The 126020-nt window shown below is 42.8% G+C and overlaps 3 protein-coding genes across 7 annotated transcripts; 2 read left to right on the top strand and 1 right to left on the bottom strand.

Annotated features, from left to right (window-relative positions):
- Positions 1–50892: 50892 nt before the first annotated feature.
- BBS2 (Bardet-Biedl syndrome 2) lies at positions 50893–83689 on the top strand. Of its 4 annotated transcripts, XM_064274008.1 has the most exons (19): positions 51107–51189; positions 55101–55141; positions 55865–55919; positions 56067–56298; positions 57319–57440; positions 57702–57764; positions 59181–59258; positions 63478–63582; positions 63659–63745; positions 66711–66846; positions 67030–67169; positions 67336–67495; positions 67583–67754; positions 68400–68529; positions 70537–70668; positions 71565–71702; positions 72350–72462; positions 74967–75115; positions 75815–83689. In XM_064274008.1, the coding sequence occupies exons 2-19, from the start codon at positions 55128–55130 to the stop codon at positions 75919–75921; spliced, it is 2133 nt and encodes a 710-aa protein (XP_064130078.1). In that variant the 5' UTR covers positions 51107–51189; positions 55101–55127; the 3' UTR covers positions 75922–83689. The 4 variants fall into 4 exon arrangements, with proteins under 4 accessions (XP_064130076.1, XP_064130077.1, XP_064130078.1 ...); XM_064274006.1 differs by lacking the exons at positions 55101–55141; positions 55865–55919 and having other exon boundaries at positions 50893–51189; XM_064274007.1 differs by lacking the exons at positions 55101–55141; positions 55865–55919 and having other exon boundaries at positions 50894–51189; positions 67351–67495.
- Positions 81188–104241, bottom strand: OGFOD1 (2-oxoglutarate and iron dependent oxygenase domain containing 1). 2 transcript variants are annotated; one of them, XM_003416306.4, is made up of 13 exons: positions 103786–104241; positions 101701–101846; positions 98273–98319; positions 96788–96888; positions 89468–89584; positions 88769–88860; positions 88403–88531; positions 88095–88208; positions 86353–86432; positions 85819–86132; positions 82460–82582; positions 81854–81912; positions 81188–81349 (listed from the first exon to the last, which is right to left on the bottom strand). In XM_003416306.4, the coding sequence occupies exons 1-13, from the start codon at positions 103937–103939 to the stop codon at positions 81188–81190; spliced, it is 1638 nt and encodes a 545-aa protein (XP_003416354.1). In that variant the 5' UTR covers positions 103940–104241. The 2 variants fall into 2 exon arrangements, with proteins under 2 accessions (XP_003416354.1, XP_010594380.1); XM_010596078.3 differs by having other exon boundaries at positions 85819–86180.
- Positions 104204–119358, top strand: NUDT21 (nudix hydrolase 21). Its single transcript, XM_003416307.4, has 7 exons — positions 104204–104461; positions 108536–108736; positions 109594–109657; positions 113607–113696; positions 117033–117108; positions 117839–117953; positions 119252–119358. Exons 1-7 carry the CDS (start codon positions 104346–104348, stop codon positions 119271–119273), a joined length of 684 nt encoding a protein of 227 aa, XP_003416355.1. The 5' UTR covers positions 104204–104345; the 3' UTR covers positions 119274–119358.
- Positions 119359–126020: the final 6662 nt, after the last annotated feature.

Raw genomic sequence — 126020 nt, forward strand, 5'->3', positions numbered from 1 at the left:
CTGGAGAAGGACATCATGCTTGGTAATGTAAAGGGTCATGCCTTTTTTTCTCCTACATTTTATTTATTTATTTAATTGAACTTTAGATGAAGGTTTACAGAACAAACTACTTTCTCATCAAACAGTTAGTACACACATTGTTCTTTGACAGTGGTTAACAACCCTATGACATGGCAACACTCTCCCTTCTCAACCCTGGGTTTCCTATTACCAGCTTTCCTGTTCCCTCCTGCCTTCCAGTCCCTGCCCCAGTCTTGTTTTGTTCCATGGGCCTGTTTAATCTTTGGCTGAAGGGTGAACCTCAAGAGTGGCCTCATTACTGAGCTGAAAGGGTGATCCGGGGGGCCATACTCTCAGGGTTTCTCCAGTCTCTGTCAGGCCAGCAAGTCTGGTCCTTCTTTTTGAGTTAGAATCTTGTTCTACATTTTTCTCCAGATCTGTCTGGGACCCTCTATTGTGATCCCTGTCAGAGCAGTCAGTGGTGGTAGCGGGGCACCATCTAGTTGTGCTGGACTCAGTCTGGTGGAGCCCATAGTAGATGTGGTCAATTAGTCCTTTGGACTAATCTTTCCCTTGTGTCTTTAGTTTTCTTCATTATTCCTTGCTCCCGAAACGGTGAGACCGGTGGAGTATCCTAGATGGGCACTCACAGGCTTTTAAGACCCCAAATGCTACTTACCAAAGTAGAATGTAGAACATTTTCTTTATAAACTCTGTTATGCCATGGGAGGAATATTTTTATGGTTCTTTGATGTATATTACCAAATTATTTTAAAAGCCTTATGCCCTGCCCTGCTTAAAGAGCATTGATGAGGAGTAATTAAGTGCTTAGCTGCTAGCAGAAAGGTTGGCGATTCAGATTCACCCAGTGGCTCTGCGGGAGAAAGACCTGGCGATCTGCTCCCATAGAGATTACAGCTAAGACAACCCTATGGGGCGGTTTTATTCTGTCACATGTGGTCACTAGGAGTTGGAACCGTCTTGACAGCACCCAGTAACAACAATGCCCTGTGAATCCTGGGCAGTCTGCACGTTCCCAAGACCTTTGACACCCATGGCCTTACTAACCCTCGGAGAGCTTGTCCTGGCTTTACGTCCCAGCAGCTGTGTCTGAGGGCCCAAGGCGCTTTCTAGGCTCACCTTGGCCCTGAGGCCAGCCCTACTGAGGTGGTAATGGAGCCCTCAACCATTTTGCAAGTCCCCAGGGTTCACAGATTATTCCCACTGCCCACCTCTGGGTCTGGAGCACCCCCCTGAAGCTCGTATGGGGAACTTCCCCCCCTGTTCTGGGGCCTGGGCTCCGCCCCTTCCCAACAAGCCCTGCTCTGGCTTCCGTCTGAGTTGAGGTGTGGCCTGATCAGGTACAGAGGGCTGGTTGGAGTTTCTAGAGGTCCCCATCCCTGCTTAGGCAGCGCAGGAACACAGTCTGTGATATGTCATCCTCCTGACACAGCACTCTTCCGCCCCATGCGGCTCTGATTGCGAGAAAGCTCTTCTAGCTTTCTTGACCTGAAAATCTGTTTGCTTGGTGTTTCCCCACTCTGCTCAAGTTCTGCCCGCAGGACCATGTGTAGCCGGTCTGCTCACGTTTCCCTGGCAACCTTCTTTTCTCTAGCTCATCTTCCCCCACAGACTTCAAGCTTCTGTATCTGCTAGTCCTGCCTGAGTTTGGGAAGGTCCTTAACGTCTCTGAGCCTCAGTTTCCCCTCCTGTAGAATGGAGGTAGTAATCTGTATCCTGCAAGGTTGTTGAAAATATTTAAATTATACCCACGAAAAGCCTAGCTCAGACTTTTGGTTCAAGATGGCAGACTGAGCACATGGTTTACCTCTCTTTCCTCCTGAAAATTCACTGAAAGAAACTAAAGAAGGACAAAAGAGGAGGGGACTAATAAAAGAACTGAGAATGGGCGTAGGGGAGGATGGCTTGGACAGTAATCAGCAGACTAGAGATTTTAATGTATTTCTGGAAAATGGAAGGTGAGTCAAATTACATTTATGGGCAAATAGGAGCAGAGGAAGTCGCAGCTCAGATCATGAAGTAGAGAAGTCCACGGGGGAGTTTTAGTGTTTTATTGAGGGGAGGACATCGGGTGAGAGAGCAGAAGACACAGGAGTGGCAGAAGGCAGGTGGTAACTGATAGAAGACCGGGCTGTAGAACTGTCACATGGTTGGATCAGCCTCCTTCGCCTCCACTTGGGCAGCCCTGTCATTTGCCCTCCAGGCTGAAACTGAGAAATACTTTCTGAAGAAATTGAGTAACCTGCCTAGGAGAGGACAGAAGAGGTTAGCCGGAAAGAGTAGGATCTTCTTGTTTTGACGCTGAGGAGTGAGCAACGCCCTGGACACACTAAAACCAAGTCTCCCAGTCAGCAAGCCCCTCTCAAACCCACATAGCCTACAGACAGCTCAAAGAAACAGAAATAATGCATGAAAGAGAAAATAATAAAATAATAAAAAATTTAAAACTTTAACTCATCAGAGAGATTCAGGAAATTACTCCATTCATAAAATAAACACAGGGTATTATGATAAAGGAACATTCAGAGAAGGAGTTCTTGTATATTAAAATATGATTAGCAAAATTTGAAAATGAGTAAAAGGATTGGAAAAAGATTGAGAATACCCAAGAGACTTGAAAGCAGAGACTCAAATAGATGTGTGTACACCAGTGTTTATTGCAGCACTATTCACAATGGCCAAAAGGTGAAAACAACCCGTATGTCCATCCACAGATGAACGAATAAACAAAATACGGTATATCCGTATAATAGAATACTATTCAGTCATAAAGGGAAATGAAGTTCTGATATACGCTATGATGCAGATGAAACTTTAAAATATTATGCTGAGTGAAATAAGTCAGACGCAGAAGGACAAATGTTGTATAGATACTATTTATATGAAATACCTGGCATAGGCAAATGCACAGAGACAAAAGTTCATTATTGATTACCAGAGGACTGTGGGGAGAGGGGAATGGGGAGTTATTGCTGAAGGGGTGTTGAGTTTCCATTCAGGGTAATGAAAGACTTGTGGAAATGCAGCGTGGCGACAGTAGTACAACATGGTGAATGTCATTAATTCAACTGAGTTGTACATTTAAAAATGGTTAAAATGGCAAACTTTTTGTTATACATGTATTACCACAAAAAAATTTTTAAAAGATTGAGAGATTTTTCAGAATGAAGAGCAAAATACAAAGAAGTGAGAAAGATAAGAAAATTGAGCCCTAGAAGATTGATCTAGGAAAACCGGTAACCTTTCACAGAAGCTCTGGAGGAAAAAATAGAATGATGGGGTTAAACTGATGAAAGAAATAATAGAGACTGTCCCAGGACTAAGAAAAAAAAAAAAAAGACAATTTTCAGAATGAAAGGCCCACAAAACATAGAGCAGGGTGAATGAAAAAATACCCAAATTCAGGCACATTCTAGATATTTCAGGGTGCCAAAGATAAATTAAATACCCCAAAAAGTTCCAATGAGAAATAAAAGACAGTTCATCTAGAAATAAATGAAATTTAGAAATTGGTATTAGTGGTTATACAGTAACACTGACCATTAGAAGACAATGGAGCAATGCCTTCAAGAGTGCTAATGAAAAAGGATCCTTGAATGTAAAATTTGATACTGAGCCAAGCTATCAATTAAGCATGAATGAGAAATAAAGGTATTTTCTGACATTTAAGAACTCCAAGTGTATTTCCCTAATTCATCCTTTTATTAAAAATTTGCTTGAGGATATACTCCAGCAAAATGAAAAGGAATCCAAGATAGAGGATGACATGGGATCCAAGAAGCAATAAGTCTAACCTAGAAGAACAATGAAAAGAGATACCAGAATGACAGTTGTTCAGCAGGTCAGGAAAGAAGCAAATGAGCATTAGATAACTCAACAGATAACATGATTAAAAATAGGATGAGCTTAGTTTTAGAGTAAAAAAAGCATATATGCCTGGGTGCCTATCCAAGGGAAAAAACAGCATTTAGAAATGCCAGGAAAAAAACCAAAATCCACACAAGAAAATAACAGTCCGAATATTAAGCAAACTAAAATGTGGCCCAATTTTAAGTAAGTAGCAGAAGAGAGTATCTTCCTGACCTTTTTTCCTTCTAGAGAGCTCGTTTAGTGACATGAGAGTACATAGCCTTCTCTTTGGATCCATTCCCCTTAGATCTGCAGTAAATAGCATTTATACAATCATAATATTGTAAAACCTGTTTGTTTTCTTTCAATTTTCATAACTAATGTGATGACAGAACATGGAAGACTTAATCATAATGATACCTTTTACCGGTTGGATTGCTTTCAACTGCACAGTGGCTTACCCAAATAGGGATTTAATATTCCCATGTAAGAAGAAGGCCAGAAGTGGGCAGCCCAGGGCTGAAGCATTTGCTCAAGGAGGCCACCAGTGCCATCTAGTATTTTCCATCTAGCTCCACTGTCCTATTTCTTCAGTTACCTTGTGCAACTTCTGCAAATAGCATTAACTCATGAACACTTCTGGAAAAACAATTCAGAACATGAAGAACATAAAGGAAATGGATGTGTCATATTAAAGGGAAATGATACTCCGCTACATGAGACATCTACTGCATTCATGCATTTTTGAGAAGAAGGTTTTGATGAGTTGGTTAGCTTATTTCTCTTGTTTTCCTTTTTTTCTACCACTCAAATCCTTCTGTGCACTTTGAAGCAGTGTCATCTCTGGCATGGGGACAATCCATAATCCCTCTTGCCGTTCAGATCCAGTCACTTTTGGTTTTGAGGACATAGGGCAAGAGATGGAGAAGTGTTTCCCTGGGACCTAACGGAGTTGGTAATGACAGCAGATGTTTAGCATTGTCGTACTATGCTAACCAAACACCAGATCCGATCGACAGGTGCCTCCATGTACTCTCTAATAAATTTGTGTTTTGTGTGTTTGTGATATGTGAGCTCTTTAAAGCACAGCCCAGGGCAGATTCTAAGGGCAGTACTGCCTGAAGCCTTCACTCTGCCACATCTGTATAGCGTAGGCAAGAGCATAGCCTTTGAGTCAGGCAGACCTGAGTTCAGGCCCCAGTTCTGCCCCTTGCCAGCCGTATGACTTTGAGCAAGCCATTGAATCTCCCTGAGCTTCAACTTCTTCATCTGTAAAGTGGGGGTTATAATGGTGCAGTCCTGCAGGTTGTTAGTGTAGGCCTGCCCCTAACATTTGCAGGAATGGGTAAAAGCAAAGTTGGAGGACTAGCCTGCAGTTCATTCCCTTCTCTTCCCACCCATGCTCTACTTTGGGTGAACATCAAAGCTCACTTGTACAATCTCTATCCACACATCCTTCCAACTCTTAATACAGCTGTCCTTGGCCATCCTTAGGCCCAGGAGTGCACACACTGGTGGCATGGTTCACCCTCAGGAAAACCTGGGTGCTGGGTACCCAAAATATTATCTAGATGGGGGTGAAGTGTGAAAAGTTTTGAGTTCCAGGTAGGCACAGCCTCTTGGACCCTCAGACTCTTTATCTGTGGGAAGGAGGACCAGAGACAGATCCTCTAAGACAGAGGGCCTGCAGCAGGACCCTGGTTGTCTGTCTCTAAAACGGTCCCAATTGTGCAAGATACATGAGATAATGTTTATATCGCTTAGCACAGTGCTGAGCACCTATTAAGTGTTTAGCTCATATGATATGCTCAATAAATATTAGTTATCGCTGCTGTTGTTGCTGAATTGAGACTCTAAGGGCTGATCCCCCCTTTCAAGGTTGTGATAAGAATAAATGAAATTGTTCAAGTGAAGCTTTTCTAAAGGCATTTAGTTGAGATGGGACAGCATCCCTGTTTGAGATGGATCGGCATCCCTGTGGATGCTCAGGCCTGAGGTTTCCCGGAGAGGGGCCAGCTTGCTTGCTGGACACATGAAAGACTGCTCTGCACCCTGGAAGGTATAATTTGCCAGCATGGTGTCCCTCCCAAGGTGCCCAAGAACTCTGCAATTACAGAGAACAACTCGGTGGTTCTTTCTCAGAGATTAGTAAACAGAAGACACAGATAGGCTGCAGCCCTACTAAAAAACCAAAAACCCATTGTCGTCAAGTCGATTCTGACTCATAGCGACCCTATAGGACAGAGTAGAACTGCCTCATAGGGTTTCCAAGGAGTGGTTGGTGGATTCGAACTGCCAACCTTTTGATTTGCAGCTGAGCTCTTAACCACTGTGCCACCAGGGCTACTGGCCCTACTAAATCACTATTTATGAAGCACCTACTACATGCACAGACACTGTGCTATGATTTCCCCCTATAACCATGTGAGAAAGGCACATTTCACAGTTGAGGAAACTGAGACTCAGAGAGGTTAGGTGACTTGGTCAAGGTCACACAGCCAGTGAGGAGTGGAATTGGAAGTGTTTGACTCCAAAAACCAAGCCTTTCCATCACACTATGATGCCACAACTAAAGGACAACTCAGGGAAGGAGGTGCAGACCTTCCCAGCGAAACCCCAGCTGGTTTCTAAATGGTGATAATGATGACAGTGTGGCTATTGAAAGTGCCCAGCACCAGGACCACACCGTGAATCCTGCTCCTCGTTTGGCTGATGGAGCGCAGCCCCACGGGAGCCCAGCAGCTGCGCTGTGATCTGGGATGGGAGGAGACACCATTCTCATTCATTCTTTTGTCTGACGGTCACCTTGATGTTGGCCCTGGAGGAGAAGGCTGCTCCAAGTCTCTGACAGGCCCTCTGTTCAGGCTTCTCCCTGGTGCATTCCGGTGCTTGGGTTTGGCCTCAGCTCTGTTGAGGGCAATGGTGAGGGTGAGAGGCAGGCTGCAGAGGAGCATCTCTCACTTCCGGACACCACTCCTCGGGGACTTCCGTCTCATCTGCTTAGGAATTTGTTTCTACACCTCCACTTGCTCTCAAGCACAGGACCTTGGGGTCTGTCAGGCCTGGGTTCAAATCTCAATTCTGGAAACTAGCTGTGTAGCCTTGGACAAGTCACTTAACCTCTGTGTGCCCCAGTCACTCATCTGCAAGATGGGGTAATAATAGTACTGACCTCATGGGCTCATATTGAGATAAATGAAAATGACACGTGTAAAATGTTTGGCCCAGTGCCTGGCAGGTAGTAAGTGCTCAATAATAGTGAGTGCTATCATCAGACTACTTTATACCTTCAATAATGGATGCCATGGGCCATGGATTCTTAACGGAGCTCTCCTGGGAATTCAGAGATGGCTTTAGCTGGGCCCACAGATTCCCTAAAAGCATATGTAAGATTCTGTGAGGGTGTTGGTATGCACGTTTTTAGGGAACGGAAGGTTCACTGTCATCAGCAAAGTCTTACAGGTGTTTATGGCCCTCTGCTCTGCAGGTCGCCAGGCACAGCGTTACGCACAGAAGGCCAGAAAAAGGCCCAAAGACCCAGTTGCCGTCAGCAGCTCTACCATGGCTAAGCATCCCTGGGTGGTGCAAACAGTTAAGTGCTTGACTACTAACCCGAAGGTTGGCAGTTCAAACCTACCCAGAGGTGTCTTGGAAGAAAGGCCTGTTGATCCGCTTTCAAAAGGTCACAGCTTTAAAAACCCTATGGAGCAGTTCTATTCTGCACACATGGGGTCACCACGAGTTGGCACTGACTCCATGGCAAACTAACAACAGCCACCACCCGTGGCTGAGAGGTTAGTGCAAAATTTTCTTTGTCTTCCATATTTTCTTTAATCCGTTTTTTCCTTTTTGTCACCTTATTGTTTATTGGTCTATCTCCTTTTAATTTTCCTTCTGCTTTTATCTTCCCTTTTAAGTGAAAAGAAGAAGGACTTGTGAAGGGTTTAATATATAAGGGGAAGCAATTACCAACGTTCCCAGGGTATACAGTATATGCTATGTGTCATTCATGCTCGCTCAGGCCAAACCAAAACCAAACCAAACCCAGTGCCGTCGAGTTCATTCCGACTCATAGTGACCCTATAGGACAGAGAAGAACTGCGCCATAGAGTTTCCAAGGAGCGCCTGGCGGATTGGAACTGCAGACCCTTTGGTTAGCAGCTCTGACCACTACACCACCAGACAGGCATGGAATATCCCTGAAGGTTACACAAGTGAGTGGTTGAAGTGGTCTTCCCTGGGGAGGGAAGACTAGGGATGCATGTCCCTGGGGCATGAAATATCCCTGAAGGTTACACAGGTGGTCGCCTTTGGAAGGCAGGACTGGGGCATGAAGGTGGGAGGGAGATTTATATTCTTCTTGTCTTTAATGTTTTGTGCATTGCGTACACGCACCTATTGAAAATCAATGTTTTCAAAATCAAAGATTCCTGCACGGGACCCACCCAGGGCTAAGGTGGGGATTACATGGGAGTGTGCATATAAAATGCTTAGCATGGTGGCTGGTGTGTAATAAGTGCGGCAGAATGGTGGCTGTTACGATCATCAACCAATCAGAACTGTGCTGGCGTATTTGCGAGTTCTGGTACATATGTCAGCAATCTGGGGAAAATGACAAAGATCTCATTTTCTCTTTAAATTGACTTCTGTGACATGTGAGAACTTCAACGAACAGTACCAGCTTCTCCAAGTCTATGTCTAACCAGTCACCCAGTCCCAAAGACTGGCCCAAATAAACCAAACCAGGGGCAGCTAATGCTCTCAGTTTCTCGGCATTGGATTTTCTGTAGAAGCGCTCAGACCTCTCTGTCTTGTAGTATTTAGTTATGGCGGCTCTGGGAAACTAAGACATCTTACTTGAGGGGTGAGGATGCAGGGGTATTTACCCATCAGTTTTTCAGCCATTGGTTGAGGCCTATTCCCAGGGCTGTTCATGACTGGTTAAGTGCTAAAGTCCACTTTTTTCTTGTTGCTTTCAAGTGGATTCCAACCCATGGTGACCCATGTGGCAGAGTAGAGCTGTGCTCCATGGGGTTTCCAAGGCTGTGACATTTTGGAAGCAGACCAGGGTGCCTCTGGGTGGGTTCAAACCGCCAGCTTTTCAGTTGCATCTGCACAGGACGCATTCTGGGCCAATGGCTATGCCAGGGGGCCTGGTTTAGACTGCGCTGTCCCCAAAGCAGATCCTGTGCAAGTAGTTTCTTTGGGTGAGGATCCCAGGAAGCACTCGTAGAGGAATGGGGAACTGAGGCAAGGAAGGAAAGAGGCCGATATGGGGTTCATTAATGAGCAGGTCACCACTGCAGACTATTGGAGTTCGGTGCTGCTAGGAGCTTCTGGAAGGCAGTGTGGAACGAGTCTCAGAGTTGTCCCACGTTGTGGATTGAACTGTGTCCCCCCTACCCAAAAAACATGTTGAAGTCTTAAACCCTGCACTTGTGAATATGGCCTTGTTTGGGGAAATAGGGTTTTTCTTTGCAGATGCTATCAGTTAAGTCGTACCTGAGTAGGGTGGATCCTAGCCCCAATCGCTTCTGAGTGGTGTCTTATAAAAGGGGAGAATAGACATGGAGAGAGGGTCACACACACAGGGAAGATGCACGTGAGGATACATCTACTGTCAGCGGGGGAACACTGAGGATTGCCGGCAGCCACCGGAAGCTAGGAGACAGGCATGGAAGAGTTCCTCTCTGAGCCCCCAGAAGGAATCGACATGGCTGCGACCCTGATTTGGACCTCCAGCCTTCGTAACTGTGAGAAAATAAACTTCTGTTCTTTAGTGCCACCCACCTGTGGTATTTTGTTATAGCAGCCCTGGGAGACTGAGACATCCTACTTGAGGGGGTGAAGATGCTGGTTGTATTTACCCACTGACTCCCGTCTGCCATTGGTTAAGGGGCTGCTCCCACGGCGGTGAACTCCGCGGTACCCCACCCTGCCCTGTGTGTGAGTCAAGCCTGCTTCTGAGGTAGGAGACACCTCAGGCAGAGCTGCAGGGTCTTGCAGTAAGCAGCCATCTGCAGAAGGGGTGCAGGCAGGCACCTCAAGTATCCTACTTTAAAAAAACAAACAAACACATTGCTGTTGAGTCGGTTCTGACTCATGGTGATCCCATGTGTTACAGCGTAGAACTGCTCCATAGTTTTATTTGCTGTAATCTAAATGGAAGTAGATCGCCAGGCTTTATCCTGTGGTGTCACTAGGTGGGTTCGAACTACCAACCTTATGTTAGTAGTCGAGCATTTGTGCCATCTAGGTTAGTGTAAAACAGTGCTGTGAGCCACCAGACAACTACAAGTGGAAACTTTATTGCTCCAAGCACTTGACATGAATGTCACCAACACCACATTTGGGCAAATATACAAAAAAGCACAACCTATTGTACAATCATTCCAACTTCTCGACTCATGTACTGCACCGATGCTTCCTGGGCCTCTCCCCCCGCACGACGGATGTCTTTCAGGGGCAGCAGCTGCACTTGTCTGAGCCTCCTTTGCAGACGCAGCCCTGGGCACACTTGGCACAGCCTGGGGGGCAGCAGGGACAGCAGCCTGAAGGGGTCAGGAGATAGATCAGCTTTGGGTCAACACCCTCATCTTACTCCTGCCCTTCCCACCACTTTGGGGAAGTGGGAAAAAAGGGTGTGCCCATGTGGCCTCAGTCCATACTGGCAGAAGAAACCTGGGACAGGAAGTTGTGGGATATTACAGTTGGAAGGATTTCAGGGTCATCTACAGTCCATCCGCAGGAGAAAGGATTTGCCCAGTCATCTGGCAGTGGCAGAACCAAGACTAAAACCCAGGGCTGTAACTCCAGGCCAAGGCTCTATCCCTTTCACCCCACTGGTGGATAGAACCTCCCCTCAGTCCTCTTCCCATCCCAAATCCCATGGAGGCCCTCATCTCTGGGGGGCTGCAGCTCTGGGGAGCCCTGTTCCAGCTCTCTGCTCTGCTCCCATTTCAAATCCCTCTTAAATGGGTAATAAAACCAAAAACCAAACCCATTGCCGCCGAGTCAATTGTGACTCATGGCAACTCCATGTGTTACAGAATAGAACTGATCCATAGGGTTTTCTTGGCTGTACTCTTTTCAGAAACTTTTCCTTTGAAGTGCCACTGGTGGATTCAAACCTAAAGTTGGTAGTTAAGCATGAAACCCGTTGCTGTCAAGTTGATTCTGACTCGTAGTGACTCTATAAGACAGAGTAGAACTGCCCTGTAGGGTTTCTGAGGAGCGGTGGATTCGAACTGCAAACCTTTTGGTTAGCAGACAAACTCTTAACCACTACGCCACCAGGGGTTTCCAAATGGATAACAGCCATCCAGAAACCCCTCAGCTCCACCGTGGTTGGAGACTTGAGGCTTGGGGAAAGGACCTATCTAGCTCCTGGCCACGGTGTCCCCATACTCACTTTTTTGACACATCGTACAGTTACAAGTTGTGCATTTGCAGTTGTCCCCACAGATGCAGAATCCTCCTAGGAGACAAGACAGAGCCATATACGTGAGCACAGAGGTGAGGGAGACACATGTCAGGCTGCAGACTTGTCACAGTGGCAGGGTGACTGGGCTGTTCCTGGGGAGGGGCTGGACAAGAGGGTGACGATCCTGCTGAACATCACCCCCGTGTTGAGGGCCCCCCAATGGTTCCCAGTCATATGGCATGGGTGGGATCGGGGAGGCTATATCAGCCCCACCTGAGAGACTTGTTAAAAGGCAGATTCCTGGGCCCGACCCTTGAGATATTCTGATTCATGTCTGGGTAGAGAAAAGGAGGAACCTGCATTTTTAAAAAGGTCCCCAGATGGTTCTGATGCACAGTCAGGTTTGAGAACTACTACAACCAACTCTACCAAGTCCAAGGTTCGCTTGGGGATGGTGAAGCTTTTCTATTCTCTGTTTCCACAAGGCATGAAGCAATATGGAATCCCTGAATGGGTAGGAGCAAGGGCAAGGGGCATCGCAAGCTGAAAGGGAGAGCCACACCTTATTTTCATATCATAACAACTATCTATGTTTTTCATCATCTATCTGTCATTCTGAGTTTCAAAATGGTGGAAGCTTCAACCTCTTCTGCAAGTGTTGGTACAGACCTGTCCTGTTAAGGTCCAGGTAGGCTTTTGAGACATCTTGATATCATTTGCCAAGGTCGTGATAACCCAGGATGGCTTTGAACACAACTTCTCTCCTCTTGGCCCACACGGTTCCAAGGAATTAGGTTTTAGAGACTCAGGAGACAAGCTTCTAACAACTCCTCTGACGTGTGCATGCTGTATGATTTCAGCACTTCGCAGAAACCCTGGGAGGTGGGCAGGCTGCGGGATGCGTAAGCCCAGTTTACAGATGAGGTAACTGAGGCCACTGAGTGGGTGGAAGCACTGGGACCAAAACCAGGCTGCCAGGCCCTGAGCTAGAGCTCTTCTCCTGCCCGGGTGGCTGCCCCTGCCACCGGGCATCTTGGAGGCCTCTGGCTGGAAGCAGGGCTGGATTAAGGCGTGTCAGGGTCCTAAGTACTGATAATCAGTGGTATCCCCTCCTCTGCTTACTCATGCATTGTGAGTGAGTTATATATGTACATGTAAGTATCCTGATAAAATATAAATGTAATGTTCTGATAAATGCCGTTTGTTGTTTTCTTGGAAGATGACTTTAAAAACACATTCACTGTTGCAAAACAGAAACACATTTTTGTTCTCTCAAAATGGATCAGAGACTTGTTACCTATTGATATAATCTGTCCGTGTCCAGTAACCGCTCATGTTGGATCCAGTTACGTATTGGGTGAATGTAGCAAGAGTTTTTTTTTTTTTTAGCAAGAGTTAGACTCGACAGCCCACCCCCATCTCTTGTTTATAAGAAAGAAATAGTATACTCCCAAGAGACCAGACAAGATAAGGAGTTTCAATTACACGGGAGGGGACCATAGGAGACAGATGTCAACGGAGATGTTGAAGTGGTAGGGGCCTCTTAGTTTAAACAACCTTGCACAACAACCCTTCTGGAACTTTATTTCCAGCCAGCACATTCTCACTCACTGGAGCTGGTATCATTTTCACTTAGTGCCCTGCCAGTTCCTGTCTACAGTGGTGCTTACTTTTCCTTGTGTCCTGTCTGCTTGGCATCTGTGGGTCTTTGCTTTGGACACCCAGTGCTTGTTTTGTTGATGCCCTAAGCCTGTGCTTACCTTGCTTATTGGGTAATCTGTCCCTGGCTGGAAGGACCAAAGCTTTCAGGGCCCCTGCTAAACCATGCCCTGAGCCAAGCTACCAATTCCAGCAAATCAGGTGGGCCTCAACCAAGAGCGGCAGCTGCCCTGGAGGTTGCAAGCCCCACTGGCAGCTCAGAGCTGCCTGAGCCCTGAGGGCTCCCTCTAAGAGCCCCAGGGTGGGCATCCTCACTCACCAGACATGCAGGTGCATTCCCCGGGGTCCATGGTCCAGGCAGTCCTAGAAGTTCAGGAGCTGTCTTGGCAGGGGAAAGCAGGCTAAGTGGGTAGGTGTAGACTTCGCAGGCTCCCTATTTATAGCTGCGTAGGTAGGTGTAGACTTCGGCCCACCTCACCCTTCCCTGGGGCCAGACGCCCTGCACACGGCCCAGCCAGCTGCTGCTGGCTGGGGGTTGGGAAGAGCAGGCAGGAGGAGGGTGGACAACAGTTGAGCAGTCTAGTCACAGGGTGGTTCTTCATGAGGGCTGCAGGTGGTGGCTGCCCCAGCCTACCTGCCTACCTGCCAAGGTGTCAGGGAGCCAGGCTCAGGCTCAGAGGACGCTCACAGTGCTCAGATTGGCAGTGACAGCCATTGGGGGTCAGAAAGCAATATCTAATCCATCTCCAAGTCCTGTCCATTCTGTTATCTGCCATTTCTGTCTCTTCCTGCACAGAGACTGCTCCCGCCCTGGTGCAAGCCCTCATTCTGTCTCCCCCAGTTGAGGGCAGGAGGGAGCTATGTCTGATACCAGTCTTCAGGCCTTCTCTGGCCGAACCCCTCCCCATGGGTGAGGAGGTTGGAGAGCCTGCAACCTCTCCTGGGCCACACATCGAGCACCCGGATTCTGGGATTTCCTGTCACCCAAGCCCACATCCAGGGTTTGCTCAGTCCTCCTCCCCATAGTCCCCAGCCAGTGCGTGCCCCTTTGGCTAGGGTTGTCTGTTTGCTGGGGGTGTGAACAGAGCTTGGATGTATGGGTTGGGTGTCTGTAAGTGTGTGTCCTCATAGTATAGGAAGGAACTGTGCTGGGAAGAGAAGTGGGCCAGATTGGCTGTAGGGGCTCTAGGGTGGCTCTCCTGGCGCCTCCGTGTTCCACAGAATGACACATTTGAATCTGGCCTTCCAGATTGTTATGAGGTCTATATGTCAAGGCAGCAGTGTAGGACATATTTAAGTTTGTTGATTTGATTGGCAACTTAATTTTTTGTCCATGTGGTATGTGACCCTCCATTTGGACTCTTGTCCTGGCCCTCCCCCACAAAGTCAGGAGGGAGCTGGGGATAACTTCCTGATTGATCTGTGGTCTTGCCCCCTCCTCTTCATACTCCACACTGCCTTGGAGATACCCCTAAAAACAGCATCGGCCATGTCACTCCCTTGCTGAAAAACCTTTAATGACTCCCCACTATCTGCAGAATGAAGCCCAAACATCTTAACCTTGCGTCCAAACTCACCACGCACTGCTTCCTTCTACCTGTTCCGCCAATACCTAACAACTTCCTGCTCCCTCTACTGGCCTTGAACTTTCTCACCTCCAGGCCTTTGCTCCTATGGGGTGCTCATCCTTTTCCCATTTATCTAGGTATGAGCTCAAAAGGGAAGCCCTGGTGGCATAGTGATTAAGAGCTGTGGTTGCTAACCAAAAGGTTGGCAGTTTGAATCCATCATGCTCTCCCTGGAAACTCTATGGGGCAGTTCTACTCTGTCCTATAGGGTCGCTATGAGTCGGAATCAATTCAGTGGCAAGAGATTTGGTTTTGGTTTGGTTGAGCTCAAATGACATTTCTTTTCCTTTCTTTTTTGAGTCATTATTTTTTAATTGCGGTAAATATGTATGTAAGGGAGGAGCCCTCGTGGTGCAGTGGTTAAGCACTTACCTGCTAACTGAAAGGTTGGTGGTTCAAACCCACCAGCCACTCTGCAGGAGAAAGACGTGACAATCTGCTTCCATAAAGATATACAGCCTTGGAAACCCAATGGGGCAGTTCTACTCTGTCCTATAATAGGTTGCTATGACTCAGAATTGACTCTAAGGCAATGGGTAATGCGTATGTATATAAACAGCCCTGGTGGTGCAATCGTCAAGTGCTCGGCTGCTAATGGAAAGGTTGTCAGTTAGAACCCACCCATTGCCTCTGCGGGAGAAAAAGCTGGCGATCTGTTTCTGTAAAGATTACAGACTAGGAAACACTATGGGGCAGTTCTACTCTGTCACATGAGGTTGCTATGAGTTGGAATTGACTTGACAACACCTAACAACAGCAACAAATACGTAACAAAACATTTGCCATTTCAGTATCTGTCATGTGTACAGTTTAATGCTATTAATTGTGTTCATCATGTTGTGCAATTATCACATTATCAGTTTCCAAATTCTCTATCACCCTTAACGGAACAAAGCTCATTGTCTCCTCAGCCAGGATTTCCCTTTTCCCTCCTCTCTTCTGCCTGCCCTGGTAGCCACCGGTAATCTTAGATCTATATATACTTGCCTAATCTAGATATTTCATGTAAGTGGAGTCCTACAATATCTCAAATGCCATTTCTTTAATAGTAGAAGCAAGAGGAGACGTGGGGGCAATTCAGCCCCCACCCCAATCTTCATCACAACCCCATTCTTTGATATGGGCAGCTGATTGCTTTTCAGTCTTAAGTGAAGTGCCCTGTCACGATGCAACTTGAAGCTTCCCCCAAAAGCTGCTGTTCTCTCCCACAGTCCATATAGAAATTCTGGAGCTGTCTCTGATTATACTTCCTCCAGGAAGCCTTTTTGATCTCTTCTTCCCGCCGTTGGAAGCCATCTCTCTCTCTGTGTTCCCTTGGTGAGGTGTTTGTGTGTTTTCTCATGACATTTCCTACTTTTTACTCTGCTGTGTGATTATTTGTGTTCATGGGAGGCCCCAGTCTGGGAAGTCTCAGTGGCAAGACCTGTGTCTGAAGCATCTCCCTATCCACTCAGTGCTCTGCGAATGTTTAATGCTTGTGGAATGAATGAAGCAGATGAACATCTGAATGAATGAAGATGTGAATGAGAAAGTGAGTAAGGATATGAGTGAAGAAATGAATAAGTGAATGAATGTGGCAGGGGCCAGCTTCCCTTCACCTCTTGCCCTCTGGCAGGCATTAATGCCTTAGAGAGCCAAGTCTAACCAAGTGAGGTCCAGAGAGAGGAGGGGGTTTTCCTTCCTCTTTACCTAAGATGTTTCTCCTCCCTCCTCTCTGCCTGTGTCTGGAATTGTTTCTTCCTTGAATGGCTGACAGTGGGAATATCCATTCCTTTCAGAGCAAACCCCATGCCCTACCCATAGGAGAGTGATGCTGCTTAAGGCCCCGACTGAATAATATCAAAACCCAACCTCCTAGCATGAAGAACAAAAACAAAAGAAAACCCGTTGCTGTCTAGTCAATAACAACTCATAGCAACCCTATGGTACAGGACAGAGTAGAATTGCCCTATAGGGTTTCCAAGGCTATAAATCTTTATGGAAGCAGACTGCCACATTTTTCTCCCGTGGAGCTGCTGTTGGGTTCTAACTGCTGACTTTTCGGTTAGCAGCCCAGAGCTTTAACCATGGTGCCACCAGGGTTTCTTCTAGCATGAAAATAGCTCCCAAATTCTGGGCTGTGTGGATTGAAATACACCACGTATAGCACTGAAGTAAAAGAACTGAACAGATTTCAAAGGGCATCTCGAGAAGACAAAGTAAAGTATTATAATGACATGTGCAAAGAGCTGGAGATGGAAAATCAAAAGGGAAGAACACGCTCGGCGTTTCTCAAGCTGAAAGAACTGAAGAAAAAATTCAAAAGAATTCTGCCAAAAGAATGAACAAATCTGTCTTGGAAGAAGTGCGGCCCGAGTTGCAGCAGAGAAGGATTCCATGGGGAAAATATTAAATGACACAGGAAGCATCAAAAGAAGATGGAAGGAATACACAGAATCATTATACCAAAAAGAATTAGTCAATGTTCAACCATTTCAAGAGGTGGCATATGATCAGGAACCGATGGTACTGAAGGAAGAAGTCCAAGCTGCTCTGAAGGCGTTGGCGAAAAACAAAGCTCCAGGAATTGATGGAATATCAGTTGAGATGTTTCAACAAACAGATGCAGCGCTGGAGGTGCTCACTCGTCTATGCCAAGAAATATGGAAGACAGCTTCCTGGCCAACTGACTGGAAGAGATCCATATTTATGCCTATTCCCAAGGAAGGTGATCCAACTGAATGAGGAAATTATAGAACAATATCATTAATATCACACACAAGCAAAATTTTGCTGAAGATCATTCAAAAACGGCTGCAGCAGTATTTCAACAGGGAACTGCCAGAAATTCAGGCCCGTTTCAGAAGAGGACGTGGAACCAGGGATATAATTGCTGATGTCAGATGGATCCTGGCTGAAAGCAGAGAATACCAGAAGGATGTTTACCTGTGTTTTATTAACTATGCAAAGGCATTCAACTGTGTGGATCATAACAAATTAAGGATAACATTGCAAAGAATGGGAATTCCAGAACACTTAATTGTGCTCCTGAGGAACCTTTACATAGATGAAGAGGCAGTTGTTCGGACAAAACAAGGGGATACTGATTGGTTTAAAGTCAGGAAAGGTGTGCGTCAGGGTTGTATTCTTTCACCATACCTATTTAATCTGTATCCTGAACAAAGCTGGACTATATGAAGAAGAATGGGGCATCAGGATTGGAGGAAGACTCCTTAACAACCTGCATTATGCAGATGACACAACCTTGCTTGCTGAAAGTGAAGAGACTTGAAATACTTACTAATGAACATCAAAAACCACAGCCTTCAGCACGGATTGCACCTCAACATAAAGAAAACAAAAATCCTCACAACTGGACCAATGAGCAACATCATGATAAACGGAGAAAAGATTGAAGTTGTCAAGGATTTCATTTTACTTGGATCCACCATCAACAGCCATGGAAGCAGCAGTCAAGAAGTCAAAAGATGCATTGCATTGGGCAAATCTGCTGCAAAGGACCTCTTCAAAGTGTTGAAGAGCAAAGATGTCATCCTGAAGACTAAGGTGCACCTAACGCAAGGCATGGTATTTTCAATCGCATCATATGCATGTGAAAGCTGGACAATTAATAAGGAAGACCGAAGAAGAGTTGACGCCTTTGAGTTGTGGTGTTGGTGAAGAATATTGAATATACCATGGACTGCCAAAAGAATGAACAAATCCGTCTTGGAAGAAGTGCGGCCAGAATGCTCCTTAGAGGCAAGGATGGCGAGACTGCGTCTTACATACTTTGGACATATTGTCAGGATGGATCAGTCCCTGGAGAAGGACATCATGCTTGGCAGAGTACAGGGTCAGCAAAAAAGAGGAAGACCCTCAACGAGGTGGATTGACACAGTGGCTGCAGGAATGAGCTCAAGCATAACAACGATTGTAAGGACGGCGCAGGACCAGGCAGTGTTTCGTTCTGTTGTGCATAGGGTCGCTATGAGTCGGAACCGACTCGACGGCACCTAACAACAACATAGCACTGGACAGTTAGTCCATGTTGACCTGTGCCCAGGCTGGTCCAGTTCTTTTTTTACAGTCCTTCCACCAGTGTCTGGGAAAGAACCATCCACATGCCCACTTTGTCCTTCTGTCTGTCTTTTAGTCTCAGCTCCTGATAACTGGATGGCAGCAGCAAGACAAGAACTCACACCCTCCCCGCCCCACCCTCCCCACCCCCACCCCAAGAATATGCAGTGCTGGCAGGCACAGCTTAAATTCATACTTGGAAGATAAATTTCTCTACAGTAGTGATCCTCAGCCTTCTTGGGGGCAGGGAGCCTTCAAGGAGCCCTTGAGAATCTCCTAAAAGCTCTGGACCACTCCCCCACCAAAAAAAAAAAAAAAAAAAAGCACAAATACACAACATTTTGCCACAAATTCAGGGGTTTTGTGGATCTCCTAAATCCCATTGGTGGATTCCCTGGGGATCCTGAGTCAAGACTCCCCCACCCCCCTGCAAAGAAGCAACCCTGCCTGAAGCACAGGCAACTCTTCTATTATCACAGTATTTAGTTCCTTTAGTGGCTCGCTGAGTCCCCAATATCTCCTTCTCCAGTTCCAGCCTCTACTTTATGCATAACTAAATTCAAGTGGTTTTCTCAGAACAACCAAACAGGCTGCTCCACAGGAGCCATCTAACTCCACCTCTTACAAGACATAAAATGGCAGGGTTTTCTCTTTTCCCCTCCCCACAAGCGTTCAAGGAAACACATGCTGTTCCTAAGACCAGCAGTTTCTGCCAGAAAGAAGCTTCTAGAGACTCCTGGCCTAGGAGTGGGGGCTCGGCCATATGGTAATGACAGAGAAAGGTCTGGCCCCCCATGACACACCCCATCAGTGCTTTGCTCTCGGGACCACCACCCTTCCCTATAGAGGGGCTCTCTTGACAGGTGCATTTCCGCAGACGCAGCCTGGAGCCCTCGGTTTAATTATACTGGTTTGTAAACCAGCCTCCCTAGACCACAGCTTCTCAACAACAGAGGCTGTGGCTTATTAACCTCCACATCCCTGTGGCCAGGCATACTAAGTGCTGCCACACAGTAGGTGCTCAATACACATTTATGGCTCAATTAACAAATTCACATCCAGGCTGTTCCCCTCTCCCCAGCCCCAGCTCTTGCTGAAGAGGCTCAGAGGGCATTGGCACTCACTAAGAGCAGTCAGGAGCCTGAGATCTGCAGTCCCAGTGCCTGGGCTCTAATCCTCACTTTGCCCCTTCTTTGCTACATGATTTCGGGCAAGTTGCTTGATCTCTCCGAACCTCAGCTTCCTCGTCTGTAAAGTCTGGCTAGTGAAAACGATAACCTTACGGCACTGTCATTATGAGGACTAAATGACAGAATATAAATTAAGTACTTAGTTCAGAATCTGGCACATAGATATTATTATCATTGGTGTTATTATCTTTATTATATGTGCCTAGTATAATTTGGCAGCTTGGTTCAACCACCCACCAATTTGCGTGTTTCAGGCTTATAGACTTTTTCCCAACTGGTCCCAGGGTCCTGAGCACGATGGGTTCATCAGCAGTAAATATTGTGAAGAGTTTTAGTCACTTTGCTTTTAAACTCAGACTCATTCCTTTCGGGTCCCAGGGTTTAGGGAATGTGGGCCCCATGCTTTCTAACTACCCTTGCTGTAGTTTCCACCTATTGAAGGCAAAGTTGACCTTTCACCTACAGAGCCTCTTGTGGGGGTCTTTCTGGCCTTAGAGACCCTGGGTGGTGCAAACAGTTAATGTCCTTGGCTGCTAACTGAAAGGTTGGAGGTTTGCATCCACCCAGATGTGCCTTGGGAAAAGGCCTGGTGATGTACTTCCAAAAAATCAACCATTGAAAACCCTATAGAGCACAGTTCTACTCTGATACACACGGGGTCATCATGAGTTCGAATCAACTCCAAGGCAACTGGATGTAGGAGTAGGCTTGAGGCATGGGCAACATTAGAGTGTGCAGGGCTCCCCATGGGGCACCAGCTTAACTCCTAGATAATCAGCACTGGCAGAACCCTAAGAAGTCATGGGCCAGACTTGTATTGTCCAGATGGGAAACCGGGTCCTATAGAGAGGCGAGGCCAGCCCCAGGTCACCACGCTTAGGCTGGTGGCACGGGGCATTTGAATCTGGCTCTTCGCATTGTTGCCAGCACCCATACTTTAGGTCTGAGGCGTTCCTGACAGAACTGTCCAGCAGTTTGTGGCCTTATACATTATTATATGATTTTTTATTATAAAAAGTTCAAACATACTCAAAAGTACAAAGAATAGTATTATAAACACCAGTGTACATACCACCCAGAATTAACAGATGTCCACATTGTCATATTTGCTTCAGATCTTTTATTTAAAAGAAATAAAACATTAACAAGCCCCTGGCTTTAAACACTGTCTGTATACTAATGACTTCCAATGGACATCTCCAGCCCAGGCCTCTCTTCTCAACTCCAGACTCATAGTTCCGGCTACTACTCACCCAGCATCTCCACGTGGATGTCAAACAGCATCTCACACTCAGTATATTCCCAACTGAGCTCCTGCTCACTGCCTCACCAACAGCCAGATCCTCCTCCCACAGGCTTGTCTGCTTCCCCGCTACACCTGCTTTGAGCTACCATCATCTCCTAACCAGATTCAGCACAAGTTTCCTAACTGGTCTCATGGGTCTCCCATGTCCCGCCCTTCCATCCCATGTCTCGTCACCACACAACACTCAGAGCGATTCTATTAAAATAAAAGTTACATCACGTCACTGCTCTGCTCAGAATGTTTTAGAGGATTCTCATCTCACTGAGCAAACAGCAAAGCTCTCACAATAACCTATAAGGCCACCTCAGCCGCCCCTGTTACCTCTCTGCCTTTGTCTCTTATCCCTCTCCCCAGGCTCGCTCCATTCCAGCCTCCCTGTCTCCTCACTACTTGAACTTGCCAGACATGCTGTAGGCTCCAGGCCTTTACAGGTCTCTCGAGGCTTACTCCCTCACCTCCTTCAGGTGAGATTTTTTCTGGCCATTTTATCTAAAATTTCCACCTTTTCCCCTAATACATCCTGTGTGCCTTCTTGCTTTCCTTTTCCTCTTTGGTACCTATTACCATCAAACATACCATATATTTTGCTTATTTATCTTGTTTACTGTTTGACTCCTTTTCCAAAATGTGAGCTCCACGAAGGAAAGGATTTTTGTCAGTTTTGCTTACTACTGTATCCCTAGTGCTTAGAACAGTGCCTGACACATAGTGGGTGCTGAATTTTTGAGTTACTATATAAAAAAACCCATTGGTGTCAAGTTGATTCTGACTTATAAAATGCCCTATGGGACAGAGTCGATTGCCCCATGGGGTTTCCAGGGCTGTAATCTTTACAGAAGCAGACTGCCACATATTTCTCCCCCACAGCAGCTGGTGGGTTTGAACTACTGACCTTTCAGTTAGCAGCCAAGCACTTAACCACTGTACCACCAGGGCTCCTCCAACTATATCAAAGTTCCCTTTATACCTCTCCCAGGACAATTCCCCTCTCTCCCTAAAGACAGCCAATTAAAAGGTTCATGTGTATCCTCCCCATTCTTGTTTTTATACTATTTTACATGTGTGAGCATATATCACCTGTATATGGTATTGCTTGGTGTGTTTTTAAAAGCTTGGAAGTGGTACCAGGATGTATCTTTCTGCAACTGTTTCATTCCCTGCTATTATATTTTTGAGATCTACCCATGTTGAGGGTCCCTGGTGGCACAGTGGTTAAGAGCTTGGCTACTAACCAAAAGCTTGGCAGTTAGGATCCACCAGCTGCTCCTTGGAAACTCTATGGGGCAGTTCTATTCTGTCCTATAGGGTTGCTGTGAGTCAGAATTGACACCACGGCAACGGGTTTGGTTTTTCGGTTTTATCCATGTTGATATATGTCAATCTAGCCCACCCATCTATAATACACATCATGCCACATTTTACTTGTCCATTCCCCTACAAACGGACATTTAGGCTGTTCCCATAAACATGATGCAAGGAGCATCCTCGCTCATGTCACGTGCGCGAGTGTATAAGGTTCGCTCATCCCTAGAAGGGCAACTAGGTTATAGGGTGCCAATTGCTCTCCAAAGAGTTGATACCAACTTATGCTCCTTCCAGAAATATCTTAAGAGTCCCCATTCTCCTCACCGCCTCCAACACTTCCCATTCTCAGACTTAAAATATTTGCTCATCTGTAAGTGTGAAGCGTGTGAAGTGGTATCTCACTGAGATATGATTGCACATCTCTGCCTCCCAGCTTCATCAATCATTAACATCCAGAGGGTGAGCAATGGTCCAGTCCTCACGCTGAGCTTGTCTCATTAGCCTTTCATACCATAGCAAGAGACAGCATAGTGAAGAGCACGGAGTGTGATCCTTCAGACTGGTTCCAATCCTGGCTCCTCTATCTGCTGGTTGTACGACCTTGGACAAGGTTCCTTACTCTGTGCACCTCAACTATAGAATGGGGATAACAGTGTCTACTCACGGGGAGAATTAAAGTGAAAACGAAGATCAGGCATTCAACACACCAAGTGCTCAAGGAATGGCAGATATTATTAAGATTCATTCTTATAGGGCAGTGGTCAGGCAACTCAATATAGAGCCAGATATGCCTGGGGTTCAGCCCCAACTCTTTGGCAAGGAAATTCAACTCTCCAAAACCTTAGTTTTCTCATCTTTAAAAGGGAGATGGAAATAAATGGAAAGAGCTGACAGGCAACACTTAGGGTTGAAAGCTTGAAGGAGAAGTTGGAAGCTATGGAAAATGTAAAGGGTAAACATCTTTGTCAAAACTCTGCCCATGGCCTGTCCTGGAGAAGCCTGGTGCAGACAGAGGCGGGTTTTGGGTTAGGAGGATGGTTGAGAGGTGCAAGAGCAGCAAACTACGCACGCACACACATACACATGCGCGCGCACACACACACGCACGCACGCACGCATGCACGCACACAGACAGACACGCGCTGGGCTACCTCAGTGCTTCCCTCCTGGTGATTCAAGTTCTGATTGTTGTGCTGAGGCTATTTTGAAGATCTTATCATTGGGTGGAGGTTCTGTAAATTTGATAAACTGAAAGCTTCCTCACATTTCCTTAAAAAAAATTTTTTTTGAAACATGTGTTCCCTTAGGTAATTCTGTGTATCTACCTGTGTGTTTGTGGTGGGGGGCAGGTGGGGACGCTGGGCATGTCTGTATTTGTGTCTGTATTTGTGTGTACATGTGCCAGTACGTATTACGTACATCTCTGCTTGCATGTGTGTGTGGGTGGGTGGGTGTCTATGTTTGTGATTATGTGTGTCTGTATATGTGTCTATGTTTGGGTGTGTGTGCATGCACACACGTGTGTGTGTTTTTGACTGAGAAAGGTATACGAGGCAGGGAGGCCCAGGTTCTGTTCTCTCTTTCAGGGCAGTCTTGTTCTAAGAAAGCCTCTCCCTGCAATCAAAATACATACACTCAAACACCCACAGAATCCTGCTTTTCTGGCCCCAGTTCCACTCCTGGAGCCCCGGTAAAGAACCCCCCAGCCAGCGTGTAACCAGCCTTGGAGGAGGTGGGCTCCAGCGCTGTGGATTGTAACAATCAGGCCAGAGCTAGTTAGGAGCCACCTTGGCCAGTGCCGGAGCCACCTGTATACTCAGCAGGCTTCACAGACTCTCCAGGGCTTGCGGCGACTGGTTTAATTACATGGGACTCTAGCTTCACAGCTATAATTCATACCCACTGGGCAAGTGAAACCCTCTGCTTTGCACACGGCCCTGGAGGAAGGATGAGTAAGGCCCAAGCCGACGATTACTCACACTCATTGCCCCCAGCAGCAAAGCGGCTGGTCTGGGTTGGCCAGAAGCCCAGATTAGGGCTTTGGAGAAGGGGAAGGAAACTCCATATCCTCCCTTCCCTCTTTCCTTTCTTTGTTCTTTCTTTCCTTATATCCTTCCTTCAATCCATCATTCGGCAAACAAATTTCGGATCTACTGTGTGCTCAACTTTGCATTAGCCCTGTAGATGGGGTAAGAATACAAAAGTTAACCAGACATGGGGCTTTGGTCCTTGGGAGCTTGCTTTCCAGTAGGAAAACAATAAGCAATAGGCCCATCCATTGAGACCAGGAAAAAAGCACCCAAATACCTAAGTCCAAGATGGCGCTTTCCCGACCCTGAGAGTGAGTGCCTCTCTAAATTAGGTGCCCTGTCCTAGTCTCGACCCTTACTTTTTTCCCAGGCTAGGCAGCCTCTTGGCTCCTTATGGCAAGTTGGAACTGGCCTAGGGGCTTTCAACTGTGTATGCTCAGAGCACAGGGGCTCATGCAGACACATCGTAGGGGCTGCTGCAGGTGGGATGCTAGGTCCCACCCTCTCCTCCCTTCTGCCATTTAATCAGGGCAGCTCCTCTTAAAAATGTTTCATCCTGTGCAGCAACCCCCTACCCAACTCACACATAATGAATTTATGGGGACAAGGAATTTGCAGCTAGAACAAGATGGAAAGCCACTGACTACAAGCCCTGCCTAGCAAGCTTAGTGGATTGTCCAAGGGAACATAGGGGACTTCTGGCAGACCTAGACCTAGAACCCCAGTCTGGGCCTCCTGGCCCCAATGCTTTCCTCGTTTTCTTTTACAAATTATTTTTTGTTCTGAAATATTTCAAAAACAGTTAAGGATAGAATATGAAATACTAAACCTTGGTTCCCACAACCCAGCCTTATCAAATACTAAACGTGAAGCCCTGTTCATCAGTTTTTGGAAGGAACAAAACAGTAAGTGTGGAAACCCTCATGAACCATGCCCCGATCTCCTACCTCACTGCCAAGCCAGGCAACCAGTTTCATGAATTAAGGGTTTATCATGCCCATGTGTGTTTTTATACTTTTGCTACACATGTATGTATCCATAAAAATCACATAGTCTTGGTTTACAGGTTTATATGCTTTATAGAAAGTGGGATCATTCTCTGTGTTGCTTTCTACAACTTTAATTCTTGCTCAACATTTTGAAATTTGTCTATGATTTTAACTGCTTTATAATATTCTATTACATGACTAAATCACGGTTTATTCTTTTTCCTGTTGATGGGCATTTAGATGTTTCTACTTTTTCATTATTACAAGCACTGCTGCCCTGAATGTCCATGTATCTGTGTTTCCTTGTGTGAAAAATGTGCCAGAATTTCTTCTAGAAGTGGACTTGCAGAATCACAGGGAACATGCTTATTCTTCTTTGCTAGATAGATAGCTGCCATTGAGTTGACTTGATTCATGGCGACCTTAGGTACAATAGAATGAAAGCTTGCCTGGTCCTGTGTCATCCTCACAATCATCAGCATGTGCGAGTCCATTATGGAGGCTACTGTGCCAATCCATCTCACCAAGGGTCCCCCATGTCCTCACTGGCCCTCTGCTCCAACAAACATGATGTCCTCCTTCAGCGATTGATCCCTCCTGATGATGTGTTCAAAGCAAGTGAGTCAGACAATGTTCTCTTGTGATCCAGAAGGTTTTCATTGGCTAATTTTTCAGAAGTAGATCACTAGGCCTTTCTTCCTAGTCCATCTTAGTCTGGAAGCTCTGCTGAAACCTGTCTAACATTGGTGAGCCCGCTGGTATTTGAAATACCAGGGAATAGGTTACAGCATCCTAGCAACGCACAAGCTACCACAATAGGACAAACTGACAGACAGGTGGTGGCCTACAGGATATGTCCAAATTGCTTACTGCAGAGGATACAGTGAACAATGTATTCAAGTTCCCATTCTCCACATCCTCACCAATGCTTGGTATTGTCAATCTGACAGGTATGAAGGGCTTTCCCTGGGTAGTGGATTTGCATTTCCCTGATTTCTAGGGAGCTGAGCATCCTACCCTAAGACACTTGGCCATCCGGGTCTCCTCTGCTGGGCCCAGTATTCCCTCCAACATGCTGCCTTCCATGACTGCTTGGTGAGACATAGCACCAACCAAGCCCACTTTGGGATCAATTTGTATCATTTTCTCTGACACACGGCACATCTGTTATCCCATATTCCTGATTTTTAGCAATGTCCCAGTTCAAGAGGCTCAAAGTGACCTTGGAAGATGATGAAAATGAACATTTCTGGTATATCCCTAGGAAGGCCATTCAAGGTGGGGTGGGGGTGTGGGGACAGCCTAGAGCAGCTTTCTCAGCCTTCAAGTCCCCCCATGAGTGTCCACTAGATCCACAGTGGAATGGTCAAGCTCGTCTTAGACCCCATACTTTATCCCCTTTGTACCAAAGTCCCTCCCTTCCAGTTGCAACCTATTCATAGCAAGGAGTTCTCCACTTGCTCTGTGATGCCTCTTGTGAATACTAGAAGGAGGAGGAAAGCAGAATAACTCCCAGAATTCACATAATTGTAGAACAATGGAGCTATGAGGGCACTAATGTGATCCAAATCCTCCCCAGGCTCCAACCCCATTTACAGATTGGGACCCTGAGGCCCAGAGAGGGGATATGCCTGGCCTATCGCTCCACCCACCGTGCGAGTCAGCTGGGTGAGGGATGAATTGGAAGGAAAGCCTCCCAAGGCCTTTGAAACTTTTTGGGCGACTGTACAGTGTGACCATTTGCAGAACCACTCACCTGGACTGAGCAACCACTGAGGGCCCATGCCTCATCCAGGGATACAAAGACGCAGGTTTTATGGTATAAATGGGGAGCTGGGACACCCAGAGAAGAAACCATTGTGGAGCATTATGGAACTGTGTGCTCAGACAGTGAAATAAGCTAGGGTGCTTCGTGTGTGTGTGGCTAGCTGCCTCTTCTCTCCTTCTCTGTCCCTTTTCCTTCTCTTCCTCATCCTTTTCTCTCATTCCTCCTTCACCTCTTACATCCCACCTTTTCTCTTGCCCAGGGCAAGAACGAAGGAGCCCTGGTGGTGCGATGGTTAAGCCCTTGGCTGCTAACCAAAAAGTTGACAGTTCAAACACACCTAGCAGCTCTGGGGGAGAAAGACCTGGCGATCTGCTTCCGTAAAGATTACAGCCTAGGAAAGCCTATGGGGCAGTTCTGTTCTGTCACATGGGGTCACTATGAGTCAAAAATTGACTCGACGGTACCCAACAACAAGAGCACCAGCCTGGGACTCAGCACTTCTGAGATTTGAGCCCTCCTTGGCACCAACAAGTCACTCTTTGGCACCACAAGTCACTTCCCAGTCCTGGGCCTCAGTTTCCCTGACATGATGAAGAGATTGGACTAGCTAGATGATTGCTCAGGCCCCTCCTAGCTCTGTTTCTGGTGCTAGTACAGAGATAACTGTTTGGAGGGGGCCTGTCTCTAAGATTTCCAGGGGAGTAACCCCCTCAGCTGATGTCCCTCAAAAGCAGTTGGTATCCCAGGCACTGAGATCAAAGCCACTTTTGCACAAAGCCTCACTAATTGTCGCCTGCAGGCAATCTCCACCTGCATGTTTCCTCCAGGGATGACGGAGTGCCCCCAGCAACGCAGGCATGGTAGCCCCTGCAGCGTGTTTTCACAATGGTGGGTGCCAGATCACCAGGGCTTCCTCCAGGCTTGAAATTCCGGGGGGATGGGGGGTCTGTGCACTTCTGATCCATTGGCCCTCAGGTGAACCAAAGCTGAACCAAAGCTCAGACCACAGAGCTCTTACCTACTACCGGGGGTTTCACTAATAATGTGGAATCATGATGCACCCGTTACTTATTGAGTTCTCCAGTAGAAATAAATAGGTTTCTGAAAATAATCAGATCATCCCCAATGAATGTTAGGGAGTGGGGGAAAAAAGAGAGAATAGTTTGAGGGTTATATAAAATAATGGAGTCCTTGGGTTGTATAGCTGGTTAACACATTCAACTGCTAACCAAACTTTGGAGGTTCAAGTCCATCCCGAGGTGCCTCAGAAGGAAGGCCTGGTGATCTCCTTCCCCAAGGTCACAGCCATGGAGACCCTAGGCAGCACAGTTCTACTTTGGCATGGATGGGGTCGCCATGAGTTGGAGGCCACTTGACAGCAAATGGTTTTTAATAAAAGAATAATTATTGGCCCCATCGGTGTGGTAAAGGCGGCTGATGATAGTGCTTGTTGCCCCCTCAGCACCTGTGGGGTTACTGACATAACGTCTTCACACAGATTGGGTTGGGCAAGCCCAAGGCAAGAAGGAGAAAGGGTGGCCACAACCCTGGCTGGATCTGAAAGCCGGGGGTGCACTAGAATTTCTGCACCATGAACAGGTCTGCATGAGCCCCAAGTAGATGTAGATTTATACTGCCATTGCTTTCTCTGTGGCCTTGGGCAAGCCACTTGACCTCAGTTTCCCTGCCAATAAAGTGGGAATAATAACACACCCCTCTAAGGGCACTTCTTAGGAATAATTGGCCAGTTTTTCAGACCGTTTTGAAGAAAATTGCTGTGAGGAGTTCTGTTGGCTCTGGAATTTTCCTTGGTGCTAATATCAAATGGGTGAGGACGGCCAGTGTTCTGCTTCTGGCACTGCCAGCCGAGCCATTTTCTCAGTGCTGTTGGAAGGGTGGAAAAAGGAGAGGAGCTGAGATCAGAGTCTGGGCCTGCCTAGACTGTTAAAGGCACCACCTGCCTTTGATGCTTGCCTGCAACGCTTGTTAATTTTAATAGGAAGTGAGCACAGGTGGGAAGGCTCAGCCTGGCAGAAGAAAACAGGTTGAAGCCAAAGAAGACTAATGCCAACTACATTTGGATCTTGTTTGGCTTTGAAGTCCCTGGCCCCAGTACTGGAATTACAGGACAACTCCTAGATGTCAGCAGGCTGGGCAAAGTGTGGACCTGAGGCCCCTTGGTTCCCAGCTCAGCCAGGAGCAGACAGTCCCTGCCTTAATTTGGGAACCACTCGCAAGTCAACAATCTCCTAAATTGGTGAATTGTTGGGGAGACTTAGAATAGGGGGTTCAAACCTAAGTGCCTTCAGGGGCTAGGTAGTTCATGTACAAGAGTGAAGTAGTCTGATCATAGGCAATAAGGAGTAGTGGGATTTGCGGCACAGAGAAGAGCACAGGCCCTGTCTAAGCTCTGGTTGAATATTGGGATTTGGAAGTGAGGCTCAGATGATGCCAGCTCTTCTAATTGTACAGAAGAAAGAAAATTCAGATTTTATGTTGGGGAGGACATTCCAATTTTTAAACACTGATCAAGGTTTTATTTATTTATTTATTTATTATTTTTTAATACTCTCTCCATGAATAAAACATATCCACAGGCCAAGGCAGCCTACAGGGTCCTGTTTTGTGACCTCTGCCTTGGAATCCTAAAGATTCAGGGGTACAGAGTCTCATCTAGGCCTTCGGTTACTATTTTCTATAGACTTCAGACTGGTTGCTGGTCAAGGGCCTCAGAATCACCCAGGAGTATCTCTTAATAAATGCAGAATTTTAGGGATTCTGATTCACTGGGGAAGAAGTGGAATCTGAGGGGTGTTGTGTTTTTTTAACTCCTCAGGTGATTCTGATGTGCAGCCAGGTTTGGGAAGCCATGACCTCATCAGGCCCTCTCAGTGGTTTTTAACCTTTTGAGGAGCTGAAGAAAGTCATCAACACTTCCCCAGGAGGGGAGTGGAGAATGCTCATCCAGAACAAATTTTACATATAATTTCAGGGGACCTGAGTAACCTCCCTCTGAATGCCATTTATGGTTCACGGGTGCCAGGCTAAGAAACTTGGCTGTACATGATGCTAGAATTTCATTCACGAGAGCCATGAAAATGGTCTCCGGCGTCTCACTCGTGTCCCTCTGGCAACAGGGAGCTCATTACCTTTGGAGATAGTCCATCTTCTTTTGGGGAACTTGAGTCTTCAGTTAAGTCCTTTTTGTGATAAGCAGAAGGCTGCCATTTCCTCCAACAGTTCCCACTCCACCTCAGCTTTCACCCACAAATCCTAAATTTGTTCTCTGGGTAATCTCTCCTGTTTCACTGGGATAGAGAGGGAGGAGCTGCTGCAGGAGAAGCTGGGGCAGCCACTGATGGCCAGCTGTTCCTCTTGGGATTTGCGACTTCGGGAGTAGATTCTTGACCAGTCCCTGGCAACTCCTGTCACTGTTCTTCTCATGCCACCTCATCCCTTTGCCCCTTCTAGAGACCCCTCCATTCATCCAGTATGACATGCCAGTCCTAAATGTTTACTTCCACTTTGACTTCACCATCCTCTCCTGTACCTTTCCCTGTGGCTGGCCCTCCTGGAGTGGCTGACACCCACGCCCGGAAGAGGAACCACTCCCACATGAGTCAGGTCCAGCTTGGAGCTACCAGAAGCATCGACGAATGACGACTTGGATCCACTTAGCCCAGTACTCTTGCTTTGACCAAGTCTGGTGGACATTCAAGGAAGAGGCTGGAAAGAATGTGGCTTATTTTGGAAACAGAGATAAGGCCAGTATAGCTAGAGGTATGACTAAAGGGAAAAGATACTTCAAGCACTCCATATCGTCACAACGATTACAGACTAAAGCAGGTTTCATGAATGAATACAGTGAGCCAGGTCAGAGACAAAAGGGAGTAGTGGGGACTGTGGCAAATTGTAGCACACAAGCCCTGTGTGAAAGAGACAGCCCCTGCTCAGTTCTAGCTGGTCTTATACCTGTGGAAGTGCAATCTGGGGGCCTAGTGTGATCAGATCTTTTAATTTTCTAGAGAACCCCAAAATCTAGATGTTTTTAATGTGAAATCTCCTGATTTTTAAAAATACTGAGATCCTTGTGACATATGCTTTAGGGCCAAGTGTGGCCTGCCTGGGTGTGGCCTCTCTATAACCCCCAATCTGGGTCGATCCAAACTAGAGAATCAAGGAATTGTAGAGCAGGGCATGTGCTAACCCATGTGGGGAAACTCAGGCCCAAAGGGCTCTCAGCTTCCAGCTCTTGCTGCATCTCAAGGTGGCTTCAGCGTAGAAGAGAAAATCCTCAGGAAAGAGGGGCCTCTCCTGTTGGCTTCTATTTGGCCTCAGGGAAGCTTTTAATTGCGGGGCTCAGTTGCCTGCTGTGCAAGGGAGAGGTTGAGGCCAAACTAAGTGGCTGCCTAGGGTTACCACATGTGGGATAATTAGGGTTTGCAAACTGGCTTTGAAGCTTTCCAAAGCAGAAGGTGAAATACCCAGCAAAGCTTAGAAGGGCTTTCAAAGGGCTCATTCCTTCAAGGTTGGTGGTTTGAGTCTACCCAGTGGCATCTTGGAAGTAAGACCAGGTAACCTATTTCTGAAAAATCGGCCATTGAAAACACTATGGAGCACAGTTCTACTCTGACACACATGGGGTTGCCATGAGTTGGAGTTCATGGGGCAACTGGAAAAAACTGTTGCCCCACCCTGATCCCCAACTCCTGAAGCCTTACCCATGCACAGGTGGCTGCCCTCCATTGTGGGGGCCCAGGGAACCCCCAGGTATATCCCCACTTTCCCCACCAGCCTGTCCTTTCCTTCCCTCCCGCCTGTTGCCAGTCCTACAGGGAATCTGTGCAGTGCTTGTTACACGACAGAGCTTGCAAGAGGTCACAGGAGCAAATAACCCATCCAGGGGTTCAGGGATCCCCTCCATCCTGAGTAAGTGATGGTTATGCTAAAACTTGAATGATGAGCAGTAGTTAGCTAGGTGAGGGAAGGGCAGGAGAATATTCCCAGGAGAGGAAAATTCTAGGATCTGAGGCTGGAGGGGTAAGGGAGCTTTGAATATTCACAGACCTGAGTGATGTCTACACTGGTTGTACCCTTAGAGACCGAGGCTGAGTGGTGGAGAGGGCCAAGCAGGTGCCAATTGACTCGTGGGAGGCTTATGAGTCTGTATAAGGATACACAGACACAAACACACATATGTATATATATATACACACACATACGCATAAGTATGTATGGATATGTGTGTGTGTGAGAGAGAGATATAGGAGTCCCTGTGTAGTGTAGATGGTTAAGCACTCTACCAGTAATCAATAGGTTGGCAGTTCTAACCCACTCAGAGGCACCTCAGAAGACAGGCCTGGTGATCTGCTTCTGAATGGTCACAGCTTTGAAAAGCCTGCAGTGTGAAGTTCTACTCTGCACACATGGGGTCACCATGAGTTGGAAGTGACTCAATGCAATATATATATATATATTTTAATAGGGTAATAAGAAGTTGCTGAGTTTCAACCTGAAGGGAAATGTTAGGATCGAACTGCATTTTTCCAGAGTTCATTGGACTTCCGTAGTTTCATTTCCCTTAAAAGAAAAGCCTGGCCAACAAATCCCATCTGGTTCTGCTCTCCTGTGCTCTCCAAATCCCCCTTCTGCACCTTTTCTCCCCAAGACACCAGCACCTCACCTGCCAAGCAGGTACTATGGCAAGCCCATATTTGGGACAAGTACACTGGCTCAGAAAGGTCATCTGCCAAAGTCACCCAGCCAGAAAGGGACAGAGTAAAGATCTGAAGCTGTTATATTGGTTTCCAAACCCTGGGTGCGCACACATGTGGGGATAAACACACATGTGGGGATAGCCCAAGATAATGACTGATACCCTCGATGTGACACAGCTCAGCCACACCCCCATGTGGAAAAATCCTCTATCTGCAGAATTCCATTGTAGAAATTTCTGAAGAAAACACCACCTCTAAAACCAATGTCTACAGAAGCTGAGTCATTCACTGAGCAAAGCAGGAGGAGCTGAAGCTCAGCTCCGCGTGTGTTTGCATACTGATGAGGCAAGGATGCCTGCAGCTCATTAACGAGGGCCTGACCCCCAGGGTTCTTCAGATGCCAGCTTTGGTCCAAGTTTTTCTCTTTCAGAGACCGTTGAACGGGTTCCTGGAACGGATGCAGCACAAAAGAGCTTTTCAGGGCCTCCTGTCGAATGAAGTGTTCCGTTCCCACGGCAGCTTTTAAAGACTCAAGGAGAAAACAGAAACAGGGTGACTAAGAAGTCCGGCTCTGAGGGGTGGGTAGGCAGGCAAGCTGCAAAAGCCAAGCTAGGCTGCCATGGGAAATGGACCTGTGGGCTGCTGACTGGAGAACCTGGAGGTGGCCTGGCCTGAGTCACGTCCCCACCACCTGAGGTCAGTTGTCACCCTCGGTTTACAGTGGAAAATCCCAAAGGGAGACAAGCAAGTCATTGGGCCTGAGGAGGGCACTCTGTGGTCCAGATAAGACAGAGGTCCCCGGGCTGCAGAAAATTCCACTGCCTCAAGCCGCTTGCTTGGCGTGCCCCGTAGCTTTACATTAAAATTCTGTTTCCTTTGCTTGACACTCCCATAGCTTTACATTAAAATCCTGGTCCCTTCTCCTTAACTGCTGCCCAAAACTAGAGGAAATTGGTGGAAGCTGGTTTAGGTGCCATGTTGACATTCAGGATAACCTTTTAGCTCATTAAATACCTCATACGTAGTAATTTCCCTGCCTCTGGGTGGAGTTTAACTGCCATTTTCTGAACATGCGACACATGAAGTTATAAGTAAACCCCACTGTACCTTCATAGTATGATTAAGAATGTTGCTGATGTAATTTGTATGAACTTTCTACTTGTAAACTCCTTAAAAGTAACCTTCCCCCTCACCCTTGCTGAGCAGTCTTGGTGGCAGCAGCCCCGGCTGTTCCTTTCCTTGCACAATGAAATAAAGGTGCCTTTTTACTCTCTCACCTCAGTCTCTCATTTATTGGCTGAGACGAGTTGCACTGAACAGAACTTGGGGTTTCCACCTGGCAACACAGATGGACCAGAAGATACAGACCCTCTTCTTTTCACCACTCAGATCCAGAGAGGGCCCAATCTGGGCTTAATGCTGTGGGTCTCCCCATGGGCTGAATTTGTGAAAGAAAATTCTGTTGTTGTTAGCCACCATGGAGTGGCCCCAACTCGTGATGACACCATGCACGACGGAACAAAATGCTACCTGGTCCTGCGCCATTCCCACAATTGGTTGCAGATCAGACCACTGTGATCCCTAGGGTGTTTCACTGGCCGATTTTCAGAAGTAGATCACCAGGCCTTTCTTCCTGGTCCATCTTAGTCTAGAAGCTTCCCTGAAAGCTGTTCAGTATCATAGCAACACACAAACCTCCACTGACAGATAGGCGGTGCCTGAGTATGAGGTCCGTTGGCCGGGCATTGTACCTATACCTACCATATGGAAGGTGAGAACTCTACCACTGAACCACCACTGCCATATGTATAAGTGCAAGGAGAGATTACGGGAAAAAAAATAATACAGAAGGCTTTTAGAGTAAATGATAAGACACTCATCTACACTTATAATACTAGAAACAGATGAAAACTACAACCAGATATCATTTTAATAAAACCTATCTGAAGGACAGAGATCCAGAAGTGTGAAATACATTGTATGAGGAGGCTGTTAGGGAAACAGGCTTTCTCAGACACGGATGGGGGTGCCACAAACAGGAGGGCAACCACAATACCTTTCAAAATTTAAAAGGCATACATACTATCACAAAGAAACTCCACTTAGGGGAAATTATGCTGTATGTTTACACGCTGTACACAAAGAAGTGGATGTAAGTCATTGCAATCTTGTTTGTAATAGTAAACTCTTGGAAATGGCTTAAATGTCCGTGACAATGGGAGTTGTTCGTTGTATCAATGTAAAGAATTCTATATGTCCTGATGTAAATAAACAGAAAAAAAAAGTTACCATTGAATAGATTCTGACTTACAAAGACTCCGTGTGTGTCAGGGTAGAACTGTGCTCCACAGGGCTTTCAACAGCTAATTTTTTGGAAGTAGACCACCAAGTCGTTCTTCTGAGGTGCCTCTGGGTGGACTTGAACTTCCAACCTTTCAGTTAGCAGCCCAGTGCATTAACCGTTTGCACTACCCAGGGACTCCCTCAAGCCAGCAAGGAAGGTGAAATGACAGGTGAGCTTTGGGGCTCTCTCTGCCTCACAGGGCAGCAGCCCATCTCTGAACCCCAGACATGCAGAAAGACATTGCTGACGATAATTTCATCTCTTTTGTTATATCATTAATACTTTTTCCAGAAAGCTGAAAAGGCTGCCTTCCCTAATTCAGAGACTGTTCCCCAATAGTCCCTATTCCTTTAAAATATTGAACTGAAGGCAGTAATTTCGCTGGTCAGAGATTTTATTGACTTTTCTGGGGTACAGGGTAAAATAGGAGGACTATGAGTCCCTAAGGAGCCCTGGTGGTGCAATGGTTAAGCGCTCAGTTGCTAACCAAAAATTTGGAGGTTTGAACCCACCCAGCGGCTCTTGGGGAGAAAGACCTGGTGATCTGCTTCTGTAAAGATTACAGTCTAGAAAACCCCACGGGGCAGTTCTACTTTGTCACATGAGGTTGCTGTAAGTCGAAAATCGACACGACAGTAGCCAACAAAAACGAGTCCCTGGGTGGTGTAAACAGTTAACACGCTTGACTGCTAACTGAAAGGTTGGAAGTTTGAATTCATCCATGGGCACCTCAGAGGAAAGTCTTGGAGACCGACTTCCAAAAAACTAGCCATTGAAAACACTATGGAGCATAGCTCTACTCTGACACACAAGGGGTCGACGTGAGTAGGAATTGACTTCATTCGTTCATTCCATTCATTCAACAAATATTTATGGAGGACCGGGCAGTCTTCTACTTGAAGTTTGGCATATATCAGTAAACAAAACTGGTGACCATCCTTGCCCTCATGGAATGGATATTCTCTGGGAGGACAGGAAAAAATAAAGAGTAAACATAGTTGATTATACAGCTTGCTCCAAAGTAATAATTGCTATGGAAAAAAGGGCAAGTAGAGCTGAATAAAATGGAACAGAAGTTGCTGGAAAGAGGGAATAGGTGGCCATATTTAATAGGGTGGTCAGGGTGGCTCCTTTGAGAAGGCGCGAAGCCCTGAACAGCCCTGTGAAAAAGTCCCCGTTTCAAGGATGGTGCAATCGAAGCAGAGATGGGCTAAGTGACTTGACTGAGGTCACACTGCCATGAAAGAGCAGGGCTGGGATTCCAACCTACGTCTACTGGCTTGAGTCTGTGCATTTCATCACCTCACCATGCAAGAGCTGCACAGAGCCTGGAGATGAGGAAACTGAGGCCTGGGGAAAGACAAGGGAGTGGTCCAACATCATGGGGCAAGAGGAAGATTAGTGAATTCTCTGCTCACCAGGGAGAGGGGAGCCCTAGCCTGAGCTTCCCAAAAGGGCTTTTGGGTGGTACATGGAAAAACTCTTTTGTTGTTGTTACTTTAGTAGTTTTAATTTACTTGAATACATATTAGAAACAAATGCAACTACCACAGTGTTATGGATTGAACTGCATCCCCCCAAAATATATGTTGTAAATCCTAAGCCCTATACGTGTGGTTATAATCCCATTTGGAGATGGGTTTTCTTTGCTGTATTAAGAGGCCATATCAGTGTAGGCTGTGTTTGAAGCCAATTACCCTTGAGATACAAAAAGAGCAGATTAGGACAGAGAAGCAAGCAGTGTCGGGGGAAGATAGATGCCAAGCCACATGAAGATCACCAAGGAGCCGAGGAATAGGAGCTGAAGACACAAGGACCTTCCCCCAGAGCTGACAGAGAAAGGCTTCCCCTAGAGCAGGCACACTGATTATGGACTGCTAGCCTCCAAAACTGTGAGAAAAAAATAAATTTGTTAAAGTCACCCATTTGCGGTATTTCTGCGACAGCAGCACTAGGTACTTCAGATGCACGTCAAACACATAATTGGGCAAATGTTAGTGTTTAGGATGAACAATTTTTAAGTGAGTCATTTTAATGAAACTACTAATAAAAGCACAGGTGGAATGGGATTATTGCAAAATTTGGAAGAGTAATTCACAAAAGACTGTAGTTTGGGAAGTTCTGCCCTAGAGCGTGGCTTCCTTTCAGAGACAAAGAAGGACGTTTCTGGAGTCGCCTAGAAGCTCAGCCTCCTCACTCAGGGATTCCTACCCTGCTCCTACATTATCATCGCCAAGATCCTTTCCCTGCCATCCCTGCCTCACTGCCTGAGCTGTGGGAACCTTTTTTATGGACAATTTCATCTTCAAAGTGCTTTGGACTTGTTAATTGGCTGCTGCAGCCCTGCCAAGGATGATGGTTCACAGCTGAGCCAACTGGCAATCCCAGACACTACTGATGGGAGAGGGCTGATGCCAATGGCTTTGGGAAGACCTTGTAGGCTCGTGGATGGGCCTTACATGCCCAGGCTCTGGCTCGGAGTTAGAGGGGCCCGGGAGGGAATCCCGTCTCCACCACTTCAGTGGCTCTCAGGGAGCCTCGACTTTTTTTTTTTTTTATAATTTTTATTGTGCTTTAAGTGAAAGTTTGGAAACCCTGGTGGCGCAGCGGCCAAGTGCTATGGCTGCCAACCAAAGGGTCGGCAGTTCGAATCCACCAGGCGGGGAGCCTCAACCATTTTGTCTGTGAAATGGAGATGATAATAGAATTGTTGGGAGGAATCTACATAGCAAGGGGCTGGTGTGGGATAAAAAAAAAAAAAAAAATTTTTTTTTTTTTTAGCTGCTGGAAAAATGCGAATTCTTTTCATGTTCAAGTACCACTTCCTCTATGTGGCATTCCAGGATTCCTCACCATCCCTCCTCCAAGTTCTAGAAGATTCCCTTATAGCACTAATCAGTTCTCTGCCTTGTATTAGGGTAAATTGTGACCCTATCCTAGTCCTAAAGAGCCCAGGTGATGCAGTGGTTAAAGCACTCAGCTGCTAACCAAAAGGTAGGTAGCGCAAACCACTGGCCTCTCCCTGGGAGAAAGATGCGGCAGTCCGCTTCCGTAAAGACTTAAATCCTTGGAAACTCTACAGAGCAATTCCATTCTGTCCTATAGGGTTGCTGAGTTCGAATCAACTCAATGGCAGTGGGTTATCCCAGTCCTGAGCTCCTTAAGAGTGGGGCTTATGTCTGAGGCATCATTACATCCCTCTCTGTAGAAGCCCAGGGCTGACATGAAATTCAGTAAATGTTTGCATGCCCAAGAGGCAACATAGCGTAGTGAACAAGAACAAGGGCCTAGAGCCCTGCTCTGTGGATTCAGTCCAAGTTCTGTCACTCATCAATTAAGTGACCTTAGCCAAGGTACTTAAACTCTTCATGCCTCAGAGTCCTCACCTGTAAAATGGGGATAACTAATAATAGTACCTATGTCACAAATTTGTTGTGAGGACTAAATAAGTTAACATGCATAAAGTGCTTAGAACAGTTGCTGCCGTGTATGGAAGCCCTACGTGTTGTTGTTACGTGCCGTTGAGTCGGGCACCTAATCGTAGCGACCCTATGTACAACAGAATGAAATACTGCCTAGTCCTGAGCCATCCTCACAATCATTGTTATGCTTGAGCCCACTGCTGCAGCCACTGTGTCAATCCATCTCATTGTGGGTCTTCCTCTTTTACACTTACTACTTTACCAAGCATAATGTCCTTCTCCAGGGACTGATCCCTCCTGACAACGTATCCAAAGTACATGAGACGAAGTCTCGCAATTCTTGCTTCTGAGGACCATTCTGGCTGTACTTCTTCTGAGACAGATTGTTTGTCTTTCTGACAGTCTGTGGTTTATTCAACATTCTTCCTCAACACCATAATTCAAAGATATCAATTCTTCCTTGGTCTTCCTTATTCATTGTCCAACTTTTACATGCATATGAGGCAAATGAAAATACCACGGCTTACGTCAGTCAAGCACACCGTAGTCCTCAAAGTGACATCTTTGCTTTTTAAGACTTTAAAGAGGTCTTTAGCAGATCATTTGAATTCTTGACTGCTGCTTCCATGGGCGTTGATTGCGGATCCAAGTAAAACAAAATCTTTGATAACTTCAGTCTTTTCTCTTTTTATCATGATGTTGATTATTGGTCCAGTTGTGAGGAGCTGTGTCTTCCTTTTGTTGAGATGCAATCTACACGGAAGACTGTCGTCTTTGATCTTTATCAGTAAGTGCTTCAAGTGCTCTTTGCTTTCAGCAAGCAAGGCTGTGTCATCTGCATATTGCAGGTTGTTAATGAGTCTTCCTCCATTCCCGATGTCCTGTTCTTCCTCATATAGCCCACCTTCTCCGATTATTTGTGCAACATACAGATTGAATAAGTATGGTGCAAGGATACAACCTGACGAATACCTTTCCTGATTTTAAACCATGCAGTGTCCCCTTGTTCCATTCGAACGACTGACTCTTGGTCATGTACAGGTTTTTCATGAGCACAATTAAGTGTTCTGGGATTCCCATTCTTTGCTATGTTATTTATAATTTGTTACAATCCACACAGTCGAAAGCCTTTGCATAGTCAATAAAACACAGGTAAACATCTTTCTGGGATTCTCTGCTTTCCGCCAAGACCCATCCCACATCAGCAATGATATCCCTCATTTTTTTTTTCTGAATCCAGCTCGAATTCCTAGCAGTTCCCTTCAACGTTCTGCTGCAACCGCTTTTGAATAGTTTTCAGCACAATTTTACTTATATATAGCTGTTGGCTATTATTATACCAGCATCTAGCAAAGTGCTTTTTTCCTGGCGTGGCCTCCATAAATGTTTGTTAAGCTGAACTGAAAAGACGGTATCCCCTCTCCTCATGCAATACACACACCTGGCAGTTGCCTGAACTTCTACCATTCCCAATAAATTTTTTGGAGTTAAGACATTACGCTGTATTAAAATGTAAATTTTGTCATCTTCAAATATCAGCTGAACACTTGCTGTGTAAAAGGCTTTGTGCTGGAATACCACTATGCAGCCTTAAAATAAGTGAGGATGCTCCCAAAGCATATTGTTACCTGCAAAAACCAAAATATAAAATCATGTGTCTACTATCCTATCATTGATAGAGTAAACCAAAGCTAGGGAGAAAGACATATATATATATATATATGTATGTATATATGAGAGAGAGAGAGTACTTCCTTTATGTGGCAAGAGACCCAGGGGACTGGTCTCAGTGGGGCATCCAGGGAGGAAATATTGGTGACCAAGAAGAGGGATGACAGGGAAACTTCTTTTTCATTGTATATGCTTTTATACCTTTTGAATTTGGGATGATATCAAGGTATTACCTATTCAAATGATAAATACAATATTATAAAAGGTATTGTACTAAAGGGGTTGGAACAGATGAATGAAAGGAGAAAGACAACAATAATAAAACAAGCAGCAGCCCCAATGTCCAGAAGTGCATAATGGAAATCAGGAAAGTGGAATTTTAGTCTTGACTCTGCATTTAATTGGCTGCATTGTCACACTCTCTCTCTGAGCCTTGGTTTCCTTAGGTGCCAAATGAAAGGGTTGCAATAGGTGCTCCTAAGTTCCCTTCTTGCTCCATGACCCAAGAACTCTGCACTGATAGGTCATAAAACAAGTGTGGACAACTTCTCACCCCTCGTGAATGCGTTAGTCTCTGTTTGTATTAGCCACCTGCTGGCTTTCCGACGGCACTGGGTTTTACTGGGTTTAGCCAATGCAGGAGATCAGAGGTGAAAGGAGAGAGGTTGAGGTCTTTATTGCCCTGCTGGCTGCTTGCATGGCCACCTCTATGACCACAGTCCCAGCCAGGTACCTCTCTCACTGGGCTCCTGTAACTCCTGTAACACAGTTCCCTTCCCTTGTTCCTTTAGGCCTCAGGGTGGTAATGGCTTCCTCTGCTGCCCCCATATCCAGTGCGGGCTTCCCAAGCCCTACCACACCTCTGTAAAGAGTCCCTTCACTCCAGTGTCTTCACCACCTCAGTTGAGTATGCCTTTCATGTCCTGCAGAGCCCACCAAGCCTCAACATCTTGGCCAGTTTTCAAAAAATGGCCCTGATCTTCATTTTCTGGTGTCTTCTGCTGCTGCCACCTACCCCTGTTCTCTGTATGATGGTGTTGTCACCTCTGGCTTACACCTGGGAAGCCCAAGGCAGGTAGAAGGAAAGGATTCTGTGAGTGCTGGGGTGGGGGGTGGTTCATAATACATCCAAGTCTGCTTTAAAGTTCTTTTCCTCTTGGAGCAGGCCCCTCAAGGAAGAACTAATGCTAAAATGTGCCCAGGTTGGTAAAGGCACTAGGAACTCCATCCCCCAAGGAATGCCTGAAGGCCCACTGGGGGTGTTCAGCATAAAGAAGACTTGGAAGGAACATAATACATCTTCATATACCCAAATGGCTGCCCTGGGAAAAGTGATGAAATCAACCTATCTATGTCTACAGAGAGACTGACACGTGGTTCAACAAAAGTAAGAGACTTTTGTGAATTATGTTGAAATATAATGGCCTTTATTTTTTTTTTATGTGAGTCATGAGCCCTCCCAATCACTGGAAGTATTTAAATAGGCTGCGTGGTGATTCTTGCCTCTGTTAGCAGCCTGGGCTGGTGATCTCTCTGGCCCCTTCCTACTTGGAAATGCCATGATGGTAGAATTGGAGCTTTGAATTTCCTTTAGCCTCCTCTGGCCTCTAAAGAAATGACTTTCAGATCTACAAAGGTGTACACTACTTTCAGCCATGGGTTGATGGAACCCATACCCAGGTAGAAGAACCCAAAAGATTGTCAAGAGCAGGTGTCCTGGGTGTTGGCTTCCCGCCCAAATAGGTGGTTACCAAAGCTGAGTCAAGCCGTAGCCAGCGTCTGATGCTGCCCACATCCAGGTATGGCTCAAGGGAGCTATAAAGAGTACACTCCTTGGAAACTGGAGCAGATTCTAGCCGTCAGCTTTGATCTGGACCCGGGGGCAGGCTGGGCCAGGAGCCGGTTCCTTTGCTCCTCGATACTGGGCTTATCCATCCCCCATGGCCTCCTCTAATTCAAAAACCATCTGAAGAGTCTTTGGCTCTTCTTTGCCCTGGCAAAGCTGACTTGTCATTGTCAGCACACATGCCTTCCCATGAATACCACTTACCACTGTGGGCTTGGCGGGTAGAGATGAAAGCAGGAGGATTTTTTTTCATAAATTGTAACAACAAAAAGATAAAGGAGAGTAGATTTAAAAAATAATTACAACTATATGGTGATTATAATTAGCGGCAAATGTTTTATTATATGTTTTATCACAATAAAAATTATTTCTAAAAAAATCACAACTTATTTAAGTTATATAAATCAGTTGTAGTGAGTCATGGGCAACGCTATGTGTGTCAGAGTAAATCTGCGCTCTATAGGGTTTTCAGTGGCTGGTTTTCCAGAAAAAGATCCTTAGATCTTTCTTCCAAGCACCTCTGGATGGACTCTAGCCCCCAACCTTTTCATTAGCAGCTGAACACATTAACCATCTGTACCACCCAGGGACTCCACTTCTGTTATATGTTGTTTTGTTAGGTGCTGCTGAGTTGATTCCAGCTCATAGTGACCCTATGTGCCACAGAACGAAACACTGCCTGGTCCTGTGCCATGCTCACAATCATTGTTATGCTTGAGCCAATTGTTGCAGCCACTGTGTCAATATATCTCGTCTTCCTCTTCATCGTTAACTCTCTACCAAGCATGACAGCCTTCTCCAGGGACCGATTTCTTCTGACAATATGTCCAAAGTATGCAAGAGGTAGTCTCACCATCCTTGCTTCTAAGGAGCATTCTGGTTGTATTTCTTCCAAGACAGATCTGTTCATTCTTTTGGCAGTCCATGGTATATTAGGTATTCTTCACCAACACCACAACTTAAAGGCATCAATTCTTCTGTCTTCCTTATTCATTGTCCAGCTTTTGCATGCATACGATGTGATTGAAAATACCATGGCTTGAGTCAGGTGCACCTTAGTCTTCAAGGTGACATGTTTGCTTTTCAACACTTTAAAGAGGTCTTTTGCAACAGATTTGCCCAATGCAATGCATCTTTTGATTTCTTAACTGCTGCTTCCATGGGTGTTGATTGTGGGTCCAAGTAAAATGAAACCCTTTACAATTTCAATCTTTGTTTATCATGATGTTGCTTATTGGTCCAGTTGTGAAGATTTTTTGTTTTCTTTATGTTGCGGTATAATCCATACTGAAGGCTGTGGTCTTTGATTTTCATCAGCAAGTGCTTCAAGTCCTCTTTGATTTCAGCAAGCCAGGTGTGTCATCTGCATAACGCATGTTGTTAATTAGTCTTCCTCCAATCCTGATGCCCCGTTCTTCTTCACAGAGTCCAGCTTCTCAAATTATTTGCTCAGCATACAGGGTGAATAGGTATGGTGAAAGGATACAATCCTGACACACCTCTTCTGATTTCAAACCACGCAGTATTCCCTTGTTCTATCTAAACAACTGCCTCTTGATCTATGTATGGGTTCCTCATGAGCACGATTAAGTGTCCTGGAATTCCCATTCTTTGCAATGTTATCCATAACTTGTTATGATCCACACAGTCGGATGCCTTTGCAGAGTCAATAAAACACAGGTAAACATCCTTCTGGTATTCTCTGCTCTTAGCCAGGATCCACCTGACATCAGCAATGATATCCCTTGTTCCATGTCCTCTTCTGAATCTGGCTTGAATTTCTGGCAGTTCCCTGTCAATGTACTGCTGCTGCTGCTTTTTAATAATCTTCAGCAAAATTTTGCCTGCATGTGATATTAATGGTATCATTCAATAACTTACACATTCAGTTGGATCACCTTTCTTGGGAATAGGCATAAATATGGATCTCTTATAGTTGGTTGGCCAGGTAACTGTCTTCTAAATTTCTTGGCATAGACGAGTGAGCACTTCCAGAGCTGCATCCGTTTGTTGAAACATCTCAGTTGATATTCCGTCAATTCCTGGAGCCTTGTTTTTCGCCAATGTCTTCAGTGCAGCTTGGACTTCTTCCTTCAGTACCATCGGTTCCTGATTATATGCTACCTCTTGAAATGGTTGAATGTTGACAAATTCTTTTTAGTATAATGACTCTGTGTATTCCTTCCATCTTCTTTTGACGCTTCCTGCATTGCTTAATATTTTCCCCATTTATATTATATATGCATTTCAAAGATTAGAAGCTTGTGCCTAAAGCCAGAGAATGTTAGAAACAACTTAAACAAAAATTAATTAAAATATGTTCCTGAGTGAATTGTTTTGGAAGGCTGTTTTTTTTTCTTTTTTAATAAATTACTTTTTGTGGTTGAAAATATATACAATTTCTCCGTGTATAATGTAGTGACATTGACTACATTCTTCAAGTTGTGCAATCATTCTCACTCTCCTTTTCCAAATTATTCCTCCCCCATTAACATAAACTCATTGCCCCGTTTCCTATCTAATCTTTTGAGTTGCTGTCTTCAATTTGATCCCATATAGGTAGTTCTTAAAAGAGCACAATGCTCAAGGCAGACATTCTTTACTAATTAAGCTAAGCTAGTGTTTGATTTTAAGAAGACTTCGGGGGAGAAGCCCTGGTGGTACAAGGTTAAGAGCTTAGCTGCTAACTAAAAGATTAGCAGTTGGAATCCACCAGGTGCTCCTTGGGAACCCTATGGAGCAGTTCTACTCTGTCCTATAGGGTCACTATGAGTTGGAATCCACTCAACAGCACCTGATAATAAAAATAACAGGTATACATTGACAGGATCAAGACCAGAAAGTCTGAGATAAATTTCTAGCTCAAACTCAAAAATTAAAAAGAAAAAAGAAGACTTCAGGGGATATTTTTGGTTTAAGGTTTAAAGATTATTTCAGGGCAATAGTTTCCAGGGGTTCATCCAGCCTCAATGCCCCAGAAGTCTGGATTCCATGAGAAGTGAAAATTCTGTCTCCCATTTTTTTTGAAATCTATTATAACATTTGTATCCTGGCTAGACTAAATCTTTTCTTTCTGTATATTTTCTCAGAGAGCCTTTAAATGTAACTCACTGAAAAAGTCTTTGAATAACTAAGGATGTGAGGAACAACACTGCTTTATTATTGTGTGCAAACAAAATTAGGTCCTGGTCCTTGTATGCGTGCAAATGGCAATCATTCCCTTGTGGCCTCCCTTCACTTTGGGAGTCCCTGGTGGTGCAATGGTTAAGTGCTCAGCTGCTAACTGAAAGGCCAGTGGTTCAAACTCAGTCATGAATTGAATTATGTCCCCCCCCAAAATGTGTATCAATCTGGCTGGGCCATGATTCTCAGTATTGTGTGGTTGTCCCCCATTTTGTGATTATAATTTTATGTTAAAGAGGATTGGGGTGGGGTTGTAAGGCCCTTACTAAGGTCACATCCCTGATCCAATGTAAAGGGAGTCTCCCTGGGGTGTGGCTTGCACCACCTTTTATCTTGCAAGAGATAAAAGGAAAGGGAAGCAAGCAGAGACTGGGGGACTTCATACCACCAAGAAAGCAGTGCTGGGAGCAGAGTACATCATTTGGACCTGGGGTGCCTGCGTGGAGAAGCGCCTAGTCTGGGGGAAGATTGATGAGAAGGCCGACAGAGACAGAAAGCTTTCCCCTGGAGCTGATGCCCTGAATTTGGACTTTTAGTCTACTTTACCGTGAAGAAATAAATTTCTCTTTGTTAAAGGCATCCACTTGTGGTATTTCTGTTATAGCAGTACTAGATGACTAAGACGTTCATGGGAGAAAGATGTGGCAGACTGCTTCTATAAAGATTACACCCTTGGAAACTCTATGGGGCAGTTCTACTGTGAGGTGGAATTGACTTGATGGCAACAGGTTTGGCTCACACACATTCCCAGAATCTCAGGCATAGGCCAGGGGGTGTCACAGTGCAAGACAAGAAAAGCACTCGTGCTATTAGTGCAAAATGATAGAATGTGTTTTATGTTTTTCAGTGGGTGGGAATGATAAACCAGGGTGATGTGAAAGAGAGCTGCAGTCTCTCTGAGGAGATCTGACGGACACAGAGGAGCCAGCCCAGGGACAGAGCATTCCAGGTGCAAGTACAGTGGTGCAGTAGGTCCTGCCAACTGAGTTATTCAAGATATGAATGTTGATTTATTTGAATAGACAACCAGTCATTCACCAAATACTTAAAGAGCACCTACTACATGCTCTGGTGGCATAGTGGTTAAGAACTATGGCTCCAGTTCTACTATGGGGCAGTTCTCTGTCCTATAGAGTCGCTATGAGTCAGAATTGACTTGACATCAACAGGTGTGGGTTTTTTGGTACTACATGCCATGGACTGTTGAAGGTGCTTGGATGACATTATGCTGGAATGTTTCTCTGTGGAGGGGCCTCCACTGTATAACAGTGCTGCCATCTTTTGCCCCCACCGCCCCACACTTATTCCTGTCTCTCGGGTAGTGCCTGGGGTGAAGGTCCTCTTGAGAGCTGACCTGAATGCTCCCTGACACCGATGAAATATTTTATTTAGAGAGCACCTGCTCTCTAAAAAAAAAAAAAAAAATTATTTAGAGAGGGCCTGCTCCCAAGATTTGGCCTGTAGGTTTCCAGTGATGGATAATCTTCCTTCATTCTGGGGTTCCGCATTAGGAAGCTCATTTCCAGGCAATCAGAAGTTACATTCTTTATTATCGGCTATTATCAGGGATACAGTGATATTTTAGTCTTCATCGTCCAACTTCTCCCACTTTTTCTCTTGGGGTGAGAGGGGGAGTTGTTAGTTATTGGGCTCCCCCACCAGAAGACTGGAGTGATGAGTCTACAAGCCAAGCCACACCATGGATTGCTGGGAATCACCACAAGCTAGGAAGAGGCAAGGAGGGAACTTCCTGTAGCCCCTTCAGGCACGTGGCCCTGCCGACACCTTGCTTTCAGACTTCCAGCCACCACAACTGAGAGACAACAAATGCCTGTTGTTTTAAACTACCCGGTGTGTGGTACTTTTTTATGGTAGCCTTAGGCCTGAAGGAAGGAGCCCTGGTGGTGCAATGGTTAATTGCTTGGCTGCTAACCGAAAGGCGGGTAATTCGAACCCACTCGGTGGCTCCACTGGAGAAAAGACCTGGCAATTTGCTCCTGTAAAGATGACAACCTGGGAAACCTTATGGGATAGTTCCACTTTGTCATAGAGGGTCACTATGAGTTGCAATGAACTTGAAGGCACACAACAACAGGCCTGAAGGAGTCAGAAAAGAAGTGGTGTTACCAGAGCTGGGTGGAAGCTACAGTGGAGGTTGAGGAACTGCCCAACAGGAGCCGTGGGGGTGGGCAGAAGAAGGCAGCCATTGGCAAAATGGCCCCAGCAGTGAGGGAGGACTCATCCTCTGACCTCTCTCTCCTTCCATCTTCTGAATTCCTGCTTGTGCAACAGGAGGTGATGAAGTTTGCAGAGGTCAGCCTCCTGGGCACAGACCAGGACAGAGGAGGGAGAAGGGATCTGCGGAGGCCAATGAAGAATAACCAGCAATGTAATTTCAAAACCTCAGTGGTGGGGGGGCTTTAGAAACAACTCTTTAATCTGTACGGGACGGTACTAGATCCATAATAATTCCATTTTAATATAAGTGTTTCTCCCTTAGGATAACTTTCAGCATCTCCTCTCCTAAAATTATTTACAGATTTGAAGTGATGCATTTACAAACCAAGGGATGTCAAGGATTGCCAGCAACCACTAGAAGCTGGGGAGCCCTGGTGGCACAGTGGTTAAGAGCTGAGCTGCTAACCAAAATGTCAGCAGTTCAAATCCACCAGCTGCTGCTTAGAAATCCTATGGGGCAATTCTACTCTGTTGTATAGGGTGGCTGTGAGTTGTAACCAACTCGACGGCAGTGGGTTTGGTTTTGGTTTACCAGAAGCTAGAGTCCCTGGGTGGTGCAAATAATTAAGCACTTGCCTAATGGCCAAAAGGTTGGAGGTTTGAACCCACCCAGAGTGCCTTGGAAGACAGGCCTGGTGATCTGTTTCTGAAAGGTCACAGCCTTGAGAACCCTATGGAGCACAGTTTACTCTGCACACATGGGGTTGCCGTGAGTTGGAAGCAACTCAGTGGCAACTAACGACAACCAGAAGCTAGAAGAAACAAGGTTCTCCCTTACAGGCTCCATAAGCATGGGTGGAGGAGGCTGAGAATCTGGATTCCTGAAACCCACAGACAGCCCTCAACCTCCTTCTACTTTGTCTTAAAGGTCTTAGGTCTTTTGTTTATGTTTTTTATACAGGCAGCCCTGGTAGCGCAAATGGTTTGTGCTTGACTACTAACCTAAAAGGGTCCTGGTGGTGCAGTGGTTAAGCATTTGACTGGTAACCAAAACGTCAGCAGTTCGAATCCACTGGCTGCTCCTTGGGAACCCTATGAGGCAGTTCTACTCTGTCTTACAGGGTTGCTGTGAGTTGGAATTGACTCGACGGCAATTACTAACCTAAAGGTTGGCAGTTCAAACGCACCCAGTGGCTCTGCGGAAGACAGCCCTGGTGATCTGCTTCCTTAACAATTACAGCCGAGAAAACCCTAGGGAGCTCAGTTCTACTCTGTAACACATTCGGCTGCCAGGAGTCGAATTTTGGTTTTGTTTTCAAGCCTGCTATAAACAGCAAATACCACAGTGCATAAAGGAAAAGGCCAAAGTCCTTCTCCAGCTGGTCTCCCTGGCCAAGCCCACTCCCCGGAAGTAAGCCCTGTGACTGTTGGGGCCTCCTGTCTTGAGGTATCCTCTCACCCCATCTCCTTACAAACCGTTGATCTGTAGTCCTGAGGCTCCGACCTCCCTTCTTTACACCCGCACGCCCTCTAGTGGTGGGTGCTTGGCATAGTCCATGTGAGGACAGGAAGAGGCATGGCAGGCAGTAGGCGTGGCCTAGAGCCTCCGGCTTCCACAGGTAGGGATCTAAAATTTTCATCTAGACCTAGTCTCACCAAGGAACCCTGGTGGCACAGTGCTCAAGTGCTTGGCTGCTAACGGAAAGGTCGGTGGTTCGAGCCCATCAGCCGTTCTGCAGGAGAGAGATATGGCAGTCTGATAAAGATTACCCTGTGTTCTATAGGGTCGCTGTGAGTCAGAACTGACTTGACAGCAAAGGGTCTGGTTTTGTTTCTAGTCCCACGAGACCTTTCCGACCTCTGGGATGAAAGGGAACCAGGAGCAATGCTACCTGCTAAAAAACAAAAAAGACACCGTATTACAAGTGACTGACAAATCAAAAGCAGCCCTTTCACCTAGAGATAGTAGTAATAACCTTGCAATAATGGACCCCTGGTGGCGCAGTGGTTAAGAGCTCGGCTGATAACCAAGAGGTCCGCAGTTCGAATCCACGAGTCGCTCTTCGGAAACCCTATGGGGCAGTTCTACTCTGTCCTATAGGGCTGCTATGAGTCGGACTCGATGGTAACTTTTTTTTTTAAATAATAATTTACAGGACCATACTGATGATTGTGAAGATGGCACAGGACCAGACAACGTTTCATTCTGCTCTACATGGAGTAGCCATGAGTTGGAGCCAACTATATGGCAACTAACAACAATAGCAGATTTTCAAATGCAAATTCAAGAATATTGAGATGAGTTCGTATCAAGAACTCATTTTTGGAGATCCACCTGCAGCATCTGACACAGTTGTTATTTTCCTCCTTCAGGCAACGCTCTCTTCTCTTGGCTTCCGGTTTTACTCCTTCACTGGCTGTTCCTTCTCAGTTTCCTCCATCAACACCTGCTCATCTCCCACCCCTAAATGTCTGTTTCCAGAAGGCAGCTAGAGTGAGCCCTCAGGGCCTTCGCACAGGACTTCCACTGCTGGAACACACTTCTTCAAGGCTGGCCCCCTCACTTCCTTCAGGTCTTTGCCTGCATGTCCCTTTCTCCGTGAGGCCTCTTCCCTACCACCCTATTTAAAATTGCAACCCCTCTATCTCCTCTCCCCTCCTTAATTTTCTCTACGGTGCTCACCACCAACTACATGTATTCCTTGTTTAATGCTTGTCTCCCCTGACTAGTGCATCAGCTCCAGGACAGCAAAGGTTTATCTTTCGCTTACTGCTATATTTCTGCCTGACACATAGTATGCCCTCAATAAACGTTTGTTCAATGGTCACAACTTGGTAACTTTGCATGTTTGCTTTTTTAAATATACTGTATTGGGAGTCTTGCGAGGGACCCCCAGACTCTTTAAACCTGAGGGTCTAAAGCATTTTTCTAAAAGAGGATCGGTATACTTAATGCAGGTAACCACTGTGGTTTGCACTGATGTAACGTCCAATGCAACGGCAGGGTACGAAGACGTTTAGGGCGTATTTATTGAACGTATGACTCCGAAGTACAGTAGCAGCGTGTGGAGTATGAACGGGTGCAGCAGGTTGGTTGTGGTGCTAGACGGGGGATCTCCGGGGGATGCCCTGGCTCAGACACGGCCACCGTACATACGTCAGTGGAGACGAACCTCAAGCTGGTAAATTCACCGAAAAAGAGCCCCCCTTCAGCCCCGTGCAGGGGCCTGACTGCGCAGCCGCACAAGGAGCAGAGCCGGGCCTCCGTGGCCGCTGAAGGAAGTGGGCGGGCCTGCGCAGCCGCAGAAAGAGCCGGCGGCCCGGGGCTGCCTTCGTCCGCGCCGTTTAGTGCCCAGCTTAAGGCTGCTGGAGCCCCCTGCCAGCCGGACTGGTGTTGTCCCTGCGGCCTTCACCGCGGTGGGTGAGGCCGGCTCCGCTGCTCCAGCCTCGGGCCGCCAGCTCTCCTCCCTGGGCCTCCGCCATCATGCTGCTGCCCGTGTTCACTCTGAAGCTGCGCCACAAAATCAGCCCTCGCATGGTGGCCGTAGGGCGCTACGACGGGACCCACCCGTGCCTGGCGGCCGCCACGCAAGCGGACAAGGTAACCCGCTCCACCGCGCGGAGTCTGCGACCTCGGCTGGCTGGCCCCTGTGACCCCGCCCCCAGCCAGGGTTGCCAGGCGACCAGTAGCCAGCTAGTTGCTGTCCATCCTGCGAGGAGCAGTGAGGTCACACACAAACGGCTTGTCTGAGTAGTTAACTGTTCCTGATTGTCAGGCGCTTAGACTCGGGCAGTGTCGGAATCCCAGTACAGATAGGGAAGCTGAGGCCCTGAGAAGGGAAGGGGCTTGGTTAGGATTAACAGTGGTAGCTGACCCCGGAATCTAGCCCCTGGCCTCTTTCAGCCACTCGGGAATTTTTCCCACTGTCACACACTTCCTGTGAAGCCAAACAGCTTTACAGAAAAATTAACGAATACAAAGATCCTTCAACCAAATGACTGAAATTATACTCTTGACTTTTATCCATGTACATTCAGGTCTTTGCCCATAATTTATTCCCTAAACATAAGGTGCCAGCTGGTGTGCAAGGTGTGGGAGTCACAAAGATGAAAAAGACACAGTCGTTCAACATTCACTAGACTTTTATTGAAAGTTTGCTTTGTGCTACATATTGGGGATTTGAAGATGAAGCTGGAGTCCTTGCTTTTAGAAAATTTACAGTCCAGAAGGGCAGCAAAGAAAACAAATTGTGCACTGTGTTCTGATGGAGGCATGGAATACAGTGTAACCAAGGAGAAAAACTAACAGGTACAAAGCCTTGTTACATGAGGCCAAGGGCAGCAGCTCAACACAGGAGTGGTGGATCCTGGCTCCACCTATGAGTGGATTCCAACTCATAGTGACCCTGTAGGACAGAGTAACCCAAAAACCAAACCCACTGCCGTCGAGTCGATTCCAACTTATAGTCGACCGTGTAGAACAGGGTAGAACTGCTCAATAGAGTTTCCAAGGAGCACCTGGTGGATTTGATCCACAGACCTTTTGGTTAGCAGCCATACCACTTAACCACTATTCCACCAGGTAGAACTGTAATCTTTATGGAAGCAGACTGCCCCATCTTTCCAAGGCTGTAATCTCCATGGAAGCTGACTACCACATTTTGTGACCTTAGGCAAGATACTTAATAATAGTATCTGCCACACGGGGCTGTTAAGAGGATTAAATAAGTTAATGCATGTAAAGTGCTTGGTATCTAGGAACTGCTCAATAATTGTTAGCTGTTAGTATTTCGTTTTTCTTATTCCCACTTTACTGATTAGATATAGAGGTTCAGAACAGTGTCCGAGGCCACTTGACTAGAAAGTGGTGGAAATGAGACTAGAAAGCATGTTCTCAGACCAGGTATGGATTTTTTAAGCTAGCATTTGTATAATGCTTTATAGTTTTCAAGACACTCACCTATGTTGCATATTATCTCCTATGACACTCCTTGGGATACATAAGTAGAAAGTAATGATTCATTTTCATATCTGATATAATGGAGTAAAGCGCTAAGTGCAGTGGTACTTGACAGTGTTAGCTGCTGTTATTGTTAGGAGGCACTGCAGATGACAACATGTGACGACAGTTTTGAAGGAAATGGGGAAACAAGGTCTGCAGGTATCTGGGGTAAGTGCAGATACCTCCAGGCAGAAGGATCAGCAAGTGCAGAGGCCTTGAAGTGGAGATATGCTTGGTGTGTCAGGAGCACAAGGAGGTTGCTGGGGCTGGAAAGGTATGAGAGAGGCCATGAGGTTGCCTAGATGGCACAATGGTTAAGTGCTCAGCCGCTAACCAAAAGGTTGGTGGTTCAAACCCACCCTGCGGCCCCATGAGAGAAAGACCTGGCAGTGTCCTCCCGTAAAGATTAAAAAACAAACGGTTGCCATCGAGTCGGTTCCAACTCATAGCGACCTTATAGGACAGAGTAGAACTGCCCCATAGGGTATCCAAGGAATGGCAGGTGGATTCGAGCTGCCGACCTTTTGTTTAGCAGCCAAGCTCTTAACCACTGTACCACCAGGGCTCCAAGATTACAGCCTAAAAAACCCTTTGGGGGCAGTTCTACTCTGTCACATGGAGCTATGAGTTGAAATCGACTCAATGGCTCCCACTAACATGAGGTAGCCAGGGGCTAGATCATATAGGGTTTTGTGGGCCATGGTCAACACATTGGTTTTCATATTGGGTATGTTGGGAAGCCACTGAGAGTTTTGATAAAGTGGGTGTTGGGATCTGACTTGTCTTTTAGGTAAAGGATAACTCTGGTTGCTATGTGAAAATGTACTGCAGTGGGGTGTGGGGAGGTGGGTATAAGAGTAGAAGCAGGAGACCAGGCAGAGATCTCTGTGGAAGCTCTTACATTAGAATGTGGCCTGAGTGGGAAGCAGGAATGTTTAAATCTATGATAAGTTTCTAAAGATAGAGGGAAAAAAAGTAAGAAGGCCTGGTGCCTTTGTGTTCAGAGCTCTAAACAAACCTGAAAAGTTCTGGCCTGATCTTTTATCTTGAGACTTTAAAAAGATAACAGGGTCAGTGGTAGAGAGGAAGACCCTCAGCAAGGTGGATTGACACAGTGGCTGCAACAATGGGCTCAAGCATAACAATGATTGTGACTATGGCGCAGGACCAGGCAGTGTTTCGTTCTGTGGTATGTAGGGTAGCTATGAGTTGGAACTGATTCGATGGCACCTAACAACAATAACAACGAGAGTATTTTATGATCCAAGTAATACATGAATATAGTCTCCTTCAAAAACAATTTACAGTTAAGGCTAAAGTTCTTGACCACTGAACTCTGAAATAATGACTTTTGTCATTTTGCGTAGGACACAGTTGTGAACACGCCGCTGACAGACTGGGATCGGTCTCTGAGACCCAGCAAGGATATTTAAAAAAGGGCCTTGCAGGACAAACATTAGCGTTCTCTGTAGACATTTTTCTCTCGCTGTGGAGCTGAGTGAGTGGTCAGTTGAATTTATATGAGACTAAACGCTGTGTGAACTTCAGCCAGTCCTTTGGAAGGAGCTTAAAGTCATAGGCATGGGAGTGGTCCCTTTGTGGTGTGATTGGGCTTGCCTCTTTCCTTGCCTGAGGGACAAGTGGGTCTCCCTGGGGCCTCGATTTCTGCCAGCAGAGAATAACAGGAGGGAAACTGGGGAGAAGAGTGACTCCTGGGACTCTTGCCCTTGGCAACAGACCCCAAACTCTTTCCATTCCAGTAGCAATGAGTATGGTGTCCATAAGTTATTTCCCCTCCTGGTCTTTCTCAGCATATTTAATTACTAGAATACTGTTAGAATTCTTTTGTTCAGCCCAGAACTGTTACAGAAGAAAGTATGATTTGTGGCTAGAGCTTAAGGTCTAGAGCCAGAGACCAGGCTTCATGTCTTAGTCCTGTTACTTGCCAGTCAGGAGACATTACGAAAGGGCCAGTTTCCTCATCTGTAAATCCTGGGTTGTAGTGCATTTGACCTCACCATAACCCCGGATGAGTATTTCATTTCTTTGGTATAAAAGCATGTTGTAAAGTGTCACACAAATGAGAACTATTACAGAAATATGAACGCTATTTTCAGTAACTGCATACTGTTTTTTTTTATGTTTCTGGTCAATTCTTTTGAAAATTATTCTTTATTGAATACGCTTCCTTGTTTAAGTAATAATTTAAAGTTAATCCTGTTTGGATTTATACCAAAGGAATAAAATACTCATTTAAAATTACTGAATTTTAGAACTAGAAAGGGCATCTAGTGTTCCCCAACCGTTTTTTTTCCTATCACCCCACTGTGGAGCTTTTTTTAGACAATGATGATGTCCCCAATGAAATTTTAATGCCGTTGATATACTGTATATCTTTTTGTACTGTGGCCCTTTTCTAATATCTAAGATTCCATCCCAGCCCCAGTGTTCCCCTTGGGAGTGATATTGCCCTTCTTGAAATATGTGTTCTAGTCCAGACCTTTTTACAGATGAAGCTCGAGGAAGTCGAATGATCGATGCGGACACTCAGGTGATTATATTTATGATAGCTGAAGCTGCTGAATTAATTATCTTTGGACCAGTTATTCTGAGATAGACTATGAAAACCTTCAAGAAGCTTGATCTCTATGATGCAATTTATGCTTATAGAACATATTTGCTAACTGCCGGGATGTTTTAAGGGTTAAGAAGTAAACTTGTTAGGTGCTTGGATGAAAGATACTAAAAAGGGAAGGGCTTATTACTCTGTTTTCCGTGATCTTGGTGTGTAACAATCACATCGTAGCTGGTAGCAATTTTGTAAGTTCCATCAGAAAAAGACTGGTTCGTCAGAGTGTCTTGATATCCTGCTGGTAGGTAGCATGGAAGGGCACAGAGGTTAAGAGCAGTGGCTGCTAACCAAAAGGTCGGCAGTTCAAATTCACCAGCCACCTCTTAGAAAACCTATGGGACAGTTCCAGTCTGTCCTATAGGGTCGCTATGAGTCAGAATTGACAGGATGGCAATGGGAGATCTTGTTCAGGAGTCCTTGGGTGGTGCAAATGGTTAAGAGCTCAGTTATTAACCAAAGGGTTGGCTGCTTGAACTCCCAGAGGTGCCTTGGAAGACAGGCCTGGCAGTTGGCTTCTGAAAGGTCACAGCCTTGAAAACCTTATAGAGCAGTTCTATTCTGCACGCATGGGGTCGCCATGAGTCAGAATTGACTGGATGGCACCTAACAACAAATCTTTTTCATTACCTTGTTCTTTATAAGGCCAAGAACCACTGGATTTGCACAGCCTGAAAGTGAGCCATGCACAGAACAGTGTGTGAGTGTTTTCAACCTTGTAGGCGACTAAAGTGACTTCTTGTTAATGTTGATATCTGTTACTAACTCGATTCTTTAAAAAAATATATGATGTTAATTTTACCTTTTTGGTATTTTAAGGGAGTGTATTTAACTGTTTTTGTTTTAGATTTTTATTCACAATCCACATACACGGAGCCAGCATTTCAGTGCATCCAGAGTCATCCAGAGTCCCCTGGAGTCCGATGTCTCTCTTCTCAACATTAACCAGGCAGTCAGCTGCCTGACTGCAGGAGTATTGAACCCTCAGCTTGGCTGTGATACTCTTTTAGTGGGAACACAGACTAATTTGTTGGCTTACGATGTCTATAATAATTCAGATCTGTTCTACAGAGAGGCAAGTGTATCCCTGTATAACCATGCCTACTACCCATTCATGTCCATTGTTTTTTATGCTTAAAAGAGATCAGACATGTGTTTTGGTGTGTTTATATTGTGGCTGTTGTAGTTAAACAGCATGGAGATTTTGCCGTTTATATCTGTTTATGTACTTGGAACTTACTTAGTCATGGCTGGTAACCACTTGGTGACATTCCAGCTTGTCTCTCATGAGGTGTATCTGTGATACTGCCATTTGTCGAGACATCCTATTGAGAATTCAGCCAAGAGTCAGGAGGCCAGCAAACAGGTCTCCTGGTGGCCTTACGATAGAGTTTAGTACAGTAGTTTGTAGGAGACGCCCTTACTGCATCCTTCCTAAATGGCTACTGCAACTTTCATACCCAAGTAATTCATATTTATTATAGAAAAGATAGGGAAGCAAAAACAAAACAAAACAAAATTAGCCATACTTATTTATCTGGAAATAACATTGTTAACTCTTTTAAATTTATTTCAAAAAGAAATTAAATTATTCTTAATGTACTTTATTAAGGAAGTCAGAGACATTTATCAGTTCTGGGTAATGGGAATGTGGGTGTTTGTTTTACTATTCTTTGTACTTTTTGGGAACTTTACATTTAAAACAAGTACTAGTAAGAGAATTGGGGACTACGTATCCATCTAACATGGTTAAAAGTGTTTAACATGGTTTGGGTGCTTAAAGGCATAAATCCTTGATTCTTTGGAAAATTTGACCTCTAGAACCTGGAGATCATAGAGAGCCCCAGATTACTGTGGTAGGTTAGTGTGAGAGGCAAAGGGCCTGAGTTAATTCTGGATCTGTGCTTGTCCTGGCATAAACCACAGTGACTGTCCTCAGCGGACAGCCCTCACCAGCCTCGGAGGGGACAGCGTAGCGCCTAATAGATAATGGTGGAGGAATATGAGTGTCCACATGAAAATATAGATTGACGTTAGCTCTGCCATGCCCGCACACCGTTGCATCTGAGATTGTGTGTCTTCTTTTTCTTCTTAGGTAGCAGATGGGGCAAATGCAATTGTGTTGGGAACTTTGGGAGACATTTCCTCTCCTCTTGCAATTGTTGGTGGAAATTGTGCCCTGCAGGGTTTTGATCATGAAGGAAATGATCTCTTTTGGACGGTATGAGGAGCAAAACATTCTCTTTGGTACTCTTAAATATTTTTACTTTGAATGTTCTTTAGTTGTTTTTTTTTTTTTTAATTTCTAACCATTGACTGTTCTGCATAATAAACATACTTCAGTTCTGTACATTAAAAAAAGATACGAGTACTTTGAATAACATCTATTGGTAGTTTGTACAATCCTCTCTTTTGTGTAGGTGGTATAAATGGGTTAAGTGAAAGCCGATGGCATGTTAATAATTTTTGGCTTTATTTTCAGGTTACTGGAGATAATGTTCATTCCTTGGCCTTGTGTGACTTTGACAGTGACGGGAAGAAAGAGGTATGTGGGGGGATGATACCTCTTGTGTGTTCAGCTGAATGATTTTTCTGTGACAGCGATCTTACCGTTGAGAGAAATGTTAGCATCTCATGGTTGATCTGGGTGTTCTGTTGCCTAAGTGATGAGCTAACTGGCCTCACTTGTCTTTTTTTTTTCCTCTCTTGAACAATAAGCCACTTGCGTTTATCTAATACAAAGATCAAGGCCACGAGTTTCCAAGACCCAGGAAGGGAAGAGGGAGCAGAACAGTTAATAGGCCCTCAGTCATAGTCACAGTCTCTTATAATTTGCTTCTAATGTTTTAAAACCATGTTAGTAAGTGGTTTTCAATTTTGGCTAGCTTTCCCAAGAATCTAAAATTTTAAAGACTGACTAGCTCTGAGCCTTTGAAATGATTCTAATGGTTACCCTAGAAATTAACTTCATGAGCGGCCAGTCGGTGTGAGGTGCCGACTTACTGCTCTTGTGTCCGTGGATACTGTTGTTGTTGAGTGCTGTTGGATCAGTTTCAACTCATAGTGACCCCATGTGACAGAGTAGAACTGCCCCATAGAGGTTTCCAGGCTGTACTCTTTATAGGAGCCGATTGCTAGGTCTTTCTCCCACAGAGCTGCTAGGTAGGTTCAAACCTCCAACCCTTCAGTTAGCAGCCAATTGCGTAACCATTGTGCTACCACCAGGGCTCCTCCCATGGATACTGGGCTCTGGCACTTGAAACAGGGCTTCCTTCATAGGTGGGGAAAGGCACTGAACCAGGGAGTGTTTTCAGCTACTTGGTGAAAGAATAAAGGAGCCCTGGTGGCGCAGTGGTTAAGCATCCGACTGCTAACTGAAGGGTCGGTAGTTTGAACCCACGAGCTGCTCCGCAGGAGAAAGATGTGGCAGTCTGTTTCTGTAGAGATTTACGGCCTTGGAAACCCTTAGGACAGTTCTACTCTGTTGTACAAGGTCATTATGACTTGGAATCAACTCGACAGCAGTTTTCGTTTTTTGGTTTGGTGAAGGAAGAGGAATGCAGTCACATGGCAGGATAAAATCGGTGGTAGCCACTTTTCCTTCACCAGCAGCATCTGTTGACCTTCCCATTAGTGGGAGCCTTCCTGAGAACTGGGTTATTGGAGAGTTGGAATTCTTGGTGACAGTGACAGCATGGAGCCCTTGTGGTACAGTGGTTAAGCAGTGGGCTGGTGGTCAAAAGCTCGGTGGTTGGAATCCACCAGCCACTCCTTGGAAACCCCAGGTGGCAGTTCTACTCTGTTCTGTAGGGTCACTTTGAGTTGGAATTGACAGCAGTGGGTTTGGTTTTGGTTTAGTAGCAGCATACAAAGTACTGTATCTTTTTGTTTTGTTTATTTAAATTTTGCTATGTTCATGTAACTAAACTGAATATGTGTGATTTCCCCCTCCCTGCTTCAGCTTCTTGTTGGATCTGAGGATTTTGATATCAGAGTTTTTAAGGAAGATGAGATTGTGGCAGAAATGACAGAAACAGAGGTAAGAAGTGCCACCTCAGAATTCTGCTAACTTTGGGCAGGATGGATCGGCACAGTCAAATGTCACATCAGATGAGAACGCTGGGACATCTTCTTATCACCCAGGTAGTTTTAAGATAAAAACTGTAGTGATGAAACAGAGGTGTACGTTAGAGAGAAAGAAGCATTTAAAAAATGTGTATTAAGATAAATATTTTGGAAAGACTGATTAAACAAAGAAAAACTATTGAATTTAATTGTACACATAAAGGCATTTCCTGTAATGACTTAATTCCCCCTGCCGTCAAAAAACCCAATCCAAAACCAAATTCAGTGCCATTGAGTCCATTCCGACTCAGAGCGACCCTACAGGACAGAGTAGAACTGCCCCATAGGGTTTCCAAGGCTGTAAATCTTTACGGAAGTAGACTGCCACATCTGTCTCCCACAGAGCGGCTAGTGGGTTCGACCCACTAACCTTTTGGTTAACAGCTGAATGCTTTAGCCACTGCACCACCAGGGCTCCTTAATATAAATAATAATACTTATGGCAACTATTTATATCGTGCCTAATATATGCCAGGCTCTGTTCTATATGCTTTACATTAATGCTACCTAATTTGTTTAATTTTTACAGCACCCTATTAGGAAGGTATTATCATTATTCTCATTTTTACAGATTAGGAAACTGGGGCCCCTGGGTGTTAAGTTACTTACCCAAGGCCACACAGCTATTAAGTGACATGGCCAGGATTTAAACCTTTTTGTCTCCTCCTCTTCCTCCACATCATATGTATTAAATGGGACTGAAGTGCATAAATGAGATTTTATACTTTTTTTTCTCTTCATCCAAATTAAGGTACTTTTTTTTATGTACATCTCTGTAGGTAAACTTAGAAATTCAGGTATTAGAGAACTGGCTGGTTTTGTTGTGATTAGAATCACTCATGTAATCGAACCTGAGTTTAAACTTTGTTTTTTAAGCATCATCTAAGGATAGTCTTCATCTTCTGAAATTTTGACATTCTTAGGGTATTTGCTGCTAGTTTTCAGGGATTGGGCAGGACTGAAACAGAGGACAGAATTAGGATGTTCTGAATTAAAGATGGAGGAGGGGAAAGGAGCAATGGCTTGTGAACATTGTAAATGGAAAAAAAAAAACCCAGCAGAAGGGAGCCTTCGAGCACAGCACGGTGGGAGCCTGGAAGACTTAGTCAGGCAGTGCTTGGGAGTCTGTGTGAAAAGCTTGGCTCCAGCACAGATCTTGACCACTCCTCCAGCTGCTTGCTTCTCGCCTGTTCCTTCAAAAGTTGTCTAGGAAAGTCAGACTCCTGTTCCCTCACATTTACAAAAGGACACCAAAAAGCAAAACTTGAACATTGATATATAAAGTGTTATCAATGATTTTAAATAATTTCTTCTATAAGGATCAGCACAGAGCTGGTTCCTATGAGGCGGAGGTCAAAGATGTCCCAAATGTCTAACTTTTCTAAGCTGGTGTAGCACTCCATCATCTCTAACATCAACTACTCCCTTTCGCCTCAGTACTTTCCCTCTTGTCTTTGGGTTCCCCAATTCACTGCAATGTCTCACAGAACTCCGGAGTCATATAAAGGAAATGGCTTATGCGGTTGTGGAGGTTGGCAAGTCGCAAATTCATGGGTCAGGCATAGACTTCTCTTTGGCCCTCAGTCTCTGCCCAAAGACACTTAGCTTTCTTGCTTCGTGGGCTGAGAAGCCCACTGCGCCATCTCCTGTGGGTCTCTGCTTCAGGTCTCTGCTGCTTTGGTGGTCGTGGCCTCTCCTCTGTGCTCTGGAATTGGCTCTTTTAAGGCAAAACTGACCAATCTCCCCAATGGGCTGTAATTATCTTACTTACACAGCACCACTCAGTCAGCTGGGTGGGAGCCACAAGACCATGGCTAAGAACCGCCACACATGAAAGTAATTAATCACACACACTTATATAGTGAGAGTCATAGATCTTCACATAGTCGTGCTGTACTTTTTATATGTTCACAGTTATTATAGTTATAAAATGATAGGTGTTGATAGAGTGAAGACAAAAGGGAGAAATGAGTGTCAGAACGTCAGTCTGAAGATGTGTGACTGTACGGGGCATCTATTTTATGCGTATACGTTTGTGTGTGCGCTTCTGGAGACAGGGTCCTTAGCTTCCAGTAGATTCTTAAAGGGGTTTGTGACCCCCTGCCCCGGAAAAAAGCCTTGAGAATCATTGGCCTGTAGGTGTTGTGTCCTGTATTATCATATCCCTTTCATTCCAATTTACTGTAAATTTTTCCCCATTTCATAGGAATTATTTAGGTTTTGTTGGATTTCTGTTTACTGTCCACACTAGATGTGAAGAAGATATATTCTTAGACACATCTTTTTCCTAAATCCTTGGGAAGGACAGAAGAATATGTAATAGAGTTAGGGGTTTGAGGTGACTGTGGACCTTCTGATGTCTCTGGGTTGCAGAAACAGTTACATGCTCAGCTGCTACTCAAAGGTCGGAAGTTCGCATTCACGCAGAGGCATCTTGGAAGAAAGGCCTGGTGATCTGCTTCTGAAAGGTCATAGCCTCGAAAGCCCTGTGGAGCACAGTTCTACTCCGACAGGCATAGGGTATGAATCAGCACCTGGTGGTGGTGCTGGTGGATTCTGTAAGTGCACAGAAGAGAGAAACTACATGTAGGCCCTGGCTTACGACAGGGTTCTGTTCCTGGGATTCCATCGTAAGTTGGTTCTAATGTAGTGCAAATACTTCATTTTTTAAAAATTTTCCATTACCTTTTGCTATCAGTATCTTTGTAAATCTGATCTTTATTTGTCTTTGGGAGTTGAAAACATTAATATAAACTTACAGATATATTTTAATGCATAATACATAAAAATACACCCTCCCACAAAATACACAGATTATGAAAAAAAAAAAAAGGACAGTTTTAAGTACAGTTCATCATAACTCGAATACGTTGTAAGTCGGGGACTACCTGTAATGAACTATTGAAAGAGACTGAGGGACTTCGGAATCTGGGGATAAACTTATAAAAATGTGGCATTTGTAAAATTGTTCATTTATGAGATCATTTTCCTGTCCTTTTAGTTTGATTTTGCTCCTGGCTCAAATGTCTTCCCAGGTCAGCAAAATCAGAATTCATTTGACAGTTGAGTATTATTAAATATTGCCAAAAGAATGCCTTGAGCTAGATAATTCTAGAATCCTATGGAGCACTTTGTATTCCAAGTTAAGTGAAGTTCGTGGTTTTGTAGAAAAGCTGTAGGTCTAGAGGAAAGGATGAAACCGTTCCTGCTCTGTGCAGTTTACTTCCGAATACCTCTCGTATTAGATTCAGCAGTAGAGAGTAGATCTGCAGGATCACAGAGATCATTAAGCTTTTGTTTTAATGTTGAGATAATCTTGTCCATTAGCTAAAATTTTATCCTTCTAAGGATGTTTAGGAGCCCTAGTGGCACAGTGGTTAAGAGCTCGGCTGCTAACAAAAAGGTCGGCAGTGCAACTCCACCAGCCGCTCCTTGGAAACCCTATGGGGCAGTTCTACCCTGTCCTGTAGTGTTGCTGTGAGTCAGAATTGACTTGACAACAGTGGGTTAAGGATTTTAATTCCTTGAATAGTCCTATAAGTATTTCTGTATAATGTACATATTCTATGTATTGTTACATACACATACAAAGTGGGCTTTCACTTTTCAAGGGATTATAAAAAAAAAAAAAAGTCTTCTAGCAAACAATAAATGGTGTTATAGAAATGTATACATATAAGAGACATTCAGTTGTGAATTGTTACAAGTCTTATTTTAAAAAATTAGACTGTAGGACATTATAAATTAAGGGAAAACTGGAATAACCGTTAAAACGTTTTGGGTTGTATTTATAACATCTGTTGAACATTATTTTAGATCTTGTGTGCTCAGCAAGAATTTCCTCCTTAATCCCTCAATTTTATTTATTTATTTATAATTTGCTGAAACTTGCCACTTAATCTTGATCTGAAACACCAAACTTTGTGAGTTTATTTAAATCTGATTATCCAACTTCGAAGTAGATGACATGGATCAGAGAGAAGAGGAATATATTTCTCACGCATGGATTGGAAATGCATTTAAGTCTAATTTTAACACACGTGTAAGCTAAACCTGCAGTTTTATTAAACTATAGTTTGCATTAGATTGAGCTTTAATGAAAAGATGTTATATTTTACATATTCTTTTTTCAGGTAATCACCTCTCTTTGTCCCATGTATGGCAGTCGATTTGGTTACGCCCTTTCCAATGGCACAGTTGGAGTTTATGACAAAACGACCCGATACTGGAGAATTAAAGTTAGTATGATTCAGCCTCTGATATGGAGAGATTTTATGCTTGTTGAGTATGCTAATTCTTGGAATTATTTTTCAGTCCAAAAATCATGCCATGGGCATTCATGCTTTTGATCTGAATTCTGATGGAGTGCCTGAACTGATAACTGGTTGGTCCAATGGGAAGGTATGTTTAAGTAGTAGAGCAGAGGTAGAATTCAAATTAATAATTGCTGGAGATGTATTTTGGGAGAGGTTGTATGAACCAGAAAGTAACATGAAAACGTACACCTCCTGAGAAGCAGAGTTAAGGTCACAATCTTTCCACATTTTTTCTTCCTGCTGTAGTTGGCAGGCACTACAGACTACAGAACAAGTGGCTGTCTTCTCAGCCTTGTAAGCCCTGTTTCAAGGAAAATCTCCAGGAAGATTCTTTCTATATTTTTTCCTTGAAGGAGGGAAAATCCATTTAATCAGGTTGATTCTAGGCGTAGGCCGGTAAAGAAAGAAGATTTTAATAACCTAAGAATTACTCTTTTCTAATCAGCCTTCAAAACTGACAGAAAACTTAGATTTAATGGGAAGAATGATGATAACATATCGTTTTCCCGGGTATAACTTCAGAATAAAGTCTTTTTGCTTTTATTCTTTTTTAACTTCAACGTAGAATTTTGTATAGTCTTTAGCAAGTCTGGATTGCCTTGTTAGAGCCTGCCTGAGTAGCCAGCAGATCTGCATGGATTCTGTTTGCCCAGGCTCTTGTCTGTTAATATTGGATTGCCTGAAGGAGGTCGCTGATTGCTGCCTTTTCTATTCTTCTTTCATTTTCTTTACTGCTGGCCAGTACCCTGTAGCCTTCCTTTGGTGCTGTATGAAGAACAAATTCTGAAAAAGTTGTTATGTTGTTTACCTCTTCTCCACTTGGCTTTGTCTTTGGTGTGGGCACTAAAAATTATCAGGAAAGACTGGTTGCTTCTTAAGAAATTCGAAAGTCCATAAACTGGACCATTTTCTGGGGAAACATTAATTAGGATTGATTCAAGAATTTTAAGACTACTAGACTGATAACAGTGAAACAAATCGAGACAGTTATCTAAGAGTTACCTCTAAATATGATTCTGTCCCTAGATGTTCTTATGGCCAAATGTTTTGTAAGGACTTTCTGTTTTATAATCTGTTCCAGAGCATTAAAAAAAGATATGAAAATTACACCGTTATTATGTAAGTGTAAAAACTGTTAACAGAAATAGCGGAGAAGGAAAATCTACAGATCTAGTTTGTGAATGTAGGTGCAGAAATACGAAATAAGTATTATTAGCAAATTAACTTTGGCTTTGGTAGGTCATTTGTTGAGTTGGAGAGCCACCCTCTGTCGGAGGGCAAAACCTCCAAGTTGGATAAAGCAAAGGAGCAGAATGTCCACAGGAATATTAATTTGGAGTCCTGCTTCTTAGTTAGCGAATGAGCCCTTTGTGTTTGCTAAATAATGTAGAATTGCAGTGCCGGAGGCTGTTAAGTAGCTAGGCTTTAACTAGAAAGAAGCAAGTTCAGCGTGAGTCAGAGGGTTATACTGATGTGCTGAGAGCCTTGGTGAAATACAGGTCGTTCATCACGCGTCACAGGCATTAGTATCTGTAATTTTCAGACTTGCTCGATAACACGGATACTTGAGGGTGATGTACTTCAGACACAGGCAGTGGCTGGTAGTAGGACATGACTGCGTCCTTACCTTATTTTTTGGTTGCAGACTTTTACCCAGAAGGATGTTTATGAAAAGACAAAAATAGTGAATGGCATTGGTCATGGAAATGACTGTTGTACCAGATTTTACCACGCTAACCTTTTATTGGAAACTCTGTTGGCGTAGCGGTTAAGTGCAATAGCTGCTAACCAAAATGTTGGCAGTTCAAATCCACCAAGTGCTATCGATAATCCCCATGTTCTTGCTGGAAACAGAATCATCATTTTCACTGATTTTCTGTATTAGTGTTTGAGAGCTGCATTTATTGCTGATGAGTTAGTCAGTTCATTGCTCAGTGTCTTGGGAAGAGACTCAAAGAGGAGAGGCAAGCTCCCCGAGGTATCTGGGTAGTATTTATTTGGCCGAGGGACTCTTAGCAGGGTTGTTTTAAAAGGTTGTGTGGTACAAAAAAACAAGATTGGGCTAATTCAAAGTTTTTCAAACTTTATAAATAAGGATGATGTTTTCATACAGAGAGGTCATTCATCGTGTTCCTTAATGTGCCAGGCACCGTTCTCGGTGCTTTACACGTGTTACCTCCTTAAGTCCTCGTTGCAACTCTGTGAGATGTAGGTACTGTTCTCGTGCCTGTGTTCTTGTTGTTGATCCCCAGGGGAGGAGACCAAGTGCAGAACGGTTAAGAAACTTAATCAAGATCTCACAGGCAGCAAGTGGCCAGAGCTGGAATCTGAACCTGTGCACTTTGGCCATGGAGCCTGTCTTAGTTATCGAGTGCTGCTATAACAGAAATACCACGGATGGGTGGCTTTAATACACAGAAATTTATATTCTCACAGTTTAGGAGGCTAGAAGTCCGAATTCAGGGTGCTGGCTCTAGAGGAAGACTTTCTGTGTCGGCTCTGGAGGAAGGTCCTTGTCTCTTTGTGCTTCTGCTCCTGGGGGATTTTCATGTGGCTTGGCCTCTCTCTTCCCCTATCTCTGCTTCCTGGAGTGCTTATTTAATCTCTTTTATATCTCAAAAGAGATTGACTCAAAGCACACCCTGCACTAACCCTGCCTCGTTAACATAACAAAGACAGTCCATTCCCAGATGGGATTATAACCACAGGCATAGAGGTTAGGTTTTACAGCACGTATTTTGGAGAGACACGATTCCATCCATAACAGAGCCCATGTCCTTATGTCCTATACACCCATGTCTTCAAATGGAAGGCCACTATGTAAAACAGCTTTTATTAAAAAAGAGAAGAAGCAGAGCTGGTTGAGGCGCCTATAGTCTCTCTTGGCCCCAGTGGTCATAGGTCCCTCCTCAGAAGCCTCAGGGCTCCATGGAGCACTCTTGAAAACTGCTAAGCTAAATAATCTTTAAAGCTGATGTTAACTTCAAAATTGTGTGTTTTTTAAAAAACTATTCCCTAAGGGATTTTTCAAGTTCTTGTTTGATTTTTAGGTCGATGCTCGAAGTGACCGAACTGGGGAGGTCATCTTTAAAGACAACTTTTCTTCTGCAATTGCTGGCGTGGTGGAGGGCGATTACTGGATGGACGGCCACGTACAGCTGATCTGCTGCTCAGTGGACGGAGAAAGTAAACTGGGTCAAAATGCCGGGGAATTCCTCTATAATGTGTTTGCATTGAGATCTTCTAGTTCTAAAAAATTCACTTAGGTTGGGGAGTCAAGAACTTAGGCTTTTGGTTTTTAAGAACAGGCAATTGATGTCTTTATTTGGGATATTCTGAGGTCTGGAGAGGATTTTTTCCTCTCTTCAGTCCGGGGCTACCTGCCAGGCACTGCCGAGGTGCAGGGGAACCTCATGGACACAAGTGTGGAGCAGGACCTTATCCGGGAGCTCAGCCAGAAAAAACAGAATCTGTTGCTGGAACTCCGTAACTATGAGGAAAACACCAAGGTGGGTCCTAACGTGAAGGGGAAGTGGAGCAGAAGAGTAGAGAATGACCGGGAGGGTTGAAAGAATGAGTGTCCGTGTCTGCCAGGGTGTAGGCTCCTTCTACCACTGGTGCAGCATGGTCAGCATTCTTGCAGGTGTAACAGTTCACAGTTAAGTTGGAAGCCAGGGGGGTGTTTTGCAGGCCGAGTCAAGCAGTCCATTGAGTGAGGCTGATGGGCATCGGGGCATTATCCCAGCCAATACCAAGCTCCACACCACCCTCTCAGTCAATCTGGGGAGTGAGACTCAGGCTCCTCACACAGAATTGTGCATTTCCACTTCTAATGGTAAGAAATTATTTCCAACTGGTGTGTGTGGGCACCAGGGCCATCCTGGAGCAGTTCTTGAATTGCTGTTCTCCCTTTGCCCTGCAGACACCATTATCCGAGCAGTACTGATTTTTGCAGAGGGAATTTTTATAGGTGAAAGCCACGTGGTACACCCCAGCGTTCACAACCTCTCCAACTCCATCTGCATCCCAGTGACACCTCCCAAAGATGTCCCCGTGGATCTGCACTTGAAAGCCTTCGTGGGTTACAGGAGCAGGTGACCCTTTACCATTCACAGCTCATTCCCAAGCAGCAGTTAGAGGAGGACGAGATGAGTAGATTTTCCATTACGCCAGGGAATCTGCAGGGCCAGAGAAGGCATCTAATGGTTCTGCTCACCCAATCAGGGTTCCCATAACCTTTTCTTTCCCTAATTTGAAATCTCTCAAAAAGTAAAGGGTATGTAAGTTTTAGATGGTAATTTTCTGTTTTTAATCAGATGACGTCACATATACATTGATGATTTGTCAACTCCAATTTTGGCCACTAAGGCTATCGGGCTAGAATGCACCTTCATATTAGGGTTATATATAACTTCAGCTAGTGGGAAAAAACAAACAAACTAAACACCAAAAAACAAGACACTAGATTTGTGGAAGATAAAAGCATTTTCACATTTCTATTAGGTTTTTGTAAACCCTTGGTGCATGTGTGTGTATATGTGTAGACCCATGCTGTCTCTAGATCCCAAGCCCTATGACTGAAGACATTTAGCCCTCAAATTTTGGGGGTTTTCTTCAGTGAAACCCTTAAATATCAACTTGGTGGCCCAATGGTGATTTTATATTTATTTTGGGGGCCTTGCACTTTGAAACAACATTGTACACAAAACATTCTCTTGTGTTCCATTGGTTGGCCATAGCACCCAGTTTCATGTATTTGAATTGACAAGACAGCTCCCCCGGTTCTCCATGTATGCGCTGACCAGCCCAGACTCTGCCACCGAGCCACTCAGTTATGTTAACTTTGTCATTGCTGAACGGGTGCAGAGGGTGAGTACCTTGCTTTTTTCTTTCAATACTTTTGCACTTTAGAATCCTCTAGATGCTATTTCCTAGAAGGGGGGAAATTACATGAATGTGTTATGTTGGTAGCAGTAAATATGACATGAAAGAGTTAGGTAGCTTGGATTTGGCTTGTAACCTGTAATAAAAATATTGCTAAAATATTTTCTCTCACTTTGAAAGAATGCGGATATTATTTACCTGAGTAATCCTTAGTCACAGGTGAATTATTATTATTTTTTTAAAATTTTTATTGTGCTTTAAGTGAAAGTCTACAAATCAAGCCAGTCTCTCATATAAAAATTTATATATACTTTGCTATATACTACTAGTTGCTCCCTCCCTAATGAGGCAGCACACTCCTTCTCTCCACCCTGTATTTCCGTGTCCATTCAGTCAGCTTCTGTCCTCCTCTGCCTTCTCATCTCCCCTACAGACAGGAGCTGCCCACATAGTCACATGTATTTACTTGATCCAAGAAGCTCACTCCTCACCAGTATCATTTTCTATCTTATGGTCCAGTCCAATCCCTGTCTGAAGAGTTGGCTTTGGGGATGGTTCCTGTCTTGGGCTAACAGAAGGTCTGGGGACCAAGACTTCTGGGGTCTTTCTAGTCTTAGTCAAGCCATTAAGTCTGGTCTTTTTATGAAAATTTGAGGTCTGCAACCCACTGTTCTCCTGCTCCCTCAGGGATTCTCTGTTGTGTTCCCTGTCGGGGCAGTCGTCGGTTGTAGCTGCGCACCATCTAGTTCATCTGGTCTCAGGCTGATGTAGTCTCTGATTTGTGTGGCCCTTTCTGTCTCTTGGGCTCATAATTACCTTTTGTCTTTGGTGTTCTTCATTCTCCTTTGTTCCAGGTGGGTTGAGACCAGTTGCTGCATCTTAGATGGGCTGCCTGCTAGCATTTAAGACCCCAGACGCCTCTCTCCAAAGTGGGATGCGGAATGTTTTCTTAATAGATTTTAATATGCCAATTGACCTAGATGTCCCCAAACCCCTGCCCCTGCTACGCTGCCCTTTAAAGTGTTTGGTTTATTCAGGAAACTGCTTTTGGTTTAGTCCAGTGTCACAGGTGAATTCTTACCAGTTTAAATTCCTCTCTCTCTGGTGACAGCCTTAGTGTGGCTGTTCTGACCTCGTGTTTCATGAGGAACTTGTATCAAGATGGAAAGAGAGGGAACATGGAGCTTGGAATTTTGGGGGGTTCAAGCACTACCTCAGCTAAGTAAATTATTAGTGATCTTGGGGAATCCCCCTCACCAATTTGAGCCTCAGTTTTCTTATTTGTAAGTGTATAAATAATGTGTATTTATAATGTAACCCACCTCATAGGGAGGCCTTGAGGATTACATAGTTAGTGTCAAAGCACCTTGCAAAGCTTCAAGGTCTAATACCAGTGTCTGGGCATCAGAATTCTCAGTGAGGCTTTTTAATCAGGTAGATTCTCAGGGCCTTGCCTGGTCTGTGGAACCAGAAACTCCATAGATGGGCCCTTTCAAAAGACCTCACAGATGGTTCTTACTGTTGCAAACCACTGGGAAGTATTAACATTCAAACTTATGCTTTACTCAGGATGCGAATGTGTCCTGTGTCTGTGGTGTGTGTGCATGTAGACTTCGTTGAACGTTTTTTAAAGAATAGAATGGTATTTTAAGCAGATAACACAGTCAAGGATACACCCACAAAAGAGCTACCGTGTGAAGAGAATTAGCATCATACTTGAACTATTTATATAGTGCATCTCAGATTATCTCTAAGGGGAAAAGGCTCTAAAATCATGCATGTTGTGGGGCCAGAAATAATTTTGAATACTACTTGAGAACTTGTATGAGGTGGAAAAAGAGAGTGTGGTTAGTGTTTTCTTGGTGGGAGGTGAGGAATAATTCTTTTTTGCTTTTCAACCAAGCAGTAAATCTAGAAAGAAGAGTAACTGTTCTTCTCAAGAATGACTGTACTTTAAAAATGGAAGTTCATTTCATTGTATTCATTTTTAAGGTTGTAATATGGCTCAGCCAGAACTTCCTGTTACCAGAGGACAGTAACATTCAGAATGCTCCATTCCGAGTGTGTTTCACATCGTTGCGGAACGGTGGCCAGCTGTATATAAAAGTGAAACCTAGTGGAGAGGTACTGTTCACGTCATGTTGTTGATGGTTGCCATAGAGACATATCCGGCTCACGGGGCACCAATTTCTCATGTAATCTTTGCCATTCTTTGCAAAGCGAAGCCCAGGATGCCAGTCAGGCATCCAGAAGCAGCGGTCTCAAGGCCATAAAGCACGTATTTCAATTTAGTCTGTTAGTGTTATCATCTCGGACCGTGGGGAATACCGGCAGTCCCGGGATTACAAATGAGTTCTCTAGGTGTCTTTAATTTGAATTTGTGCGTAAGTCAGAATGGTTAGGTATGGTTTGTATCTAACATCAGTTAGTCAAATGTTTGTCTTAGTATATAGTATATAGTTACCTTTCTGTGCATAAAAAACAGTGAAGAAACCCTTCCAGATACACACAAACATCTTTACATGATAATAATAATGTTTTGATGTACGTTGCAAAGTAGTGCCTGTTTGTTATTACGAACCATTGTGTGTACCTCAATTTTTTTATATAATAGGCTTTTGTGGTGGTGGTGGTGGTGGTGAGGGGATTGGTTTGTACAAGTAGGATGTTTATAACCCGGGGACTGCCTGTACTGTAGAGCAGCAGTTTCTCTCCTTCCCTTCTACCTTTCCTTCTCTGATTTGGAAAGAGTTGAGAATACAGAGGTGAACACACGTCTTCACTGTTTGAATGATTTTCTCCTTTAGTTTATAAAGCTTGAGGATTAATCTTTTTTGCCATCTGCTGGAAATAACGGATGTAGTTTGTAATATTCTCGAGGGCTGGACCTTGTCTTATCCATCACCACATACAAATACACGCTCTGTGAATGTGTTGGCTATGGTGAAGTTCAGGTACTATTTCAGATAAATTGTTTACTATCTGAGGATGCTAACCTTGCCTGGCTTTTCTCTTATTAGATCACTGTAAATACCGATGATATCGACTTGGCTGGTGATATCATCCAGTCACTGGCATCATTTTTTGCTATTGAAGACCTTCAGGTGGAAGCCGATTTCCCTGCCTACTTCGAGGAGTTACGAAAGGTGCTGGTTAAGGTGAGGGCACGTAGTGGGTGTATTTGTGAGAATGTGGTAGTCTAATGTTTGAAATGTTTCTTTAAGGATACTAAAAATATACTTAGGTTATATAATACAGTCATGTTTTAAAGAATTTTTGCAAATTTCAAAAATCGTAATTAAACTAGTATTGGAGAGTTCACTTAGTTAAAAGATTTCTTCTATAAAAGTGAGTGGCTAGCTCTTGTTTGGGCTAGAGGAATACTTAAAAAATATATATGTCATATTAACATCTTCCTTTGCTACCCCTTCATCTTGTTGGTTGGTCTAGTACTTTCCAACAACTGAAATCCAACATCAGAAAACAAAAGAAGGAAGATTATGATTGGTCCCAAATTATAACAACATTCCCATTTCAAATCCCTGAAACGTTCCGGTTTGTGTTGGTAGGGCGCCTGATGCTAAGACGCGGGGAGCATCCAAACGGAGTGTCATCCTGTGTAATGGAGGCAGCGTGGACTATTTTGTTGAGGAGGAGACGAAATAATGGGGGTTAGCTAAGATGGTAGGAGTGAACAGAGGGCAGAAAAGGGCCTCGGATTCTGGTGGCTAGTGCTTCCCCAATGTTTCTAGTGTCTAGGAAGTGTCTGAGGCCATCTTAATTCCTGACTGTTCATGGTCTCTAGGTGGATGAATATCATTCAGTGCATCAGAAACTCAGTGCTGACATGGCTGATAACTCTAATCTGATCCGAAGTTTGCTGGTCCGAGCTGAGGATGCTCGTCTGATGAGGGACATGTGAGTATTTACCATGGCTAGGACAGGTGCAAGGTCAAAAACGTGAGCCATGTGGAATAGCCACAACTTGCAGACGCGAGTAGGAGTGTACGTTGGTATGATGACTGGAAAACAGCTTGGCATTATCGGTGATGTGAAAATCTTCATGCCTTATGACCCAGCAATTCCACTCCCAGTTTTAATGCCTAGAGAAACTCGTGCACGTATCGGCCAGGATACTTGGGAAATAATCTTCATAAAAGCATTGTTCATAAGAACTCCAAAGTGGAAACAATCCGAACTTACATCAACAGTGTACTGGGTAAATCGTGACATATTTGTACAATGGAATACTATAGAGTAATGAGAATGAATGGTCCTCAGTGGCTTGTAACAACATGAACCGATCTTGCAAACATAGTGGAGATTGAAAGAAATGAGACTTGAATATGTACAACATGCTTTCATTTATATAGTTTGAAAACATTAACATAGTTTGTGAAGCACACAGAGATGATGACAATATAAAGAAAAGCAGGGAAGAGACTGTCATTTAAAGTGGTGTTTTCTCTTAGGGGCAGAGGGACTGTGTTCAGAAAAGACATACAGGGAAGCTTCTGGGATCCTGGCAGTGTCCTGTTTCTTCACCTGGTTAACCAAGATTTGTTCTATGAATTTTTATGAATGGGTATTTTACAGTGCAAGAATTAAAGGCAAATATGTGCAAGTCTAGCTTTTAGTTTGCTTGGATATAAAATTCATCTTGGCAATAAAGCGTACTGAGGCGAATTCAGTGACATAGCTGACCAGTGATGGCTGAAGCTCATGTTGTGATGTTGGGTCTTCCTTTCCCAGGACACATGGTTTGTCTTTCTGTTTGTTCAAGTCATGTTTTGTGTCTTTCAGGAATGTTTTATGGTTTTCTTCAGGTAGGTTTTAGACATTTCTTGTTAAGTTTAACCCTAGGTATTTTCTTTCTTGTAATTGTAAATGGCTCTTCCTTCCACATAAGATCTTCTAAATGGTCTTCTGTTAGTCTGTATGAACACTACTGATTTTTATATGTTGATTTTATCATCTGCTACTTTACTAAATTATATTGTTTAGTTTTCCAGATATATACTCATATCATCTGTAAGTTGAGATAATTTTACCTCTTACTTTCCAGTTATTTTTACCTCTTGCTACCAGTTATTTTCTCTGAGGTACATCAGATTTTTGCCTTTTTGGTCCAGTTTTATCTCTTGGGCTCCTACTTGTTCATTTAGTTTCTCTCTCTTGGGCTTTTTTAACTGTCAAAAAGATATTGTTGGCTCTCAGCATTTAACTGTGTAGAGCTGAAGGAAAGTGATCACCAACCTCTCAATTCCTTCTTTCCTGCCTGAATTATATTTCTTTTAGAGGCTCTCAGTTGTATATATTTGTTTTTATTTTTTAAGTCAGTAATTGATACTTATATAAACATGCTGCAAATACACCCTTTTAAAATACACAGCTCTATGAATTTTGAGAAACTTATACAATTGTGCTGCCACTGCTCCAATCAAGATACAGAACATTTCTGTCACCCTTGTTTCCCCTTTGCAGTCAGTGCCTGGCCCTCACCCCCAGTCCTTGGCACCCACCAGGCTCTCCCTATAGTTTTACCTTTTTCAAAATGCCATATAAATGGAATCATACAGTATATAGGCTTTTGAGTCTGGCTTCTTTCACTTGCCTTTGAGATTCATCAGTATTGTTGGATGTATCAGTAATTCGTTCCTTTTCATTGCTGAGTAGTAGTCCATTGTATGGATATGCCATAATTTATTTAACATTCAATGTTTGATGGACATTTGGGTTGTATCCAGACTTGGGTGATTGTGAATAAAACAGACATACACATTCACATACAGGTTTTTGGTGAACATACGTTTTCATTTCTCTTGGAGAAATACCTTGTAACGGGTCATATAGGAACTGTCTGTGCCACACCATTTTCCGAAGTGGCTGTACCCTTTTGCGTTCCTGCCAGTGATGTATGAGAGCTGTAGTGGCTCCACACCCTTGCCAGCATTATCAGGTTTTAAATTTTAATCCTTTACAGTAGTATCTCATTGTGTTTTTAATTTTATACTTTTTTGTCTTTAAAACCTTGATAAAATATAAAGCGGAATGAGATAGTTGCCTAAAAATACTTAAGTCTAGGTCTCGTTCCTCAAATGATAAGCTGGAACTGAGAGGATAGCTGATCCCCTTGCTCACTTCCCCCTACCCAGTGGGGGACAGTGGGCACTTTCTGAATCCAGACAAACCACGGACCAATAGCCAACAAAGACCACTTCTTTTCCTTTCATGTGGAAGGAATAAAATATGTTGAGGAAACTGTCTCAGTGTTTTCAAAGCAAATTTTAGCAGTTGCCCTGTTTTAGTGGAGATAGCTAAAAATAGTGTCTTCTTTATAAGTCTAAGATGTTTGCCTGTTTTTCCACTTAAGTCTGCTATATTGAGGTAGAATGATGTTGTATTTCTATCGGTTTACAAAGGAAAACAATGAAGAGTCGCTATATGGAACTATATGACCTTAATAAGGATTTGCTAAATGGCTATAAAATTCGCTGTAACAATCATACAGAGCTGTTGGGAAACCTAAAAGCAGTAAATCAAGCGATACAAAGAGCAGGCCATCTGCGGGGTAAGTCTTTTCATAGCACAACTCCTGGAGACTTTTTGGTGAGAATCATTGAAGGTGGTAGTATTTGGGAGTTCGTGTTGGGGCCTAGAGTAGCATACCTTTACCATTCAGGCTGGCACCAGTCACTGGAGTTCAGTCAGTGAGCCTCCAGTTTGGTTTTAGTCAGTCTCTCAACTTCAAAGGGAAAGAAAACCTCCAGCCCCTTTTCTTAGAACTTGCTGCATCCCCTATAACCTAGTGACATATACCCAGGAGGATATGGATAGCCATAAGGGCTCCTATTAGGAAGAGAGAGGACTGGAAATTTATGAGTTGAGCATCCCACTTAAAAATTTAGAAAAATAGAATGAACCCAAAGGATGGAGAGCTATAGCTGGAGATTACACCTGAGTTCTGCTGTTCCGGGTCAGTGCTCTTTCTGACCTCCTTTTAGAAATCACCTTGCTGATAGGCATGAACTTTGGTCCTTTTATGTCACACTGACTTCTAGTCTCTAGGTCAGAGATGGTCTCTGGGTTTGGTTTGATAAATTCCCCACAGAATTACTTTTTCAGGGAGTGGTTAAGATAAATTAGATTCGTATAATATCACAGAGCTCTTTTCACCCTAGTTTTATATTATTTTAAAACTGGCCTCTGATTTATAATTTTACTTACCATAATCTTTTGGCTCACACTAATTGATGTTTCTCTCATACAGTTGGAAAACCAAAGAACCAGGTGATCACTGCTTGTCGGGATGCAATTCGAAGCAACAACATCAACACGTTGTTCAGAATAATGCGAGTGGGGACAGCGTCTTCATAGGAGAGGAAAGGATAGGGAATGAAGTTCCTGGACAGTATTTTTTCTTAAAAATTTGGGCTGGTTTGCTTTGGACCACATCCTGGTGAGCCGAGGATACTGAGAATGAAACGTCGGTGAGTGGTACAAATGAAAGACAAAGCATTGCATTTGAGCAATGTCTTCACTTTCTGTTTTTAAAATCAGCAGGCCCACTGAAGAGTACTGGGCCTGTATGGAGGAGGGTGAAGACCTGGGAAACTTCAGGGCTTTAAAGTCCAGTTTTTCTTGATGTATGTAAAGTCAGTGTATAGATACATCTTTTTATTCTTGAAGTGGTAATTGAATTTGTCATTGGAAAGTAAGATTATCTACTTTTTCATTAAACTTTAAAGGTGTCTAACTTTGTGTTGACTGATTATAAAATTCACCACCATATCAGAATTAGTTGTATAAACCATTTGTATAATGTAGAGAAAGAAGCATGGATAATCAGTTTGTTTGCATTCTTTTTAATCCCTTAAAGCAAAAAATAGTTTAGGGTGATCTATTTTTTTTTTTTTTTTTATTAGTTGGGGTAATATTAGCTGCTAAAACAAATAGACCTCCGAATTCATGAGTCATTTAGTTTATGTAAGGATTTCTTCATAGTTACAGGGCCCAGGCTCCTTTAATCATATAGTTCCATCTTCTCCTAGGGCAGTCCTTCTCCACCTGGAACCTTGTATTTCTACTCAGCCTAAGGGAAAGGATTTTCACAGCCGTTGCATACAGTTGCATTTCAGGCATTAGGGCTTAATTCTTGCACTTACAACCTTATCTGAGAAGACTGTCATAGGGCTTTGTGGCTATTTACATCTAGCCAGAAGAAAAGGAAAAGAGAGCAAGGAGGAAACATCTTTTAAAAGCTGTGTCTGGAAATAGCACATATCCATTCAAGTTCTATTGGCTAACGTGGCCACAGAGCCCTGGTGGTACAGTGGTTAAGAGCTATGGCTGCTAACCAAAAGGTTGGCTGCTTGAGTCAACCAGCCAGCTTCTCCTTGTAAACCCTATGGGGCAGTTCTACTCTGTCCTTTAGGGTCACTGTGAATCAGAATTGACTCCGCTGCAATGGGTTTTTAACATGGTCACACCCTCACTGCAAGGGAAGCCAGAAATATAATCGGCTGTGTGCGTAACAGGAAGAGAGAGCTCGTGTTTTTGCCAGCAGCTAGCAGTCCCTTCCCCAGGACTTAAAACCACCTGAAGGTAGATTTCAGGACAGGTTTAATGACTAAGACGTTAAGTCACTTTCCACATCTTAATAGCATTTGTAAGCAGTTGGGGGGAGTCGGAAGGGCTGACTTTGCCCCTTCATTTGGCCAGTTAGGGTTACCGTCTTCTTTTTCTGATACATGAGCTTTATGGATTCTCAATTTTTTATGAGAATATGCACTATAATATCTTTGTTATACATTTTCAATCTGTAAGCCCAAAAGGCATCCATATTTACTGTATTATTTTTTGTGATGTCCAAAGTTGTAAAGTATCATGTCTGCTTCCAAGATGAAGAAACTGAGGTGTAGAGATTAACTACTCGGCAGGGTCACAGTTACTGGCAGGGCTTGACTCCTACTGTTAAGTCTTCTGTTTTAACCAGTCTACACTATACTTTTTGAAGTTAAAATCTCCAGTTGCTGCTAGTTTTAAAATGTATGACACCATTCATTTTTAGGGACCCTAAGAATCTCATCAAAGGTCATTCTTGTTGGTCTTTAGCCAAAACTTCTTTCTTAGCCCTAAAAATATTTATGGGAAGACTTGAAAATGTTAACCTGAAGCAAGATACCTTTAAATTGTTCTGATTTGTAAGTTAAAAATAGCTTGCTTCCACATTATTTTGACCGTCTTTGTATTAGTATCTGTTTCATAGATGATGCCTCTGAGGTCAGCAGCAAAGTATCTTGTGCAAGGTCCCCCCTGGGGAAGTGGTGGCACGGAGGTTGGAAACCAAGTAGTCATGGCCCTTTCTGCTACTCTAGGTTGTTCCCAAGTAAGTAGCCTGGATGAGAAGAAACCGTTCACAAAACCTTCAACTACCTTCCCTGCCGCCCCTCCTTCCTCAGTTACTAATTAGAGAAAATAGGTCACCATATTCAGCTAGCAATGAGAAAACCTTCATGCACTGAGAAATGAGTTTACCAGTTAACTTCTCTACTTTGTTGCCATATTTTTCTATGCTGATGGAATCTGAGTGCCTTCTAGAAGCTACAACTAAGCTCTGTCTCTGCTGAATTTTATTGTGTCTAAGTGAACACTCAGCCTTCATTTAAAAGATGATTGTGAGGATTCTGATATCCAGGAGAACAGGTTTTAGTCATTTTGAGACTGTGCCCTTAAAAGTCACTCCGCCTTGAAAAATTCAGGTAGTTGCTATTTTGGAAAAAACGTTTTTTTTTTATTTCCCACCATGTCTGCCTCCTCAGGAGACCTTTCTTTCCTTGGCCATGTCTATTCATTCCTAACCCTTACTATATTCTGACCTGTATTTGTCTATGTAAATCTTAATCCTGTATTAGGTGAGAACAGGGGCTGCATCAGTGTTATCCTCCAGCAGTGCCCAGCATTATCCTCCAGCAGTGCCCAGCCAAAGTCTTGAGCACAGAAAACATAGAGCAGTGTTTGCTGTTCTCCCTGGGGTTGTCCTTCCTCAGTAAGCTTGGTAGTAGCTCCAGAAATCAAAGAGCTAAGAATTTGACAACTATATATGTAATCCAAGAATGATTTTCAACACTGGTATTAATGTGTCAAATTTTATGAGAAGCAATTAAAATCTGCAAATTCTGATTTCTGTGATCACAGAATTAAATTATTTCATGTTGAAACTACAGTAACACACCCTTGGCAGCCTGCCGTTTTGCGTTGTGCCTCTTTCCCATCTGGCCTCTGCCCACACTAGGCTCTAGCTCCTGAGTCATCCTTCTAATTTGTGTGGTGCAGAACTCTGCTTTCCTAAAATGATACGACGTGGACAGTTACCAGGTAATTTGCAGAATTGTCTGCGGACTGCCTTTGCATCAGAGAAGGAATGTTTTTATAGGCCTGTTCAGTTCCATGATGGCTGGAGAGCCCGCCTCTGGCATAACTGCAGTACATCTTCTTTGTCAAGAACCGTTTTAGCAGGTTTGCGTTTCCTGAGTTTTAATAGTGGTAAGTATACGGTGGTGTGGAAGATACTGCGGCCAGAACATTTCTGGCTACAGCAACAGTGGTCTGGGAGAGGTTGCCCAAGCTTTGATTTTTTTTTTTTTTTCTTTAGTTTTCTAGGGACAAACGTATCTTTGGCCGTTCAGTGGAGTTTGAGAGGCAGTCTTTGAGCAGTGAAAAAAACAGAGTCAAAACCTAAGAGCATTTTCCTTTTCCAGGTTTCATTTTCCACATCTCTAAAATTAGCAACTGATATTAGATTATTTATAGGGTTCTTTTTTCTTCCTATGTAAAAGAAATACGCTCACAAAATGACTCTGAAAATCTTAATTTCCATCATGATTAACCTATAAAGGGATGTACTGTGGGGATGTGACCTTAGGTCCTTGGGGAGCAGGTCAAGCAGGTCTCTGAAAAGCTGCGTTTCCATGTCTGATGATGGAGTGTGAAGCACACAGCACAGGGAGTCAGGAAGAGAAGAGAGATTTAAAGTTTGGAGAATAAGAACAAGCTGGAACCCAGAGCTGGAGCCCAGGAAGACATACTGAAATCTGTGTCAGCTCTTGTTGCCCCTGACCTTGATGGTGTGGGTGTCTTATAGAACCTGAGCCCCTTCATCACAAAACTAAACCCCAACACCTGACTTGAGTTGGAGATGCTGAAGGAGGATCCAGGGTGAGATCAAGCTGCAGACCCAGCTCCTGCCTCAAGTCAAGGGGGTGAGCTACAAAATGGCTGCTGCTTCATTTGGACCTCCACATCTTGCACAAGAATTTGTGATTCAAATTTGTGATCCATTAGGGTATGGTAAGACACTATCAGAACTAGTTATGGGTATTTCTTTTTATCTCATCCTTTAAAATTTATTATTTGTTTTATAACATGGACTCTTAGTACACGTGTAAAATTTCTAAGTAAAATACCCATATGTCATGGGGGCGGTACATGCTAAAACGCTTTTTACTGATGGAGTGCATGATCAAAAAAATTTGGAAACTGTCAATCTAAAAGGCTGAAAATGAAACTCATTCTGTTCGTTTAAATGCAAACTTTAGGAAAGAATCAGTACTCAAAGTTTTAGGAGATAAAAGAGAAGGGTGGTAAGGAGTTTAACTGCCCAGTGATTTTCCTATTAATCAGCAAAACCCAACTAAAAGCTCCTGCAATGCCTAGAAATAAATGTGCAAGAGAAAGGAAATGGAAGAGAGTCTTGGAATGGAATGAGATCTGTTCTGCACTGAGCAGCATCTTTCAACTAAAGATGCAGTGACACCTATACCCACACTCACTCACAAGTAGTTACTATATAACCCCCTGGAACAGCTCAGGAAAAAAAGATCTAACAAAGTTAGGATAGTCTCTTGGCATTTCAATGTGGGTTTTTAGCATTTCGTCTCTTAAAACACATCATAAAAAGAAGCAGCAGCAGCTAGTTTTATAGTTGACCCTACAACATTCAGGAAAGTGAAAGCCACACGTGAGCCTGGGATCATTTAGATATACAGCAGCCACAACCCCATGATGGCAAGGCAGCAGGCACCCAGAAACGACTAAACCTGGCATAAGCAGCCTCTTCCAAGAAGTCTCTTGGCCATGTGGGTTTTTTAGGTCAGACCTTTTCCAAGGGGATGATATTCCATCCATATCATCCAAGTCCCCCCTGTGCTGTGGGAGGCCCCATAGAACAAAGCCAGAGGCCGTGGGAGGAGGAAGTGTAATGACTGAAATCATGTCAGAACTCTAAGGCCCAGCAAGAACAGGATGTAAGGTTCTGTAGCTTTATAAACCAGTGTAACTGGGAACAGCAGAATTGTCATTTATACTCAATTGTGAGTATTAAAAAAAAAAAACACTGAAGTTACTGAAGAAGTCAGTATAGAAAATGAAGAAATGAACGTTAACAAAAACAAAAAAACTTTTTTTTTTTTTTAATCAAGAGATAAGTACCTAGCTCCAAGCTCAAGTTCTAGGCTGAGGACAATCCTTATGAGTCCTACTAAATGACAACCAAAACAGTTTTAAGAACACTGCTGCCTAGTGCTTCCAAGACTTCCCAGTACTGGTGAAGGGTTACTTCTTTGTTCAGCTTTGTCCAGCTCTGTCATTCATAATAGACGAATGAAAAATCCCAGAAACCTGTTCTGTGTGGGAAGGTTTTCTTTTGTTCTAAGCTTCGGTGGTTAATATACTTGACAAACTTCAGAGTCTCTCTATCTCTGTAGACCAGTGCCAAAGAATTGTTTTCCGGATTCACTGTTAGCAGCTGAAATAGGCAAATACAATGACACATCAGAACACAGAGCTGATTGGCACTGTTTTCTTCAACAATTCACTACCGCACAGATGGTCTCCCCGTCAAGTACTTAGACTGCGAGTGGGGAATCCTGTGAAAGGTCCTTTACTAGGGGAGAGGTTTGCTCTGGCTGTTAAGACATGTTTCCAACAAGCCCCAATCCAGCACACACCCAGGAAGATTTACCTAATGCATTTATTTCTTGCTCAATTAAAAGACTCCTGGGAGAAATGCATGCTGTGGCTCCTAATTTATTTGGGAATCCTCAGTAGGACCTGAGAAGGCAGAACGAATGCTTACTGATTTACTCTCCTTTTGTGTCTCTATTCCGTGCTGAGTATTTTCCGCTAGAAATTAAGCCAGTGCCAGGCAGACCAACATGGAATTATCTGCCAAAGATCCTGGCAGGAGGATCTGTGAAGAATGAAAGTGTCCTCAAGAACTAAGGGTAGTTGGCTACCAGAAGCTACTTACCTCTTCATCTTCACCTTTGGCAATGTAGGAAGTGAAGCCACCATACCCTGGTTCCCAGCCTTACAAGGGGAAAACAAATGGCAATCAGAACGCTCTCATGGCAAGACTTATATCACCCGCCTGAATCACTGTTCCCATGCTGCTGAAAATGGGGAGGTCTGGGGGTTTGGTAGTGACCAACTCTATGACTTGTGAACCTGAATTTACTATCTGGCTTACCATGGATTTCCTTTCCCTTAGAGGTCTAATTTTCTGAGACAACTAAACTGGAGTTTGGGCTTATTTCAATCAACATTAAATAAAAACTGAAAAGAAAGGAGAATTACATGTAAAATATATTCAAAAGAACAACTATGTAGAAGCTATAGATATGGGGCGTACTTAAAGGAGAGTTATGGTATAGTCCGTCTCCATACACTCTAGTCACAGACATAAATCACACTCTGAGTTGGGAGACTAAAATTCATGACTCCAAGATCCCTTCCATCTTTGAGAGCCTGAGTTCTGAGATCTCTGCCAAGCAAATTACTTGGTTCAGATGGAGACACTCGGGAGAAACTGTCCCTCCAAAGGAAATACTTCATTGCCTTTCTTTCTCCCTCTCACCTTCACAGCCACAGTAGAGAAGTAAGTCCAGGGCAAATTCAGGCTTGCTGTTGTCATGGATTAGAGTGTAGTGACCGGTCTTCCAACGCCTCAGTTCCCCGTGGCATGTGGGAATGCTCGATTCTAAGAAAACATAACAGAAGATGGGACCAGAAAAATTAGCTGACAGTAAAAAATTAACCTTGCTACAACTGCTAGATTGCAGTGGGATGATAACCAGGATGGCACAGCACTCAAGGAAGACCCTTCCCCCACCCTTCAGGTGACCTGCTGATACATTAATTCAGTTTTGTAAATGACTCAGAAATTACTAGGGCTGGCTATTTGGGGGGAAAAAGTTGAATTTCTATTTCACTCTTTACACTGAAATAAATTTCAGATTGAGTAGAGATTTTGTTACAAAAAAAAGTTAAAACCTGAGTTTTATGTAATCTTGGAGTGGGGAAGAGATTTCTAAGCATTGTCACCACAAAAAGCAGAAACTATGAAAGGCAAAGATAGATCTTATTACTAAAACATTTTATAAAATTTAAAACATACTGAACAAAATTAAGAAGCAAACTATTACACCATGTAAGACAGTTATATTCCTATATGTAACAGCAAGAAAAGGACGAACATCCCAAAGGAACAAATAGGCTGAGGTCTTGATAGGCTATTCATGAAAGAAAATTAAATAGCCAATAAATACTGGGAAGAAGTACAATCATGCATCATTAATCAAAGGCAGGCATATGCCATTTTCACCTACAGAATACGCAAAATTGAAAAAGGAAACAATAGTTTTCTAAGGAAGTCGGAAAACATCATGTACAGTACTGGTGGGGGTACAAACTGATACAGGTTTTTAAGAGGGAACTTTAGTGAGTGCCTTAACACTTTGTGCAGTCTTTGACGTGGCTACTCTGAAAAAATAATGGATACACTGCTGTATATTATGATAGTGAAGAACTGAACACAATCTAAATGCCCAACGTGGGACTGGTGAAGGCAATTTGATGAAATACTTTGCAATAATTAAAAATTACACCAGAAGGGTGGTTTTCAAAACTTTTAGCTGTGAAATACATTCTCCTAATGAAAGCCTGTAGAAATGCAATTTAGAAAGCATATATAGGTAATGCAGCTTTGGATGGGGGAGACAAGGGTTTTCTATCCAAGGGGGTTGTGCAAACCTATTGTTTATTTTTATTTGTATACATGTATACATTTTTTTTTTTTTTTTAGAAAAATATATTCCAAGATATCAACAGTGGCTATCTGTAGGTAATTATTATTTTCCTTTTTCTACTTACTTGCTTTCCAAGCATTCTAAAATGGATGTGTTTTTATAATATTTTTTAAAAAATACCTTAAAAAGATCAGTCCTGACACAGTTCTGGTTCTCTCACAAGATGTGCCCCGGCTATGCAACATTTAACACTGCCTTAACACTGCCTTTATGTATCTCAGAAACCCTGGTGGCACAGTGGTTAAGAGCAATGGCTGCTAACCAAAAGGTCAGCAATTCGAATCCACCAGATGCTCCTTGGAAACCCTATGGGGCAGTTCTACTCTGTCCTATAGGGTCACTATGAGTCGGAATCCACGAAAATGGGTTTGGTTTATATATATCTCAATGACTTTATAGCTTTGCTTCAAGATGGCAAATTCTGTAAACGGTAGCTTTTCTCATTCACCTTTATATCCCCACTCCACTTAACTGACCAAACCAAAAAACCAAATCCGTTGCTGTCAAGTTGATTTTGACTCATAGCAACCCTATAGGACAGAGTAGAACTGTCCCATAGGGTTTCCAAGGAGTGGCTGGTGGATTTGAACTGCTGACCTTTTGGCTAGCAGCCTGAGCTCTTAACCACTGTACCACCACCAGGGTTCCTTCTGCTTAACTAAAGGTCTTACATATGTAGTTGGTGCTCAGTAATAAACATTCTTTTGGTTGCCTACATAGATTTTCTTCCAAGTTGCAGGTTCCCATAAAAACAAAACAACAAAAGAATAACCCCAAAACCAAACCTGTTGCCACTGAGTCAGTTCCGACTCATAGCAACCCTATAGGACACAGAACTGCCAAATAGGGTTTCCAAGGAGTGGCTGGTAGATTCGAACTGCTGACTTTTTGGCTGGCAGCCAAGCTCTTCAACCACTACACCACCAGGGCTCCGTAGGTACAGATACTAGTGTCAAATATCAAGAAAAGCTAATCCTTCAAAGAAAGACTGTCCTGTGTATTGAACAGCACAGAAAAAGCCACCTGGAGGTTGTTTATCTAAATATCTGTGGTGACTGACATGACTAGAGGCCACAGAAAATGAGCTGTACTGCTGGCAGTTAGCACCTCCACTGTTGAATTTGTTTCCATAGGTATCCACCCCTTGTCTTTGCTCTCCTAACTGCACAGGGTTCTTCTCAAGAAACTAAAGAGTGGGAGCAGAGGACGGTAACACTGCCGAGGGGAGCCGGCTAGCAGAGTTTCCAATCTGACTTAGTAAGTGCTGAAACATCTAAGCTGAACTGGCTGTTGCTCGGTTAATGATACCAAACATTTGTTACTTCTCAAATTTCCTCTAGCCTCTTTTCCATCTTGTTTGTAGATGATTAAACTTCCTCTACTGTTAATAATTTCCTTCTACCAATTTGTCCAAATTCAAGCAAGGGTTTCTTAGGCTGCAATTGGTCCTTAGCAGAAATGAGCCACTAATGTGCCTCTCCTTTATGTTCTTAGATTTTTGATTAATTTTTGGCAAGGAAAGTCACATTCCTTCCCAGAATTTATACAATTCTTAGCCTAATAAAGGTACCAGCTGTTCCTCCTGCCTAGACTGCTCTTCCCACAGATCCTTCTTGTCCACTCAGACCTGAGCTTAAATGACATCGTCTCAGAGAGGCTTTTCCAGATCCCCCATTCACCCAAGAGGCCACTCAGTCATCCCTCCGCATTGTTCTTGTTAGGTGCTGTTGAGTTGATTCTGACTCACAGTGACCCTATAGGACAGAGCAAAACTGCCCCATAGGGTTTCCAAGGAGCGGCTGGTGGATTTGAGCTGCTGACCTTTTGGTTAGTAGCCAAGCTCCTGAACACTACGCCACCAGGGCTCCATCCCTTAGCATATGACCCTATTAACATTTTCTGCATAGCACTTATCACCATTTGACATTTTTCTGTTGTTTATGTATGTGTTTAATCTCAGGCCTCTCCTAGAATGTAGCCAGAAAGAAATGAGATCTTCTCTGTTTTGTTCTCTGGCTCCTGTAAAAGGGCTTCGCATATAGTTGATGCTCAAGAAATATTTCTTGAGTGAATGAATGATTAAATGTTGACTGCTTAATGACAGTAAGGACAAATCATAACAACTTACCTTTCTTTGCTTCGTTTCCTTCCGGCTCTGAGTCTGTCTCGCCATCGCTCTGTTGGCTGGTGGTGCTGCTAGTGGCCTGATTATTCTCTAGCTCTGAGGAGCTATGGCTGGTCCCTTCTTCAGTGCTCTCAGCAGCAGATGCTGCTTCTCCCTCTTTTCCGTCCTCAATCTCATCTTCTTCTGAAGGGGCCAAGAAGTGAAGCTTCAGTCCTGTGAAGTTGGACAGCAGCAAGAAGAGCGCTTCGGAGTGGAGTAAGTCCATGCAGTCTTTCAGCACACCAGGAAGCTTACTCTCCTCAGCTTTCTCATAACACCTAAAGAGCAGCAATGTCGAGCTGTTCGTCAAAGCCACAGACGTCAAACTACTCAAGAAGCAAAAGCTGAGCATTAGCTTGGTACCTCTCTCCCCTCAATTTTGGCATAGCTTAATAAGGTGCAAGTTGTTACAAGAGTGAGATTTTGTTAGGGCCTGCAACTGGTTGTCCTTGGCAATAAAACAGCATTATGGCAAATGTCTTGAATGATGGGCTCTACCTTTTGTTAGGAGGACCTCGGCTGCTCCATTCCACGTCTCCTTTCTCCAAAGCTGCACAGACGTTTGCAAATTTCTCAGGCTGGCAAGTGAGCAAAGGAAGAAGCGGTTGGCCACTTTTCCTATGATCCCACACTGGTTTTGCAGAGGTAGCACCCCTGCAGGACATCCATCTGGCTGGTTCCTAAAAGGTCCCGTTGACTCTCACCCCTTACACACAGGATCCCCTCCTCCTGATATGATGAAGCCCAGGCAACACTGGACAAATCGTCAGCATGCTTGAGCCAAAAGACCCAAGTTCTAATTTGAGCCATTCCCTTAAGTAGTTGTATTTCTTATGCAACTTCCTAGATCTCTCAAGTCCCTCCATTTATAAAATGAAGATCATAAGATATACTCTACCTCACAAGATGTGAGGAAAAAAATTAAACCGCATTATAGAGCGGCTATGAGTCTGAACTGACTTGACGACACCTAACAACAACATGGTCGGTGCTATTACACTGAAAATCTCTGGATAATAATATTCTTACATAGGCCTCAGCTCATTCCTTCATTTAATCAGCATTCTCCCTTTAAAAAGTCAAGTAGGGCACAAGAAGCTGGTTCATCTACTGAAATATTCTCCACATGAGGCTTTACATTTATTTAAGGCAGAGTTTTTCCAGGGAGTATGCTGCAAACATTAGTCCTGTCAGCTGTAAATACGAGAAAGAGGATCTGCAGCATGGTTTACGGCAGCTGAATTAAATAGGGTTAAACAAGTTTGTTTACTGTAATACTTCTCAAATTCTTTAATATGCTGGCAGCAGCAAATTATTGAGACAGTATGGAGGAATTACTCTCGGGACCAGGATTCCAGGGGATCCAGGGTCAACTGTGAAGCACCATACCAGCACCCATTATCTCATTTGGTCCTTACAACTCTTCAAGACATGCTCGGCAGGTATTATCCTTGTTTAACTTATGAAGAAGTAGAAGCTAAGACAGATTTATTGATTTTCTCGGGTTAGTACAACCAGAGCTAGGACATCAATACATGTCTTCTGCTCTCTGACCTAATTCTCTTTCCACTATAACATGCTGCCTCATCATTGTCAAACGTTCAGTTATAGACATTGATCAAACAGTAATCTATTATTAAAAGTAATAAGCGCTACAGTCATCAAATAAACAGAGTGGTAACTATTCAGAAAGGAGCCCTGGTGGTGCACAGGTTAAGTGCTCAACCACTGACAGAAAGACTGGCAGTTTAAACCCACCAGCGGCTCTGTGGGAGAAAAGACCTGGCAATCTGCTCCTGTAAAGATTACAGCTTAGGAAACCTGTGGAGCAATTCTACTCTGTCGTACAGGGCTGCTATGAGTCGGAATCAACTTGATGTCACACACCACCACCACCACCACCACCCACTAACCAGAGCTCCCTCTTAGTGTGGAAGCCTGTGTGTGATTAAAACCCAGTGCCGTCGAGTGTGATTATGTGTGTGTTAATCATTAAGATTCTAGAGAACTGGGGAATACCCAAGGGACTCTTAACCCACTAAGCATACAACTGATACCAAGGTTAGCTACTATCGTTATTTCTCTAATTTACCTGAAGAAGAGAACTACATAAACATTCCAATCAGGAACAAAACAAAAAATAGAAGCCAAATCTCTCTTAGCAATGTCTATTCAGCCACCTAGGAACAAGACTGCGTGTCCAACAAGAGACACAGACAGAAGGTGGTGTTCCGGCCTACCTTAAGAAACTCCTTTAGGAGAATTTCCGATCTTTCTTCAAACTCTTCTTGAATCTGAATTTGGTAATCCATGTCCAGATAAGTAGGGTTTATCCATTCATACAAAATTTCATGCTTACAAAGAAGCGGCAGATGCAAAAGGTGAGTTAGTAATCCCTACAGCCTTTGTTCTTACATCATTTCATACTAGGGCAAGCTCAAAGTCTGGTTCCATTATCAGGAATAGCTACTTTTAAAGTCAGATAAACAAATGATATGCTACAGCTCTTAAAAAAGAATCCCCTGCAACAACAGGAATTTATCCTTACATCTTGAGGGATGTGAGGGCTCCGGGGTATGAGGGGTTCACAGTAGCTGGGAGGCCTGGCCAATGAAGGGCCATGAAACCAGCCACTTATAGACAAACGCAATTTTTCTTCCGACAAGACTTCAGACACCTAGAAGAACAAGACCAGGAGCACATCAACACAAGGAATAAGGATGGCAATTACCAGAGAAGGCACATTAACTTCAGAATCCTTCATGCCAGGTATGAAAACAACCTGGTCCAGTAACAAGTCTGGCTGGAAACTATCACATTTAGATAATAACCCAACCAGGGCCATTTAGATAATGGGTGACTTTAAAAACCATGATCCTTAGTACTCTGTATTTTTGTGGCTGACAATCTTTACCTGGTGAAAGGATACTGGAGACACTTCAAAGAAAACCAGTGTGTTCCACGAAGGGATAAGAGACTTGACAATCTGCTTCGGCTGAAAGTGCTCTGCACCAGGAGAGAACGCATACATGAATGTGGTTGGTTATCATCAACTGCTTCCAGGTCACCTCATTTCCCTCTTGCAATTCTCAAATTCCTGAGGTATCTAGATGTTCCCTTCAGATCCTGAAGTACCACCCTCTTCCATCTGGTTCACTCCTACTTCCTAGTTCTGCTAGTGACATCTGTTCTTACTGTATCATCCATCTATTATTGATGAGGGCTGAGCAATGTGCTGAAAGTTTTCTGGAATCAACCTCCAGTGTAAACCATTCCAGAAAACCCAAACTTCCTGTCAAATGGACTGGTCCTGGCAGACTCATAACCATAGGCAGTGTTACATGCTTTCTACCCTTCTATGATCGGTATTCAGAAGCCGGCTCTGATTATTCCTCATCTTAAATCCAATCTAATTTATCTCTGGTGTAGTGATTATGTTAAGTACAGCTCAGAGAGGTGGTTGTCAGGGCTGGCATTAATTTTTCCTGAGGTAGTCACTGTAATGTACTCTTCTGAGGAGCACACCTATTGGGTGTAAGAATGGTGATGCTGAATCAACGCAGTTTTAATTCAGAAGTGGCCACTGGTTTCGAAGAGCTTGCACTTAACTTACCATCAACGCTGTACAGGTCCAGGGTGCCCCCCAAGCTCATGTCCCAGGGAGGAACCAGGTAGAGAATGAAGGCGATCCGGCGCCCTTCCAGCTCATCGTCATGGCAGAGCAGGGCATCTGCAACAGTTTAAAGCACACCTTAGAGCTCTGTGCACACAGTGTGCAGCTGATGTCTGACTCTACATTTAATGTTAGTCCACCTGACATTCATGTCCTCCAGCTCTACAAAGACACTTGTTTCTCCTCTTTTGTAATTACAGAAATAAAACTCGGTCAATATAGAAAACTCTAAAGAGCACATATTTACAGACCCAGAGATAATTACTAACAGTATTTTTTCTACATATATGTGCACTAAAAACAGTCTCCTTGGTTTGGAGGTTTAGGGTCATGGTTTCATGGGACACTCCAGTTAATTGGCTTAATATTGTATTTAGGGCTTCTGTTCTACCTCCTAGTATGTTGCGTAGTTCCTGGAGTCCTAAAAGGTTGCAAGTGGCCATTAAGGCACAAAAATTGGTCTCTGTTTGCCTGGAGTAAGAGAGGAAGGAGTCAGGAATAGAAGGAGGAAATGGAATGTCTGGCTAATTCCCTCCATGAACAACTGCTTCCTTTGCCACGAGACCAGGAGTGGATGGTGCCTGGCTACCATTACTGAACAATTTTTTCAGAGATTCTATAGAAGAATACTGATCAAAAGGGGGGAAATGAAGAACAGAATTTCAAATTCTCATGAACTCCAGACTTTCTGAAGCCATGAGGGCTGGATGAATCCCTGAAATTATTGCCCTAAGATAATCTTTAAACCTTAAACCCGAACTATTCCCTGAAGTCTTCTTACAACCAAACAATAGTTTAGTTTAACTAGTAAAAAATGTTTACCTTGAGCATTATGCTCTTTTAAGAACTATCTGTATGGGATCAAATGAAAATAGCAACTCAAAAGATTAGATAGGAACCTTAGGGAGCAGTGAGTGTATGTTAATGGGGGAGGAACAACTCAGAAAAGGAGAGTGATAATGGTTATACAACATGAATCAATGTCGCTGAACCGTACATGTAGAAACTATTAAATTGGTGTATGTTTTGCTGTGTATATTATCAAGAACAACAAAAATAAAATTAAAAAACGACCATCCTACAGTGGTTATTTTGTGGCCTGATTTGTTGATTATACAGTGTCTTTCCACATTAGTGCATATACTTGATATCACTTTTAATGGCTGCATAGTTATTCTACTATATGGATGTCTTAATTATCTATAATAGAAATACCACAAGTGAATGGCTTTAACAAACAGAAACTTATTCTCTCACAGTCTAGGAGGCTAGAAGTCTGAATTCAGGGTGCCAGCTCCAGGGGAAGGCTTTCTCTCTCTGTTGGTTCTGGGGGAAGATCCTTGTCATCAATCTTCCCAGGTCAAGAAGCTTCTCAGGCACAGAGACCCCTGGTCCAAAAAATGTGCTCTGCTCTCGACACTGTTTTCTTCGTGGTATGAAGTCTGCTCAATTCTTTTGTATCTCAAAAGAGATTAACTCAAAACAGGATCTATTCCTGCAGATTGAGTCCTGTCTCACTAACATAACTGCCTCTAATTCTGCCTCATTAACATCACAGAGGTAGAATTTACAACACAGAGGATAATCACATGAGACAAAATGGTGGACAATCACACAATACTGGGAATCATGGCCTAGCCAAGTTGACCCACATTTTGGGGGGACACAATTCAATCTATAACATATCACCCTTTGGTCCCCCAAAATTCATGTCCTTGCCACATGTAAAACACAGTCACCCCATGTCTTAGGCTGAGTTTTCTACAGAAGCAAACAGTAATGTGTACAAATACATATACACAGAGAGATTTATATCAACGAAATGGCTCACGAGGTTGTAGAGGCTGGAATGTCCCAAGTGCAAACGTCAGGCTGGAGGTTTCTTTTGATTCACTTAGCTGTAGGGGCTGGAGAACCCAAGATTGGCAGGTCAGACAGCAGGGCTCTAGCTCACAGGCTACAAAGACCAACAAATCCCAAGATTGGCAAGCAAGATGCAGGTAGCTGCTAGCTCAAGTCCCAAGGTTTGACTAACTAACAGGAGTCAGCTGCAGGATCCGGAGTGAGCAAAAGCCCATGAGCCTCTCCAGAAAGTCTATTTATATTGGATCCAGGCCACACCCCCAAGGAAACTCCCTTTCAACTGACTGGCTACTCACAGCAGATCACATCATGGAGGTGATCACATTATGTCAAATCTCATCACAGAAGTGATCACATCATCAAACGACTGCCAAACCACTGAGAATTATGGCCCAGCCAAGCTGACACACAACCTTAAAGATGACAACAAATTATGCTTTTATATTTCCCTTCTCCCTTTAATTCATTTCCTATTTTTGATTCCCCCACGTTTCTGTCAGTTTGTCGTACTGTGGGGGCTTGTGTGTTGCTGTGATGCTGGAAGCTATGCCACTGGTATTCAGATAACAGCAGGGTCACCCATGGAGGACAGGTTTCAGCTGAGCTTCCAGACTAAGACAGACTAGGAAGAAGGACCCGGCAATCTGCTTCTGAAAAGAATTAGCCAGTGAAAACCTTATGAATAGCAGCGGAACATTGTCTGATATAGTGCTGGAAGATGAGCCCCACAGGTTGGAAGGCACTCAAATGATGACTGGGGAGGATGCTGCCTCCTTAAACTAGAGTCGACCTTAATGACGTGGATTGAGTAAAGTTTTCGGGACCTTCATTTGCTGATGTGGCACGACTCAAAATGAGAATAAACAGCTGTAAACATCCATTAATAATCGGAACCTGGAAGGTACGAAGGAAAGTTGGAAATCGTCAAAATGAAATGGAATGCATAAACATCGATATCCTAGGCATTAGTGAGCTGAAATGGACTGGTATTGGCCATTTTGAATTGGACAGTCATATAATCTACTACGATGGGAATGACAACTCGAAGAGGAATGGTGTTGCATTCATCGTCAAAAAGAACATTTCAAGATCTATCCTGAAGTACAACGCTGTCAGTGATAGGATAATATCCATATGCCTACAACGAAGACCAGTTAATATGACTATTATTCAAATTTACGCACCAACCACTAAGGCCAAAGATGAAGAAATAGAAGATTTTTATCAGCTGCTACAGTCTGAAATTGATCGAACGTGCAATCAAGATGCATTGATAATTACTGGCAATTGGAATGTGAAAGTTGGAAACAAAGAAGATGGCTCAGTAGTTGGAAAATACAGCCGTGGTGACAGAAACAATGCCGGAGATCGAATGATAGAATTTTGCAAGACCAATGACTTCTTCATTGCAAATACCTTCTTTCACCAACATAAATAGCAACTATACACATAGACCTCGCCAGATAGGACACACAGAAATCAAACTGACTACGTCTGTAGAAAGAGACGATGGAAAAGCTCAATATCATCACTCAGAACAAGGCCAGGGGCCAACTGTGGAACAGACCATCAATTGCTCTTATGAAAATTCAAGCTGAAACTGAAGAAAATCAGAGCAAGTCCACGAGAGCCAAAATATGACCTTGAGTATATCTCACCTGAATTTAGAGACCATCTGAAGAATAGATTTGATGCACTGAACACTAGTGACTGAAGACCAGACGAGTTGTGGAAAGATATCAAGGACATCATCCATGAAGAAAGCAGGAGGTCACTGAAAAGACGGGGAAGAAAGAAAAGACCAAGATGGATGTCAGGGGAGACTCTGAAACTTGCTCTTGAGCTTCGAGCAGCTAAAGCAAAAGGAAGAATTGATGAAGTTAAAGAACTGAACGGAAGATTTCAAAGGGTCTCTTGAGAAGACAAAGTATTATAATGACATGTGCAAAGAGCTGGAGATGGAAAACCAAAAGGGAAGAACATACTTGGTGTTTCTCAAGCTGAAAGAACTGAAGAAAAAAGTCAATAGTGAAGGATTCCACGGGGAAAATATTAAACAACACAGGAAGCATCAAAAGAAGATGGAAGGAATACACAGAGTCATTATACCAAAAAGAATTAGTCGATATTCAACCATTTCAAGAGGTGGCATATGATCAGGAACCGATGGTACTGAAGGAAGAAGTCCAAGCTGCTCTGAAGGCATTGGCGAAAAACAAGGCTCCAGGAATTGATGGAATACCAGTTGAGATGTTTCAACAAACAGATGCAGTGCTGGAGGTGCTCACTCGTCTATGCCAAGAAATATGGAAGACAGCTTCCTGGCCAACTGACTGGAAGAGATCCATATTTATGCCTATTCCCGAGAAAGGTGACCCAACCGAATGTGGAAATTATAGAACAATATCGTTAATATCACACGCAAGCAAAATTTTGCTGAAGATCATTCAAAAACGGCTGCAGCAGTATATCGACAGGGAACTGCCAGAAATTCAGGCCGGTTTCAGAAGAGGACGTGGAACCAGGAATATCATTGCTGATGTCAGATGGATCCTGGCTGAAAGCAGAAAAGACCAGAAGAATGTTTACCTGTGTTTTATTGACTATGCAAAGGCATTCGACTGTGTGGATCATAAAAAACTATGGATAACACTGTGAATAACGGGAATTCCAGAACACTTAATTGTGCTGGAACCTTTACATAGATCAAGAGGCAGTTGTTCAGACAGAACAAGGGGATACTGATTGGTTTAAAGTCAGGAAAGGTGTGCGTCAGGGTTGTATTCTTTCACCATACCTATTTAATCTGTATGCTGAACAAATAATCCGAGAAGCTGGACTATACGAAGAAGAACAGGGCATCAGGATTGGAGGAAGACTCATTAACAACCTGCAATATGCAGACGACACAGTCTTGCTTGCTGAAAGTGAAGAGGACTTGAAGCACTTACTAATGAAGATCAAAGACCACAGCCTTCAGTATGGATTACACCTCAACATAAAGAAAACAAAAATCCTCACAACTGGACCAATAAGCAATATCATGATAAATGGAGAAAAGATTGAAGTTGTGAAGGATTTCATTTTAGTTGGATCCACAATCAACAGCCATGGAAGCAGCAGTCAAGAAATCAAAAGACGCATTGCATTGGGCAAATCTGCTGCAGAGGACCTCTTCAAAGCGTTGAAGAGCAAAGATGTCACCCCGAAGACTATGGTGCGCCTGACCCAAGCCATGGTATCTTCAATCGCATCATATGCATGTGAAAGCTGGACAATGAATAAGGAAGACTGAAGAAGAGTTGACGCCTTGGAATTGTGGTGTTGGCGAAGAATATTGAATGGACTGCCAAAAGAACGAACACATCTGTCTTGGAAGAAGTGCGGCCAGAATGCTCCTTAGAGGCAAGGATGGCGAGACTGCCTCTTACATACTTTGGACATGTTGTCAGGAGGGATCAGACCCTGGAGAAGGACATCATGCTTGGTAGAGTACAGGGTCAGAGGAAAAGAGGAAGACCCTCAACGAGGTGGATTGACACAGTGGCTGCAACAATGAGCTAAAGCATAACAACAATTGTAAGGATGGCGCAGGACTGGGCAGTGTTTCGTTCTGTTGCGCATAGGGTCGCCATGAGTCGGAACTGACTCGACGGCACCTAACAACAACAATTTTTGATTGTTTCCATTTCTTGGCTATTACGAAGAATGCTCTAATGAACGTCCTTGTACATGGATCTTTTTGTACTTGTCCCCATTGTTTTCTTGAACTAAACTCCTAAAAGCCATCAGGTGGGGCTGAGCAAGGCAGGCATTCATGAAGGGTTGGGAAGGAAGGAAATAGCTGCAGGGAGCTGTAACTGATCACACCTGGAGGGACCGTTCCAATAAATAAATATATTGAAGGTAATAAAAGCCAGGTTTTTCAGTGTTAGAGAAGGGAATCACAAATACTGAAAAAAAGAAATCTAGAATGAACCCTGTGGTATTAAACTTGAATTGGAGGAATCAGTGTCAACTCAGTTTATACATATATATTTATATATATAAAAAAAATTTTTTTTATGTATGTACGTGTGTGTATATATACGTATGTACATATGTATGCATATATATACACATATACATGTAAATGTATGTACATGCACACATGTGTGCATGTTTATATATATTCGCTATTTGCTAGCTCTTTCCACTAAAAGGCCACCCCAATAGTAGCAAAGATACCTAGAGACCAGATCTTGATTTTTAAGTATCATTGTTTTTTGTTTTAATTTTGTTGAGAATATACACAGCAAAACATACACCAATACATAGAAGAAATGGCGTATTAGAAAAATCACTACCTGGAACCATTATAGTATAATTCAGCAAGAAACATTAGTGGATGCTAGAACATGGGAATCGGTTTGCTGAGAAATGGGATACTTACCTAATGTCAAAGTATCTCCCCACAAAATACTTAACTTCCAGAAGGAAAAAGTACAACTTTATAGTGAGAAAACCTGACAGAAATCACCTTAATCAAGAGATCAAAGTTAATATCACTAGGAATAAGCACACAGAAATCTAATCACGAGGCAACATCAGACAAACTCAAACTGAGGAACGTTTTACAAAATAACTATGAACCTTGAGAAGCATCAAGATCATAAGAATCAAGGAAAGACTGAGGACTAGGTCTGGGTTGAAGACTAAAGAGACATGACAGTCAAATGCAATGTGCCATCCTGGACTGGGCGTTTTTATTAAAGGACCAAATGATGAAAGGTGAACAGGGCCTGTGGGTTAGAGGTTAATAATGTATCAATGCTAATTTCCTGATTAGGGGGGTTTATTTTATTTTATTTTATTTTTATCACTACAATGTAGAAGAACAACCTTGCAGGAATTACTTGCAGGGGTCATGGGGCATTGTGTCAGCAACCTACTCTCAAGTAGTAGATGAAAACAATTATTTGTACTATGCTTGCCACTTTTCTCTAAGTTTGAAGTTTTTTTCTAATTAAAAAGATATACCATATGGTTTTTCATACGTATCACCAGTTGTCCTCAAAAAGTTGGTCCTTCCCTAGGACAGTGTATGACAGTAAACCCTATCTAAAATTTTATTTAGTAAAATCAAAAAAAGTTTTCCTTTTATGTGGAAAAGCAAACTTAGTTGCTTTCAAAAAAGACATTTATATGCTCAGAAAGGGAACTGGAAGGAGGCATCCGAAACTGGGGACAGTGACACCTCTGAAAAGAAGGGAGGGGCAGGGTGGTTGAATGAACTATTGTGGCTTACGCTGTCAACTTCTATAGTCTGAATTCAGATCTTGCTTATCAGGAGGCTCCTGGCGCTATGGAAGGACATACAGCCCAGTATTTTGCTACACTGAGGCTATCTTTCCTTACCTGTGTATTCATACTTTGCACAGGACATATCAATGGTAGATTCCAGGTCAATATTAGAAATGTCAGAAAGCCAGGCCCTGAAATCTTCAAATAGAACTTTCCTAGAAATGTAAATAACAGATAACTGTTATACCATACTGTGGGCTCTACTTGGATCTGTGCTACAACTATTTCTTTCTGCAAGTCACATTTTATTCAAGAGATCTATTCCTGAGAACATTCCTCAGTTTAAACTTGTAGAGTTTAAGGCTAATTTTCGCAGAGAAATGTAAACCTATATTTAATGTCCATCTTATTTTCTCAATATTTTCTTCCTCCTGAATTAGAGTAAGGAGTCTGCGGGGTGGTGCAAATGGTTCAGCACTGGACTATGAACCAAAAGGAAACCATGGTGGTGTAGTGGTTAACCAAAAGGTTGGCAGTTCAAACCCACCCAGAGGCATCTTGGAAGTAAGGCCTGGCTATCTGCTTCCGAAAGGTGACAGCCTTGAAAACCCTACAGAGTGCAGTTCTACTCTGCATACGTGGGGTCGCCATGAGTCGGAATAAACTCAGCAGCAACTAGGAACAACACACTTATAGTATGGCCTATCATGGCAGTGGTTTGGCTTTTTTCCTAACAATTTGTCACACTAAAATTCCATTTCAAAGTTGCTGATTTTCAGACCTGTTTTTCAGCACGTCTGAGTAACTAGCACCACGTTTAATGGACACCTTGGTGACGCTATAAACTGCAATAATGATGACTATTAAACTAACTGCACGATAATCAGTAAGACCCTTCACAGAAATTCTGATGCCAACAGGATACCAATAAAAGGTGGTGGGCATTTCCATTTACCTGCTAAAGTGGTTCTCTGTGTAGAAATCTCTTTAACATCACTTATAACACACTTAGCCAATCAACTTTGAAATGTTACCCTTGGTGAACTAGAAATATTTTTAAAGGATTTATATTATTTCAAATATTGCACACAAAGAGATTTGGTATCTCCAGTGTTAATTTGTATTTCCTTGATTACTAACAAGGTTGAACATTTTATCACTGAGAACTTGGGCTCTGGAATCAGACAGACCTGGGTATGTATCCTAACTCCCTCAGTTTTTAGTTAGGTAAACTTGAAGAGGAATCTCTGGGTAGTGCAAATGGTTAGCATGCTCGGCTGCTAACCGAAACGATGGAGGTTCATGTCCACGCAGAGGTGCCTTGGAAGAAAGGCCTGGTGATCTACTACTGAAAAATCTGCCAGTGAAAACCCTGTGGAGCACAGTTCTACTATAAAACAAATAGATGGGGTGGCCATGAGTTGGAATTGACTTGATGGCAACTGATTAACCTTGAAGAAATTACTTAATTTTTTAGAGGCTATTTCTTCTTCTATAAAATAGGGATAATAAGGTCAAGAAAGATTATACAACATTTTAAGTGCTTACTACCCTGCCTGGCACATGCTAGGCACCCAACAAACATGGCTACTTGCTTACCTTAAAGCAGCGATGTGAGGCTCTCTTCTCTTCTTTAAATCATCAGACTTGATCAAGAAAAGAGAAAATAAGGATTTCTTTCATATATTAGACACACAGAGAGTAGTTTTGTGAGTACTCTGGCATTGTGTTTGAGAGTCTGAACTCTGAAGCCAAACTGCCCATGTTTGATACATGATCCCTCCACTTGGCAGCTGTGTGACTTGGGCAAGATATTCAGCCTTGCTGTGCCTCACTAAGTCAACAAATACTTTAGCTATTACAGTGGAGCTTAAATTCTTGTTGAGGGAGCTAGACAATAAAGGTTATTAGTATACAAGAAGGTGATGAGTACACAGAAAAACAAAAAAAAGACCCAACAGGACAAAAGGGACTGGGAGTGATTTGTAAACTTTCACTTAAAGCACAATAAAAAGCATTAAAAAAAAAAAAAAGGACTGGGAGTATAAGAATGGGTGGGTGTTGGCAATTTTAAATAATCAGGCTAGGCTTCACTAAGGCAAAGCAAAGACTTGAAGGAGGTTGGGAAGTATGCCAAAGGAATATCCAGGCAGAGGATTCACAGCCCTGAGTGTAAAGCAGGCCTAGCCTATTCAAGAAAGAGCAAGGGGGCTACGTGGGTAGTACAGAGAGTGAGGGCAAGAGCAGCAGATGAGGCCAAAGAGGTAACAGAAGCCTTAGAGGTATTCTAAGCACTTTGGCTTTTACTAAAGAAATAGGAACCCACTGGAGATTTTGAGCAGAGAAACATGAGCCTATTTAAATTCTATTTTCAGTAAAAATTCACATAACACAAATCCCACCATTTTAACTATCTTGAAGTGTACAATTCAGTGGTTTTTAGTATATTCACGAGGTTGTGAAATCACCACCTCTATCTAATTCCAGAACATTTTTATCACCCCAAAAGGAAACCCCATACTCATTAACTCCCCATTTTCCCACATCAACTACTAATCTACTTTCTGTCTTTATGGATTTGGCTTATTCTGGACATTACATATAAATGGAATCATATAATATGTGGCTTTTTGTTTTTGGCTTCTTTCATTTAACATAATACTTTAAAGGTTCATCCATGTTGCAGCCATCTATCAGTGCTTCAGTCCTTTTCATAGGTGGTGCAGTGGTTAAGAGCTACGGTGAGCTATGGCTGCCAACCAAAGGTGGCAGTTCAAATCCACCAGCTGCTTCTTGAAAACCTATGGGGGCAATTCTACTGTTCTGTAGGGTCACTATGAGTCAGAATCAACTGAACAGCAATGGGTTTGGTTTGGTTGGCTTTTTGGTATATGGATATGTTACAATTTGTTTATGCATTCTTCTATTGATGGACATTTGTGTTGTTTCCACTTTTTTGGCTATTATGGATCATGCTACTCTGAACATTCGTGTATACGTTTTTATGTGAGCGCGTTTTCAATTCTCTTAAGCCTGTCCACGTTAAAAAAAAAAAAACAAACCAAAACCACAATGGCTGTGGTTGTGTAGGTGGGCAAGGGTAGAAGCAGGGAAAGTTGTTAATACGCTAGTAGAATCATCCTAGTGTGAAATTAAGGTAGCTTGGGTTTACCAATGTGGAGACTCTGAGTGACCTTCACAAGTACAGTTTCAATCAAGTGGTAGAAGTGAAGGCCTGATTAAAATGGGTTTAACAGAGAAATGGGAGGAGAGGAATTTGAGACAGTACACAAAGCTTTTATAAGGAGTTTTACTGTCAAGAGCAAAAGAGGAATAGTTTTAGCTGAAAGAGGAAATTAGGCTAAGACAGCATTTATTTTTCTTAAGATGAGAAGAACAGCTCTTTTTTGTATGTTGAAGGGAATAATCCACAAGAGAATGAAAGACTGATGTAGTTCCCTCATCTGTAAAACAGGAATTGTACTGTACCTCCTCCATAAGACGGTTATGAAGATGTTATGAATGTAAATATTCATGTTATGAATGTTAATTGTTATGAATTAATAAATACAAAGCACTTCCACGGCATAAAGTATATATTCAATATGGCTTATTTTAAAAAACATAGAATACTGGGCAACTCCTAATGACAAAATTGGTTAGAGGGGTTGGAAGACGTCAGTGACCCAATTATCAAGTCAACTCATACCACAACAAAAAAGGGGTAAAGACAAGGTTTGAAGGGACACAAGACTGAAAACAGGCTTTATGTAACTGTCTTAGGGTAAAGGGATCCAGTCCAAATGGAGTACTGTGAAAAAAAACCCACAACAAAATAAAAATCCTTCAGAGCAGAGTTCGACCAAGCACTAATGTGAACTAAAAGTAATGGCTGCTTCTTTTAATCATTCAGGGCCCTTTTTATTATTTTGCCTCTCACTGACTTCATATTTGGCAAGTATTTTCATCTACACCCTAAATCAATCAGAAGCCTCTTATTACCAAAGCTGATATAATTACAAAGGCAAACAACTGTGCTTTTTAATTAACATATGCATCCTTACTATGAAAGTGAGTTGAATTTTCGTTAGATTTTCTGAATTACAAGAATCACATCATTCATGTATTTAACCAGGCTAATTCAGTAAAGTGTGCATGGCCCAAAAGATAGACAGAGGCGCAGGGCACATAACCAGCTGGCACAGAAACCAGCTCCTAGTGTAAAAGTAAAAAATAAAAGCAAGAGAGAAATCCCATTATGTACTATCAGATAAAAAGAAATCAAAGCGAAAATCCAAAGAAAAACAAAATTATCTTTTTGATTTTTATTTTTTGTGACTTGAAGTGCTTATGTCCCTGAGGTTTTATAAAGGAATTTCAAAAGTGATGTACTCCATGTGCTGGGGAGAGCTATCCCCCTCAAACTGGGGAACCAATGACCTATATCTATACCTAGACCAGGTCCTGTCTTCTAGGAGTAGAAAAACCAGCCTTGATTTCTAGGTAAGTCTTTTCTGCCAAATTAAATTGTTCACCAAAAAATAATGACTTTAACTCTGCACAGAACATACTACACCGCAGAGCATACTGCAGTACATCAAGCCACCTAAAAAAAAAAGATACGAACTTAGATTTTTAAATGGTTAATATCTGCCAGTGTATAACTCTCTTCATCATACCACTCCCCAAAACGTATTTAATCTCTTCGGTTAAAATGAACTTACTTATTGGTTTAAAATATTTTTTGACTGTCTCTGTCACAACCACTATCACTCCTATTATTTTAGATTTTAAAGTCTTACAGAGCAGGAACTGTCAAAGACTCCCATATAATAAATAGCACCTCATACACAGTTAATAGTAAGCTTATGTTAAATGAAGTTTTTTTTTTTTTTTTTAAAAACCAATGACAAGGCACGGGCCCCCCAAGGCAAACACAATCTAAAATCTCAAGTCTAAAGGTATTGAATGATTTTATGGAAAATGAATTTCTGAGGTGGAAGACCTAATGTGATGGGCATAAATACCTGCTGGAACTTATATAAATCATTATATTTTTCATGGAAGTCTAAGTTCAAAAGTTCCTTCTGAAGTCCTTCCAGGAAGTCTTGGCTTTGGATGAAGTTTGGAATCACACAGTGAAGAAAGGGGTTCACATCCACGACAATGGCTTCTGTTGGGAGGAAAACATTTATCTATGGCTTTTTCTCTTTTGTATTTTTGCCCCCAAGTGTCACTGCATAGAGAATACAAAAGCGCATGGTCATGAATTTTGGAGAACCTACTATCTAAAGCTAGAATTTATGGGAAGGTAACTATAAGCTTTTTTCTTCTTTATCCACTAAATGCTACTTTTAAAAGTAGAGATACCACACTTAAAATATTCATTAAGATGAGTATACATGATGTCACTAAAACCAAGGTTCTTGCTCTTTTTTGACTTTTTTTTAGCTCAACAATTGTTTATTAACTGAATGTATTTTAGATAAAATTTTTAACTTATTTCCCCAAGCTTAAAAGTGAGAGTAGCAAATTAAAAATGAGAGGAGCAATACTGACTGGCAACCTTGCTTTTTTGTTCCCCAATTTCCTGTTGGGGGAAGTTATAAGGTACATACTCTTTTTTTTTTTTTTAATCAGGTCAAGTATAACCTCCAGTTCCTGGATTTCTACCCCAACATTTTACCCACTGCTTCTGAATGGGTAGAGTATATGCCACCACGTACCATACACCAGGTACAGTGAGTGGTGCTATACATTCATTATCTCATTTAATCTCAACAACTCTGAGCTGGACTTAATCATTACCCCTACCCTACAAATGAAGAAAATGAGAAGTTTCTGAAAGTACAGAGCTTACATTTTAAAAACAGAGCTATCACTTTCTACATGCATCCAGAGCACCTGGGATCCATCTCTTTAAGTCACTTAACAACTGAAACAAAAATCCTTCAGAAGGAAAAGCCTGGCACATTAAGCAAGAGTTTTTATCCTCTAATGTTACATTTGCAGCCGGGGCTGGAATCGTTCAGATTAGTTCCTTCCCTTGGTTAACAGACTTATTTATATAGACTATATAGAGTCACTATGAGTCGCAATTGACTCGACCACAATGGATTTGGTTTTCTGAATGTAGTCGAACTGTTGTGTGCGGTGGAGTCCATGCCGACTCACAGCGACCCTACAGAACAGAGCAGAACTGCCCCATTGGGTTTCCTAGGCTGTAATTTTCATGGGAGCAGATTGTCAGATCTTTTCTCCTGTAGAGCGGCTGGTGGGTTCCAATCTCTGACCTTCTGGTTAGCAGCTGAGAATTTAACCACTGCACCACCAAGGTTCCTCTGCAGTCGAACGATAAACCAAAAATCTGTTGCTGTCGAGTCGAATCCGACTCATAGCGGCCCTACAGGACAGAGTAGAACTGCCCCATAGGGTTTCCAAGGAGTGGCCGTTGGATTCGAACTGCCTGGTTTGCAGCCAACCTCTTTGCCACTGCGCCAACAGGGCTCCATAGTCGACCCATGAGCATGTAAACTGGAGTAAACTCAGGTGCCTGCTATCTGGAAGCTCACAACCAATTCCCTAGCTAGGCTATCATGGGACAACCTGAAGAGGAAACATCACATAATCCACTCAAGTATTTATTCAAATGTTTATTGGCCTTCACTCCGGGAAACAGTCATAGATACATACATGCATTAGCTCATCAATTCCATTCAACAGCTTTCCCAGGAAAATGCTATTCTTAATTATCCCATTTTACAAAACAAGAAACTGAGCTTAGAAAAGTTAAATCAATTACCCAGCGACGCACAATCAGTGCAGAGAATTCTAACAGTAAACTCTGATTTCAGAGTTCAAAAACGAATCTGTATGCCCTCTCCTTCCCGGCCTACATTTCTTCCTTCTCGCTGGTTTCTAAAGTCAAACTGAACTTGGAATGAAAGGGAGCGCAGGCGAGACAGGAGGGTCGGAAGTAGCCAACGTCACACTCTCTTCAACAGCCTCTTCCCTTCTGGCCCCATTTCCCAGGGCTCAGCTCAAGTTCCAGAACTTTTTCAAAGTCCCCAGGTCCCTGTGCGGAGGTCCCTCCCTCACAAGCACACGGTTACCGTGACTAAACGGCGTCCTGCGGCTCCAGGTCTCAGCCACTTGCTTTTTCAAAGCTTCCTCAGTGACAGCGTCCGAAAATTCAGCCATCACCGCCTTCTTTCCCTTCTTACCTACCCGGCCGGGGCCGGGTTCCGCTGACCGTTTTCCACTCATCTCCTCCTGGGGTACAGACCCACGCCACACACATCAAGCAGCACCTTTCCTAAGAGACTACAATTCCCAGAATGCCCCTTCCCATGTTCCTCAGCTTCTCCCAATGGGAAATAGAAAAAGAGAGAAGGAGGGACCTATACTTGTAGCACCAATGAGAATTTCAGATATTGAGGCCAGCCCACCGGTGATTGGCCCAGTGACGCTGGGCCTGGCAGGCCACCGCCTCTCTACTTCCTGCCGCCGGAGGCCTCTCATGCACTTCCGCCGTGCTTACCCTTCCTCTAGCACTGTCCTGTTAATGGCGGGCGGCGGCTGCTGAGCGGGACGCCTGTAACCGCTGCCCGCACAGGGAAAGTCTTCCCTGCCTCCCGTTTTCCCCTCGTCGCCGGTGCCCGAGCCTGCCAGCATGTCCGTAGTGCCGCCCAATCGCTCGCAGACCGGCTGGCCCCGGGGCGTCAACCAGTTCGGCAACAAGTACATCCAGCAGACGAAGCCCCTCACCTTGGAGCGCACCATCAACCTGTAAGTGCGGTCGGCCTCGACGCCCGGCCTTCGCGGGCATCCCCTCCGCGTGAGCGCTCCTGCGGACTGCTCTTCTCTTCCGGCGCGCCCCTGCCCACTCGGCTGTCTTCACGCCTCTCTCCCACCTCCTGCTCGCGGTCGCGCGCTGCTCTGGTTCCTCCAGGCCCGGTCCTAGTCCTCCAACCCCGAGGGTTAGAGTCCTGTTCAGGAGGGTTTTCCATTTCCCCTGTGTCCAGTAGTATTTGCTGCAGTCTTTATTTGAATACAATTAATAAAGCATTATAGGTAAACTGAAGTTTGCCTTGAATTCATCCTTCCCCGCCTCCTCAGAGGTAGCCAATTTCAAAATTTGATGTTTTTCCTGCTGGTCCAGGGTTTATGCTTTCACGTCATGTATATGGTATAGTTTTGTGTATTTTTTAATTGCTATCGGTGGGTGGATGAACGGTATACTGTAGTATTACTTTTGCAGTGTTTATTATTCTCTCAACAATGAGGTTTCGGGACCTTACCTATAATTCGTAGTCTAGTTTTTGCTTTTTAACTGCTGTATAGTATTTCCACTTATTCGTAGGCCACACTTCATTCATCTGTTCATGGCTATCTTTCCGGTCCTGACCATTCACCTGTCTTCTCTGTTGCAGTGACAGCATCCAGGCACCTAGTAGGTCCCAGCTTGGGAGGGTGGGTGCTGTTATGGTTGGGGTTTCAGACCATGGAGGGGACTAAGATGTTGCCCCAGACGGGCTCTGTGTTAATTTCAACACCTTTCTAATTAAGCACTTCAAGGAGTTGCATTTCAATGCCAGTCTCAAACACAGTCTTGCTGTGGCAGGTAATCTGCATTTGAAATGTGTTTTGCTAAAGAAGTTGTCCTGCATTTTCTGTTCGTTTTAAATCATCTCGGAGGGTTTGTTTTTGAGGCAGTGTACAGTGTGGTGCTGGCCCTGAGAGAAGATAGGAATCACTTTCGGTTGGTCAGTCTTTACAAGGTGCAAGGATTTACTGACACTGGTGTTTTGGTAAGACATTTTAACCTTCTCTGTTTTATATTCAAATCAATGAACGTTTCTCCCACAAAACCAAAAGCAATTTGAAATGCAAAAAAAATGGCTGTTATCCTTGTTTTACTTAGAAAATCAGGTACTGGCTTGGCCATGAAGACAATAGAAATGTTCGGTTTATAAAACTTGGAAGTAGCTGATGGTTGTGTATGTATAAGTTACTATTTAAGTTTTGCATTAACATATAATATAGCGTTTTAATTTTATATCACTTAAAAAAATCTTCACAAAATTCCCATGAAAGGGAAAAGGCAAGTGTTCTCTTTTTAAAAATGTGGAAAGCACCTCTTCTGGATTACATTCAGTGGTAGTCAGAAGTAGGACCTACAGTTTTTCCTTCATTTTCTTTAATATCCGAATCAATTTGCATCAAACCATTATGTAGAGTTTTTAAAATTTTAACTAGAGGAAATAGTTGTGTGCAAGCTAGGTGAAATTTTAAATAGGTGAAACGTTGTAATTGCTGCTGCTTTAAGGTTATGAGTTGATACATTTACAGTACCTTTTCTCCCCTATACAAATATACATTATTCAGGAATAATCATTGTGCTATGAACTCAGTTCATATGAATGTGTAATGATCTTTTAAGTTGAAAACAAACCTCTCCTTCCACCCTCAGTGTTTTTTCTTTGAAGGAAATGTTGCACGAATGCATGTTTTGTTCTAGGCACCGTGCACGGTGCTGGCTTACAGTGGTGAGGACGTATGATGGGGGCCCTGCTTTAGGGCGCACACTGTATGATGGGCATGATATGTGTGTGACTGGGCTGGCACTCCGATTTCATAGCTGAAAATTCTGACATTTCATCATGATAACTTCTGCTTACTGATACGGGAGGTGGCTTTACAGGGGAGATATTATGGCTATCCCTGATTCTTTCTAACCTCAGGTGGTGAGAACTAAATGTTAATAGTTTTTTTTTTTTAATTGCCTGGCACATAGTGATGTGTGATAGCTGCCGCTGCGGATGCCAACGATGGTAGAGTCAGCATTGGGTCTTCTGGAGAAGTTCTTTATAGTCTTAAAAAAAACACTAGTTGCGTTCAAGTCGATTCCGACCCGTAGTGACCCTTTGTACAACAGAATGAAACACCGCGCCTTCCTCACAATCATTTTTATGCTTGAGCCAGCCCATTAAGGGTCTTCCCCTTTTTTGATGACCCTTTACCAAGCATGATATCCTTCTCCAGGGACTGATTTGATCCCTCCTGATAACATATCCAAAGTATGTGAAACGTAGTAAGCAGTAACCAAAACCAAACCAAACCCAGTGCTGTCGAGTCAATTCCGACTCAGCGACCCTATAGGACAGAGTAGGACTGGCCCACAGAGTTTCCAAGAAGCACCTGGTGAATTTGAACTGCCGACCCTTTGGTTAGCAGCCGTAGCACTTAACCACTATGCCATCAGGGTTTCCGAAGTAAGCAGTAGTTCACTGTTAATGTCAAGGCGTTTTGATAGAATAGATACCTTGGTGATAGGTAAGTGTGGCCAAAATATTCTTACTCAGAATTTGGTGTAATCAAGGGTTACTAACTGGTTGTCGTTGTTGTTAGGTGCCATCGAGTCGGTTCTGACTCATGGCGACCCTATGCACAACAGAATGAAGCACTGCCCAGTCCTGCGCCACCCTTAAAATTGTTGTTATGCTTGAGCTCATTGTTGCAGCCACTGTGTCAGTCCACCTCGTTGAGGGTCTTCCTCTTTTCCTCTGACCCTGTACTCTACCAAGCATGATGTCCTTCTCCAGGGACTGATCCCTCCTGACGACATGTCCAAAGTATGTAAGACGCAGTCTTACCATCCTTGCCTCTAAGGAGCATTCTGGCCGCACTTCTTCCAAGACAGATTAGTTCGTTCTTTTGGCAGTCCATGGTATATTCAATATTCTTCACCGACACCACAATTCAAAGGCATCAGCTCTTCTTCGGTCTTCCTTACTCATTGTCCAGCTTTCACATGCATATGATGTGATTGAAAATACCATGGCTTGACTAAGTGGTACACGTGATGAAATATAAGTGTAGAATTTTAAACTATTTTTAAGGAATAATTTGAACTTTATTAGGCAAGGTGAAAATTATCTTCAACACTATAAGCCATATTTTGAATTCTTGATAAAGGAAGAGGTGGGCAGAAGATAGGAATAAGGAGAAGGGAAAAATAAGGCAACTCAACAGAATAAATGCAGAAAGCTAAAATGACTTCTTACTAGGTTTAAAAGGAAAAGAAAATTGAAAAGTTGGCCTGAAGAGGGAAGAAAGAGTTGTGGTGCCAGAAAAATCTGGTAGATGACTGGAGGAGTAGGAAATAACTGGGAGATAGTGATGGAAAGTAGTGCTTTTGGTTTACGGAAAGAAGGAGGTTGGTTATTAGCACCCGTAATTAATAACATTTGTGATTAGCTTAGCAGTTAGAGAAAGCCAAGGAGACATTAGCCAGGTTGGTGATGCTAGTATTAAAAAAAAAACAAAAAACCCATTGACGCTGAATCACTTCTGACTCATAGTGACCCTATAGGACAGAGTAGAACTGCCACATAGGGTTTCCAAGGAGTGCACGGGGGATTCGAACTGCCGACCTTTTGGTTAGCAGCCGTAGCTCTTAACCACTGTGCCACCAGTGTTTCCAGTGCCAGTATACTAGCTATGATTTAAAACGAGAGGATTACCAGATAGCCCCTTCTCTAAGCATAAGGGCCTTAAGGAAGGTGTTACTGTGAGTTGGAATTGATGGCAACAGTAAGGAAAGTGTTACCTAGATTTAGAAATTCAAGTAGGGAGTAGCAGATTGGTCTAATGGAAAGCTCTGGCCTCTGAGTCCAGACAGCTGGATTCTAATCTCTGCTGTCTATGTTAACTAGTTGTGTAACTTTGGACAAATCCTTTATCTCTGGGTACAATATCTACAGTTTTTACTGTGGGTTCCTTATATGTGATTGGTATCTATTGTGGTAAAGAAATTTTGATCTTCAGGCCTCATGTTAGATGTCTGTCTTGGGATCATAGGTACCCTCTTACCAACTATACTTTTGGTACCAAAGAGCCCCTTTATGAGAAGGACAGCTCTGTCGCCGCCAGATTTCAACGCATGAGGGAGGAATTTGATAAAATTGGAATGAGGAGAACTGTAGAAGGAGTTCTGATTGTACATGAGCACCGGCTACCCCACGTGTTACTGCTGCAGCTGGGAACAACTTTCTTCAAATTGTAAGTATTGGAAACTAACAGCATGACACCTTTAATGGGATTGTCAGTCATGTCGTTTTGGAGTACAATTTTAGCCTTTAGTCATTTCTTTCAGCAAACACTGCTCTTAGTGGAGTCTTTAGAAAGAGAAAATCATGAGCAGTTTTAATTGCTTGGCACATAGTGATGTGTTTATTGCCTCACTAGAAATCAGCACGTTTCTGTGTATTGTTGATATTAATGATTGAGCTTGATAGAAGCCCCTTAAAATAGATTGTCCCTTGAAATAGGTTAATCCAAGTTCAATTTCTAGACTTAATGATAGCACTACTAAAAATCTGGTACTGTGTGCTTTGTAGAGTGAATAGTTTCCTATTCCTAAAATGACTTTCATTTCCAAAGGTAATAATTTATCTTTATCACTTAAGCTCATAAATTTCTCAATTTATATTTAACTAGCTAAAGAGAGATCTTAAATACTTAGATTGAAGTTATTGAAAAATGATCCATTCCTCAGGGCTAAAGATTGGAACCATTGTCTCTCTGGGCATTCTAGACTCCATTATCACCAGATCGCTTCCAGAGAAAAGAGGTTGGGATGGACTGGTGGCCAGCAATTAGATTTTCTTCTCCATCTGGTTTATGTTATGGTATATATTTTGTTTGTTTAAAACTAGGGTTCGTGTACTGTTAGGCTACTGAATTAGCCTAATAAATTCAACTTTCTAGCATTGTTTGCGACACTTGTTTGCTTTGATTGCCTTATCCTGTGACACCAAAGTACAGTATTGAGTTACTTGATGGAAATAACTACTGTGTTCTTCCTGTTGTTGCCAAATTGCATTAAGTTAAAAGCTGAAATTCTTACCTCTATACAGACCTGGTGGCGAACTTAATCCAGGAGAAGATGAAGTTGAAGGACTAAAACGCTTAATGACAGAGGTATTTTTCTATTTAACCACTTTGATATTTTTATTTTTGCCCATGTGAATACCATCAATTTAGTGGATAATTAGCCCTTTTATGTCTTGCGAAAAGGGTGTTTATTTTGAATATTTCGCTTTGGATAAATGAAACCGAAACCTAGGAATGTTAGTAGAGTGCTTATTTTCTGCACGTTGAACTGATAATTGCTTTATCTTAACTTTTTCCATTGAAGTGTTCATGTAACAATAATGTTAATATAAGCCAGCATTTATTGAGTACTTAGTCTGTGTTAGGCACACTTCTAAGTGCTTTACATGCAATAACTTCTTTAATCACCATAACAATCCTAGGAGGTGGGTACTGTTATTAATCCCACTCTACAGATGTGGAAACTGGGACAGAGAACATTAAGATGACTTGATGTTGCAAAGCTAGTATGTTGAGCTGGAGATTTGAATGCAGGCAGTCTTGTTCCCGAGTCAGCCTCTGTAGAGCTTTCACAAGAGAAACATTCCTGCCATCTACCTGTTCATTTTTGTACCTATCTTTTATACGTCACCTAAATTATTTTACTTTTTGCTAATCATTTTCATGTCGGCCTGTGGAGACTTGGGACCAAATGGATAGGTATTGGAGAGTTTTGAGACTTGTGGGTTGTACTTATTATTACTTTTTTTTTTTTTTTAATGACATGCAATTTTCTTGCCTTAATTATAAAACTAATACATAGTAAATGCAAAATCATTGTCAATCACTGAAAAGCAGAAGGAAAACAAAACTGAAATCACCTATATATAATTCTGTCATCGTTGATCTCTTGGTTTACTTTTATAGCCTTTTTAAATGCACTGTAACTCTTAAGTATTATGATGTACTTGGACTTCCAGTTAAATACAGTAGATTGAACCTACCTTCTTACCTTTCCTTCTTCTCAAAACTGTACCAAAAAGTCAGTAAAGGGGTTTAGCTGTGTATATGTGTACATATATATATATGTATACGTATAAAACAGTAAGATTTTGAGAGTGCAAAATGAGACAATTGGCAAGAAAATTTTTGAAGCTAGAAAGCAGATGAGCAAATCATAACTGACTTAGCAGAAATCCGAGCCCAACTGGAGGGCAATCCAGAATCCAGCACTGCAGAACACCAGAAAGGCTGAGGAACTGCACATGCCAGGTACCTATGAAAATGGGGGCATGCATGGATTTAAAATGGTTTTGATTGAAAGTCTGTATAGGATGTATTTTTACACCTAGATTATCTTCCTCACATTCTTCAGTCAAGCAGAACTGGCTGGTGACAGACACTGAATCAGAAAACACTAAGCAAGAAAACAGTTTAGGGAGTGGGGACGATGAATGAAAATCTGCATCCTGAATAGTTAGACTTCTAGGGTTCTACTAGACTAACAGAATTTGACAGCTAGGTTTCCATACCCTAGGCAGAAGATTGGAGGTTTTGTTTTTTAAGAAAGTGATCGTTCCCCGCCTCAAAAAAACCTTTAGGTCCTGACATTTGGGAGCCTTCCCAAAGAAATAATGCAGCCTTGTCGCCCGTGCACACAGAGCTCACAGTCAAGCATCTTATTGCCTCATCCTTAATTGTGAGCAGATAACCAAGTATCAAGGCTTCTGGAGAAAGCTTCTTAACAAAAAAGAGATCAAAAGCAATAAAAAGAACTCAGGAGAAACAGAAAATTCATCGATCAACCAAACTATGGTTAATATTCTTGGAGTGATAAGAGGAGATACTGTCCCTATGACACAGTGCCATTAAAAAAAAAAAAAAAAAAATCAGAGAACAAAAAAGAACTCATGGGTATTGAGAAAATGTTAGAAACAAAAAATTCAGTAGCAATGTGGAAAATTGAACTGAAGAAATCTACCAGAAAGTAGAACAAAAAGATTAAATGATTGAACATAGTTTGAGGAAAGATAAAATTAGTGGATGAGTCTAGAAGAACCAATAGAAACTATAGATAAAGAGGATAGAGGAAAAGGAAGAATTATCAAAGCAGTAATTGAAAAAAATTTTCCAAACCTGAAGGGCATGAGTTTTCAGATTGAAAGGACTGGCCTGCCCTCTACAATGAATGTTAAAAGATCCATATACAGACATACCATCATGACATTTGAGATCACTAAGGATATAGAGAGGATCCCAAAAGTCTCCAAAGGTGGGGGAGGGTACACACAGGTTAAGTACAAACCATCAAAAATCAGAAATGGCATCAGACTTTTCAGGAATAACAACGGAAGCTAAAAGATCGTGGAGCATACCTTTAAAATTCTGAGAGAATATGGTTTCCATCCTAGAATTTTTAATCTAATCAAACTATAAATTGAGCGTGTAGATAAAGTTATTTCCAAACATGCACAGTTTCAAAAAAATGTTATCTTGTACCTTAAGAAGCTACTAGGGAGTAGCATCAAAACGAATGAACCGAGATACAGGATTCAGAATATACAGAGCACCTAGCACAGGAGAGAGACAGAGGGAAGCCCTAGAGCCCCAGCTATGCAGCAGGGCTACAGGGCATCTAGAGCAACCTGGAACAGGATGATAGAAAAATGTCTCTTAAAAAAAATTCAGCTGCTAGAATAATTGATGTCTGAATGGAGAAGAATTTAAACTTTTCTTGGAGAATGTGGGGATGAATTAGTGGTAGCAAATGAAACATTAACTCTAAATAAAGAATGGTTGTACAAATAAGGAAATGTAGTTATAGTTTAATTGCTTAGTTGTGACTGATTTACCTAGTCATATTAATTTAAATACAGAATATTCACTTAATTAAATATTGATAATGGGAGGATGGTGGAAGAGAAAATATATGCGGGATGTGATTTTAAGATCTGAGTTCTCATCCACAGTAGAGGGAGTTCATAGGGTTTTTTTTTTTTAATAAAAAATATATGGCCATAAAAGAATGTTTTAAGAAGAGTAACTTTATAGTGGAGAAACATGACAAACCTCCTCAGCTAGGTGATCAAGGTTAATATCATGACTGTTGTAGCATGCAGTCTTGATATAATGTAATGAGAATGGCACTTTACTTCTGTGCTCTTCCTCCCCCAAATCCATAACCCTGGTCTAATTGATGGACATTCTTCTAGTACTCCTCAGAACTGTCAAGGTTGAAAAAAGAAAGTCTGGTAAGTCACAGTCACAGGAGGAGCTTAAGGAGACATGATGGCTAAATGTAATGTTGAGGTGACCCCGGGTGGCACAAACAGTTAAGCGCTAAACTGCCAGCCAAAAGGTTGGTGGTTCAAACCCACCCAGCAGCGCCTTGGAAGAAAGGCCTGGAGATTTATTTCCATAAAGATTATAGCCCAGAAAACCCTATGGAGCAGTTCTGTTCTGTAACACATGGGTTTGCCATGAGTCGGAATTGACTTGATGGCAATGGGTTGGTTTTTTGTTTTTGATTTGTTTACAGTTGATTCTAGAAAAACTTTGTATGCTGTTGGCTGATTTAGGTGATTGATCAGATCTGGTTTTCCATGTATAGCTACGGTTGAACAACAGATTTGTTGCCCTTATATAGTTATGTCTATACTAAAAAAAACAAACAACGGTCCCTGCGTCATGCAAATGGTTAACGTCCAAAGCTGCTAACCAAAAGGCCGGAGGTTTGAGTCCACCCAGAGGTGTCTTCAAAGAAAGGCGTAGCGATCTACTTCTGAAAAATCAGCTATTGAAAACCCTATGGAGCACAGTTCTACTCTGACACAAATGGGTAAACCATGTCTATACTAGATTGCCAATTTTGAACTAATAGTGTGTGTATTGGGCAGAGTGACGCAGATAATAATAAACAAAAAATTATAGAGAGGAAACCTGTATAGCCATACACCTGTTAGAAGTGCTGCAGGAAGTATTCTCTTCACTAAAGAAGGGTATTCCTGTGTGTGTATATTAAGTTGTTATGACTGGGTGTATCATTCGTTTTTGACAGATACTAGGTCGTCAAGATGGAGTCTTGCAAGACTGGGTCATTGATGACTGCATTGGTAACTGGTGGAGACCAAATTTTGAACCTCCTCAGGTCAGTGTTCATGTATCTGCTGGACATTAGGGGAAGCAAAAAACTTTTAATTTCCCCTCCCCCATTTAAAAAGATTAAAGCAGAATTCAGCTTGAAATTTCCTTTTCTTTCTTCCTTAATTTAGATAAAAAATGACAAAGTGTTTTCTTTAAAGTAAAATTGCAAAGAATACACAAAAGTAGAGAGAATAGTAAGTGAACTATTCAGTCAGCAGTTAACAACTCATGGTTGGACTTGTTCCCGTGTCCCCTGTCTCCCATTGCCCCTCTCCCCAGCTCTTGGCTTGTTTTGAAGCAGATCCTAGATATCATAATTAAACTGTAAACATTTCAGTGTGCATCTCTTAATAGATAATGATCTTTTCAAAAAACATCCTGAATTGTTTTGACAAGGCCCTATGATCTTGGTAGATTCCGCATGACAACATGTTCCAGATCAAGCATTGCAACAAAATATTTTCCAAGAAAAAGATGATTTCGGCTGTTCTCTTACTTCTGACTCCCTTGTATAGCAGTGGGATAGGAAGATAAGTTGCTTGTGAAAGCTGGTGGGGAATTGATTTTCATTGTTCATCCTAATTGTCATAGTTCCTACTACCTGAGAATTGCCAGGAATTTGGCTTGAAGAAAGTACAGTTTCATGTGGAAATAGTGAAGTTCTTATATATCTAAAGAACGCTGAACAATTATTCTAAACATTTTTTCATTTCTTGGACCTTCCTTGATCTAATTGGAAAATGTTCAGTGATAACCCAAGAAGTTTCCAGGCTATTTCTTGAATACCGTCATTCACTCCCTTACCACAGTCCTGGTACCATGTCCTTAATTCGCTGAACCCTAGCGTTGACTCTAGTAGTATAAGGTATAACATAAGGTGTTTATTTAGTAAATCTAGTGTATTGGCTTTCCATACTTTTCTTTGGCAGATTTTCAGAAGTAGATTGCCAAGCCCTTCCTCCTAGTCTGTCCTAGTCTGGCAGTTACGCTGAAACTGTCCACCATGGTGTTGACCCTGGTGATATGTGAAATACCGGTGGCATTGTTTCTAGTATCATAGCAACATGCAGGCCATCTCAGTATGATAAACTGACAGATGGGTGGTGCATGCAAAAGCTGGACAATGAAAAAAGGAAGATCGAAAAAGAATTGACGCATTTGAGTTGTATTGGCAAAGAACATGGAGTATACTATGGACTGCCAGAAGAATGAACAAATTAGTTTGGAGGAAGTACAGCCAAAATGCTCCTTAGAAACGAGGATGATAAGACTTCGTCTTGCTTACTTTGGACACATCATCAGGAAAGACCAGTCACTAGAAAAAGTCATCATGTTTGGTAAAGTCGGTGAAAACAAGGGAAACCTTCCATGAGATGGATTGATTGACGCAATAGCTGCAACACTGGGCTCAAACATACCAACATTGTGAAGATAGCTTAGGACCCTGCAGTGTTTCGTTCTGTTACACATAAGCTCACCGTGAATTGGCTCCAACTTGATGGCAGCTAATAACTACAAAAACAAGAGTATTGGTTAGGTGGGAGTGGGAAAAGAGTGCGTCATATCTCCCTTAGTCTTTTTGTATAAAGTGCAGTTGCCTTGAAATAAATGTCAAGGCCGGGATTGGAGAAGAAAAGCCTTTAAAAAGAGGAATGTGTGGCCTCAAGTAGAAAATTGGGGTAATGCTACTCACTTTGGCTTGGCTGTGGTTTGGGAACTTGGGTTGTCTGTGAACTATAGGTCTCTTAGCCTGTGCTACTCAAGCCACTTCTTACGTTTTCATTTCTCTGTTGCTGCCACCGTGCTTGGTTTTCTTGTTAGTATAGGGGACCTCCAAAGCCTAGGACAGTTGTCTCAATTCACTGTACCCTAGGGATGGCTCTGGTTTGTAATTATTTGTAAATATATTGAATATTGATATAAGTACCAATAGGGGGAAATAACATTCTAGGCTTTTATACTTAGATTAAGAGTCAAATAGATATGGTTGAACCCTGTCTTAAGTACTTAGCCGTGTCCTCTTGGGAAAGATACTTAGCCTCTTAGCGGCATTTACGTGTGTAAAATGGGTTCATTGAAAGAATAAAGCACTTATTACAGTGCCTGGCCACTGTAGACGTGCAATAAATGCTATATTTTAGGGGCCAGCAAATTTTTGTCTGTGAAGAACCAGATGGATAAATATTTTTAGCTATGTAGGCTACAAGGTCACTGTTGCATTTACTCAACTCTTCCATGGTAGCGTGAAAGCAGCCATAGGTAATATGTAAATGGTGACCATGGCTGTGTTCCAGTAAAACTTTATTCACAAAGCAAGCATTGGGCTGAATTGGGCCTACAGGCTGTAGTTTGCCAAACCCTAGTATATATTATTGATGCCTAGCTCAGGGATTTTGAAACTGTAGTAACCTCAATTTCACTGGGTTCCTTTTGGCAGCCTCTGCTTTTATCTCACTCTTCCCTTCTGTCTGTTTTTAGGACTTTAATCCTCCTGCCCTCTGAAATACAGTTCCAAAAGCAAAAGCAGATTTTCGGACATTTTGCACGGAAATACAAGTTTTCATTTCATGCACACAAGAACAGTAACGACAAAAAAATCCCTACCTGAGACATTTTGTTTTCTGTATCAAAATTTTTCTTTTTCAGGCAGCAGTCTCCCCTCTAATTTTCTTCATCTCCTTAAAATCTCAAAAAATAAAAAATTTTTTCTGTTTCCCCAAGCAGTTTAGTCTGCCGAGCTGGCAGAGCTCCATTTAGGTGGCTCATCTGTTGTTCCTGAAGCATGTGGCCCAGCAGGGGCCGGGGGAGAGGCATGTGTGGGTGACGTCTTGTCAGTGATCTCACGGGCTATATTTAAACTTTTCATGTAGTAAAAATGTTCATATCAGGATTCTAGAAATTTTAACTTGGTAATGATTTAGGAAAAAAGACAACAAATAACTTTTGTTAAAAACACTAATGAAAACCAGACTTTATTGTGTTACACATTTCTCAAGCTGTAAATCCTGTGACTGTATTTAATTGTCCTAAATGGTTTACTACTTGTTATTTTACATTTATTAAAATATTTATTAATGTGTCTGTCAGCTACTAAATCTTGGTAAAGGGAAGAATAGAAGGGAGCCTACTTCTCCCTGCACTTTACACTGTATTGGGGAATAAGCACGTAAAGAGAGAAATGAAGCTATGGGATACAAGTGTTCGGAGTGTGAGGAACTTGGTCTCAGAAGGCTGATATTTGAGCTTAATCTCTGAAATGGGAGAAGTTGATAAACAGGCATAGAGGTGTAAGGAATGGTGGGTTTTAGAAATTACAAATCAGTCTCATTTGTTATTTTAGTATCCATATATTCCTGCACATATTACAAAGCCTAAGGAACATAAGAAGTTGTTTCTGGTTCAACTTCAAGAGAAAGGTAAGTTGTGTTTTTTAAGACAGCCAACTAAAAACTTTTGTAGAGTAATTTCATCGATACCTCTATTGTGTTTTCTCCAAGTTCCGTGATTTTTTGGAACTTATTATAAAACTAAAAACATAACACCAAGTTAACATAATTACCTGCTTTTTCGCTTAGGTGTGCCATTGATGCTACAGAGCAAAAAATAAATTTAATCCTAAAATATCAAATTATGGTCAAATTTTAAAATAATTGTTCAGCTGCTGGTATTGTTTTTCTCAAGAAGCATTGTTACTGTTGGTTGATAAATTATCGAAAATATTGGGAGACAAATGAAGTGATTTAAAAAAAAAATTTAATACCATCTTCAGTCCTGTGAGTTTTAACAGTCTTATAATGGAATCCAAAATAAATTACATTTCTTATGATAGTCTTATAATGGAATCCAAAATAAATTACAAACCCAAGTCTCTTCTTGTCCCCTTTTTCCCAGTGCTTATGAGGTGCTCTCGGTTCTTAATAGCAGGGATCTGTAGAGGCTCACTTCGTTTTCAAAGCTGTTACTGTGAACTCTTGCTTAAAAGACACAAACTGTATTAATGAGAAAGATTGTTTTCCTTAAAAGTTTTTCTCTGGAAACAAGTTATCCTCAAATATAAAATCGGTCATTAATTTAAAAATGAAATGGAAGCAGTGATTATTTAAAAAAAAAAATTACAGAAAATGAATAGTGTTCTGTTTGTTTTAGCCCTGTTTGCAGTCCCCAAAAATTACAAACTGGTAGCTGCACCATTGTTTGAATTGTATGACAACGCACCAGGATATGGACCCATCATTTCTAGTCTCCCTCAGCTCTTGAGCAGGTATGGAATGGTGAACAGTTTGTGGTTTATTCATATAAACTGCCAGATTTTAAATATACTGAGCCACTTGAGAAGGCATAATTTATGAATTTTGGTCTTTAAAGAAGCTAGGACAGGAGAGGGACCCTTAGGTCGAGTGCAGCCATAGATTAAATGACTGTTTTAATGACCGATGAAAAGCGTCCCCCAGACCTTAAGTTGCAGCATGACGTTCCAGCATTTGTGTAACTGCTCTTCCCCAAATCCGATACTCCCTGCAGTTAAGTTTGAAGCCTTCATCAGAAGAACAAACAGTGAAATAGTAGTCAGCAATGTGTAAATGGGGCCTGGGGGTGTGGGTGGGGTGAAGGTTGTCTATGTAAAAATGTGGAGAATTGAATCTTTTGGTGTAATAGTGTTTTTCCTTTTTGGAACCTACTGTGTTTAGGCCTAAATTAGGGCCTGTGGAATTAAATCCTGAACTTTAACGTGAAGCTTGTGTGTTTAGGCAGATAGAGTGATTTACAGGTGGAGGTTCTGAGAACATAGGACTCACAGAATAGTGTGGTTAAGAATGTAAGTTCCGCAGTCAGTGCTTGGTTTTGAATCCCAAGAACTTACTGGCAGTGTGGCCTTGGGCAAACTATTACACTCATTTGCCTGCTTCTTCATCTGTTCTGTAAAATGGGGATGGTAGTACCCAATTCACAGGAGCATGAGGACCTAGAGAAACACATATCAAGGGCTTAGAACAGTGCTGGGCACCTGGTAAGCACCCAATAAATACTAGTTTAAAAACAATTGCAGTAGTGATTTTGGCATTCTTTGAAAGCTTGTTGAGTATGAAATTGGTCTTTTTACTCTTTGTCACTAATCAGACTTCATCTGTTGTCCCTCTGCTTTGGCCTGCTGATGTTGAAGTACGGAATATGAAAAGAGAGTCATAATATTTATTTAAACACTTAGCCGACAAGTATTGGGAACTGTGCTGAGTGGTGAGAATACAATGATGTGTAAAAATTTTTTCTGCCTTCAGGGAACTTCTTAGTGGATAATTAGTCAAATTTACACATACTCTCTCTCTCTGTATGTATGTATGTCTGTATGTCTGTATGTATGTATGTATGTATGTATGTATTCACCGGTATTTAATGCATAAGGTATGGTAAGTGAGAGAAAAGTGTTTCTTGGTGTAGAAAGTGCCAAAAAATGTCAAGGGAGAGTAGATACATCGAGATAAATTTCCTTATCATTTAAGGTGAAAGCTAGGTTAAATAATACTGTTTTTAATAAAGAGTTTTGTTCTTTTTTAAATTCAGGTTCAATTTTATATACAACTGAATTCCTGCGCAGTGGAGAAGTAAAAGAAGCCGTCTCTGTGAGCACAGCTATCCACAGTGTAGAATAATAAACATGGTAGACATGATTTTTTGGTTTTATCCTTTTCCTGAACCCTGAATTGCTCCCTACTTTCTATTGTTTGAATAGTAAAGTTAATATGAATAACTAGACAGTGGTGTAAACAAATGTGATAATGTTTAATTCACTTTTGGTTCTACTCATACTTTTTTGTACAACATTAAACAAGTGGACTTCTTTTTATTTGTATTTTTTTTTTTTTTTTTTGTACTTCACATTAAACTTTTAAAATTCTTAAAGGTGAGGATCGTTATGTTATTTTTTTCCCCAGGTTGGTTAATGCTAAGGGACAATGGCAGATTTAGTTCAGCCAAGTTTATTGATCCTGGCTCTGATACCATTCTTGGGGGTATACTCTAAGACAGTGCTACAGATTTTTGAGGTGAGGATCTTAACTTTTTTTTTAGGACCCAGTTTGCTTGGTTGAGTTCAGAGTGCAATTTCTGTACCAAATTATACACCCTAGTAAATTCTTTAGGGTTGTTATGAGTTGGAATTGACTCGATGGCACACAACAACAACAAAAAAACAGCACAAATGAGTTCCGTTACAGCAGAACTCCCATCTGTTACTGAGTGATACAGTATCTCAGTGTCCAGACCCTGGTTCACAAGTGACAGACGTTAAGCATATGGGAAACAATTAAAACTGGCCAGGTTGGGAAAGCCATGGGAAGCGTTGAAAAGAGAAACTGCTCTAGAACTCATGTTTTTTTCTTTCTTCACATAACAGAGGTATTAGTAATGTATGCTGTTATGAAATTGTTTGTCTCAGTTATTTTTAGGGCCATGGTAAAAATAGTGATCTATGAAGGACGTTTCTAAAAGTGGATCTGTTAGGTTTTGAGCTCTTAGATGTTCAGCAGGCATTGCAAGTTAGTTACTTCAGTTAACTTGAAGTTACATCCATAGAGGAGAACATTTGGTTTTAGCAGGTGACACAAAAACATTTCAAAATTATTTTCCAATAATCTAAATCACCTGAAATCTGGGGACAGGGTAGAGGATAGATTTTTGTCAGCCTAAGAGAAAAACACAAAGTTCAGAAACTTTTAAAACACTGCCAAATTTGGATTAAATTTGTTTCGGGAATAGAAAAGAATGTTTGGGCAAGGGAGTTTGCTAGTTGTGTCCTTGCTTAGTGGTCAAATATATTGTATATGTCAGATTGCAGACTTGTTGACTATAGACTTAATATATTAAACAAACAAAAAAATAACCTTGTATGTTACAGCTACTTTTTTAAAAACAAAGGTTGTACAGTTACGTTTTCAATAGCCAGGAATGAACTCCTGATTAGCTTTTACACCTTCACAGTACTGATGATAGCACTGCTCTCCTGTATATTGGGCGATGTGGAAGCTATGGCATATGTTCTTCCCTATTTAGACATGAAAAAACCAGCAATTCTGTTCATAAGCATCCCCATTCATTTAGTTGAGGTCATGTCAAACCCTCACATGGTTGCAGATCAAGTAGCGATTATAACCGTGCATCTACTTAGCAGTAGGGAGCACTAGTCTCCATGACCCAAAATGGCCCGTGATTTCCTTTGAAAAAGTCACTAGTTCTGTGCATAGTCCTCTTTCCTCAAGGATCAAGAGCCGTGCCTCTGGTTTACATTCAAACCAAAACCAAACCCAGTGCCGTCAAGTTGATTCCGACTCATAGCGACCCTACAGGACAGAGTAGAACTGCCCCATAGAGTTTCCAAGGAGCGCCTGGTTTACATTAGCACATTTCTAATTCAGTATAGTTTTGCTGACAAGCTTACTGATTAACTGAGTCCTGCAAGACTGGGAAAGGAAACAGATGAGAAAGGGTTGATCAAGCCCATCTTCTACCACTGCTTTGAGCATCCAAGTGAAAAGGTACAGTGACCGCATTTTGGATGGGTTAGCTCTTGCAATTTGGGGGATGGAAAGAGGTGGGCTCTTTTCATGGTGTGATTTATGAAGTGCTGTCAGTAAGGAGTGTTTGTGTTGAAGAGTCATCTCATTTGAGGCCAGTCATGTCCTTTGTAACTTTACCGTCAGTCTAGAAGTTCTTTCTTGATCACTTCTTCCCAGTATAAGGGCTCGAGTCAGTCATCCATATACTGGTGCCTATGTGAGAAAAACCTTTGATTCTGCTTGGTTGGGTTACCAACCTTGAGATGTAAGAGATCTAGTCTTGAGTGTATAATTCCTTCAATTTAGCTGAGGTAATCGTTACCTCTTCCTGAATGAGGACACGCAAACACGCTGCACACACGTTTTTGAAACTGATTTGCAGTGGCCAGGTACCCTTGGAACCCAGTACTTTTCTTGTTTTAGGTTTCCTGATGGAAATGGTAGAACTAGGGGAATTCAACTCCCTTCCTACAGCATTAGAAGATACAAGGGCACTGCTTTACACCAAACTCTTTTGATACGTAAGTTCTTAACCACACTTCTTCAAGAACTAATGGTCTGAAATTGTGCATTCTAATTATCAGCATTGTAATTACTGAATGGTTTTAAGATGAGCTCTTGATTAACAGGCTTACATTTGAATGCCTCCCGTGTTCAAGGCTGTCTGCAGATGAGAGCCAGCCTTCTTTTGTGTTAGGTAACTATAATACATGCCCTATTATTTTCCTCGAGTGATCCAAGTAGTGCATATCTGTACATAACTACTAAATGACACTGTAAAATGTTCAGTAGGTTGAGGAAAAAACTAAAATTTGGACTCAATTATTATATATCATACTTAGAACTTACTTAGCTCTTTGAACAAAAATGAAGTTTGTTTTTTATAAGTGAGGAAGACCACTGATTTTTTTAAAAAAGTAGGGTAATAATTAAAATGGCATTGTGGTTCAGTGCTACAGCTGCTAACCCAAGGGTTGGCAGTTCAAATCCGCCAGGCGCTCCTTGGAAACTCTACAGGGCAGTTCTGCTCTGTCCTATAGGGTTGCTATGAGTCGGAATCGACTCGACGGCACTGGGTTGTTTTTTTTTTTTATGATAATTCTCCATGTGAACTTGTACTGTTACTGTCTTTCCTTGTAACTAGTATTAGACAATTCAGTTATGATTCTGGGTGTTCAGGGGTTCCATTAAGTTAGCATTGTATTTGGACAAAATGTAACCAAATTAGCCAGTCTATTTTCTTCCATTTTTAATTAGAAGTGAGAAGTTAGAGATCCTCCAAATTCAGCAGGCCAGCAGGCAATCTGCTTAAAATTCCCTTTCTTACATGATCTCTTACGCTCTCAGCTCTTTAATGACTTTATTTTTTAACACTGCTCCGTCATTTGAGATGAAATTCTTGGAGTAGCTTTTCCACTTTTGAGTTTCTCAAGCATAATGTTTTTACTAGTTCAAAGTGTTTGGAACAATGTGTGCTGATCACTAGGACTGCTTCAGAGAGCTTGGAAGTTACCTTGCCAAAGAAGCATGTTGTTTTTTGACTATAATACAAGTCAACTTCTATAGCATAAGATTTCATCTTCCCATAAATATTCCACTAGCTTTGTATCACTTACTTGGGTAAACTGGACTCGTTTCACAAAGTTTGCCTTTGTTGTTTAAAATATGTGATAAGAAACATAATATTGTAGTTTGACTTGAGCCATAAAACACATTTTATTATTAGCTTGTATTTATCAAGCTTGTTTTTGTGAAAAACTAAAACCTACTAAATAAGTCTAGATTAAGCCAGTTTAGGTGTGTTTGTGTATTAGTGACGAATTGTCTGGTAAAACTAGAGATAAGTTGGGAAAATGTATTGACTGTGTTCTGTTTAGGGAAAGATTGTGCATTTAAAAACTGACTTTCGGTAATGTGTTCACATAATGTATAAGCATCGTTTATAGCTTGGCTTCAAGAACTTTTCTAGTATTACGTTTATAGAAAATGTATAAAAGAAATTGTTTGAAGTTTTAGTTATATTTTTATATTTCTAAAGTAAAAGTTTGATTAAAAGGGTCACTGTTCTTTTTTTTATTTTACTTTCATTTCAATAAACAAATTTACAACAATGACTCTGTGATTGCCTTGGGGTGGTCCCATGTGTGTGGCTACTAACTGTAGTGTGCCTTCAGAAATCCTGTGCGGTTCCCTTTCAGCGTCATTGGCCAGACGCTGTTGAGTAACAGGCAGCTTGGCGTTACAGTGAGAACCTGAAGACTTGGGATGTCAGTGTTGCCCCCCGCCCCACCACCGCTTCTGTGTGTTATTACTGTTCTTAGGCAGATTCCTTCACAGCTGAGCCTGTTTCCTGAACTGTAAAGGGATCACTGGATTTGGAAGCTGAAGACTGGATTTAGAAGTTGCCACACAGTTAAATTGTTAACTGTGTGTTTGTTGGTATTATCCGGGACTCCTCTTCCTCATCTGTGAAGAGTTTATTCTCAGACTCACCAGGGATGTTCTGTGACATACATGTGATACCATGTATTTAATTTCTGCATCTTAAATAGAAATAACTTACCCAAAATACAGGAATATACATATATATATTTTATCTGCGTGCAATGAAACGAAAGACTTTATATCTGAAAAAAAGTTGGGATGAAACCCAAAAAAGTTATTGCAGGGTTTTTCTGAAAATTTTACTATTTCTGTATTTTATAGGAGACACCAAAGATCAGGGAAAGCAAATATGAAAGAAAAGCTAAAAATTGGGATGTATCCATTGATTTTTTTTTTTTTTCCTTCTACAAATTTGAAGAGTCAGTACTTTTTCCTTCTGTGCTAGATTCAGTGGTGGAACACATAGCTGGTGAAACACCAGAATTTCACGGATTGCATTTAAGGCTACTGGATTAGATTCTAAAGATCAGCTTCTAGGATTTTGAGAATCATAACAAAACTGGAGCACTGGTGGTGCAGTGGTTAAAAGTTTGGCTGCTAACCAAAAGCTTGGCAGTTCGAGTCCACCAGCTGCTCCTTGGAAGCCCTGTGGGAGCAGTTCTACACTGTCTTACAGGGGTCACTATGAATCAAAATTGACTCGATTGCAATGAGTTAGTAACAACAAAACTACTTAGCCTTTCTCACAGGGTAGTGGAAAAAATCAGATTAGGTCATGAATATGAAAAGACTTTGAGTATTTAAAAAAATACAAACAGCAATAATTTTTATCTAACAAGTGTGACTTTTACTGTACACAAATTTGGGTTTGTCTTCAGTGACGCATTTCTCTGTATCAAACCAAATCAACCACCATCCCACAAAAATGGCAGGAAATTCAGTCTATCAGTCATTACAAGGAGTGGGGGACCTACCCAATTTCTCAAAAACCCAGAAGACTTAAATCGTGGGAGTGAGGAGAGCCTCTTGCTTCCATCATGGATTTCACTTACGCTTTCTTGTCCAAGATGGACCAGCTCCTTGAAGTCTGGTGATGTTGCCTCCTTGCCATACTTGGGGCTTGAGACTCGACTGGCACAGCCCATACGTCTGTGGTTCAGCCTTCTCGGGAATAATATGCATTTATCCATTCTGTTTCCTACTCCCTCCCCTGGCATTCTCATGGAATAGGAAGCAGTTACCCAGAACCAGAAGCATCAGTTGACTTCCGAAGGTGGACTTAGGCCTTGCCAAGAAATCCTTGAGACAGCTTGGCTACCTTCTTGGAATGTGAGAAGAAAAAACATTGGTAGGACAAATACCAATTATCCTAGGGAAATAACCCTGACACAGACATTTAAATTATTTTAAAATGCAAATAAAATTATATATTTGTGTTAATTTCATCTGTTCTCGTACAGAATTGTCAAGTTCAAGCTTCTAAAAGATTAATTGTAGTTGATGTAATGTGAGCTAAAAGCAAAAGGTTGCTTTTGAACATTTAATAAGATTATTCCAGAAAACAGACTCTAAAATTTAATACTTAGTGGATATAATATAATCCAAAGAAGAGTAAGGAACTTTGAAATTTAAGATAGTAGAATATTGTGTATTGTACAAAAGGCAAATCTAACAGCAGCTGTTCTCCCATGGTGACAGGACTTTGTTTCTTTTGCAAGTTTGTTGTTAGGTGCACTCGAATTGGTTGTGATTCATAGCGACCCTGTGTACAACAGAATGAAACACTGCCAGGTCCTGTGCCATCCTCACAGTCATCGCTGTATTTGAGCCCATTGTTGCAGCCACTGTATCAGTTCCTCTCATTGAGAGTCTTCCTCTTTTTTGCTGACCCTCTACTTTACCAAGCATGATGTCCTCCAGGGGCTGGTCCCTCCTGATAACACATGTCCAGCCTCGCTTCCAAGAGCACTCTGGCTGTACTTCCAAGACAGACTCGTTCATTCTTCTGGCAATCCATGGTATATTCAACATTCTTCGCCAGCACCATAGTTCACAGGCATCAATTCTTCTTTAATCTTCCTTATTCTGTGTCCAACTTTTGCATGCATCTGAGGCAATTGAAAATGCCATGGCTTGCATCAGGGACACTTTAGTCCTCAAAGTGGCATTTTTGCTTTTTAATACTTGGAAGAAGTCTTTTGCAGTAGATTTCCCCAGTGCAATATGTTATTTGATTTTTTTAATTGTGCTTTAGGTGAAAGTTTACAGAGCAAATTAGTTTCCCGTTTGATGGTTTGTACACAAAGTGTTTCAAGACCTTGGCTTCATTCCCTACAATGTGTCAGCACTCTCCCCATTTCCACCCTGAAACCAAACCAAACCCATTGCTGTCC

The sequence above is a fragment of the Loxodonta africana genome, chromosome 21 (genome assembly GCF_030014295.1).
Source record: "Loxodonta africana isolate mLoxAfr1 chromosome 21, mLoxAfr1.hap2, whole genome shotgun sequence".
Lineage (NCBI taxonomy): Eukaryota > Metazoa > Chordata > Mammalia > Proboscidea > Elephantidae > Loxodonta > Loxodonta africana.

What these genes read in the sequence shown, in the direction of transcription:
- BBS2 (XM_064274006.1), top strand. Translation starts at nt 51,073, where the DNA reads ATGCTGCTGCCCGTGTTCACTCTGAAGCTGCGCCACAAAATCAGCCCT. An exon ending in CCCGATACTGGAGAATTAAA is followed by an intron (nt 63,583 to 63,658) that starts GTTAGTATGATT and finishes ATTATTTTTCAG; the next exon opens with TCCAAAAATCATGCCATGGG. An exon ending in ACTATGAGGAAAACACCAAG is followed by an intron (nt 67,170 to 67,335) that starts GTGGGTCCTAAC and finishes GTTGGAAGCCAG; the next exon opens with GGGGGTGTTTTGCAGGCCGA.
- OGFOD1 (XM_010596078.3), bottom strand. Translation starts at nt 103,939, where the DNA reads ATGAGTGGAAAACGGTCAGCGGAACCCGGCCCCGGCCGGGTAGGTAAG. An exon ending in CTCCAGTATCCTTTCACCAG is followed by an intron (nt 88,532 to 88,768) that starts GTAAAGATTGTC and finishes TTGTTCTTCTAG; the next exon opens with GTGTCTGAAGTCTTGTCGGA. An exon ending in AGGAAACGAAGCAAAGAAAG is followed by an intron (nt 82,583 to 85,818) that starts GTAAGTTGTTAT and finishes ATGTTTTCTTAG; the next exon opens with AATCGAGCATTCCCACATGC.
- NUDT21 (XM_003416307.4), top strand. Translation starts at nt 104,346, where the DNA reads ATGTCCGTAGTGCCGCCCAATCGCTCGCAGACCGGCTGGCCCCGGGGC. An exon ending in GGAACAACTTTCTTCAAATT is followed by an intron (nt 108,737 to 109,593) that starts GTAAGTATTGGA and finishes ACCTCTATACAG; the next exon opens with ACCTGGTGGCGAACTTAATC. An exon ending in CTCCCTCAGCTCTTGAGCAG is followed by an intron (nt 117,954 to 119,251) that starts GTATGGAATGGT and finishes TTTTAAATTCAG; the next exon opens with GTTCAATTTTATATACAACT.